Source organism: Moschus berezovskii, chromosome 5 (genome assembly GCF_049115385.1).
Source record: "Moschus berezovskii isolate FMDL1 chromosome 5, NW_MosBer_1.0, whole genome shotgun sequence".
In the NCBI taxonomy this organism is placed as follows: Eukaryota; Metazoa; Chordata; class Mammalia; order Artiodactyla; family Moschidae; genus Moschus; species Moschus berezovskii.
Window position 1 is genome coordinate 93,414,798 of NC_142464.1, and position 144,179 is coordinate 93,558,976.

Here is a 144,179-nt window from a genome sequence, read left to right on the forward strand (position 1 = left end):
AGGTAGCCATTAAAAATGATGAGTATACTAACATGTGGTCATTGAAAAATATATAGTCTTAGATGGAGAAATACATAATTTTAAAAATGCTACTTAGTCAATTTCATTAAATACATGTATGCAAATATACAAAAATAGGAAGATAAAAATAGTTGTAAGTCGATACAATTGTGTGCCCTCATCCTCTCAAAAAGTATTAGTTATAATGTTCCTGTAGGTTTTTCTAAAGTGGAATAAATAAATCATTCATTTCCTGTAATGGAAAAAAAAAGCTTTTATTCTGTAGCCTACTTTTTTTTCCTATGACAATTCTATAAAGTGGCTTTCACTTAATATATTTGTCTTTCCAATGGTTTCCTTTTCACTTTCAGTTTCTATTTATTTCTCCTCTCCACTTTTAAAGTCTTCTTTTCTTCATTGTGGATTTCAACCAAGCATTAACTTCCTAATCCTTTTTCCCTAAGGATTACTACTTACAGGACAAACACTAGAGGATTGCTAAGAATTTCCCAAGCATTCGCTAATCTCCACCTAGATCTAAGCAGGAAGGTATGAGTTTGAAGTTCATAAGAAGGCTCTTGTTTTGAATACAGATGAAGGGTAGCTGAAACCATTAGGAAAGTAATCCTATGTATTTCTGAAATTTGTCCTCCTGAAAATATTTAATAGGGGTATATCTGAACAACTTTTATGGAGAGTACTGATGTTTGGAAGTAGAAAGGGAAGAAAGATCTAACAATGCCCTCCTCATCTCCAAAACTAAATTTTAAGTAAAAGTTGGGACATCGATTCTGACAATGGAACAAAATGTATACAAATAGAACTTCACAGGAAACCTTTAACATCTGGTTAGCATACTCACAATTACATAGCTCTGTGATTTAAGTTAAAGAATCTTAAATGGTTCAGAATGCAGTACTAAGCAGAGTACTTGAAATATACTTTGTTAAATTATGACTTTGGAGTGATTTTGATATTTTCCACTGTCAGTTATAAAGTAGCTTCAACAATATTCCCAGTTGATTGATTATAGAGTTCTCCAACATGTTGTTTGGAACTAAACAACATGTTGTTTAGTTGCTAAGTCATGTCCAACTCTTTTGTGACCCTGTGGACTATAGCTCACCAGGCTTCTCTGTCCATGGGATTTCCCAGGCAAGAATACTGGAGCGGGTTGTCATTTCCTTCTCCAGGGGATATTCCTGACCAAGGGATTAAACCTGTGTCTCCTGCATTAGCAGGCGGATTCTTTACTATTGAGTCACCAGGGAAGCCCAAAATATGCTGTAAATAAAATGAACTGGGACTGTATTCATTCTTAAAGCAATCAAATGAACAACAATTTGATTTGCCTGGTACTTTTCAAGATAATATTACTTATAAGAGCTGTGGAGTTAAAGAGCCTCTTGATAAAGGTGAAAGAGAAGAGTGAAAAAGCTGGCTTAAAACTCAGCATTCAAAATATGAAGATCATGGCATCTGGTCCCATCACTTCATGGCAAACAGTTGGGGAAACAATGGAAACAGTGACAGTCTTGATTTTCTTGGGCTCCAAAATCACTGTGGACGTCGACTCTAGCCATGAAGTTAAAAGACGCTTACTCCTTGGAAGAAAAGCAATGACAAACCTAGACAGTGTATTAAAAAGCAAAGACAATACTTTGCTGACAGAGGACCATATAGTCAAAGCTATGGTTTTTCCAGTAGTCATGCACAGATGTGAGAGCTGGACAATAAAAAAGAGCGAGCCCCAGAGAACTGAGGCCTTCGAACTGTGGTGCTGGAAAAGACTCTTGAGAGTCCCTTGGATAGTAAGAAGATCGAATCAGTCAATCCTAAAGGAAATCAAACCTGAATATTCATAAGAAGGACTGATGCTGAAGCTGAAGCTCCAATCCTTTGGCCACCTGATGGGAAGGGCCCTCTCACTGGAAGAGACCCTGATCTGGGAAAGATTGAGGGCAGGAGGAGAAAGGGATGACAGAGGACAAGATGGTTGAATGGCATCACCGACTTGATGGACATGAATTTGAGCAAACTCCAGGAAATGGTGAAGAACTGGGAAACTCAGCATGTTGCAGTCCATGGGGTCACAAAGTGTTGGACACAACTGAGTGACTGAAAAACCAGTATGAGCTATATTATATATTATTTCTCTTCAAGAAAATGATAACTATAATTTCAACAAACCAATGGTGTTTGTAAAATACATAAAGAAATACTAATGGTAAACATAAATGCTAAGACTGTATAAAAACTTAATGAAATATTAGTGAGTGTGCAGCATCAGCTATGCTGTTACCAATTTATAATAATATACTTGGCACTTTTCAAGCAGTTTGAAACATTCTCTGAATTTGGACTCTCTCATTCAAGAAGAAAACCTCAAAACATTGTGAGGTAGATAGGTTAACGTTCCATTTAAAAAGTTAAGGGCAATTGGGAGCAAAGATATATTTCTCTTAATTTTCTGACATGATTACATTTCTCTCATTTCTTATTAGCCATAGTTAAAACTTTCAGGCAAGAAAAATCCTGAAACATGTAAAAGAATGTTCATTGTAAGCATTCACAAAATCATCTTAATTGAAACTTCTAGTTTGCTGCATTTTAGTGCAGATCTTCTAATGAGGCATTAAAAAGAGCAAAGTTCCAAGCAAACACTTTTTGTTTTAGCAAGATCTGAAATCTTTTCTGCTTCTCATTTTAAAATATGGTATAGATTCTTAATTTACACCACATAAAGGCTTTAAATAGAAAGTTTAGTGTGGAGGGATGAGAAAGAGAAGAGAGATTGCGTAGATTCGTAGGGTAAACTTTCCATTATTCTGGATTATTCTGACCTGCCAATTTAACTAGCTCTACAACTTCACCTACATTAAAATCATCCTTCATTTCCTTAGGTATAGTTGGATATAGTTTTAAGTGGTATTATTTATCTTAACCATAAAGCTGGTTAAATGACATACTTTCCAAACACAATGTGAGTTGAACTTTTTTCCTCGGAGAAACACTGGTCTAGCAATAATCATTTCATTCCAGTGACTTCTGGAACCACAATATCCCTGTCTAGTGAACATTTATAACTCATGACTGAACTAGATGAAAGAGTTCCTGCATTCTCTTCCTCTACTGATTATCATCTACTGTATTTCCTGGGCAAATTCTCTTGGTTTTGAATTCTTGAAAAAGAACTTTCATATAGATAATCTCTTAGGTTCTGTCCAGCTCTAACAGCTATAACTCTAGCATTAATTTCAATAGTTTGTAACAAGTTCATTTTTCACTTCCACGATGACATGAATGAATGCCTTGCACACATCCCATCTTTGTCAAATAAATATATGAGCAAACAATCAAGTTCATTGGATGATTGCTATTAATGCATTTTTGCTCTTAGTGTTATTGAATCATGAAGATTTTCCTGACAGGTGGTTAGACATTGCAAAAATTTTGTTTCAATCTTGTTCTAGCATTAAAAATTAACCCTTTCATCCACATGGCACCCCAAATTCTACCAAGATTCCACAGGAATTATGTGCTTCATCATTTACTGTCAACTGAAATGGCTTTGACCTGTCTTTTTAAAAACAATGAGTCAGTCGAATTGTAGAGTTGTTATTTTTTTTTTCTATGAAAAGATGTGTATGTTATTATAGTATTCACAGCATACAAGACACAGCCCAAGCTTTTTCTTAACCACAAAATATCTGCAAAATTCACAAGGCAATACTATTGATAAATAAAAATAACACTGTAAAAAAATCCACTTCTATATAATTTTAATGCATTTGCAGCATCGTCTGTACTAATATCAGTTTGCAGTAATATACTTTGCATTTTTTGAGCATGCTTTAAACATTCTTTGGTTTTTCAGCTTTATTATTTTACAAAAAAGCTTGACAACAATGCCATGAGCTAGATCACCCAGTGTCCCATATAGTAGATGGAAAACATGAGGAAAAGCTACTGCATGATCCTCATATCACCATATAACAGATCAGAATCAAACTAGTAATAGTATATATAAACCTATTTTTAAAATCTGCTTTTCCATTTCTTAGATTTTTATACTCTATTGCATTTATTTATCTCATATGTGTCAAAATGTCATTGGGCTGAATTAAATTAACTATATTATAAATTAAATAAGTATATGTAGTTTCACAGATATTTATATGCAAAGAGTTGCCACAGTCTTCTGAAATAAAAATATAGGTACACAAAAGCACATATCCATCCAATCTAGACAGATTTGTTTTCTTGTGTCTACCAAAGGCTGTGTTAGGCTTTAATATAAAGAACGTACATCATCAATCAAACACATTTTGAATATGCTAAATATTTTCCAAAAAGCTTTGGCTGTATCTCTACATATAAAAGGAAGCATAAGGATTTAATTTTTTATTCTGCTTTTTCTGTTGATATTTAGTTGCTAGGAGTCATCAGCTCAGAAATTTGGTGATCTCATGTTTTCAAAAAGGAAGTATGTATGAATAACCACTTTGTGTTTATTATATTTTAACATTTATACTAAATGACTAGGAGTTTTATAGTTACATTTATCTTGTTTACATATATATTACATATAACACACATACATGCAAATTTAAAATTTTGGTCATTAAAGAAACTAAGAGGCTAGATTTTTCTTCGATAAATCAGAGCAACAAGTCTAGAATTTGAGATCTCATGTTTGGGACCTGACTGTGAATCCAGCTGCATCTCTGTCGCCACAACCCTGATGACAGATGACCAAGCATCTTATGACTACTTGTGTATAAGAAGACTTGGTTAGACATACATTACTAAAGCATACAAAACTGATTTTGAAAACCTAGTAATTCACCTAATTTTTTACAATGTAATTTAAACTATTCTGAAATCAATTACATGATTTTAAAGAAGCAAGGTACAATTTTTAAAAAGTATATTGTTTTATTGAGTCCAAAGCACATTAATAATAATTCATAGCAGCTAATCCATATACAGGCTTCCCAGGTGGCTCAGTGGTAAAGAACCGACCTGTCAATGCAGGAGATGTGGGTTCGATCCCTGGGTCAGGAAGATCCCCCTGGAATTAGAAACAGCAACCGATTCCAGTATTCTTGCCTGGAAAATTACATGGACAGAGGAGCCTGGTGGGCTTCAGTCCATGGGGTCACAAAGATAGACACAATTGAGCATGCACACACGGCATGACACATAGTCCATATTGAGAGCCTGCTGTGTAAAGACATTGTTCCAAGTAATTTACCTGTATGAATGTATTTAATCCTCATAATGATATGAGGTAGGTACCATTTTTATTCTCACTGTAGAGATGAAAGTGCTAATGCAGAGATGTTAAGGACCCATAGTTTATACATGGCAGAGTCAACATTCAAGCTCAAGCAGTCTGGTTCTAAGCCTGTGCTCTCTCCCACTAGACCTGGGGCTGGTTTAAGCCCCAGGTCATTCACTCATTAAACAAATTAAGTTCATTTACTTTAAAACTCATAAAGACATTCCTTCCCATTATAACAAACTTTTATATAGTGTATAATATATGCCAGACACTGTGCCAACTATTGCACAAATCAGATTTCCTAACCTGACATTCTAGTACACATATGACTTGTCAGAGAACTGAAGACTTATAAAAGCACTGTATATGATATAGGTATATCTAAATGATAACTGGATGTCTCATTCCACCAAAAATCTAAAGAGTGCTTGTTTTGTTAGTAATCATTTGAAACATCTCTAATAGTCTAGGTTCCATTGGTTCTTTTATCATCCTTATACCCATGAAAAAGTGCTCCCAAGAGTTGTCTCCTTTTCAGTGTAGCTTCAAATGATGTGTGAATGGCAAGATGCTGTTAAAGAATAAACCAGAAATGCTTATTAACAATACAACATGCATCTTGAAGCTAGCACTGATGTGTATAACTCAATGTTAACAGCAAGTTCAGATATATTTAAACACCTTTTAAATGGCAATTCTCATGGTTAATGATAGTGCTCTGTATTATTATTTGTAAACCCAGGTTAGAGTTCAAGTTATATTGCAAATCTCACACACTCCATTCAAGCCATTGAAGGTCCAGTAATCAGTCCTAGAATGCTGGAGCCCTGAATCCTCAAGGGTGGTTGCTGTTTGATATTTTGCTAGATGAATCCCAAGTGCTCCAGGTACTATATGAGGTAAGATTTTGAGAGCCCTGACAGCTCTTCATAGACTGTGGAAAATGTTGTTCCCATCTTCAATGGAAGGAAAGTATATATAAATATTCATCTGATTAATAGGATCACAATTTCCCATGTGAGTGAGGAGTTGGTGCTACCTGTCATTTGCTGTATCTTTTTCTCTTAGGGTAGAGAAAGATTTCTGTCCCATGTACACAAAGTCCACCTCATGATATTAGATTGCTCTGCCTCTGAAGGACTTCTTGACATTCAGCAAAAGAACTGATCCAAATCACAAGAATATAAATAATACATAATATGCAGGAGTTTTAGCTCTATGTGCAATGGATAAAATTCAGGGTCCGTTCACACTAGATACCAGTCTTGGAGGCAATCCAGTCTCGATACTGAGACACTCTTGTGTAGACCCCAGGTTTTTTGGGAAGAGCACATGATTGTCCCCAACTTACTATACCAACTAGGTACCAGATTTCATGATTATCATACACCAGAGGTCCACCAGAATCTCCCTAGAGGAAAAAACATTTGAGATTGTTAACTCTAATTTAATTCAGTAGGACAATCACTGTCATCATCTCTCTTCCAGAGGAAAAATGGAAACAGTTACATAGAACATGCAACCAGATTAGAGACAGATTATATGATGGTTCTCTCGACTGAGTTAAAATTTTGTGCTAAATTATTAAGTAAATTATTTTCTAGAAAGACCAATACTAATTTATGGAATGGCTACATTATTTATGCTTCAGCATACATATATTTTTTGCTAGTTTTATTAGACACTTCAAGCATGATTTAGTAAGCATTTAAAATATTTAATATGAGCAGTAAAATATTTAATATGAGGTTGGTATTTGTACATTGAAGGAAATGGCAACCCACTCCAGTATTATTGCCTAGAGAATCCTGTGGATGGTGGAGCCTGGTGGGCTACCGTCCATAGGGTCGCACAGGGTCGGACATGACTGAAGCGATTAGCATGCATGCATGCATTGGAGAAGGAAATGGCAACCCACTCCAGTATTCTTGCCTGGAGAATCCCAGGGACCGAGGAGTCTGGTGGGCTGCTGTCTATGTGGTCGCACAGAGTCGGGCACAACTGAAGCAACTTAGCAGCAGCAGCAGCAGCAATTTTCTGTGATCTCTTCTGAGTATGTTAGCTCTTGACTGTATTTTATGAACCTACTCTGGCTTTCTTTTCTTTCACTTACCTATTTCTACCTTATGTTTGCTTTCTGAATTTTATATAAGCCTTCTTAAATCTCTTTTGGATCAAAGAAGATTATGCAAATAAATAGATGCTAGTTTCGAAAAATTGTGGTCTCAGTAGTTGAACTGCCCAAGTTTCAGGTCCAGTTCTATTAATTACTTGTGTGATCTCAGGTAAGATACACAGGGTAAATTCTCTGTGCCTCTCCCACTTGCTTCATTTTTTTTCCCTTTTATCAACTATTTATCTCGAGTTCCTATGATGTGTCACAGGGCTTCCCTGGTGGCTCAGATGGTAAAGAATCTGCCTGCAATGCAGGAGATCCCTGGATTGTGAGGACTCCTCGGTCAGGAGTATCCCACTCCAGTATTCTTGCCTGGAGAACTCCATGGACAAAGGATCCTAGGGGGCTACAGTCCACGGGGTTGCAAAGAATTGGACACAATTGAGCGACCTAAAACTTCGCTTCGTGTCTCAGGCATTTTGATGGGCACTGAGGATTAACAATGACTAAAAATGAACTGTCCCTATGCTCATAGAGTTTGACACTTAGGATAAGAAAAAATCAATATGAAATAAGTCTACAAAATATGCAAATGACAACTGTTATGAGTGTTATGGAGACATACAATAGGGGGATTTGACTACTCAGGGAGGTTAGGGATATTTCCCTTGATGAAATGTAATCAATCTAATAGCTGAAGGAAGAGGAGTAGATCATGAAAAGCAAGGCATGAATGAAATGTGTTTTAGACAGAAGGAAGCATGACAAATGCTCTGTGGCATGAAGCAGCATGACATATACAAAGCCCTGTAGAAATAGGAGACTGGAGAGAGGAGAGCAAGTCGGCAAGTGGTACATAATGAGGCCACAGCAGTAAGGAGAGACTATTCTATATAAAGTTCTATGGGTCTTTTTAAGAAGTTTTTATCATAAGATAAAAATAAAGGTAAAGCACTGAAGATTTAAGTGTTTTAAGGAGGGGGTTAACATGATCAGATTGCATCCTGTTAGAAACCATCCTGGAATTCATTTGACTAATGCACTACAGGATCATAAGAATGAATACAAAGAGATAAACTAGATAGTTAATGTGTATGGGAGGGGGGTCAAGGGACAGGAAGGGGAGGAGAGGTTGAGAGAGGCTAGAAAGGCAAAAGATACTGGAGAGATTTAAGGAAGTAAAATCCATGGGATTAGGTGGTTATTTGAATACGGGAAAAAGAGAAATTAGAATGGTTTCTAGTCTTTGGCATATCTAACAGAATGAAAGGGAATGCCATTTACAGAAATACAAAACACAGGAAGAAGATTAGTTGGGGAGAAGAATCAGAGCAGAATCGGGTACAACATTTGAATTTGAAGTGCCTTTGAAATATCCAATTGGAGCTGCCAAGTAGGAATAGAAGAGATAAATCTGGAGATCAAAAGAGAGGATGAGGCTAAAAGTAAAATTTTATGTAGCATCTGCAAAAAAGATGATATTTGAAGCTATGAAAGAAAGTTAGATTCTCTGGGGAGAAAGTATTGAGTGAAAAGATAAACAGGAATAAGTTAACATGTAATGGGTGGGATTAAGAGAAGGACACTGAAAAGGATATAGAGAAGGAGCAGACAGAGATGCAAAATGAAAGTTATTACAAGCCAAGAGAAGACAATATTTCAGCAAAGAGGGAGTGGTAAGCACTATTCAGTTCAGTTCAGTCGCTCAGTAGTGTCCTACTCTTTGCGACCCCATGAATCACAGCACACCAGGCCTCCCTGTCCATCACCAACTCCCAGAGTTCACTCAAACTCATGTCCATCGAGTTGGTGATGCCATCCAGCCATCTCATTCTCTGTCGTCCCTGTCTCCTCCCACCCCCAATCCCTCCTAGCATCAGACTCTTTTCCAGTGAGTCAACTCGTCACATGAGGTGGCCAAAGTATTGGAGTTTCAGCTTTAGCATCAGTCCTTCCAATGAACACCCAGGATTGATCTCCTTTAGAATGGACTGCTTGCATCTCCTTGCAGTCCAAGGGACTTAAGAGTCTTCTCCAGCACCACAGTTCAAAAGCATCAATTCTTACTGCTAAGAGGAAAAAAAGTGAAGTGAACTCGCTCAGTCGTGTCCGACTCTTTGCGACCCCATGGACTGTAGCCTACCAGGCTCCTCCGTCTGTGGGATTCTCCAGGTAAGAGTACTGGAGTGGGTTGCCGTTTTCTTCTCCAAGAGGAAAAAAAGACCCCCTCATATTGTTGCTGGTCGTTAGTGATTCATTGAAAACATTAGGAGAGAGATTTTGATGAAGCGATAGTGCAGGAACCATATTGAAACAGTTTGAGGAGTTAGTGAGAGATGAGAAAATTGCGACAATAAACATTTCCTCAAATATTTGAGGGTAAAGAGATAAAATGAGAGGCTAGCTGGAGGCATTATGGGTGAAAAAAGAATTTGCTTTTCTTTTTTTTTCCATGACTTGAGAGATCTGAATAGAGAATTTAGTTACGAGAGAAATGTTGACTGTGGAAGGAGAGAGAATGTAATTGCTAATGTATGCATGCTAAGTCACTTCAGTTGTGTCCAACTGTTTGTGATGCTACGGACTGTAGCCTCCTAGGCTCCTCTGTCCATGGAATTCTCCAGGTAAGAATACTGGACTGGGTTCCCATTTCCTTCTCCAGGGGATCTTCCTCGGGATCGAACCCTCGTCTCTTACGTCTCCTGCATTAGCAGGTGGGTTCTTTACCACTAGTGCCACCTGGGAAGCCCAACTGCTGGTGTAAACTTCCCCAAAAGGTCAACAAGAAGAGGAATCTGAACAGTGGGGAAGGGGCTATCCTTAGCGAAGGAGCAACTTCTCTGTAGTGACCTAAGCTGAAGGTGAATGAAATGGGTCCAGATGAAGGCAGATTTGCAATGTTTGATGCTTGGAAGATAGGGAAATTCCCTACTATGACTTTTAGTTATTTACTTTTTTTGAAAATTAAGAACAGAATCATCAGTTGAGAATAAATGGGCAGGAAAAACTGGAAGTTAAGGAAAGTGGAGAATGGTGGGAGAATTCAGAAAAAGGTAGATGTAGGAAAAAGCAAAAAAATAATAAGGTTGTCAGCTTTGTTATGTGGAACACATACTGGAGCCATGTGTTCTGTTGTATTTTTTTCAGGAGCTTATGACTTCCCAGATGCAGGCAGAGAGAGGGTCTGAATAACTGAGTTCTTCCAGGCTTGGAACTTGTCAGACATAAACACTGGGAAGGAAGAGAGAACATCAAGTGGGCTTGGGGTATAAGCAAAAATGTTTAAAAAATGATCACAGTGAAATCTAAATTGAACAAGTGAAGAGTGGAAGAAAGGAAAGAATTAATGACTGTGAAATAGTGGAGAAGCTGTGCTCTACAAGACTGTGAAATTGAAGATGGGTGATATTCAGTCAACAAATGTTTGTGCCAAGACTGTTTGAGGTATTCATAAAACAGAGGTATATAAAATAGATGCTCTAAAATGAGTGCCTTCATGGAGTTCACTTTCTAGGCTAGTGAGACAGTTAAATAAAATATATTGTGCATTGAATGGTGTAAGAGCTAGAGATGAAAATAAAACAGAGAAGGGACACAAGGAATTTGTGTGTAAGTTGTGTATGTTGGGCAGTGAGGATTGGTAGGTTGGATTATAACAGTGTGACCAAAGAAACAAGTAGTTGAAAATCAGGTAGAAAGGACTGAGGATAGTTATTAAATAGGAAGATTTGGGAATTTAGTGTCATTGGAGATGGAACAGTTTTTGATGACAAGGTTCAAGGTGTGGCCTTAGGAATAGGTGACTGAGGAGGAGTGAAGGTCCCTGGAGGTTGAGATCTAGGAACTAAGGATCCAGCATTTAAATGAGTTGATGACAATATTGAGGAAGTTAGGATGAAGGTGAAATCTATTTTAGGCGTCAATGCCATGAAAGAATGAGTGGAACAAAGTAGACAGATTAGGAGGTAGGGGGATAAAAACAAGATACATGAGAGATGATGATACAGCTGAATAAAGTGCTCTTCAGAGGAGAGGTTTCTCTGTCTTTTGATTACAAATTTGCTTAAGAAAATAACAATAGCGCATAAGAGGTTGTCTGAACCAGAAACTGGAGCAATAGACTAATTTTCTAATTTGTAAATAGTACTACATCATGGTACTACGTCAGTAGTACCATGCAAAGGTGGACACAATAAAAGACAGAAATGGTATGGACCTAACAGAAGCAGAAGATATTAAGAAGAGGTGGCAAGAATACACAGAAGAACTGTACAAAAAAGACCTTCATGACCCAGATAATCACGACGGTGTGATCACTCACCTAGAGTCAGACATCCTGAAATGCAAAGTCAAGTGGGCCTTAGCAAACAGCACTACGAACAAAGCTAATGGAGGTGATGGAATTCCAGTTGAGATATTTCAAATCTTAAAAGATGATGCTGTGAAAGTGCTACACTCAATGTGCCAGCAAATTTGGAAAACTCAGCAGTGGTTACAGAACTAGAAAAGGTCAGTTTTCATTCCAATCTCAAAAAAAGGCAATGCCAAAGAATGTTCAAATTACCACACAATTGCACTCATCTCACATGCTAGTAACATAATGCTCAAAATTCTCCAAGCCAGGCTTCAACAGTATGTGAACTGTGAACTTCCAGATGTTCAAGCTGTTTTTTGAAAAGGCAAAGGAACCAGAGATCAAATTGCCAACATCCGTTGGATCATAGAAAAAGCAAGACAGTTCCAGAAAAACATCTACTTCTGCTTCACTGACTATGCCAAAACCTTTGACTGTGGGGATCACAAGAAATTGTGGAAAATTCTTGAAGAGATGGGAATACCAGACCACTTGATCTGCCTCTTGAGAAACCTGTATGCAGGTCAGGAAGCAACAGTTGGAACTGGATGTGGAACAACAGACTGGTTCCCCAAATAGGGAGAAGAGTATGTCAAGGCTGAATATTGTCACCCTGCTTATTTAACTTCTATGCAGAGTACATCATGAGGAACGCTGGGCTGGAAGAAGCACAAGCTGGAATCAAGATTGCTGGGAGAAATATCAATAACCTCAGATATGCAGATGACACCATCCTTACAGCAGAAAGTGAAGAACAAAAGAGCCTCCTGATGAAAGTGAAAGAGGAGAGTGAAAAAGTTGGCTTAAAGCTCAACATTCAGAAAACTAAGATCATGGTATCTGGTTCCATTTCTTCATGGCAAATAGATGGGGAAACAGTGGAACTATTGACAGACTTTATTTCTGGGGGCTCCAAAATCACTGCAAATGGTGACTGGCCATGAAATTAAAAGACACTTTCTCCTTGGAAGAAAAGTTATGACTAACCTAGACTACACATTAAAAAGCAGAGACATTGCTTTGCCAACAAATCTAGGCAAGGCTATGGTTTTTCCAGTAGTCATGTATGGATGTGAGAGTTGGACTATAAAGAAAGTTGAGCCCTGAAGAATTGATTCTTTTGAACTGTGGTGTTGAAGACTCTTGAGATTCCCTTGGACTGCAAGGAGATCCAACCTGTCCATCCTAAAGGAAATCAGTCCTGAATATTCATTGGAAGGACTGATTGACGCTGAAGCTCCAAAACTTTGGCCACCTGATGCAAAGAACCGACCCATTGGAAAAGAGACACTGGGAAAGATTGAAGGGAGGAGGAGAAGGGGATGAGAAAGGATGAGATGGTTGGATGGCATCACCAACTCAATGGACATGAGTTTGAGCAAGCTCTCGGAGTTGGTGATGGACAGGGAGGCCTGGCGTGCTGCAGTCCACGGGGTTGTAAAGAGTTGGACACGACTGAGTGACTGAACTGAACTATGTCAATCTCATTATATTAAGTGAAATAATGTATAGAAAGTGTTTAGCATTGTTTTTGCATAATAAACACTCAATATAATAATTTTTTATCATTGGTTATTGAGGTAAACTGATTCTTTGATAAAATTCATGTCATTGTTTTCTCTCAGGTAAACATATAGGCCCAGATTAGAAATCATTAATGGAAACTTTCCTTTTAAAGTGTTGACCTTGACTTTGGCCTTACCTTACATGCATCTACTTTTCCTTCCATGAATCCGGCACACAACATTCCTGAAGTTATCATGCCGTCATATACATCCTTTCTGTTACACACCTCAGTGCTTATGGTTTCTACCCTGGCTTGCCGTAGTTTATTTTGTGTTGGTCCTATTACACAAACAAACGAAAAAACAAAAAACATGTTCTTTGAACACAGCTATATCTAAGACTCAGAAGACACATGAACTGTATATTCTTAGGAGTAAAAGCATTAGATTTTTTATTATTAATGATTGCCTAATTGTATTTTCTGTGGCATAAATGTCTACATGTAAGGAAACAATACACATATATGTGGTGGTGGTGGTTTAGTTGCTAAGTCGTGTCAGACTCTTGCATATTTGTGGACCTTCAAAAGATCTTTGAACCCTCAAAACTACATACAGTACTGTGTGTATATGACTTTTTTCCCCATGATTTTCCACATAAGGAAGCTGAGGCTCAGAGAAGTTCATTGGTGTTCCAAAATTTACTCAAGTATAAACCAGGATACAAACTGCAGAGGTTTTTTTGCCCTGCTCTATGCTATACAGTTTTATTTCAGAATGTCTCAAAGCATGAGAAACAAAGCAAATGCTGAAGATATACCAACAATATGACACCAGCAGAGAAGAAGGCCAGTGGTTAGGAGGAAAAAATACTGCACAAGTTAGTCTCAAAACATTCACAAACCTCTTTCATGTTTATGACCATTGTATATCCTCATTAAAATTAGGAAGAATTTAAACCAAAAAAGAAAGCATATGAAGTATATGCTAGCCAGGAGTGTTCCTATATGGCAAATATACAATTTGTAGTAATTTACTTCCCTGTACTCCCATAGCATTTTGTTCCTTCTTAGAGTATCCAGAATAGTCTGTTCATCTTATCCGTGTTATTGAACTCTCCTCTTCCCCATGACTACTCCAAATAATTGTGAACTCCTGAAGGATAGGTGTATGATTTCTTTTACTTTAACACATAGCACCTTGTTCTTCTCAGAGCCATACTTTCCTTCTCCAGGAGATCTTCCTGACCCAGGGATTGAATCCGGGTCTCCTGCACTGCAAGCAGATTCTTTACCATCTGAGCCACCAGGGAAGCCCATACACATTAGAAGCATGAACATTTTAATGAAAAGTCTAAAGAGGTATCTTCTAGATGGAACATCAGATCCCAAGATAAATTTGTACTAAGTAAATTACATTGAACAACTCACCATCATCTACAATGGATCCAAATCCTGTGACAAATACACCTGTTTTAGGTGGCAACTTTATGGATGAATCTGGGAGGCAAACTCTTTGGACTACATTTGAAAACTCAACTCGGGTAGCAAGCTGAGCCAAAGCAATGTCATTTTCATTTGTTTCTTTATGGTAATTTTCATGAATGATAATTTTCCTTAAACTTCGTTGCACTGTGGGTGGTGTTATAGTTATACCAAAAGTAACGATCCATCTATTCGGGTCTTTATTTCTGTGAAAAAATAAAGAATAAGATTAGTGATACTTAACTGTATCTTTAAAAACAATTGAGACAGTATTCTCTCCAACTTGGAATTATGTCCTTGAAAAATTCCCTATAGCGAGAGAATTTGCAATTGATGGCCTTATGTAAAAAGGAGGTTAAAATACTGATGATACAAGTGAGAGTAGGAAAGCTCTTAATATATTCCACAAACTCTAAAATTTAAAAGAATACAAAAGCTAAGTGGAATTCCATGCTGCAGTTGGAATGGGTACTGTACAATTAGTTTCTAAACATTTTAATTTCCTGTTCATTAGAAACTCTTCAAATTTGATTTTTTCTATAATTTCAGTGAAGTGTATAGAAATTAATTTTGATCTATTTTGGACATTATCACCCTAAGAGGCATTTGCTTTTGTGTGAGACGGTCTCTCCATTCTTATTTTTTGATTTAACCAGTTGACTCTTGTTTACTGGGTCTTATCTTCATCTTTGAGACAAAGTGTAATTTGTCTTCTTCACAAACCCTCATGTGTATACAGGATTATTTCTCCACCCAGTGCCCGTACCCTGCCCCAATACTCAAGGGCGAAAAGCAGACTTAACTCATTGTTGTGCTGTTAGAGCTCCCACTACCCTTTCATCTGCCCTGGTCAGTTCCTTTTACTATTTCTGAGGCTCTCCCTTAACACAGATGCTTTTCTCTACCATGAGATTACACTACAAGAAAATTCTGCATCCTTCTATCATCTCTTTAATCCCTGTTCTACCCTAAAGCTGAGTTCCCTCTTTGTCTAATCAGCTCTTTCAAGAATGATTAAAATATATAGAAACTTGAATTCTCTATGTAAAGGAAAATTTGTAAAAGGAAATTACACATAAGAGAATTCAAAAAGGGAATTTCCCTGTTCATGCAGGATTACTGTGTTGGTGAATCATGAAGTTTTAAGTGTAATGAAAAACCTGAAAGATCAGTGGTTTTCAAAGTACTCTGTACTGCCCCAGGGATGAACAGGCAGAGCCTAGGGGCCAAGGAATTGGGGTATGGGGAGGGCTCCTCTCACAGCTGCTCTACTTATTTACACTTTAAAGGAAGGTTTAATTCAAAGCAGAAATCTTAAGGATGAAGCATTCATTTGAAAACTAGAATTCTGGAAGCTACAAAAAACTTATGTTACTTCAGTCCTTAAGGATCTTGTAAACCAACTGAGTAGACAAAACAGAAATACCTATCTCTTCATGCATGAAAAACCAGAAAAGAAGACGAAAGTAACAGGCACAGTTCAGCATGCTTTGCAAATAAGAACACTGAGATTCAGAAATTAAATGACTTGGCCAGGTACGTGATGTATTACTATCAGAGACTGGTTAGTGTCAGAGACAGATGGCCCAGGTCTCATGATATCCTGTCAAGAACTTTTCCCTATATACACTTGTTTCACAAAGATTGGGATCATTTTTCATGGGCATAAAGGTACTAACATTTGTCTTAAATATGATTTTTAAAATATAGTATTTCTGTAGGAAAAAAACATAAAATTTTTAAAAGTATTTAGATAATTGTGATATTGTCTTCAAAGTACCCTTCATAATATTTTTCTTTCACAATAGTACACTTCATTATGCAATTATATAAAATTATATTACATGCAAAATTGATCCCTTCCTCTCCAGGAGCAGTATCATTTCAACCTCTTTATTATTATTGGCATAAAATATGCTATCACATTTCTCATACTAAAAAAATTAATTCTTCCTTAGAATCCACAGCCACCCTGGACTATCAAATTTCTGTTCCCATTCATTTAAAAACTCCTTGAAAGTGGGGTCTAAACTCACTACATCCAATCCTTATCTTTCTTTTCTCTCTGGAATTCATTCTCACCCCTATCACATCATCACAATTTCTTTTATCAAGATCATCAGTTATCTCTGTTTTATCAAACTCAATGGCCAGTCCCTCTATATGTCTGCCCACACAGAAATGGCACTGGACCTGCTAGAACATGTATCTCAGTCTACATAGCTTGTATTCTTCACTAAATAGTTAAAGACTTTACATTCTGAGCTTATTTCTTTTTAATTTATGTAAGCAAATATCAGTTATAAATTTTAAAAATGTATGAAGAATGGGGGACTACATGAGCATGAAGAAAATCAGAAAGCCTTGAAAGTTAGTGAGACTCAAGTTTACCTAAGCATGATGATATTATTGAGGTTGTAAATATGTACATGTGAGTCCCTTTTCTCTTTTTTCATGAGACAGTGACAATCACCTTAAATCCATTAGGTCATTCTCATTACACATCTGCTCCATTAATAAAGGTGTAGGCATCTCAGAAAAATTTGGGTGTTACCCTTAGAAGGATGATCAAGCACCACCTAGACTCACCAAGGATAGTTTCTTCTGAAAGGGTGTGTGAACAGTATTGTTGGCCAGGACTTTATTCAGAACTTTTGTCTTTTGAGGGTTTAAAAGGAAAAACTCTCTGTACCCTGATGTTGAAACCTCAGGGAAAAAAGATAGTTTGTCCCTGATCTTGGGCAATAGCGTGCCTGTGCATGTCTGTGTATGTGAAGTGATAGAGCTGAGTGTTAAGAGTTACAACTGTGAAAGCCCAACAGAGAGCTCTTTTCAGGTTTCACATGACCCATCTTCCATACTGTGAGGGCAGTGATAAAGGTTGGTAGATCTCTCCCGCCATCCACATACCTCTCTAGTCCAGAAAAGCCCACATGAAATGAAGTGAAAGTTGTTAAGTCAGGTCTGACTCTTTGTGACCCCACGGACTATACAGTCCATGGAATTTTCCAGGCCAGAATACTGGAGTGGGTAGCCTTTCCATTCTCCAGGGGATCTTCCCAACTCAGGGATTGAACGCAGGTCTCCTGCATTGCAGGTGGATTCTTTACCAGCCCACATGGTTCTTGGATAATTGGAAGCTGCTGCTGCTATTGCTGCTAAGTCGCTTCAGTGATGTCCGACTCCTTGTGACCCTATAGACAGCAGCCCACCAGGCTCCTCCATCCCTGGGATTCTCCAGGCAAAAATACTGGAGTGCATTGCCATTTCCTTCTCCAGTGCATGCATGCATGCTAAGTCTCCTCAGTCGTGTTCGACTCTGTGCGACCCTATGGACAGCAGGCCACCAGGCTCCTCCATCCACAGGATTCTCCAGGCAAGAATACTGGAGTGGGCTGCCATTTCCTTCTCCAAAATTAGAAGGGAGAGCTTCAAAAATGATACCTTTGTTTTTTATTTCCTATAAGTGGTGGTGGATGTTGATAGTTGGAGAACAGATGAAATAATTTTTAAAAAGTGAAAGTGGCTGATTGTTCCTTAAATTTGCAGAAGAGTTTAAATTTGTACATGTATAATAGTCTTTAAAATAATTTATGATGTAGTAGAAAAAAAATCACATAGTTTCATGATGCCACATACAAGGAAACAGATGATATAAGCCACAAGAATGACTCTTTGGTTTGGTTTGCACCAAACACTACACTACATCCAGAGTGGAGTAGAGGATAATTTGGTGAGACTGGACTCTTTCCAGGCGCTAAATTGATGGTAATTAATATCTGAGTAAGCAAGACTCACAAGCTCTAATAAACTTACCTACGGAAGCAGTGAGCTGCCGTGAGCAGCCACGTGTTACTGATGAGGCTGGCTCCACATTGATGGCCAGCTCCTACGAGCTGGAGGCTGGCCTGCCATGGCCACTCCCCTTCCAGAGCTGCCTCACTTCCTTGGACAATTCTTTCAGTAGACGCAAATGATGGCAATGGCATGTATGAAGGTGTCATCCTTATTCCACAGCCTGTCACAGAAACGAGTGTTACCTGTCTTTCATGAAAACGAGGGGGAAAAAGCACATCCTGATTTGCACTGGGTGCAGATGCTTAGATGGTCCATTGAACCTGTTGCTCTTTAACCCATTTCTAGCACTCAGTCTCTGGGGTTATTCTCTAGGGGTGCTACTATTCCCAGAGAGGTTCAAAAGAAATATTTACCAACATTCCAAGGCATCCAAACCAGAATTAACTTCTGCCTCTATACGGAGCATATACAGATGAATAAATAGATAAGTCACACAGAGTCGGACACGACTGAAGTGACTTAGCAGCAGCAGCAGCAGATAGATAATTTAAGAGCATAAAAATGTGTAGATCCTCTGCTGAGAGTTTTTGATACATGTGTGGCAAAACACTTTTCAAGTGAGAAAACTCAGCCCGGGAAAAAAGAACATAAATTACTGGAGGCAACACAGCTGGCAAGAGACAGAGTTGGATATTGGAAGGATTAGAAGGATCTGTGTCGAAATTCATATTCTTCCTACTGAGAGAGTGCAACACTGAATGTCAGCCATGATTCTGCCTTGACATAAATCTGTACATTGTCTTTGAAAAGCCCTGAATTTTAACCATCTTAAATATTAATGACTATCTTGGTTTTCTAAACTTTAAAAAGACTAGTTTTTTTAACATATTCTGATTCCCTGATAACAAATTCTCAGTTGATTAGACTTCAACCCTAAATAATACCTGAACGTGTATTAGTATACTTTATTAATGTGCCTTTTAATTATTAATGTTTATATTTTTATTATATAAACATTAATAATTAAAAGGCACATTTTTAAAAAAGAAGTTTTATTCAGAAACAGATTAAAAAAATAGTTGCACGAATCACTAGTTCAGGTTCGATGCATATTACAGGATGCTCGGGGCTGGTATGCGGGGATGACCCAGAGGGAGGATAAGGGGAGGAGGGAGGTGGGAGGGGGGTTCGGGAGGGGAACTCATGTACACCCGGGGCGGATTCATGTCAATGTATGGCAAAACCAACCAATATAATATTGTAAAATAATTAGCCTCCAATAAAAAAAAATAGTTGCCTGAAATCATATTTATAAATTTATCATAATTCCCTCAGGGTTAAATAGCTTTAGCTTAAGGTGACTGTATAATTGAACATGTAGAGTTTCTCCATTAATATGGTGCCACATCAGTAAAGTCTAATGCTTCTTCTCCCAATTTCCCCTAAAATTAAATGTGAAGGTAATAATAATAAAAATAATATCTACTAGTTATGATCCAGACCCTGTACACAGTGTTACATACACATGCCCTAATATTAACAATTCTGTTATTATCTCTCTATGTTATTAGATGTTATTATCCTTAGACTGAAGATGAAAAATTTGAGTCTATGGTATTACTCAAAGACAAAAGGAACAAAACCACCAAAAATGAAGGAAAGATAAGAAAAAAATATATACATTTTGGAGGTAATTTTCAGTAACTGCAGTATTCAGTCGGTTGGTTTAAAAAACAACTTCTTGGACTGCCCAACCTGTTTCTTTGAACCAGAACTGTGGAGAACCCCAACAATTCTGACAAATTCACTGATATTGTGATTTTCCACACCAGAAATAAAGCTATAATTCACCAGTCCCTCACCAAACAGAAGCTATAGCTTGAGCCTTCCAGTCATGACCCATCAACTCTTTTCTCTAGGTATGTACTCAGAAGCCACAATGCCTGCACACCATCCTATCTAGGAACACAGGAAAGATGAAAAGTTCTACAAAAATGTGGTTATTTCATTCAATGGTCTGAATGTGTACTCCCCAAATATATAGTTGAAATCCCTAACCCTTAAAGGTGGTGGTATTTGTAGGTACAGCCTTCCAGAGGTGCTTAAGACATAAGAGTGGAGCTCTCATGAATGGGTCAGTACCTTATAAAATAGTCTGCAGAGGAATCCCTAGGCCCTTCCACCACTTGACTGTACAGCAAGAATCTATGAGTACGAAGTGGGCCCTCACCTCACAACAATCTCAGACTTCTAGCCTCCGGAACTATTAGCAATGTATTTCTGCTGCTTATACACTACCCAGTCTATGGTAGGTATTTTTTTTTTATAGCACTGTGATTGGACTTATGAAAAGCAATTTAAACAGAGAAAGACAGAGCACTGGCACCAGTGAATGCTGGAGCTGGTGGTGCCCTAAGGTGGGTTGTAGATGTAGTTTTCATATACTCTATTTTCAAAATCCAAATTTAATCCTGCACCTAACTGTATGGCATGGTTAAGATCCTCTAAATCAGATGATATATAAACTTAGAAGACAGACATATCACTGAAAATTTTCCTCAGAAATTTTTAGAACTTGTGCTTGGTATCAGCAAAGATATTCAAGAAAACATGACCTTAATAAAACAAAGGTAGCCAAACATAAGGGAAAAATATACTCTGATAAGAGTATAGACAACAAAAGATTTGTATGTCAATCAAGAAAATTCAAGAAATCACAGAAATGTCATAACAGATAATAAATCCACATAAAAGAAGAGAAAATGTAACACCAGACAACTGAGGTAAGTGGTTGTCAGGAGTATACATCTGATGAGATCTTTCATAATGCACTGAAACTGAACTGGAACTAGATAATGATTGTCATGGAGTTCAGTAAATAGACATTCAGATAATAAATCATTTGTGTTCCCGAGGAAGAAAAAAAACCCAAAGCAATCAAAACAGAGTCAATCATCAAATTTATAAAGGAAGAATATTTTTCCAGGATGAGAAAAAACAGTGTACAAGTTGAAAATCTCATAGTGTCCCAGACAAGGTTCAGTGTCAAATACACATCAAGATCTCAAAAAAAAAAAAAGTTATAGGATAAATATTTCCTACCTTCTTCCAGGAAACAGATAACCTAAAAGAATAAAAATCACACCAGCCTTAGACTTCTGCTCTATAACAAAACACTAGAAGAAGGTGGAATGATATGTATATAGTTATTTGAGAAAATTTATGATCCAAGAATCCTATAAAATATTAAGATAAAGGCAATGGAAAGAGATTCTGATATATGCAACTTCTCAAAAATACACCATCTATGCAGTTATCTTATTGAAAAACAACTTAAAGATACAGTTTAGCAAGCAAAAGGGTGAATCTAAATCAAGACTCAAGAAAGGGAAATAGTAAAAGTATAACAAGAGATTTGATCCTGAAGCTGAAGTTCCGATACTTTGGCCACCTGACATGAAGAGCTGACTCACTGGAAAAGACCCTGATGCAAACTTGGAAAGATTAAAGGCAAAAGGAGAAGATAGCATCAGAGGATGAGATAGTTAGATAGCATCGCTGACTCAATAGACCCGGATCTGAGCAAAGTCCGGGAGATAGTGAAGGACAAAGAAGCCTAGCATGCTTCTGTCCTTTGGGTCACAAAGAATCAGACATGGTTTAGTGACTGAACAACAATCAAGCGAGAGACTTTAGTGATGGGTAAATGACTGTGACTGTTGGGATAAAATGGAACATATTGTTTTGAAAAAGATTAGTAATAGAGTATGTAAAGTTTGTGCTGGTGCTCAGTCATGTCTGACTCTTTGCAATCTCAAGGACTGTAGCCTGCCAGCTCCTCTATCCATGGGATTATCCAGGCAAGAATACTGGAATGGTTTGCCATTTCCTCCTCAAGGGGATCTTCCTGACCCAGGGATCGAGCCTGCATCTTCTGTATCTCCTGCATTGGCAGGTGGATTCTTAACCTCTGAGTCACCTGGGAAGTCCATGTAAAGATTCAAAGTGAAAGTGAAGTCGCTCAGTTGTGTCCAACTCTTAGCGAGCCCATGGACTGCAGCCCACCAGGCTCTGCAGTCCCTGGGATTCTCCAGGCAAGAACAGTGGAGTGGGTTGCCATTTCCTTCTCCAATGCATGAAAGTGAAAAGTGAAAGTGAAGTCAGTTGTGTCCGACTCTTAGCGACCCCATGGACTGCAGCCTACCAGTCTCCTCCATCCATGGGTTTTTCCAGGCAAGAGTACTGGAGTGGGTTGCCATTGCCTTAGTGATAAGTAAAATGTGAAGTTGGTCTTCCCTGGTAGCACTAGTGGTAAAGAATCCACCTGCCAATGCAGCAGACATAGAGATGTAAGTTTCATCCCTGGGTCAGGAAGCTCTCCTGGGGAAGGACATGGTAACCCACTCCAGGATTCTTGACTGGAGAATCCCATGGACAGAGGAACCTGGCGGGCTATGGGCCACAGGGTCACAAAGAGTTGAACACGACTAATGGAACTTAGCACACGTGCATGCAAGATGTTAGAAATATAGCTACATATGTTATGTATGTAATATCAAGAATACTATGTAATTTTTTACCACCTTCTGTAAGTCAAAATACTAAAAATTGTATTTGGCGTAAATGTATAAATTTAAATGTCTTAAAATGTCAACAATAATAAAACATAACAAAAAGATTAAATAGTTGACAACAGAAAAAATCAGCTTGGTATTACTGTTTTGATCATTTTGAAATACAGATATCAAATAATTATACATTGTATGATCAAAACTAATACAATGTTATATCAATTATAACTCATAAAAGAATGTCATAAATTCTACTTGTAACTTTCTGGGCTTTTATTAATTATCTTTGCTATGAAATAGACAGTTAATCATGGGCTTTGGGACTTACGACTGTTGAGAAGATTCCTCATCTTTTTGTTGTCAATAGCTGGAATAAACAAAACATGAATTAGTTGGTGGAAGTATATGTTCCTATTTTCATGTGATTTTGTTCAAATGGTTACTATAAAATGCTTATTGACCAAATAATCCATATAAGATATTTTTTGTGACCAAGAAATATATAAATAACCCTTTACTCTGATTTGGTTCCAAATGTGTAATTTTACTCTAAAAAGGTAGCATTTTGTTTTCTGATTTTTGCTAAGAAACTAAAAAACAGAAGTTAGGAAATTAGGAAAGAATGATTAGGATAAATGTCCATGATTGATTTCTTTGGGAGCTCCAGTAAAACTAAGGGAAACAACCTCTATTTCCATCACAACTGGTGTTTACTGTAGTAGTTGGACTAGCCTATGTGTGTTAGGCATATGCCTGGAAGCCAGATTGATAGGCATCCCAGATCCCTCACAGACCAATTCCCAGGCCTTTGACTACAAAGGGTGGGAACTGGATCATTGCAGGCTGATGGCTTCTCTCACTAAGGATGGCTCTCACAATGAATATAGTGGAAGTCAGCAGGTACTAGAGGCAAAAAGTTCTCTTGTATACAGCCAGCCCCCATCTTTCCCCCCAATTTATGTCTCCCTTCTGTGACACCTTTTCCCCTTCAAACTTATCTTAGCATTCCTTTATAGTCAGTTTCATTTGATTGGGGTGATTTGGTATTTGTTGTGTTTATTTGTAGAAAGTAGGAAAGTATATCATATTTTCCTCAGTAATACTGACTTTCCCATAAGAGGAATGTGAGCCCCAAATCCTATTAGAATTCTCCTGGACATTTTACTTATCTTTATTTAATGTGAGCTTTGTATGTAGCAGAAGAAAATGTATGTGGTAGAATTTTGGTTATCAAGTATGGTCATAGAATATCATTTAATATTAAAAGAAACTTTATAATAAAAAGTCAGTATACATGACCAGGAAGGCTGAAAAATGATTTTTAAAACTGTAAAAATAAGAAATTCTACAATTTTAATTTATGGTGGATATTTTACTTTAGCTTATATAATCATGTGTTAGGCACAATTATATTACCAGGAACTGAGATTTAGTTTGAGATTGCCACTTACAGAGTGCTGGAAGATGCCATGTTTTCTTTGGAATATAATTGATTTAAAAATAAAGGTGGATACCATATTCTTCATCATTTCTAATTTCTCTATGAAGAAGCTATCACTATCCTGCATGGGGATTTGATCACAATGTATTTAAGGATTTTGCTGATTATCTAACAACAGAGAAGTTAACTTTAGACAATCTGTTTTTTAAATTCATAGTTGTTGGGAGGGGAAAAGATTCAAGATCTAAAGGACAAGCCTTATTTTTTGGTATTAAATCAGAAGCAACCGCACGTGGAAATACTTAATTAGAAACAATGAACAGAGTTGGAATACCTAATGCCTGTGAGACATATGCTAGAGTTCAGGGGGAGGAATAAGAAAATAAAAAGACACAGTCCCTGATCTTGGCACTTATAAGTTTTATTTGAAATACATTATTTTACTTTCTCTAATTTTGTGTTGGTACAGAAAAATAAAAATGTCTCTCACTTTGGATTCCCAGTGTCTGTGAGGCAGTTTTAGTTTTACTTTCATAACCTTTTTGAGCTCCATTTTTTTCTACTTTTGGGGGAAAATGAAATGACAGCTTTCCTGAGTTTGTATTGTAAAGAATCTGTGAGGAGATGACTAAAATTGTTTTAAATTGGAAATAAGCTAGAGAGAATCTCTTTATGGTTCATGTTAATGTTTCTTCCAACAGGCTTCAACCTTCATAAAGATCCTGTTTCTTTGATACTATGGACGCTAACCCCCAGAACTGGCCTCTGGGAGTCACAATACCTGTGCTTTAATACCCCCCAACTCGCCTTCCCCACACCACCCCCCACCCCATGCTTGCAGGTCCCATGTCTGACACCTTCCCTGAGTCTAGCTTCCTTAAAATGGTGCAATTAATGCCTACCCTTTCATGCTTTTGAAAAGATCCAACATGAAAATTCATACACAGGGGTGAATTAAAAACCCATAGTGATGCCCAAGTTAAATATGAAAAAAAATCATAAAACTAGACTTTACCTCATAGCGAATTTTTATTTTAGTTTTAATCCACACTGACATACATTCATCAAGGGTGAATTCTTGAAATGAGAGAATACATTGACCTGAATTCTTATGATAAATAAAAAGAGGATTGTGAAGGGAGGGAACCACAAAGATGGTAAAAGGACTTACATGTGAGTGTAAATGATGGTTTGTGAATAGTCAAAGGCATCGGTTCTCTCTTCAGACTTTGATATAGAATCCTTTCAATTTTTTTCCTGACTTGCTCAGCACTATCAGTAGATGGGAATCGAAACACAAGCACCATAAGAATGTTCATACCATTTTGATCTGGACTAAAGAGGAAAAAGCAGATAGAGGAAATCATAATGAAGTCAGTTCTCTAACCAGGAACTGTTTTTACACATTACAATTCACACTAGATTTAAAGAAACATAGTGAGTGGCATATGTGCTTATCAGATTTTTAAATGATCTCTAGGAATACCAGCTAAGATAAATAGCTGGAAAAAAAAACATTTTTGCCTCTAACTTAGTTCACCATCTAGCTGTGAGATAATTTTAGTTTCATAACCTTTTGAACTTCAAAAAGAGGAGGTTGTAGAAGGAGGAGAGGTTCGTGAAATCATGCTTTACACATGCACTTAAGTGATTTGCTTTTTAAGGGATTCTAAACCAAGTTGTAATGAAGGTCATTATTCCTCAGTAGTGGTGTGGCAAAGACAATGCTTGTGTTCACCAAACCCTTCATATAAGCCTTGCCTTCTAAGCAAGAGCTAAATTTCATTTCCTAGCCTTCCTTGCAGTTTATTGAAACTCTCTAGTGAATCCTGGACAGGGAAATGTGGGAAGAAATGATGTACCCTGCTCCCAGACCTGGCCCTGGAAGACCTCCTGTACAATCCTCCATGCTTTCACTCTTCCCTTATTTGCCAACCAGAGAGTCAGTGGGCAAGTCCATTCTGCAATCCCAATCATTCCTACATCCACTTCTGCCACTTTTGTTTGGACTGTATCATGGAAATTAAATAGATCTTTATTGTGTTAAGCCATTGGTATTTTGGGGCTTAGTAGTCAGCTAATATGAGTTTGAAACATGGATGATTAAAGAAAGCAATTAAAGAAGGAGATTATTTGATAAGTTAAAATATAAAACTTTACAATAATGTGTAGAGGTCTAGAAACCCTCTAGTTACATTTTGAGAAAAAATTTAATTTGAAATATACGAAAAATGAAGGAAGAAAGGAGAGTAGAAAGGGGAAAAGGGATAGAAAAGACATGGGCTCCTGACCATATGTATATTTACCATCAAGAAGTGAAGTAAATAAATATTACAAATATATATGTGTATATACGTGTATATATGTAAATGCATGTTATCACATGTGTATATATCTATATATTAATATATAGATATATATGTTGTTTAGCTACTAAGTTGTATCTGACTCGTTGCAATCCCATGGTCTGTAACCTGCCAGGCTCTTGTGTTCATGGGATTTTCCAGGCAAGAATACTGGAGTAGGTTGCCATTTCCTTCTTCAGGGGATCTTCCCAACTCAGGGATCAAATCTGAGTATCCTGCCTTGCAGGTGGATTCTTTATCACTGCACCACCTCTGAAGTTCATGTGTATAAATATGTGTGTGTGTAAACTGATTGATATCCACAATAAAATTTTTAAAATTTCATCAATTTTTTTCAAAATTAATAGAAAACTAGATATATTATTCCACTAAATGCCAAGCCTATTGGACATTCTATTATAATATATTCAGGATAAATTCCAGTAACTTATTTTAGTCTCTGATAATGCATTTCTTCAATTTATATATGTTGCCTTTTATCCGAACAAACAGTGAAAAGTCATTAGAAATAAAATAATGCAGGAGCATTCGAGGAAAAATCTTATTGAAGAGAAAATCATAGTCTGATTTTTGGGTAGGCTTAAAGTGAGGATAATCAAAAGGGGCTGGCCTTTATGTGCTAAGTCACTTCAGGGGTGTCCAACTCTTTGAGACCCTAGGATTATAGCCCACCAGGCTCCTCTGTCCATGGGATTCACCAGGCAAGAATACCAGAGTGAGTTGCCATTCCCTTCTCCAGTGGATCTGGCCATGCCCTCCAACCCAGGGACCAAAACCATGTCTACTGCATCTCTTTCATTGGCAGGCAGATTCTTTACCACTGCCACCACCTGGGAAGCCCCAAGCCAAGTTTACATACCTTAATTTGATAACATGAGATTTGATAAACCGACCCTCTCCAGAATGTTGAAATATCCTAGACATCTGAATAGAAAAAATTTAAAGTGTTAATCCTAAGAAAGTGTTACTTCTCATCTTATCTAGAGACTTATGGAAAAGTTAAGATTGCCAGTTTATTCCCAGACTTGTGAACTGGCTATGTGCAGTGGTAAGACTTCAACCAAGTTCTAATCCTTGTAAAACTGAACAATCTTATCATAATAGTTTGATTCTGCTCTAAAATGATGTAACAGAGTTATGTGTGTTGTAGAGTTGTTTTGAGGATTAAAACAATGTACACATGTCACACATTGCCTGATATACTAAACACTATTCATAATGTTCATTTTGATTGTCAAATAATTTAAACTATTGGTGCTATTTTTCAAGGCAGCATTCCTTACTTTTAAGAAAACCTACCATATGTTTGCCTCATTCTCCAATATGGCATTTTAGTCTACTATTGATATCAATTTGCTCATTTCTCACATGAATATCCCTTATGAGAGCATTTGACATAATATGTATCAAGATCTGTCATGTGACTCTGATACCCTCACTTGTTAATCATCTCTTTTCTATATTTCATCACACTTCATACTGTCAGCATTTTATTTCTTGGCTTTTCTCGTCTGAACCATTGAAGGATTTCGGATATTCCGTGAAATTATCTCCTAAAGGTACCTGATTCCCAAAATCAGTATTGAGAGAGTATTGAGGCACTGCCTGAAAAGATTTTAAAAAAACACCAGAGTGAAAGTCAAAATTCAGAAATTGCAGGTCCATGTAAGTTTACGTAGGGCTCAGGTCCATGGTAAATCTTGCCCCCTTTGGGAAGAGGGAATATTGGTTCCCTTGCCCACTAGATTTTTCCTTCTCCTTGATTCCTTTAAATTAATAACAGTGCTCAGTAGATTTTACCTCGTTAAATACTGAATTTCCCTCTCTTCCTTCCATCCCACTGCTGTGGTCTAAAATCAGCTCCTTCGAAACTTGTGTTCAGGCTTTTGCAGTGGTCCCCTCACTGGCATCTTCATGTGGTTCAACTCTATCTTTCCTCCCCTACTTGTTACCCAGCATGCCAGCAGCCAGGATGATATCCCTAAAGCACAAGTCTGAGTATATTACACTCCTGCTTGAAACCCGGTGTCTCTTATGAGCTTCACAATCTTAACCCTTCACGGGCCTTGTTGTTGTTGCTGTTTAGTCACTCAATTGTATCAGACTCTTTGAGACTCCTTGGACTGCAGCATGCCAGGCTTCTCTGTTCTTCACTATCTCCCAGAGTTTACTCAGACTCATGTCCATTGAGTCGGTGATACCATCCAACCATCTCATCCTCTGTCGTCCCCATTCACCTTCTGCCTTCTATCTTTCCCAGCATCAGGGTCTTCTCTAATGAGTCAGTTCTTCACATTAGGTGACCAAAGTATTGGAACTTCAGCTTCAGTATCAGTCCTTCCAATGAATATTCAGGGTTAATTTTCTTCAGGATTGACTGGTTTGATCTCCTTGCAGTCCAAGGGACTCTCAAGAGTCTTCTCCAGCACTACAGTTCAAAAGTATCAATTCTTTGGCCTCAGCCATCTTTATGGTCCAACTCTTACGTCTGTATATAACTACTTGAAAAACCATAGCTTTGATTATATGGACTTCTGTGAGCAAAGTGATGTCTCTGCTTTTTAATACAGTGTCTAGGTTTGTTATAGCTTTTCTTCCAAGGAGCAAGCAAATTCTAGTTTTATGGATGCAGTCACCGTCCACAGTGATTTTTGGGGCCCAAGAAAATAAAGACTGTCACTGTTTCTATTTCTTCCCTATCTGATTGCCAGAAAGTTAGGGGACTGCATGCCATGATCTTAATTTCTTGAATGTTGAATTTTAAGCCAGCTTTCTCATTACCCTCTTTTATCCTCATCAAGAAATTCTTTAGTTCTTCTTTGCATTCTGCCATTAGAGTGGTATCATCTGCATATCATGGGCCTTTTTTAATCCTACCCCTATTATCTTATCTATTACCTGTTCTTTCCTAATCTCACTGGCCTGGTTCACACCTTTACAATTTTGCACATTCATTTCCCTCTTCCTTCGGTGTACTTTTTTTTTCCCAAATAACTTTCTTCAATGACAAGTATGGTATTATCCAGGGACAACTAACTTGTCTTTGACTTGCCTTCCTCAAACAAAATTAAATTCTCCTTTTCATGTCAAATAGATGGAGAAACAGTGGAAACAGTGGCAGACTTTATTTTTTTGGGGCTCCCAAATCACTGCAGATGGTGACTGAAGTCATGATATTAAAAGATGATTACTCTTTGGAAGGAAATTTATGACCAACATAGACTGCATATTAAAAAGCAGAGACATTACTTTGCCAACAAAGGTCCGTCTAGTCAAGGCTATGGTTTTTCCCGTGGTCATGTATGGATGTGAGAGTTGGACTGTGAAGAAAGCTGAGCACTGAAGAATTGATGCTTTTGAACTGTGGTGTTGGAGAAGACTCTGGAGAGTCCCTTGGACTGCAAGGAGATCCAACCAGTCCATCCTAAAAGAGATCAGTCCTGGGTGTTCATTGGAAGGACTGATGTTGAAGCTGAAAATCCAATACTTTGGCCACCTGATGCAAAGAGCTGACTCATTTGAAAAGACGCTGATGCTGGGAAAGATTGAGGGCCGGAGGAGAAAGGGATGACAGAGGATGAGATGGTTGGATGGCATCACTGACGGTTGGATGGCATCACTGACTCAATGGGCATGAATTTGGGTAAACTCTGGGAGTTGGTGATGGAGAGGGAGGCCTGGTGTCCTGCAGTCCATGGGGTTGCAAAGAGTTGGACACAACTGAGTGACTGAATTGAACTGAACTGAAGCCACCCCAGCATCTTGCGCATGATTCTATTGTAGCAATTATCACACTGGTTTACAATTGTCTTTCCCACTTTGGACTGTATGTTCAGTGTTTGACACAATGCCTGGTCCACAGTAAACACTCAATGAATGTCTGATGGATTAAATAAATGAATGAATAAATGAGAAAATGAATGAGAGATCAAGAATACCATAAAGGAGAGAAGATAATAACACGGTTGTTTTTATCTGCAAATCATGTTGCCAAGGGTAAGTAGAACTCTATGGGACTCTAAAGCAAGGCAGAAGCCAGGAGACCCCAGTAGTGACCCCAACCCCCTTCATAAGTGGTCATTCCAGGGGTCTGGAACAGTTTTGACTTATGTCACTTATGATTCACTAAGCTTTTCAGAACACATTTCATTTTCATTTCTCAAGGAACAAGGATAAAATGTGAGGTTAAGATCTCTGCATGTGTGCAGGCATGTTCAGTCATGTCTGAATCTTTTGTGACCTTATGGATCATAGCCTATGCTCGTCTGTCCATGGGCTTCCCCAGGCAAGAATACTGGAGTGAGTAGCCATTCCCTTCTTCAGGGGATCTTCCTGACCCAGGGATCAAACCCACATCTCCTGCACCCTGCTTTGGCAGGCAAATTCTTTACCACTGAGTCACCTGGGAAGCCCTTAAGATCTTTAGCACTTTAATATAAATGGCCTCTGAAATTCTGAACTGTGTACATAATGGCACTGTAGGAAAGGATCAGGATTCTGTCATATCAGAGTGTAACAAATTACTAAGACTCTATTTGAACTAAAATGTGATATTAATAAGACCATGGTCCCTTGAGGAGTTGAATTCTATTTAAAAAATGAGTAGATTCTGGTGTAGTACACTATTGGTGTAACCACTAATAATAGCTTACATGTATTCAGTCCATACAACCTGGTAGGCATTGGAGCAACTCCTTAGTCAACTTCATACAGCCTTATGAGGAGAGTATTTTCTTTATTCTTATCGGTCCCGTTTTATAGGTGAAAAAACTGAAGCTCAAGACACTTAATTGTCTGAGGTGGCATTGGAAGTGGTTGTTCTGCCATGTGAACCCAGGATATCTGGCTCAAGATCTTGTATTCTTAAGCATTAAGTTACATTGACAAACCCAAATTACTTATATGCCTGATGACAGATTTCAGGTTGGTGGGAGCAGAGGTTTGGGGGCAGGAAGCCCTTAAAGAAGTCCTCAAAGGATCTTTATTTCCTGAACCTAAACCTAATAAAAGATAATCCCCTAGGAATTTGCTTTTTTTCTGCTTCTAGTTTAACAGGACTAAGGGAACCACTTCTTTTTGGACACCTAATAGTTGTAACCAATTTCTGGAGAAGTTAAATCTATGTTTATATTTATCTACTGGGAGCTCAGTATATATAAGTAAATGTTCTATTTAGTTCAAATTACAAAAAATTAATTGTATCCTTCTTTTTTTTTAATGGTCTAAACCTAAGAAAGGTTTGGCTTGGAAACTAACAGAGATCATTCTGTCATTTTGAGATTGCATCCAAGTACTGCATTTTGGCCTCTTTTGTTGACTATGATGGCTACTCCATTTCTTCTAAGGGATTCTTGCCCACAGTAGTATATATGATGGTCATCTGAGTTAAATTCACCCATTCCAGTGCATTTTAGTTCCCTGATTCCTAAAATGTCAACGTTCACTCTGGCCATTTCCTGTTTGACCACTTCCAATTTGCTTTGGTTCATGGAGCTAACAACATTCCAGGTTCCTATGCAAGATAGCTCTTTATAGCATCAGACCTTGTGTCCATCACCAGTCACATCCACAACTGAATGACCTCTGTTCATTTACAAGGCAAACCATTCAAGAGAGAACACACTGGTCATAGCAAACATTGTCTTCCAATAACACAAGAGAAGACCCTACACATGGACATCACTAGATGGTCAATACTGAAATCAAACTGATTATATTCTTTGCAGTCAAAGATGTAGAAGTTCTATACAGTCAGCAAAAACAAGACCAGGAACTGACCATGGCTCAGATCATTAACTCTTTATTGCCAAATTCAGACTTAAACTGAAGAAAGTAGGGAAAACTGCTAGACCATTCAGGTATGACCTAAATCAAATCCTTTACAATTATACTAATGGAAATGGGAAATAGATTTAAGGGACTAGATCTGATTGACAGAGTACCTGATAAACTATGGACGGAGGTTCATGACATTGTACAGGAGACAGGGATCAAGAACATCCCCAAGAAAAAGAAATGCAAAAAAGCAAAATGGCTCTCTGAGGAGTGCTTACAAAACACTGGGAAAAGAAGAGAAGCAAAAAACAAAGGAGAAAAGGAAAAATATATCCATTTGAATGCAGAGTTCCAAAGAATAGCAAGGAGAGATTAGAAAGCCTTCCTCAGTGATTAGTGCAAAGAAATAGAGGAAAGCAACAGAATGGGAAAGACTAGATATCTCTTCAAGAAAATTAGAGATACCAAGGGAATATTTCATGCAAAGATGGGCACAATAAAGGACAAAAATGGTATGGGTCTAACAGAAGCAGAAGATATTAAGAAGAGGTGGCAAGAATACACAGAAGAACTGTGCAAAAAAGATCTTCATGACCCAGATAATCACGATGGTGTGATCACTCACCTAGAGCCAGACATCCTGGGATGTGAAGTCAAGTGGGCCTTAGGAAACATCACTACGAACGAAGCTAATGGAGGCGATGGAATTCCCGTTGAACTAGTTCAAATCCTAAAAGACGACCCAGTGAAAGTGCTGCACTCAATATGCCAGCAAATTTGGAAAAGTCAGCAGTGGCCACAGGACTGGAAAAGGTCAGTCTTCATTCCAATCCCAAAGAAAGGCAATGCCAAAGAATGTTAACTACCACCACACAATTGCAGTCATCTCACACACTAGGAAAGTAATTCTCAAAATTCTCCATGCCAGGCTTCAACAATATGAGAACCGTGAACTTCCAGATGTTCAAGTTGGTTTTAGAAAAGGCAGAGGCACCAGAGATCAAATTGCCAACATCCGCTGGATCATCAAAAAAGCAAGGGAGTTCCAGAAAAACATCTACTTTTGCTTTATTGACTATACCAAAGCCTTTGACTGTGTAGATTACCACAAACTGTGGAAAATTCTGAAAGAGACAGGAACACCCTACCACCTGACCTGTTTCTTGAGAAATCTGTATGCAGGTCAGGAAGCAACAGTTAGAACTGGACATGGAACAACAGACTGGTTCCAAATAAGAAAGGGAGTATGTCAAGGCTGTATATTGTCACCCTGCTTATATAACTTACATGCAGAGTACATCATGGGAAATGCTGGGCTGGAAGAAGCACAAGCTGGAATCAAGATTGCTGGGAGAAATAACCTCAGATATGCAGATGACACTACCCTTATGGCAGAAAGTGAAGAGGAACTCAAAAGCCTCTGATGAAAGTGAAAGAGGAGAGTGAAAAGGTTGGCTTGAAGCTCAACATTCAGAAAACAAAGATCATGGCATCTGGTCCCATCACTTCATGGGAAATAGATGGAAAAACAGTGGACACAGTGTCAGACTTTATTTTTTTGGGCTCCAAAATCACTGCAGATGCTGATTGCAGGCAGGAAATTAAAAGACGCTTACTCCTTGGAAGGAAAGTTATGACCAACCTTGATAGTATATTAAAAAGCAGAGACATTACTTTGCCAACAAAGGTCCGTCTAGTCAAGGCTATGGTTTTTCCCGTGTTCATGTATGGATGTGAGAGTTGGACTGTGAAGAAAGCTGATCGCCGAAGAATTGATTCTTTTGAACTGTGATGTTGGAGAAGACTCTTGAGAGTCCCTTGTACCGCAAGGAGATCCAACCAGTCCATTCTAAGGGATATCGATCCTGGGTGTTCATTGGAAGGACTGATGCTAAAGCTGAAACTGCAATACTTTGGCCTCCTCATGCGACGAGTTGACTCACTGGAAAAGACTCTGATGCTGGGAATGGTTGGGGGCGGGAAGAGAAGGGGACGACTGAGAATGAGATGGCTGGATGGTATCACTGAATCTGTGGACATGAGTTTGAGTGTACTCTGGGAGTTGGTGATGGTCAGGGAGGCCTGGCATGCTGTGATTCATGGGGTCATGGAGAGTCGGACACGACTGAGCGACTGAACTGAACTGATGGCAGAAAGTGAAGAACAACTAAAAAGCCTCTTGATGAAAGTGAAAGAGGAGAGTGAAAAAGTTGGCTTAGAGCTCAACATTTAGAAAACTAGATCGTGGCATCCAGTCCCATCACTTCATGGCAAATAGATGGGGAAACAGTGGAAACAGTGGCAGACTTCATTTTTCTGCACTCCTAAATCACTGCAGATAGTGACTGCAGCCATGAAATTAAAAGACACTCCTTGGAAGGAAAGTTATGACCAACCTAGACTTCATATTAAAAAACAGAGACATTACTTTGCCAACACAAGTCCATCTAGTCAAGGCTACAGTTTTTCCAGTAATCGTGTTTGGATGTGAGAGTTGGACTATAAAGAAAGCTGAGCACTGAAGAATTGATTCTTTTGATGTGGCATTGGAGAAGACTCTTGAGAGTCCCTTGGACTGCAAGGAGATCCAACCAGTCCATCCTAAAGAGATCAGTTCTGAGTGTTGGAAGGACTGATGTTGAAGCTGAAACGCCAATACTTTAGCCACCTGATGCAAAGAGCTGACTCATTGGAAACAGCCCTGATTCTGGGAAAGATCGAAGGCAGGAGGAGAAGGGTGGGGCAGAGGATGAGATGGTTGGATGGCATCACCGACTCAATGGGCATGAGTTTGGGTAAACTCTGGGAGTTGGTGATGGACAGGGAGGCCTGTCGAGCTGCGGTCCATGGGGTCGCAAAGAGTTGGACACTAACTGAGCGACTGAACTGAACTGAACTGAAACCTAAGAGTAGATTACTAGAGGCTACTCCATTTTAATCAAGATAATCACTAAGCCCATTTGTTGTGGTTCAGTTGCTAAGTCATATCTGACTCTTTGCTACCCCATGGAGTACAGTAGGCCAGGCATCCCTCTCCTTTACTGTCTCCAGAAGATTGCTCAAATTCATGTCCATTGAGTTGATGATGTTATCCAACCATCTCATCCTCTGTTGCCCCCTTCTCCTCCTGCCCTTAATCTGGTAAAATGAAAATAAAACATTTTCCTTAAAATCAGACACAAACTGTAGTCCTTGGTGTATATCCCAGGATCAAAATCAAAATAGCATAATTGAAAGAATATGTGTGACTCTGACTAAAAGTACACCCAGTAACTAAAAGTTACTGTCTTTGGCAAGCTTGAGCTTGTGCCTTCCCTCTGGCTGGGAACTGCATGCAGATTAGGTCCTTACGGAAGATTAGTAGTTACTGGTGAGAAGTAGGAAATCCCTTTCTGGGTCCACCCATGAAAGTAATCAGACAAGTTCTGCAGATACCCTGCTTCTTTCAGGGGAAAAACTACCAGCAGAGGACAAACACACACACACACACATAAAACAACCAAACAAAAAAACACTCCCCTCCCAAACCACACCAGACTGCTTTCCTCTTCAAGGAAGCTTTCTTCTAGCTCAAAGAGGTGTTTACTTCCTCTGAACCCCTAAAACACTGATTGTTTGAGTCATATATTTGACTATTATATTTTGCAATGTGGCAGCTCTAGTATTATCATCTCAATCTTGTAAGCTCTTATATGTCATATCATTTGCTACATAAATTTTCTTTTTCTATTATTGTGCATGTCCAAACTTCCACATATAAACAATATTATACACTCCAAATAAGGAAAGAACTGTACTATGTAAAACTTGGCATTTTTCATTAGCTTGCACAAAGGAGGTACGCAATAACATTTTCATAAATTCATCGATTCTCCAGCTATGGTTAATCAATGGTATGAAGAAAAAAAAAAAGCTGGCTTTTGCAGTGCTTCAAACTCTTTCATTATATCCCATTGTTTCCTTTTTTTCTTATTTATTTGTTCATTCAGAACAATTAGCTAGAGTATCCTATATTTCAGGTACTGTGACAATACTGGATAAAGAGTAGGAACAAAAAGTTGTGGTCCCTTGGCTCATAGAATAGAGAGATAGTCAGTAATAAACAAATAGTTAAATACAAAGACAGGAATTTGCTTGTGGTCCAGAGGTTAGAACTCCACACTCTCAGTGCTGAAGGCCTATGTTCAATCCTCGTCAGAAAATTAAAATGCCACAAGCTGTGGAGTGACCCCCCAAAAAGGTAACTAAAATAGTAAGGTAATACAGGATAATGGCTGAGGGTCTGTAATTACCTCCAGAAAGGTAACATGATACATGAAGGATACATGAAGGATCAGAAGAATCAGAAGTAAGCAACAGAAAGAGTAGGATCAGGGGGTAGTTCCAGATAGAAGGGAAAAAAATGTGTGTAATTTCAAAGAATTGATGCTTTTGAACTGAGGTGTTGGAGAAGACTTTTGAGAGTCCCTTGGACAGCAAGGAGATCCAACCAGTCTATCCTGGAGGAAATTAGTCCTGAATATTCATTGGAAGGACTGATGCTGAAGCTGAAACTCCAATACTTTGGCCACCTGATATGAAGAACTGACTCATTTGAAAAGATCTTGATCCTGGGAATGACTGAAGGCAGGAGGAAAAGGGCTTGACAGAGGATGAGATGGTTGGATGGCATCACTGACTCAATGAACATGAGTTTGAGTAAGCTCTGGGAGTTGGTGATGAACAGGGAAGCCTGGCGTACTGCAGTCCATGGGGTCACAAAGAGTCAGACATTACTGAGGGACTGAATCTCAAAGAAGACCATTATGGTCAGAGAATAGTGAGCAAGGAGGAGAATGCAAAAGTTGGAAGGATAGACAGAACCTCTGGGTTCTCGATGCCAGCAGCTTTCCTCCTCCCAGTGTGACAACAAAAAAATGTCTCCAGGAATTGCAAAATATCTTTAGGGAAACAAAAGTGCCCGTAATTGTAAATCACTGTACCAGATTGTGGATCAAGGCAACTCAACCATAAAGGGAGTCTCTCTGCACTAAAAGCTCCAGGAGAGACTCAGCACTTGGAAATACCACATGTGAAAAAGGAGACAGACTGAAAAGAGGTTATAAAAGCTTGTCACATTTCTATACACTGGTAAAAACCAGTTTTAAAGAATGCACTTTGAAAAGATATCCATTAACAATGACCAAAAGCAAAAATCCAGATATATACATAAAACAACAGCAAAACAATCATCTAGGATTAAATTTAACTAAGATATACCAGACATTTAAGAAAATTATTTTAAAGCTCTATTGAAATACAGCAAATAAGTATAAATAAATGGTGTCAATTATTTCTCTAGATTTCTAGATTTGAAGCACATTAAATCAAAACCCCATTATGAGGGGATGTGAGTGTGTATGTGTGTGCGTGTGTTCACTTGGTATGGGAAATAAAATGGACAAGAAAAACTATAGTATACCTGAAGGAGATGATGATACATCCAGGTATATGGGTTGAAAGTTGGCCCCCTAAAGATACATTTGACTCTGGGAACATATAAATGTGCCCTGACTTGGCAAAGAGTCTTTGCAGATGTAATTAAGGATATCAAGATGAGACCATTGTGTAGACATCATCCAGGAACACTTTGAATCCAATGATAAGTATCCTTATCAGAGTAGAGAAACAAAGAAACCCAGAGAAGGCCAGGAGAAGATGGAGACAGAGATCAAGTTCATGTAGTCACATGACAAGGAATGCCTGAGGCTACCAGAAGTTGGAAGAGGCAAAGAGGAACTCTTCTCTAGAGATTTCCAAGGCTGCTGACATCTTGATTTTAGGGTTTCTGGTCTCCATAACTGTGAGGGAATAAATTTTTATTGTTTCAAGTCACTAGTTTTTTGTAATTTGCTACAGCAGTCTTAGAAAATTAATACAACATGTATCAACACACTGTCAAACTGTAGAGGTTAAAGTATCATGGTACTGACCCAATGAAAAACAAGCTGATGGATGGAACAGATTAGAGATCCCAGCAACATTCCACATCATATATGGAAATTTGAATTGTGGTGGAAATGATATGGCAGATCAACAAGGAAAGGACTGACTATTCAATCAGTGGTGCTAAAACAACTGTTTATTCACATAGGGGGAAAGAACAAAATTAAATCCTAAATCAACCATTACTACCACTGCTATTAGTCATGCAATAGCTGAGACAGGGAAGCAAACTAGATGTTCATTGATGAATAAATGGATAAAGAAGATGTGGCATATACAAGCAATGGCATATTATTCAGACATAAACAAGGATGAAATCTTGCCATTTTTGACAATTTACTGATGGACCTTGAAGGTTTTTTGCTAAATGAAGTAGGTCAGACAGAGAAAGATAAATACCATATGACCTCACTGATATAGAATCTAAACAATCAAGCAAAAAACACAAATTCATATCTAGAGAACAGATTGGTGGTTGCCAGAAGTGAGAGATGAGAGTTAGGCAAAATGGGCTGAGGTGGTCAAAAGGTACAAACTTCCAGTTATAAAATAAATAAGTTCTTTGGGATATAATGTATAACATGGTGACTATATCTACTATTTCACTGTATATTTGAAAGTTGCTAAGAGAGAAAATCTTAAAAGTTCTCATCATAAGAAGAAAAATTATTACTACCTGTGGTGTTGCATGTTAACTACACTTATGGTGGTGGTCCTTCTCAATTTATACAAATATCAACCATTATATTGTATACCTGAAGCTAACATAATGTTATATATCAATTATATTTCAATTAAAAATAAAAAATCTAAATAAAGCCACCTACAATAAAATTTAAAAAGAACTGTGGCAAGAAAACTGTAAAAACACTGTCCTATTTAAATACAAAACCCTATTTAAACAGGCATGAAAAATAAAGCAGTGTTGGATTTCAACATTTAGAATGGAACTACGTATAATCAAGCTATATAAGAATAAATAGCCAAATAAAATGCAAATACTTTCTTATGTTGTTAACAAGAGAAAGGAGAGTACAATTAAGAGTGGGAGTGCTAAAGTCCTCCTCCTTATAAATTACGAGATAGTCTGCTTGACATATGGTAATGTATATGTTTCAATGCTATTCTCTCAAATCATCCCACCCTGTCCTTCTCCCACTGTGTCCAAAAGTCTCTTCTTTATGTCTGTGTCTCCTTTGCTGCCCTGCACGTAGGATCATTGGTACTTTCTGACTTACTTCACTAAGTATAATAGGCTCTAGGTTCATCCACTACATTAGAACTGAGTCAAATGTGTTCCTTTTTATAGCTGAGTAATATTCCATTGTGTATATGTACTACAATTTCCTTATCCATTCATCTGCCAGAGGGCTGGGGTAGGTGGGGAGTTTCTAGGGGGATTCAGGATGGAGAGTCACATGTATGCCAATGGCTGATTCATGTTGACATATGGCAGAAGCCATCACAATATTGCAATGTAATTATCTTCTAATTTAAATAAATAAGGAAATAAAAAGGAGAGATAGTGTCTATCAGTTCAGTTCAGTTCAGTTCAGTTCAGTCACTCAGTCGTGTCCGACTCTTTGCGACCCCATGAATCACAGCACGCCAGGCCTCCCTGTCCATCACCAACTCCCAGAGTTCACTAAAACTCATGTCCATCGAGTCGGTGATGCCATCCAGCCATCTCATTCTCTGTCGTCCCTGTCTCCTCCCACCCCCAATCCCTCCTAGCATCAGACTCTTTTCCAGTGAGTCAACTTGTCGCATGAGGTGGCCAAAAAAACCATACTAATTAAGTCCCCTTTCTGTAGACCCCTTACTTCCTTGTTAGAATAACTCTAATGACCTTAAATTATACTCTAGTCTAACTCTGTGGGTTTTGCTAAAGAAAAGTATAGTCTCCAAAGACATGTTTTTTATTAAACAAAAATAGACTTTTAATTTGAATTTCTGCTATAACAGGCAAGGATTTTGCTTGCCTAATATACTTTTAAAAATTAGAAATGACTTGATAAATGACTAGGTTTTCAAGGAAAACCAAAATAATTGAGGGACATAACTAAATTTGAGATTAATAAGAATCATAGGCACACAGTCTTGTATGTTACCCTTTATGTGTTTCAAAAGCAAAATCACAAAACGATGAGGCAAAGCATCGCAATCCTATATTCTTATGTTGAAAAAAAGCTTAAGGAAAATGAACAAGAAAGAAAATCAGGAGTTTAAAAGTTGATCTGTTTTTAACAGAGAAATTTAAATTTAAACATAAGTTAAACTGAGAATACCTGTTTCAACCAACAATTTCCTCAGATGTTAATTAGTTGCCTACTCTAATCTACATACGTCTAATGGCATATGACATTACTCTAAATATTTTACGTACATTAAGTTATTTAATCCTCACAACTGTATGACCTACTATATTATCCTCATTTTTTGGAAGAAACTGAGCCATGGAGCAATTATGTTCCTATAACAATCACATTCAATGTCAGGCAGAGAAACATTCATAAAGGTTCAAAATTTCTATCGGGCTTACCATTCTCTCAATCTGATGACTCCTTTCTATAAACTGTTTTGAGGTTCTCATTCCATAACATTCTCTATATTTTATATTTGTAGCTTTAAAAGAGGCAAGATAGTAGAATGACTTATCATCTGAAAGGTAAAAACAAAAGATCCATGCTTAGACATGATCAATTGCTTGTCCCCTTCCCCCAGGAAATAGATTTACAATAACACAGCTCATTTCTTCTTAGCACTATACAATTAATCGTAGTTATTTAAAAAATATTGTGTAATTTTTATCATTCAGTCAGTTCAGTCACTCAGTTGTGTCCGACTCTTTGCGACCCCATGAATCGCAGCACGCCAGGCCTCCATGTTCATCACCAATTCCCAGAGTTTACCCAAACTCGTGTCCATTGAGTTGGTGATGCCATCCAGCCATCTCATCCTCTGTCGTCCCCTTCTCCTCTTGCCCCCAATCCCTCCCAGCATCAGGGGCTTTTCAAATGAGTCAACACTTCACATGAGGTAGCCAAAGTATTGGAGTTTCAGCTTCAGCATCAGTCCTTCCAATGAACACCTAGGACTGATTTCCTTTAGGATTGACTGGTTTGATCTCCTTGCAGTCCAAGGGACTCTCAAGAGTCTTCTCCAACACCACAGTTCAAAAGCAATTCTTTGGTGCTCGGCTCTCTTTATGGTCCAACTGTCACATCCATACATGACCACTGGAAAAACCATAGCCTGGACTAGACGGACCTTGGATGGCAAAGTAATGTCTCTGCTTTTTAATATGCTGTCTAGGTTGGTCATAACTTTCCTTCTGAGGAGTAAGCGCCTTTTAATTTCATGGCTACAATCACCATCTGCAGTTATTTTGGAGCCCAGAAAAATAAAGCCTGACACTGTTTCCACTGTTTCCCCATCTATTTGCCATGAAGTGATGGGACCAGATGTCATGATCTTAGTTTTCTGACTGTTGAGCTTTAAGCCAACTTTTTCACTCTCTTTCACTTTCATCAAGAGGCTTTTTAGTTCCTTTTCACTTTCTGCCATAATGGTGGTGTCATCTGCATATCTGAGCCATCCAGCTAAAATAGAGTGTACTTTCAGAACATCCATTTATAGTGTCTATGCATATAAAATTTTTCACACAATTAGATATACAACATACAATGAAACTTCAAACACTGAAAACAATTGCTGACAGTCATATAATAAAAATTATTATTTTTCTTAAAGAATTGTAATATAGGTATATTATAACTAAGCTGCATTATGAAGCTATATCGAGTAGGCGATCACTTTTTTCTACGCTACTGACAAGCTTACTTAGATACAAACCAGTATTTTAAATTTGCATTTTCTTTTTGCCCATGCAGGCATCAATTCTCTGTAATGGACTCTTAACAAACCACTGTAGTTGCCGTTGTCAAGGGCAAAACAGTTGTTATATCTAAAGCCATATTTTTTTGGTCTTTTTCAAAAATCATCTTGATTTCTTAGTAGACTTAATCATATTCCTTGAAAGTTTGTCTTTGACTTTATGAAGCCATCTTCTGATTTTCTCCCTTGCCCTTGGCCTCTCACAAAGTTACTGTGGAGAACCCTCTAGTTCTGTCCTTTGTTGTTGCTGTGTAGTTGCCAAGCAGTGTCCGACTCTTTTGCAACTCAGCAGACTATAGCCCTCCAGGCTCCTCTGTCCATGGGGTTATCCAGGCAAGAATACTGGAGTGGGTTACCATTTCCTTCTTCAAGGGATCTTCCTGACCCAGGGGTTGAACCCATGTCTCCTGCATCGACAGACAGATTCTTTACCACTGAGCCACCAGGGAAGCCCACTTCTATCCTTAACCAGGATCATTCACCTCTTTTTAGATTCAAACCTTGCTTCATATCCTTTGTTTTCTATCTTCTGAACAGCTTACTCGTCCATACATTCACCCAAAGCATGGCTTAATTCTCATTTGCAATATCCCATTTTTCAGTCTTAAGATCTATGAATGCAACTTATTAATATCTTCTGAGTCCCTTTTCCCACCCAGAAGAGTTATATCCTTAATTCAGATCCTCATCAACCACCCAACTAATGTTTATCCAAAACAAAATAACCTTTCTATTAAAAAAGTACTGTGTCTAGAATTACAATCTATTTCACCACCCAGACTTGAAATTTTAAAATAAACTTTGATCTTTCTATTAATCAACAGATTCTAAAATTTTGTCTCCTAAATTTTAAAACTTCATCTTCTTTTCACAAATTCTATTGTCATTAATGCTCTAGTTCATTCCCTCATCATTTATTGTCTGGAAAATATAACAACTTTCTAACTAGTACCTTGCCTCATGTTCTGTTTTCCTCAGTTCTATTCCCCACATAGAAGCAGAAAAATCTTTTTAAATTGCAAATTTGACAATATCATTTCTCCAATTAAAACACCTTCATTTTTCTCCATTGCCAGTTGGGAAGGAGTCACAACACTTTACTATGATCTACAAAGGTTTTCCTTGACCTAGGTCCTCTTACCTCTTGAGCATATTTTTTGCCACATTCCCTTAATAATTTCTGTTGAAACTATAGCAGACTGCTTATATTTGTCTGCATTCACCACACACTTGACTGGTTGGATGTCCTTGCAGTTCAAGGACTTACCTCTGTATTAATTTCCTATTGCTGCTGTGACCAGTGACCACCAATTTAGGTCAAAAGTCTGAAATGAGCTTTACAGGGCTCAAATTAAGACCTGTTTGTATGTCTGCTTGTTTTTCTGGAGGATCTAAGGGGTAAATCTTTTTCCTTGCCCTTTTTGGCTCCTAGAGGGATCCTCGTTCCTTGGCCTGTGGTTATACATCACATTGTTTTCCTCTTCCCTGCTTCTATTGTCACATAGCCTTCTTCCTTCTTTGGCATTTTTGCCTGTCCTTTATAAAGATACTGGGATTACATTTAAGGCCCATCTAGAAAATCCAGAATACCGGCTCTTCAAAATCCTTGAAGAAATCATATCTGGAAAGTCCCTCTTGCCATATGAGGTAACACTCATCAGTTACAAAGGTTAAGACATAGATGTATTGGGGTGTGGGGACATTATTCAGCCTAACACAGCTTTATATTTTTAAAATACCTTTTTCCCATTATTTGTATTATTCCTTTACTTTTTTATTTCTTGAACACATGATATATTGAAGATGAACTGCATTTTCAACACAAAAGATATTAACAAGAAAGACATAGAGGTTAATGTAGTTTATGAGGAGACGGGGACGACAGAGAATGAGATGGCTGGATGGCATCACCGACTCGATGGACATGAGTTTGAGTGAACTCCGGGAGTTGGTGATGGACAGGGAGGCCTGGCGTGCTGTGATTCATGGGGTTGCAAAGAGTCGGACACGACTGAGTGACTGAACTGAACTGAACTGAAGAAATGAATAGGATCAATCCCCCAATAAAGTAGGTAAGCTAGTAAGCAGAGCACATTGGACAATAATTCATCCCTACTTGGGAATTCTTTCAAATATGGTTTTATCATTATGAGTCATACAATTCTGTAAAATTTTTGGCAAAATCTTAGTCATATGTGATTATAAATACACATACTAAAGACAAAGGTAAATGACTTTGGTTGATTGTCATTTGATTTAAGTGTGGTACTGACTATTTTTTCACCTAAAGTAGAATAATTCTGAGTTTTTTCTTCTTCCTTCAGTCATAAAACAATGTCTTTTTCTTTCAAAAATAATGTTTAATCTTTAGCCCTTTAAAGATATTTTTCATGTAATTTTTTCTTATTATTAGTTTTTCTTAGAGCACCACATTAACATATTGATTTTGAAAAATATATATATTAAACTCAACACATTATGTGATTTGTCTTTATTCTAAAGATAATGTTTTCATTCTTTTTTAAAAAATATGCATTTGTTTTTTTTGTCTGTGTAATAATGTAAATATATTGCAAGCATCACTGACTGGAAATATGGACCATAGGACTCAATATTGGGGCAAACTATAATTTAACATCAGTAAAAGATTAATAATTAAAATGCTAATAGCATGCAAATGGAATTTTTTATATGACTGAGAATTTCAAGATATTACGTCATGGAGCACTGAGTCAATAGAAATGTGACCTGTATACTTACCCTCAACAACAAAATGAGTAACAATACCAATGGCAATTCCTATGATCGCTATGATTGCCAATGTGAAAAGAGATAGACTTATAGGGCCCCAGAATTTCTGTCTTCTTTGATATTCAACTTGTGGGTAATCAGCTTGTGAACATTCAAGTGGTCTGTGATAATGGAAAGAAAATTAGTAAGGTAAAACATAAATTGTAGTACATTTCTATTCCAAGTCCACGTGTGGTATAACTCTGTGAAAATAGTTTCTACTGCTAATTCACAATAAGATACTTAGATTTCGATAGGAACACAAGGTTTTGTTTACCCTCCTCCAGCACCTCAATCGCAGTATGTTTTAGTTAAAGCTCTACTGATGTTGACATTGAAGGGAGGGCATCTCCCCTCTACATTTTGTCAAACATATTGGCAAGTTGAAATTTGGGTGGTGAAGTACAAAAGCTCATATAATAAAAAAGTAATTTATAGATAACATTTTAATATTTTAAAAAGAAACTTTTAGAAACAAAATTGTATAATAATCTCACTGGTATCTCTTGATTAAAAATAGGAGGTTTTAATATGTATACTTTTCAATGACTTTAAACTTTTTATTAATTGCTTATTTTAAAAGTAACAACACAATGGAGAAAAGATAGTCTCTTCAATAAGTGGTGCTGGGAAAACTGGACAACCATGTATTAAAGAATGAAATTTGAACACTTCCTAACACCATACACAAAGATAAACTTGAAATGGATTAAAGACCTAAATAGAAGATCAGAAACTATAAAACTCTTAGAGGAAAATATAGGCAGAACACCCTTTGACATAAACCAGGGCAAGATCTTTTGTGACCCATTTCCTAGAGTAATGGAAATAAAAACAAAAATAAACTAACAGGCCAAATTAAACTTAAAACCTTTTGCACAGTAAAGGAAACCATAAATAAGATGAAAATACAGTCCTCAGAATGGGAGAAAATAATTGCAATTGAAGCAATTGACAAAACCTTCAAGTAGTAGATACAACTCAATATCAGAAAAAAAAAAGGCAGCCCAATCAAAAAATGGGAAGGAGACCTAAACAATTTCTCCAAAGAACTCATCCAGATAGCTAATAAACAGATGAAAAGATGCATAACATTACTAATTATTAGAGAATTGCAAATCAAAAGTACAATGAGGTACCACCTCACACTGGTAGGAATGGTCATCATCAAGTATCTACAAACAGTAAATGCTGGAGAGAGTATGGATAAAAGGAAACTCTCTTGCACTGTTGGTGGGAAAATAAATTTATATAGCCACTATTGAGAATAGTATGGAGATCCCTTAAAAGAAAATAAAGAAATAAAACTACCATATGATCCAGCAATCCCACTACTAGGCATATACCCTGAGGAAACCAAAATTTAAAAAGATAGATGTACCCCATTGTTCATTGCAGCACTATTTACAATAGTCAGGACATGGAAGAGGCCCCAGATGTTCATCAACAGATGAACGGATGAGAAATGTGATACATATACACAATGGAATATTAAAAGGAAAGAAATTGAGTCAGTTTTAGTAAGGTGGATGAACCTAGAGCCTGTTATACAGAGTGAAGCAAGTCAGAAAAAGAAAAACAAATGCTGTATATTAATGCACATATATGGAATCTAGAAAAATTATACCGATGAACTTATTTGTAGGGCAGCAACAGAGACACTGACATAAACAAACTTGTGGACACAGTGGGGGAAGGAATGGGTGGGATGAATTGAGAGAGTAGCATTGAAACATATACATTCAGTTCAGTTCAGTTCAATCGCTCAGTCGTGTCCGACTCTCCGCGACCCCATGAATCACAGCACGCCAGGCCTCCCTGTCTATCACCAACTCCCGGAGTACACTCAAACTCATGTCCACAGAGTTGGTGATGCCATCCAGCCATCTCATTCTCCGTCGTCCCCTTCTCCTCCCGCCCCCAATCTTTCCCAGCATCAGAGTCTTTTCCAGTGAGTCAACTCGCCACATGAGGTGGCCAGAGTATTGCAGTTTCAGCTTTAGCATCAGTCCCTCCAATGAACACCCAGGATTGATCTCCTTTAGAACGGACTGGTTGGATCTCCTTGCAGTATAAGGGACTCTCAAGAGTCTTCTCCAACACCACAGTTCAAAAGCATCGATTCTTCGGCGATCAGCCTTCTTCACAGTCCAACTATCACATCCATACATGACCACGGGAAAAACCAATGCCTTGACTAGACGGACCTTGGTTGGCAAAGTAATGTCTCTGCTTTTTAATATACTATCAAGGTTGGTCATAACTTTCCTTCCAAGGAGTAAGCGTCTTTTAATTTCATGGCTGCAATCACCATCTGCAGTGATTTTGGAGCCCAAAAAAACAAAGTCTGACACTGTTTCCACTGTTTTTCCATCTATCTCCCATGAAGTGATAGGACCAGATGCCATGATCTTTGTTTTCTGAATGTTGAGCTTCAAGCCAACCTTTTCACTCTCCTCTTTCACTTTCATCAAGAGGCTTTTGAGTTCCTCTTCACTTTCTGCCATAAGGGTAGTGTCATCTGCATATCTGAGGTTATTGATATTTCTCCCAGCAATCTTGATTCCAGCTTGTGCTTCTTCCAGCCCAGCGTTCCTCATGATGTACTCTGCATATAAGTTAAATAAGCAGGGTGACAATATACAGCCTTGACGTACACCTTTTCCTATTTGGAACCAGTCTGTTGTTCCATGTCCAGTTCTAACTGTTGTTTCCTGACCTGCATACAGGTTTCTCAAGAGGCAGGTCAGGTGGTCTGGGATTCCCATCTCTTTCAGAACGTTCCACAGTTTATTGTGATCGACAGTCAAAGGCTTTGGCACTCACCTGGAGCCAGACATCTTGGAATGTGAAGTCAAGTGAGCCTTAGAGAGCATCACTACGAACAAAGCTAGTGGAGGTGATGGAATTCCAGTGGAGCTATTTCAAGTCTTGAAAGATGATGCTGTGAAAGTGCTGCACTCAATATGCCAGCAGATTTGGAAAACTCAGCAGTGGCCACAGGACTGGAAGAGGTCAGTCTTCATTCCAATCCCAAAGAAAGGCAATGCCAAAGAATGCTCAAACTACCGCACAATTGCACTCATCTCACACGCTAGTAAAGTCATGCTCAAAATTCTCCAAGCCAGTCTTCAGCGGTATGTAAACCGTGAACTCCCAGATGTTCAAGCAGGTTTTAGAAAAGGCAGAGGCACCAGAGATCAAATTGCCAACATCCGCTGGATCATGGAGAAACATATACATTGCCATATGTAAAATAGCCTGTGGGAATTTGCTCTGTGGTTCAGGGAGTTCAATCCCATGCTCTGTGACAACCTAGAGGGATGTGATGGGGTGGGAGGTGGGATGGAGGTTAAAGAGGGGAAGACATATGTATCCCTATGGTTGATTCATGTTGATATATGGTAGAAACCAACAGAACCTTGCAAAGCAATTATCCTCCAATTAAAGTTTTTTTTTTTTAAAGAGTAACAACATTGCTCTTGAAGTCCTGACTACAGTTCTTCCCATTTTTATTAGTGAAACCACAAATTGCAAGTTATGCTTGATAAGATTTCAGTCCCTATGAAAACTTGTCATTTCCATTTTACACTTGTTGTTGCTCAGTTGCTAAGTTATGTCTGACTTTTTGTAACCTCATGGACCACAGCATGCCAGGCCTTGCTTTCCTTCAATATCTCCCAGAGTTTGCTCAAACTCATGACCCTTGAGATGGTGATGCCATCCAACAATCTCATCCTCTGTTGCTCCCTTCTTCTGCCCTCAATCTTTCCCAGCATCTGGGTCTTTTCCAGTGAGTCAGCTCTTTACATCAGGTGGTGAAAGTATTGGAGTTTCAGCTTCAATATCAGTCCTCCAATGAAAATACAGGGTTGATTTTCTTTATTTTTATTATTATTATTTTTTTTACCTTTCTTTTTTGTTTATTAGAGTCAACTTTTTCTTTTTCAATTGAAGTACAATTGATTTTCAATGTTGTGTTAATTTCTGGTGTATAGCACAGTGACTCAGTTACATATATACATACACATATATATATTCTTTTCAGACTCTTTTCCCTTCAGGTTATTACAAAATACTGATTATAGTTCCCTATGCCACACAGTAGGTCCTTGCTGGTTATCTATTTTACATAAAATTGTGTGTTTTTGTAAATCCCAAACTCCTTTTTTTTTTAATTTTTTTATTGGAGGCTAATTATTTTACAATATTATATTGGTTGGTTTTGCCATACATTGACATGAAATTGACAGGTTTGATCTCCTTACTGTCCAAGGAACTCTTATGAGTCTTCAGCACCACAATTCAAAAGCATCAATTCTTTGGCCTTCAGCCTTCTTTACGGTCCACCTCTCACATCTGTACATCACGATTGGAAAAACCATAGCTTTGACTATATGGACTTTTGTCAGCAGAGTGATGTCTCTGCTTTTTAATATACTAAGTTTGTCATAGATTTCCTTCCAAAGAGCAAGTGTCTTTTAATTTTGTGGCTGCTGTCAACCTCTGCAGTTATTTTGGAGCCCAAGAAAATAAAATCTGTCACTGCTTCCATATTTCCCCCTTCTATTTGCTATGAATTGATGGGACCAGATGCCATGATCTTAGTATTTTGAATGTAGAGTTTTAAGTCAGATTTCACTCTCCTCTTTCACCCTCATCAAGAGTCTCTTTAGTTCCTCTTCACTTTCTGCCATTGAAAGTGAAAGTTAAGTCACACAGTTGTGTCCAACTCTTTGAAAACCCATGGACTGTAGCCTATCTGGCTCCTTTTTCCATGGAATTCTCCAGGTAAAACTACTGGAGTGGGTTGCCATTTTCTTCTCTGATTTATGCCCTTCGAGTGGTATCATCTGCAAATGTGAGGTTGTTGATATTTCTCTCAGCATTTTTGATTCTGGGTTTCCCTAATGACACAGTTGGTAAAGAATCTGCCTGCAATGCAGGAGACCCAGATTTGATTCCTGGGTTGGGAATATCCCCTTAAGAAGGAAATGGTAACCTAAACTAATACTCCTGCCTGGAGAATTCCATGGACAGAGGAGACAGACAGGCTATAGTCCATGGGATTGCAAAGAGTCGGACATGACTGTGCAACTAACTTTCATTTTTCCACTTTCAACCTTGATTGCAGCTTGTGATTCATCCAGCCCAACATTTCATATGATGCTTTCTGCATAGATGTTAAATAAGCAGGGTGAAAATATACAGCCTTGACATACTCCATTCTCAATTTTGAACTAGTCAGTTCCATGTCCAGTTTTAATTATTGCTACTTGACCTGCATACAGGTTTCTCAGAAGACAGACAAGGTGGTCTGGTATTCCCATCTCTTTAAGAATTTTCCACAGTTTGTTGTGATTCACACAGTCAAGGGCTTTCCCATAGTCAATGAAGCAGAAGTAGATGTTTTTCTGGAATTCTCTTGCTTTCTCTATGATCCAATGAATGTTGACAATTTCATCTCTGGTTCCTCTGTCTTTTCTAAATCCAGCTTGTACATTTGGAAGTTCTCAGTTGATGTTCTTGACATCTGAAGTGAGCAAACTGTGCGGTAGCTTGAATACTCTTTGGCATTTCCCTTCTTTGGGATTGTAATGAAAACTGACATTTTCCAGTCCTATGGCCACTGCTGTTTTCCAAATTTGCTGACACATTGAGTGCAGCAGTTTAACTGCATCATCTTTTAGGATTTGAAATAGTTCAACTAGAATTCCATCACCTCCACTAGCTTTGTTCATAGTAATGTTTCTTAAGATCCACTTGGCTTCACACTCCAAGATGTCTGACTCTAGGTGAATGACCACACCATCATGGCTATATGAGACATTAAGATCTTTTTTGTATAGTTCTTCTGTGTATTCTTGCCACATCTTCTTAATATCTCCTGCTTCTCTTAGGTCCTTACCATTTCTATCCTTCATCATGCCCATCCTTGCATGAAATGTTCTCTTTTTTATCTCAAATTTTCTTGAATAGATCTCTAGTCTTTCTCATTCTATTTTTTCCATCTAATTCTTTGCATTGTTCACTGAAGAAGGCTTTCTTACCTCTCTTTTCTCTTCTCTCTACTCTACATCCATCCGTTCCATTCCGTTCCGTCGCTTAGTCGTGTCCGACTCTTTGCGGTCCGTCCATGGGATTCTCCAGGCAAGAATACTGGAGTGGGTTACGGTTTCCTTCTCCAGGGGATCTTCCCAACCCAGGGATCGAACCCGGGTGTCCCGCATTGGAGGCAGACGCTTTAACCTCTGAGCCACCAGGGAAGCCTTTTCCTTTCTCCCTTGCCTTTCACTTTTCCTCTTTTCTGAGTATTTGTAAAGCCTTCTCAGAAAATCTCTTTGCCTTCTTACATTTCTTTTTCTTTGAGACAATTTTGGACACCACTTGTACAGTGCTACAAACCTCCACCTATAGTTCTTCAGGCACTCTGTCTACCAGACCTAATCCCTTGAATCTTTTCCTCACCTCCACTGTATAATCATAAGGAATTTGATTTAGGTCATACCTGAAGGGCCTAGTGATTTCCCCTACTTTCTTCATTTTAAGTCTGAATTTTGCAATAAGTTCATGATCTGAGCCACAGTTAGCTCCAGGTCTTGTCTTTTGCTGAGTGTATAGATCTTTGGTTGCAAAGAACATAATCAGTCTGATTTCAGTATTGATCATCTGGAGATGTCCATGTGTAGAGTTGTTCCTTGGGTTGTTGGAAAAGGCTGTTTGCCATGCCCAATGTATTCTCTTGACAAAACTCTGTTAGCTTTTGCCCTATCTCATTTTGTCTCTTACCTATCCCAACTCATGTATTACCCGTCCACCTAAAATACCTTTAAGTAATGTAAATTATCTTTCTCCAACTTGAGAGCTGGTATTTATTTGCTTTATGTTCTGAATCCCCAAGTAGGATTCAATATTTAATATTTTACAAGAGAGATATTTTGGAGCAGTTTTTATGTTTTTAATTTTATCTTACAAATATTTATTTGAACTTAAACCCTTTAAATGAGATGATCTTGAGAACATTCTTGAAATTATTCTAGAGCCCAAGAGGTATAAAGATTTTAAAATATGTATCTAAGATGCTCATATTATAAATGAGGACACAGACATGAAAACAAGTAATCAATAGAAAATATGAACTATGCCAAAAGAAAATTTACTACAAGAAGAGAAAGCAACCTCTTAGAGTGCTGTGTCAGGGAGTTTTATCATGAAAGAAACATGATTAAAACTTTGATAAAAGTTGTCCAGGAATAAAAGAGAATAAAGGAACAGAGGGAAAAAAATAGTATGTGCAAAAAATAAAAACAAAAAACACTAGGGAGGTGAAACAGCATTTTGCAATAATAATTATACTGGGAAAATACATATATAAAATATGAATTTTGCCTTTAAACAATTATTTCTTCCAAAGTATATCCATGATGGCAAGTTTTTCACAGCATTATTGTATGCAAAAGAGGACATGGTAAGGCTGGAGGGTTGGACCAGCTCATGAGGAATCTTATAACCCAAAGTGAAGAGCTTGAAATTCATTCTGTCGAAGGTGAGGTGAGGAACCAAAAAAAGTTTTAGTTAGGCTGAGAATTTAGAATAATCACAGAGGTATGGATGAAATTTACAGCAAGAGTGCAAATGGAAAGACCAGTTTAGATGTCATTTTGAAGGTCCAGGAGAAAGGGTGATGGCTTGTACTAAGGCTGAGGTGGAGAGGTGAAAATGGATTTTGCTCTAGTCCTTGAGCTTTGTTGATTTCTTAGCTGTGAGACTAAGAAAAGATTAATAGCTCCCTTGTTTCCATGATTGTGCCTCCAGGCAAGATGAGGAAAATTAAATGAAGAGAAAGTGTTTCCAATGTAGACATAAATGTTGTTAATAATGAGCAGTGTATGTTCCTCATATTTGGTCTCAAATGAGAAGTATCCATTTTACATCTTCTCTTTGACTCATTTTATTTTAATTTTGTCACTAACACCTGCTTGTATGACCCTAATAAAAGTAACTATTAAAGCTGATCAGTCTTCATTCCAATCCCAAAGAAAGGCAATGCCAAAGAATACTCAAACTACTGCACAATTGTACTCATCTCACACACTAGTAAAGTCATGTTCAAAATTCTCCAACTCAGGCTTCAACAATATGTGAATCATGAACTTCCAGATGTTCAAGCAGGTTTTAGAAAAGGCAGAGGCACCAGAGATCAAATTGCCAACATCTGCTGGATCATGGAGAAAGCAAGAGAGTTCCAGAAAAACATCTATTTCTGCTTCATTGTCTATGCCAAAGCCTTTGACTGTGTGGATCACAATAAACTGTGGAACATTCTGAAAGAGATGGGAATACCAGACCACCTGACCTGCCTTTTGAGAAACCTGTATGCAGGTCAGGAAGCAACAGTTAGAACTGGACATGAAACAACAGACTGGTTCCAATTAGGAAAAGGAGTGCGTCAAGGTTGTATATTGTCACCCTGCTTATTTAACTTATATGCAGAGTACATCATGAGGAACACTGGGCTGGAAGAGTACTGGAGAGGGTTGCCATTTCCTTCTCCAGGAGAGCTGACCGACCCAGGGATCAAACCCGGGTCTCCTGCATTGTAGGCAGACACTTCACCCTCTGAGCCACAGTAATAGATTATTCTAATACTCTGCATCTAATGATAATAATACCTAGCATAATTCTTGACATAAATGTCGCTGCTCTTGGATTAATGAATGAATGATGAATGAAAGAATTGCAGTCTAGGTCCTACATCCAGAAAAATCACTTGCATATAAAAGCTAAACAATTCTAAAATGTGTTATTATCAATACTTACCAAACAGTTATATATCAAACACTGTGTTTTAGGCACTAATCATGATTGAATACACAGTAAGTAAAATGAAAACACATTATCCTTGCTGTCATAGTGTTTGTAGTCTAGAAGAGAGGAACGATAAAACTAGTAAGCATAGAGAACCTTAAAAGTTGGGATAAGAGCTTAGAAGAAGTTGAATAAGGTATCTGTGGTTGAAAATAAGATTTTATAGATTAGGTTGGGAGAGAGGGAGTATTTGAAAAAAGTAATGGAGTCCTCTGTGTGAAAGCTATATAATGCTGGGATGAAGTATGAGGAGAATGTGTAGAATTGTTGCAAGTCTTTCAGGCAGATAGAACGTATGTGAAGAGCTTGCATTAGACAATAATTTGGGTGTTTGGAATTGGTAATTAAAAATATTACGAATAAGAAGTTATAAACCAATAAACATTGCTTGGCTTAAAATATTGTTAATGTTAATAGAAACATTTTGGTTTCTTTAGCATAAGAAATTTCTTCTATATTACTACAGAGATAGCTCCTATTTGTATTTCTCCTTTGTCTAAGCGTATGCTGCTATTTCATTCCTATGACTTACTCACCATCCAAAGAGGTATGTTAAAAAAAAGACAGTCTTACACCTTTCTCTCTAAACAGTCTCACAAATGTTTTGATCAAAACAGCAAAAATAAAACCTATGGCTGCCCCCTCCAAAATGTACCTGTGTAGATTAGAAATTAAGCCTGAGAGTTATATCCATTTTTAGAGACAGATTCTTTAATGATAAGTGCTATAATCATACTTGAATAAGCAGGTGAGAAAATTTGCCCCTTCCCAATCACTACTTGCAATGAGCTCTGTAATTAGTGTATCAAAAATAACTGATAATTGGACATATGACAAATACTTATTGAGAAGCCTACAGCTAGTTCACTCTTGGAATTTTAAGTTTATTTAAGCAATCGAAACAGATGCGTTTCCGGTTTCCTTCACAGAATTTTTCTTAAAATGGAGACTTTTAAGAAAAATTTGATTGGGGTTCTAACTAGTTTAAATAGCACTGTGCAGAAGTAGGCCACTTTCATCATATATTACATGAAATAACATGGATCTTATGCCTTGCAGTTGATCCTCATTGTTTATTTATTTTATGTATAGTGGTTTATATCTTTTAATAATAATATACTCCTAACCTGTCACTCGTTCCTTCTCCCCTTTGGTAGCATAAGTTCTTTTTCTTGTATGTCAAAACAAATAAGCAGATAGGGTTTTTTTATGTTAGCACACAGGGGCAATTTTTGTATGAGTAAGACATATCCCCAGTTTCTCAAGCCTCAATGTGCTATGCTGTGCTCAGTCACTAAGTTGTGTCTGACTCTTTGTGATCCCATTGACTATAGCCTACCAGGCTCCTCTGTCCATGGGATTTTCCAGACAAGAACATTGGAATGAGTTGTCACCTCCTTCTCCAGGGGATCTTCTGGACCCAGGGATCCAACCAACCCACGACTCCTAAATTGGCAGGTGGATTCTTTACCACTGAGCTACTGACTTAGAATAAGTTATTCAAAAGTCAGTGAAATATGGAATTACATTTAAGAGTCACAGTATTTTTGACCAGACTAAAGAGTAATGAGTTACAAATAAGTTATGATAAAGAAGATGTGTAAAATAACCTATTAGTGGATTGTCCAAGTCACAAGAGAACACTCATGATAAGAGAGGCTGCTCCAAGCAAGAGTAAAATATCCTTAACTACCAAACATCACTATCAGATATTCTCTGGGTGACATAATTAAAGAGTCAGATGACAAAGGATTACTTTAAAATTTATATTCAGGATTTATTTTCTGCCTTTTTTTCCTTGATACAACTCCAGTCACTAATATGAGACACTTCATAGCATGTGGTTTGGCACAGTACCATATGCCCCTTTTTAAACTTAATCCCTTAGTGCTTTAGTTTATTCAGTTATAACACTGAAATTTGAGCCAATTCATTATTTGAACGAGCTTCTTACTGAAATATCAGTATTGGCACTACTTTTCCCATTTCTAGACTTCATAATATGGTCGGTGTGTATGTGCTTGTGTGCACAAGTATGTGTTTGATTTTCTAAGGTTATTTCACCAGAGGCATTCATATATTATTGAATAATTGTGTGTTGGTTTAGCATTGATTGACTGCTTCTCAGCTTCTCTGAGCTCATTGTACATATTGCTTTCCAGGGCAATATATATGTGAGACATATATATATATATATATATATATATATATAAAAGACATATTATACCTACATAATATATATATATATATATCACATAAATAATGTTTACTTTTTTATAATGGACATATTTCATATCTATGTACTACAGTACTTTATAGATTCAGATGCAAAGCTTCTTGGAAGCTTTGTAAACTTGGGTATTATCAATATCTACTGTCTCTAAACTCCAATTAGATTAGAAGGTTTAATAGTACTTTTCTCTCCCACAGTCTTGCTTTGAGTATTGCGTTCATGGGAAAGGTCCTAAAACTGTTAATAATAAGAAAATTGGCTTATTCATGTTAAATATGTCAGGTGTTCCCAGGCAGAACTCTGATAGTACTGAACTTGAACATACCCAGAGCCACATGACACATGATCAGGTCAGTAGGGTTGTTACATGCCCTTTCGTTATACTTATTTCAATTCTATTTAAGAAACTTTTATTATGTGTCTAATATATTCCAAACACTGGGTGAGGATACAAAAATATAAAAACAAAACAACAAGGCACAGACTTGGTATTCAAGGGGCTTGTGATCGAGTAGAAAGACATAATAAAATCAACAGAGTGTCATAGGAAAATAATAGATTTACCAAGTATTGTAATAAGGAAACAGAGAATTGACTAATAAAAGTTGCTTGGGAAAAGAATAGAAACAGACACAGGTAAGACTTCTCAGATAATATGACAGTTGGGCCAACCCTTGAGGGATACAGGGAGTTTTCCAGCATGTGATACAGGTTAAACACATCTTTCCTTTTTTACTCCTTGCTTATAAGCAGAACAAATTCTCATTATCATATTCTCATTATTAAAACAGAAATATGACCATAGAATTTATTTGAAAGTCAAAGAAAACTATGTGATTAATAGCATTTTCCACTACCACTGAAAAGAAAAATTGATGAAATTGACAAAAAAGAACAACCCACAGAAGATAGGTGGAAAGAGTTTAAGAAAATCTGAGGAACCATTTTGATAGTTTAATTTATCTCAGCTATGGCAGTGCAGTTCTCTTTGGGAGATTTCTTTCCATGTGAGTACTGTTAATAACACTGGAAAATATGTCAGAAACACTGGCAAATGATGCATAGTTAAAAACAGGAGCTGATTGGATTATTGCATCACTTAAATGATCCAGCTATCTAGGTAGTGATGACACTGGTATTTTCATGACAAGGCAAAATCTGTCTCAAACTTGATAAGAATTCCAAAGACAAAAGTCACAAATCAAAGGGCGATGGAAAGAAATGTCCTTGGTTTTGTCCAAAAGACACATGTCATATTCTGTAAATGCCACGGTAATAAGTGACTGCAGAAGCATAAGGAACTGGTAAAGTGGGGAGAAGCTGGGGGAATTTCAAGAATGAGTTAGTCATCAAAATTAACTTCCCTACCAGCCAGATATGACTGGCTTGGCAGGCAATGGAGGAGGGCAAAGCTGCAGAGTGTGGGCAGAAATTGCACCGCATCATAACCCTTTGCTGCAATGTGTGCTCTGTATATGGGTGAGGGGAGGAGGAGGCAGATGCTAGTCTTATTAAATCCTATTTATATAGTGCAATACAATATAAAAGCATGTGAGATATGTCAGGATATCACAAAAATGTCACATGTTTTACAAAAATTCCTTAAAATAAATGTTTAAGACCTATAAGTTCTAGAGCCAGCCTAAGATCTATTCCCCTTTATACCTGATCTTCAAAATCATGATTGCCATCTTATAAACACCCAGAAGCAACCTCCTCCCATGCTAAAATATCAGCAAGTTCAGTCCTACCTCTGAAAGCGGCTACATAAACAACAATATTTAGTAATTTAATTTAATTGCTTATGCTACAAATATGAGCAACATTTCTATGGTTTCTCTGTGTCCTTCAAAGATATGCCAGAGAATACATAGACTGAGGTGGGAATTCAGTCCTGCTCCTGCCAGGGCTGAAGGTGGGAGCCCAGAGTGCCTTTTCCCTGCCTGAAAATGGGCAGAAATGGGAGGCCAGGCACTGAGCAGTCTGGAGGGGCAGAGATAACTCAGAGACGGTTGTTAGAAGTCTAAGAATGTAACTGCAGGAGCACATCTGTACTTTCAAGCTCTGTGCCAGGAGTCGGAATGGGTTACTACAAAAATTGCCTTAGAATGATCACATTTTTCTCCTCAAGAAGACTTATGGCTACTATGACTATCAAGCACACTGCTAATAAGACACCTTTGATTTTATTCATTAACTCACCACATTTTCATTGAGTATTGACTTATTTCAGACACTATTTTAGATAGTAGGGATATAGTAGGACTGAGGATATCTTCTCTGCCTTCATGTCTCCAGGTAGGAAGGACAGACAGTGAGCAATAAATAAATCTACTCATAAATGGAAAGTGCCAGGTAAGAGGATAGTGAATGAACAGGGATGCAGTGGGATTAAACAGGTTAGCGGCTTGGCAGAAGTGACATCTAAGTGGAGATATGAACAAAGTGCAGGATGGGATCATTCAGATATCAGGGGAGAAAGTATTGCAAGCAAAGGAAATGGTAAGTACAAGTATCGTGAAGTGAGAGAGACTTGGGGTATTTGCAGAAGAGCCACAGTGTCAATAAGCCCACTGGGCAGTGAACCAGAAGCAGGGGGAAAGATGAGGTTGAAGAGGGTCTTAGTGGCAGTTTATAATCTCTCAGGCCATAAGGAACTCTTTATGTTATTCTGAATAAAAAAGAAAGTCATTATAGAATATTGATCAGTGGAATGCCATGATTGTTTCAAAGAATCACTGTGTGAAGAATACACTGATGGGGGCTGGGGGTAATATGAAGGGTAGAAGCAGGGAAACTGGTTAGGGGACGACCGCAGTGATTCACGTGAGAGATGATGGTGGCTTGGACTGAGACATTAGCAGTGAGGAGATCAGAATTTATAATTAGATTCAGAATGTATTTTGAAAGAAGAGCTGACAGACTGCTGATGAACTGGTCATAGAATGTGAAAGAAAGAGGTTAGGAAGATTGCAACACATTTTTGCCTGGGGAACAAAACATTTTGCAGGCCATGAGAACTCTTTCTCAAAGTAATGCTTATTTAGAACTCTGATGTGTAATATCGATTTAAAACAGAGCTGTTTCTGGGGTGCAGAGGGCATACAGAACTCTACCAGTACTCAATTTCCCCACTGAGGCACAGGTGTAGAAATTAATTGCTGACTTTCATGATGACACACAAATTTTTTAATGTAACCCTAAAGGTCCCACATGATGGAGTCCTTGGCAGCCTGATCTGTCACACAGCTCCTTCTCATCTCTAAGTCTCCAGGCTTTACCCGCCATAAACCTAGAGGATACCTTATCACTTTAAAGTGTCCCTCTCTACCATCTGGAGAAGGCACTGGCAAGCCACTCCAGTACTCTTGCCTAGAAAATCCCATGGATGGAGGAGCCTGGTAGGCTGAGTCCATGGGGTCGCTAAGGGTCAGACATGACTGAGCGACTTCACTTTCACTTTTCACTTTCACACATTGGAGAAGGAAATGGCAACCAACTCCAGTGTTCTTGCCTGGAGAATCCCAGGGACGGGGGAGCCTGGTGGGCTTCCGTCTATGGGGTCACACAAAGTCGGACACGACTAAAGTGACTTAGCAGCAGCAGCGGCTCTACCATCTTTCCAATGTATGAAAATCCTGGGAAGGATTTTCCTGTAAGAAAGGAACCAGCAAGGTGAGCAGTAGATATAAATATGGGCCGTGTAATCTCTCCCTGTCCCAGGGTCTCAGAAGAGGAAGGAAAGGCTGGGATCTAGAGAAGTCATCTTTAATAGAGGGACCTGCTTTCTGAGACTGGTTGCAGATACAAATGTATTTTTAAGTCTGGGAGTAGGGATATGAAGACGCCTTTCTTGATTTTCCCCAGGAATCCATATGAAAGCTTGGAATTCATAGCTAAACATAACTTATAATGAATCCCCTTAGTCAATAATGCTACAATGTTCTGTGTTATATCACTACTATACTGTGAATTTGACCAGCGTATTCTTGAAACACTTCCTCCCTAATTTTCTGAGGAAATTTCTTTCACCTTTGAACAAACTGATGGTGATTTTTAGAAATGTATTCCTAAGCTTTATATCCATTACACTGGTTATGTTTCCTTCAGTTCAGTTCAGTCGCTCAGTCGTGACCAACTCTTTGTGACCCCATGAATCACAGCACACCAGGCCTCCCTGTCTGTCACCGACTCCCGGAGTTCACTCAAACTTATGTCCATCGAGTCGGTGATGCCATCCAGCCATCTTATTCTCTGTCGTCCCCTTCTCCTCCTGCTCCCAATCCTTCCCAGCATCAGAGTCTTTTCCAGTGAGTCAACTCTTCGCATGAGGTGGCCAAAGTATTGGAGTTTCAGCTTTAGCATCAGAACTTCCAATTCTTCTGTCACATGTGATTCATTCAATAAGTTCTTATTGAGCACTTACTGTGTGCCTAGCACAGTTACAGACACTGGGGTATTTGCTGATGAATAAATCTAGGTCTTTATTTTGATATAAAATCAGGTGAACTTTTCCAGTTCTTTCTACCAGTGGGCCAAATCTCTTTACTGCTTTGGGAAAACAATAAGAGACATGTTAAGAAAGTATTTCTCATCATCTCTCAGTACCTGAGAAATGTTAATAGGAATTATATAGCAGGTGAATAGAAATGATGAGAATTTTGTAAGTACACTTTTTTCATTCAGTATCTTTTTGTCTTTGTTTTAAAAATCAACCAAGTGATGCTTCTCAAAATTAGAAACAGAGAACCAAGAGTTTACATTTGAATAAAGTCATATATTAATTTGACTCAGTAACACAATGGAAAGGAGGGAGTTGGCTAAGGATCTTTTGAAATATAAAAGACAAGCTATTTTGTGAAGACTCTATGACCATCTTTATTTATATAAAGTGTGACCAATATTTTTCAAACCTTAAGATCACTCTTAGATGACTTTCTCTTTGGGCAATATTATTAAATATTTGGGTATTATTAAATACTTGGGCATATTATTAAAATATTACCAGGAAACCCTGTTTAATTACTTTGAAGTAGGTGAAGTGAATCTATCAGATAACTATTGATATTCACATGAGAATTTAAATATCTGACTATTCTTGGTACTAAAGACATGTAAATATCCAAGCTTAAGGTAAATAAGGTACACTCCTCCATGGGCAGCATAAATATCTATGTGCAAATAAGGTGTTCTCCTGACAGCAGCCCTAAGGGGAATTCTTATTATGTCTTACACATGTCTTAATATATTTGTATTCAACCTGAAGCATAGATACATATTAGATATTCTGTTCAGGCACAGTCCTCTCTGCTTCTTGACAAACAGCATATATTTCTGGGAATGCCCACGGTTAGTAATGCCTCTGTAATGACATGGGTTAACTGAGGTTAACAACCTTCCTTAAAACACACACACACACATATAGAGTGACACATACACGGAGTGACACACACAGGTTAATGGAGAGAAGCAGCAATGGAAAACTAACACAATATACATTTTAAATGCAATTTTGAATGCACAAAGGAAGCTTCGCACCTCAGCAATATCTGCAGACTCAGAGTCTTTTCCCCCAGTGTTTAGCCTTGGATATGACACAATGGAAGTAAATCACTAACAGTGAATTTTTATTACGATCTACTGTATGTTCAGTTAAAAGGCATAAAGTTTGTTTTGAGTTGAGATGCAGTATATTATAGTAACTAAAAGCACCATCAGGAGTCCAGTTGTTTCCTTTAAATCCCCATTTTAATTTGCCTGCAATGCAGGAAACCTGGGTTTGATCCCTGGGTTGGGAAGATCCTCTGGAGAAGGGAAAGGCTAATCACTCCAGCATTCTGGCCTGGAGAATTCCATGGACTGTATAGTCCATGGAGTTACAAAAAGTTGGACACGACTGAGTGACTTTCACTTAATGCCTAACTGTGTGACTTCAGACAGGATGTTTAATCCCTCTGTGCTTCTGTATGTTGTTCGTTTATTTTTAATCAGAAAATGTGTATAATACTGTTTTTTGTTGTTGTTTAGTCACTACTCTTTGTGGCCTCATGGACTGCAGCCTTCCAGGCTCCTCTGTCCATGGGATTTTCCAGGCAAGAATACTGGAGTGGGTTTCCATTTCTTTCTTCAAGGGATCTTCCTGACCTAGGGATTAAACCCAGGTCTCCTACTTTTCAGGTGGATTCTTTATCACTGAGTTACTAAGGAAGTCCTTAATACTATCTACTTCACAAATTTCTTACAAAAATAAAATGAAAGTTTGTATGTAAAGTGCCATAAATGAATGAACATTTTTGCTGTTATTAAAATGCCATGAATTTGCTGAACTTTATGAAAAAAAAAAAATACATTGCTTTCCCAGGCAAAACAATGGTTCAGTTCAGTTCAGTCTCTCAGTCGTGTCCGACTCTTTGTGACCCCATGAATTGCAGCATGCCAGGCCTCCCTGTCCATCACCAACTCCTGAAGTCTACTCAAACTCATGGTAACTGAATCCAAATAACTTTCTTCTTTTTCAATATGCCATTTTATTTTGAGTCTCACTCAAATGGAATATATTTCTGCATTCTTATCTGACTTTCTTGTCTTGAAAAATGGCTCTAGTAGGAGTCCAAAGATGAAAATGAAGAGTAACACCTCTTCAATCATTTGTCAGACATGGTACTGCTGCTGCTGCTGCTGCTAAGTCGCTTCAGTCGTGTCCGACTCTGTACAACCCCATAGACGGCAGCCCATCAGGCTTCCCCGTCCCTGGGATTCTCCAGCCAAGAACGCTGGAGTGGGTTGCCATTTCCTTCTCCAATGCGTGAAAGTGAAAAGTGAAAGTGAAGTCGCTCAGTCGTGTCCGACTCTCAGCGACTGCATGGACTGCAGCCTACCTGGCTCCTCTATCCACAGGATTTCCCAGGCAAGAGTACTGGAGTGGGTTGCCATTTCCTTCTCCACAGACATAGTACTAAGTAACGTCAAAATAATCAAGGCCATCATGAATTTTAATCCCATTTTTATTGCCGTTTTTAGGTGAAGCGCACCAATAATGGGTAGTTTATAAATTCTGTATTGCATTAAGCACGAAGCTGTAATATATTGACCTCAGCACTAAAACCCCAGAATGAGGTTGTTTTCCCTGCCTTTACCTTGTTGGCTTAGTCTATATTTGAAGCTTATATGCCTACTAATACAATTTTCACTCATATCAGTTTAGTATTTCTGAAATTATTCCTTCTCTTGCACTGAATCTCTTAATAAACACATTCCTTTACAAAAATTTTATGACTACTGTTGTGACAATTCATTCTTACCTGTTGTATTAACATACCATGAAATAGATTGCCCAATACCTGCAGATGACAGTAGCAGGTTCTACAACTTATTAATAACTTTATAACTTCTTGATAGATTTCAGTTCTCTGTTAAAAAGCAGGGACAATGGCTCACATTTTCTGTACTATATTAAGAAATAATGGAAATGGAACTCTGAGTACAGTGCCTGACAAATAATAGGCAGCCAATGAAAGGAAAGTGTTATACTTACAGTTCATCAGCTTGAAACTATAATTCGTACAATGGTACTCCCCAAATATCGGCAGAAACATCAACAACCTCACATAAGCAGATATATGAGGCACATATATGCACATATGCTATTTCTCTAATAGCAGAAAGTGAAGAGGAGCTAAAGAGCTTCTTGATGAGGGTGAAAGAGGAGAGCAAAAAAGCTGGCTTAAAACTCAATATTCAAGAAACTAAAATCATGGCATCTGGTCCCATCATTTCATGGCAAATAGAAGGGAAAAAGTGGAAGCAGTGACAGATTTTGTGTTCTTTGGCTCCAAAATCACTGTGGATGGTGACTGCAGCCCTGAAATTAAAAGTCACTCCTTGGAAGAAAAGCTATGACAAACCTAGAAAGAATATTAATAAGAGACAAGGTCTGTATAGTCAAGCTATGGTTTTTCCAGTAATCATATATAGATGTGAAACTTGGACTATAAATAAGGCTGAGTGCTGAAGAAGTGATGTCTTTGAATTGTGGCTGCTGGAGAAGACTCTTGAGAGTCCTTTGGACAGCAAAGAGATCAAACCAGTCAGTCCTAAAGGAAATCAACCCTGAATATTCGTTGGAATGACTGATGCTGAAGCTCCAGTATTTTGGCCACCTGATGCAAAGAGCCAAGTCATTGGAAAAGACCCTGATGCTGGGAAATATTGAGGGAAGGAGAAGGGGGCAATAGAGGATGAGATGGTTAGATAGCATCACTGACTCAATGAACATGAATTTGAGCAAACTTTGGGAGATAGTGAAGGACAGGGAAGCCTAATGGGCTGTAGTCCATGGAGTTGCAAGGAATTGGACATGTCTTAGTGATTGAACAACAACAAATCCAAATGCCACCTTGGGGAAAGCAGATTTGTGTGACTTCCCCTTTGGAACATATCCCCTCTATCGCATTGGTGCTGAGCATTGATACATTTTATCTCAAATTCATCCAACAATTCTGGTATGCAATCATTAGTAGCCTCAGTTAATGATAAATTAACTAAGATTTAGACTAATTTGGGCAAGGTGGGATTGGCAAGAATTGGGACAAGAATTTAAAATCAAGACTATGACTCTAAATCTCAAGGCACTTCTATGTTCTACATATTTTCCTTTGATAAGTAAACCCAAAGATCTGGGCAATTCCTGCCTCACTATGTCCTTACTGAACTATCATAATGGAATTTTAGCCACTCTGTTTTCACTTTTTCTCCCCATCAGTCTATTCAGCACCTTGTGAACAGAGATATTTTGGACATCTCATTTTCTGTGGTGTTTCTTCCGCTTAAATGTCTCTTCAGCTACTTTCTGTTTTCTGAATCAAGCCTAGACATTCACTTATAGCTCTAAACCCATCTTTCCAACCAGTTGGTTGTTATTTTCAGTAAAGTTCCCAGTAGCTTGCCTACTGCATGATCTTTGATCCTCCAGACCTGCTTACACTTGAATGATTCTGTCTAAGCCGTCACCTCCATCTGCATAGATCATTCCCACCTCTACCCCAGACCAAATCCCACCCACCCTTCGAGATCCAACTCAATTATTATGTTTCTGTGAAGGCTTTCTGAATCCCTGGCTAAAAATGATCTTTCTCTTCATAATTACAAACATCTTCGGGGTTAATATTCTTATATGTTGTGTCCTCATACTACTGCATGTATGCTCCCATAGTGCCCTCTATCTTTCCAAATTTAAATTTATAATAAATAATCAAATATTATTTTTACTTAGGTTAATGTCTCCCCCCATCCCCCACTTCTAGGTGGCAAACAGCATAGATAGTACCAGTCTTGCTCATTTCTGTATCTTCTGTGTCTAGCAGATTGTTTGGTATACAGTAGTTGCTCAATAAACCCTTTTGAGTGAGTACATAGATACTACCTTCTACTTCATTTAGTAATCTGTTATACTAATAATCTCTTATATATTCTCCTAGGTTATAATTTCCTAAAGGATGGAATCTGTGACTGTATTCTTTATATCACTCACTGAGTTCACAAATGTGGGTTAAATATATTAATAAATATTTCTGTACAAAACTAGTTCTATAAGAAATAAGATTTAAGAATATTTACATTTCTAATTTTGTGCACTAAATTAAATATTATACAGGTATATTCTTATACTTCAAATAAAAATATCCTAAATGACTGCTTCTAGATAATAAACTGGGGTTTCACTAGTCAATATTTTATCAAATACTATTTGGAACAAACTCACTAGTGCCAGTAAGAATAATATATAATCCCAAGAATTTGACTGTAGTGGAATAAAGGTTTGAAGTTGACTGAAGAAGCATGTTGATTCATATAAAAACCAACTCAATAGAAAGCCTCAGTCAGAGTCTTCTAATCTTGAAAAAGTTTTGCTTTGAATAAACAAATGGTGTGTTTAAGAAGTTTGTTTTCATAAACAGTTAAGAAATAACATTTAGTCCCATATTACCACTAAATTAAATTATAAGCGTGGTAACTATTTTGGTGGCCCAGTTCTACACATAACATATGTGTATCATTATATATTCAAATATTTCATAATTCAAGATGTTTTATCTCCCAGTTATTTTGGTAATATTTTACTCTGAATCATTAAAAAATGTTGCCTGCATCTTTGCATTAGGGCTCTCCTTTTGCTTGAAATACTCCCTCCCCAGATATCTACATGTCTCACTTTATAAAGACACTCTGGTTATCCTAATAACCTGTCTTACACTGATAGCCCAACTCACTCCCTATGCCTTTATTCTTTTTCATTTTTCTTGGTTGAACTTATCATTACCCAAATTATGATATATGTATTTACTTATTTTCTGCCTCAATTAACATATGTTACCTTAATAACAGACACATGATAGATATCAAGTAGCTACTTGATGAGTAAATGAACTTAACATTTAACTCACCAGTCACCTTCAGATCTCATCAGAAGTATTCATAGCTCTTAGTATTTTATAGCATAAACCTCTTTATCAGGTTGAACTCCAACTTTGTGTCAAAAATATACTCAGTTTTTTGTAATCATTTTTCAAATGTTTGTACAGCTAAACAAGAGACACATAGCTGCATAATATAAGCTTCTCAAGGGAAGTTTTTTCTCATACTGATTTTCCACTTTTTTTCCCCCTGTTCAACACAGTAAGTCAGCACCCAAGGGAAATAACTACCCTTTTAAGTTACCCATATATTTTTAACTCTAAAAATTTACTGGAAGTAGTTTGTGAAGTACTCACGTTGCAACCTTTAGTTGGTCCTAGAACAATCTCAAGAGTGATGGTTATGTCACATGAAAAGCTCCTCTTCACAGGGAGACCTTTCCATTCTAGCATTTGTCGTCATTAATTTGCACTTAAATTTTAAAAACCTAGTATAAAAGTCTTCTCAGGTGGCACAGTGATAAAGAATCCATCTGCCAGTACAGCAGATGAAAGAGACACAGGTTCAATCCCTGGGTGGGGAAGATCCCCTGGAGAAGGAAATGGCAATCCACTTCAGTACACTTGCCTGGGAAATTTCATGGCCAGAGGACCCTGGCGGGTTATAGTCTATGGGATTGCAAAGAATCAGACACGACTGAGCAAGAAAATGATGTCGTTTTAGTCTTTTTTAGGAACACTTCCATTTCATTATTAAAAACAGAGTCATAGCAATGTGATTTGACATTTAAAAAAGTCTGTGTACTTGAAATAGTAAATAAAATGCACATGCACTTGAATATTGACCTGAATGCTTCCCCTAAGACTGGGATCATAGCAGGGATCACTCCTATTCATACTGGAGGCCCTAACCAATTCAGGGAACCAAGAAAAAGAAATTTAGAACCTACAGAATGAAAAAGAATAAACTGCCTTTATTAGCATATTATATAGAAAATACCTAAGTATTGATCAGAAAAGGACTAGTATATAAGCTTACGAAGGCTACAGGATAGCAAATTACATATAAACATCGAACAATATTTTCATATATTATCACTGGATGAATGAATATTGAAATTATAACTAAAAAAGCAATCTACATAGCTTAATTTAAAAATACTTCATTGCTAAAAAAGGCCAATCATTATATTAGCCCTCAGTGAGTTGTAACCTTTTATCTGATGGAGGCTCTTGCCTTGATATTGATGCCTTGCTGACAGTAGTGGTTGCTGATGGTTGGGATGGATGTGAACATTTCTTAAAATGACAATGTAATTTGCCACATTAATTGACTCTTACTTTGACAAATGATTTCTCTGTGGCAGGCAGTGTGATTTGACAGCATATATCCATAGGAGAACTTGTTTCAAGATTGGAGTCAGTTCTCTAGAACCCTACCACTACTTTATCAACTAAATTTATGTAATATTCTAAATTCTTGTTATTTCAACAATCTTCATAGCATCTTCACTAGGAGTATATTCCATCTCTAGAAACCAATTTCTTTGCTCATCCATAAGGAGCAACTCCTCATCTGTTTTATCATGAGATTGTAGCAAATTAGTCACATCTTCAGGTTCCACTTCAAATTCTAGTTCTCTTGCTATTTCTGTCATATCTGCAGTTCCTTCCTCCACTGAAGTCCTGAACCCCTCAAAGTTATCCAGGTGGGTTGAAATCTACTTCTTCAGAGCTCCTGTTAATGTTGACAACTTGACATGTTCTTTTGAATCACAAATATTCTTAATGATATCTAGACTGGTGAATCCTTTCCAGAAGGTTTTTAATTTAGTTTGCCTAGATCCATTAGTGGAAACAGACTTTATTTTTTGGGGCTCCAAAATCACTGCAGATGCTGATTGCAGCCATGAAATTAAAAGAGCTTACTCCTTGGAGGGAAAGTTATGACCAACCTAGATAGTATATTGAAAAGCAGAGACATTACTTTGCCAACCAAGGTCCATCTAATCAAGGCTATGGTTTTTCCCGTGGTCATGTATGGATGTGAAAGTTGGACTGTGAAGAAAGCTGAGCGCCAAAGAATTGATGCGTTTGAACTGTGGTGCTGGAGAAGACTCTTGAGAGTCCCTTGGACTGCAAGGAGATCCAACCAGTCCATTCTAAAGGAGATCAATCCTGGGTGTTCATTGGAAGGACTGATGCTAAAGCTGAAACTGCAATACTTTGGCCACCTCATGCGACAAGTTGACTCACTGGAAAAGACTCTGATGCTGGGAGGGATTGGGGGCGGGAGGAGAAGGGGACGACAGAGAATGAGATGGCTGGAAGGCATCACAGACTCGATGGAGGTGAGTTTGAGTGAATTCCGGGAGTTGGTGATAGACAGGGAGGCCTGGTGTGCTGTGATTCATGGGGTCGCAAAGAGTCGGACATGACTGAGTGACTGAACTGAACTGAACTGAACTGAGATCCATTCAGTTCAGTTCAGTTCAGTCACTCAGTCGTGTCCGACTCTCCGCGACCCCATGAATTACAGCACGCCAGGCCTCCCTGTCCATCACCAACTCCCGGGGTACACTCAAACTCATGTCCACAGAGTTGGTGATGCCATCCAGCCATCTCATTCTCCGTCGTCCCCTTCTCCTCCCGCCCCCAACCTTTCCCAGCATCAGAGTCTTTTCCAGTGAGTCAACTCGTCTCATGAGGTGGCCAAAGTATTGCAGTTTCAGCTTGAGATCCATTAGAGGAGTCAATATCTGTGGCAACTATGTATGTATGTGTGCTCAGTCATGTCTGACTCTTTGTAGCCCTAGGGACTGTAGTCCACTGGGCTCCTCTGTCCATGGGATTTCCCAGGCAAGAATACTGGAGTGGGCTACCATTTCATCCTCCAGGAGATCTTCCTGACCCAGGGATTGAATCCACGTCTCTTGTACTTCAGGTTGATTCTTTACTGCCTAGCCACTGGGGAAGCCCATGATAGCTATAGTTTTATAAAATGTATTTCTTAAATAATAAGACTGAAAGTTAAAATTACTCCTTGATCCATGGGTTGAAGAATGACTATGTTAATAAATAATAATAATAATAATGATAGTAAAATAAAATCTGATAATAATAAAAATTTTTATTTATCAGTGCTCTTCAGTGACCAGGTGCCTTGTCCATTAGCAGTAATATTTTGAATGGAATCTTTTTTCTGAACAGTAGATCTCAACAGTGGGCTTAAAATATTCAGTAAACAATATTATAAACAGATGTGCTGTCATCCAGGCTTTGTTGTTCCATTTATAAATTACAGGCAGAGATATATAGCATAATCTTAAGGGTGCCAGGATTTTTTGGAATAATAAATTAGCATTGGCCTTAGTTTAGAGTTAGCAGCTGCATTAGCCCCTAACAAGAGAACCCACCTGTCTTTTGAAACTTTGAAGCCAGGCATTGACTTATCTCTAGCTCTGAAAGCCCTAGATGCCATCTTCTTCCAATATAAGGCTGTTTCATTTACATTGAAAATCTGTTGTTCAGTGTAGCCACCTTCATAATTGTCTTAGCTAGATCTTCAAGATAATTTATTGAACCTTGTATAATGCATCAGCACTTGTTGCCTAACTTCACGTTCTGAAGATGGCTTCTTTCCTTAAACCTTGTGAACCCACCTCTGCTAGCTTCAAACTTTTCTTCTGTAGCTTCTTTACTTCTCTTAGATTTCATAGAATTCGAAAGAGTTAGGACTTTGCCTTTGGCCTAAAGGAATGTTGCAACTGGTTTGATCTTCTATTCAGACACTAAAACTTTCTGCATATGAGCAATAAGGCTGTTTCTTTTCATTCATATATTCACAGGAGTAGCACTTTAAATTTCCTTCAAGATCTTTTCCTTTGCATTCACAGCTTGGCTAACTGATGCAAGAGACCTAGCTTTTGGCCTGTACACAGGCTTTCAACATGCCTTCCTCAGTAAGCTTAATCATTTCTAGCTTTGACTTAAAGCAAGAGATATATGACTGGTCCTTTTACTTGAACACTTTGAGACTATTGTCGGGTTAGAAAGTGGCCTAATTTTAATATTGCTTTATTTTAGGGAATAGGGAGGCCTGAGGAGAGGAAGAGAAAAGGGGAAACAGCCAGTGGATGGAACAATCAGAACACACACATTTATCAATTAAGTTCACTCTCTTACATGGGCACAATTTGTGGTGTCCAAAACGTTTACAATAGTAACATCAGAGATACTGACCACAGACCACCATAGCAAATATAATGATAAAAAAGTTTTAAATATTGTGAAAATTATCATAATGTGAAACAGACACACAAAGTGAGTAAATGCTATTGGAAGAATGGTGTCAGTAGACTTGCTAGATATTAGGTTGCCACAAACCTTCAATTTATTTGAACACAGCATCTGTGAAGTGCAATAAAATTAAGTGAAATGAGGTATGCCTGTATTGCCTCCAATAGCATTAAAGCCAAGGGAATTGTAGATATTATCTTACAATAACTTTTAATGGAATATCATTTGTAAAAATACTGAATCACTATGCTGTACTCCAGAAACTAATACAATATATTTAATCAACTTTACTTCAATAAAAAATAAATAAATTAAAAAAATAGAGCAAGGGATCAGGGAAGATTTCCCTGAGAACATTTGAACTGAAGAAGGAATTCATAGGACCTGGACTCCATCTTAGGCCTGTTCATGCTGATCATGCTTGGCCACCTTTCCAATGGACTCTGAACTCTGTGTTTAGTGCCTATGAAAACGAAAACAGAAGGACAAGACTGCCTCCAGACAGGGGAACCTTGAAGATCATATCTAGGTTACTCATCGCCTAAGAGAAAACATACACTAATCACCGCTTCCTCCAGACAGGCCATAAATTTTTCTGTGTGTATAGGAGAATAACCTCGGGTTTATTGATTATTGGCTAATTGTTTGACTGTTTGAGCACATGAGCACATAGCATGTGAACGAAGGGGTTATTGGGATTGTATTTTCCTTGGTTTATGTAAGTCTCAAGGAATTTGGAGTGGTGGGTTCAGACGCGTACACACGGGATATAAAAGATTTTCACAAATGCTGGTCGGGGTCCTTGGCTAAGAGGAGATTCTGCCTTGGGCCCGCCAGTGAAATAAACTGTATTCCACTATCTGCATTGTCCTACTGAGTGAGTTTGTTTCCCGGAACAGGTGGCTACAACAGAATCAAAACCTAAAGGATTCTCTGATTAGGTGAAGCTTACAAGGAAGAGCTGCACAAGCAGAGGAAGCAGTGTGTGTATGAGTAGGAGCTTGGTTAGTTCATGTTAATGATATGACAAGTGTGTATGAAACATAGTTAGCATGAAAGAAAACAGCCTATAGTTATTGCAAAAAGAAATGCAAAATCATTCCACAAAAAGTTTTGTATACGAGTGTTCAAAATAAGCTTCTTAAATCTGGCCAGTTTTATAGTATATGAAGTTAATGCATGCATGCGTGCGTGCTAGGTCACTTCAGTCATGTTCGACTATTTGCGACTCTATGGACTATAGCCCACCATGCTCCACTGTCTATGGGATTCTCCAGGCAAGAATACTGAAGTGGGTTGTCATTTCCTATTCCACTGAAGTTCATTTAGGAGTAATAATGTATATGTAGATTTATCACATTATGCTGAATATTTTCTAAATGTAATAATTGTGACAATGTTGGAAAAACAGCAATAATAGGAATGCTATATAGATAAAAGGTATACAAATTCTAGAAATGCTTCCTGCGATGATTATATGTCAGCATCCTGGCATATTATTAATATTCTTCTGTCTTTTCCACCAATATTTAAGTGTTCACTGCTTAACTGAACGCTGATTTATTATTCCTTGTGTGATTAAAATTTACTTTTCCAAGACTGTAAAATCCTAAAAGGTGGAGGTTTACTGCTTCTTTTGTATTTCGAAAAGGCCCTTGCTTAGCATTAGTCAGAAACTTATTCAGTTGGAAATTTCAACTATGAATACAAATCACAATGAACCTCAGATTCACAACTTGACAGCATTTCAGGAAGACAAGGAGGGCATAAGTCAACATCTGACACAGAATTAAGATCAATTAATAGCAACCATGAAGGAAACTTATGACCAACCTAGATAGCATATTAAAAAGCAGAGACATTACTTTGCCAACCAAGGTCCGTCTAGTCAAGGCTATGGTTTTTCCCGTGGTCATGTATGGATGTGAGAGTTGGACTGTGAAGAAAGCTGAGCACTGAAGAATTGATGCTTTTGAACTGTGGTGCTGGAGAAGACTCTTCAGAGTCCCTTGTACTGCAAGGAGATCCAACCAGTCCATTCTAAAGGAGATCAGTCCTGGGTGTTCATTGGAAAGACTGATGCTAAAGCTGAAACTCCAATACTTTGGCCACTTCATGCGACGAGTTGACTCACTGGAAAACAGAGTCTGATGCTAGGAGGGATTGGGGGTGGGAGGGGGACGACAGAGAATGAGATGGCTGGATGGCATCACCGACTCAATGGACATGAGTTTGAGTGAACTCCGGGAGTTGGTGATGGACAGGGAGGCCTGGCGTGCTGTGATTCATGGGGTCGCAAAGAATCAGACACGACTGAGCGACTGAACTGAACTGAACTAAATAGCAACCATAGTGTAACTTCCCAGAGTCAAATTAAGAATCCCTTGTCTGAGGGCAGCAAAGAAGATGCAGACATAAACAGACTGGTGGACACAGTGGAGGAAGGAGAGGGTGGAACGATTTGAGAGAGTAGCATTGAAACGTATACATTACTATATGTAAAATAGAGAGCCAGTGAGAATTTGCTGTATGAAGCAAGGAGCTCAAATTCAGGGCTCTGTGACACTGGTGGGGTGGGGTGGGAGGTGGAAGAGAGGTTCAAGAGGGAGGGGACATATGTTTCTTATGGCTGATTCATGCTGATATACAGCAGAAACCAACACAATGTTGTAAAGCAATTATCTTCCAGTTAAAAAAAAAAAAAAGAATCCCTGCTCTGAGGTTCTACTTTGTCCCCTGAAACTATGGACAAATACATCACCTAACAAGGGAAAAACAAGACTTTTTTCCATTAGGTTTTTGAACTTCAGCTTAGGTGACAGGCAAGGCATGTTTTGTCCTCAAAAATGACCCAGGAATTCTCTTTTCAAATAGCGACAAAATAGAAATTAAAAAGAAAAATGCTAAATTACAAGCTGACTGGATCCATACCTCCCATGTTAACTTTTTAAAAAATATTATAAGATAACTCAATAGACTGTCTATAAATTCTTAGGGAAAAAAAAATCAATTCTAGTCCCATTTCTTTGAACTAAAGTAATTTTAACCATTCTTACCCAACACAGCATAAAATGCTTCTTAAGAAATCAAATTCTGTTACTTGAAACTGAATTTGTTAGAACATCTTAGGAGACAAAAGTGGTTCATTGGAAGGACTGATGCTAAAACTGAAACTCCAATACTTTGGCCACCTCATGCGAAGAGCTGACTCACTGGAAAAGACTCTGATGCTGGGAGGGATTAGGGGCTGGAGGAGACGGGGATGACAGAGAATGAGATGGCTGGATGGCATCACCGACTCGATGGACATGAGTTTGAGTGAACTCCGGGAGTTGGTGATGGACAGGGAGGCCTGGTGTGCTGTGATTCATGGGGTGGCAAAGAGTTGGACACGACTGAGCGACTGAACCGAACTGAACTGAATGACTAAAAAAGAATTTGTAAACTGTTAAGAATACACTCTTCTGACAAATGTTTAGAATGTTTATTGATGCTCAATATTTTTGGCATCCATCCTTAAAAAAATCTTCAGAATTTTGTCTCCTAATAAGAAACCAAATAGTTTATATAAAGTGCAATCTTACAATAAATTGAACTTACAATAAATATATACTTTATATACACACTTGTATACATACATATTGTGGGCTTCCCCAAGAGCTCAGCTGGTAAAGAATCCACCTGCAATGCAGGAGACCTTGGTTCAATTCCTGGGTTGGGAAGATCCCCTGGAGAAAGGATAGGCTACCCACCCCAGTATTCTTGGGCTTCCCTTGTGGCATAGCTGGTAAAGAATCTGCTTGCAATGTGGGAGACCTGGGTTGGATCCCTGGGTTGGGAAGATCTCCTGTAGAAGGGAAAGGTTCCCACTCTAGTATTCTGGCCTGGAGAATTCCATGGACTTTAGAATCCATGGTGTTGCAAAGAGTCAGACATGACTGAGTGACTTTCGCTTTCCCATACACACATATTGCCAAAGATAATGTGGTATTGCTATTTTGTCTCTGGTAAAATAAATAATTAAATGCATAAATATGTATTTTAAAAACACAATTGCTTTCAATAAGCAACCAGTTTTCCTTCTTTAGCTTCCTGTTTGGTTGACAGGCATAAAGGTTTGCATTTCAGTGGCATTTTGCAATCCAGTTCAGAAGGAGGAACTATGATTAAGATTTAAATGTCCTAGATAAGATAGATCAGCAATTATTATAATCTGCATATTAAATAAACAAAATTAACATGCTCCAGAATCTTTCTGTCACATTTCTAAAGGGCCAGGTGTGAAAGAGGTAATGAGTATGTTAGAGTGCTGCATATGAAGAAGAAATGTAAGAGTTTCTCATTCTTGGAATTTTCCCCTGAAAAGTTGAGCTGCCATATCATTGACCAATGAACTAAACTATTATGATGGCCAAAAGGTTCATTTGAGTTTTTCCATAAGCTCTTATGGAAAAACTTGAAAAAGCTTTTTGGCCAACCCAATATTATACAGCCCAAATGCTATTTCATTAGATTTATAGTTTTTTAAAAAAGTTATTTTTTATTTTTTGAAGGTCTAAGTATATATTAAGTGATTACTTGATAGCTATTAGCTGTAGTAAAATCATCTAATTCCTAGAAATTTAAAAAGACATACCTGATAGCTATGAAATTACACTGAATAATTAAACTGTATTTCCTGACAAACTGTGTGTATAGCTTAAAAAATGTAACTACTAAATTTTGTCTTTGTAAGAATGAAAGTGTGAAAGTGTTATTTGCTCAGTTGTGTCCTACTCTTTGAGATCCCATGGACTGTAGCCCTCCATGCTTCTCTGTTCATGGAATTCCTCAGGCAAAAATACTGGCGTGGGTAGTCATTCCCTTCTCGAGACTATCTTCCTGACCCAGGGATCCTGCAGTGCAGGCAGATTCTTTACCATCTGAGCCACTATCCATTCTCCCTTTATAAGAATGACTAGGGTTCTATTACTGAATTTCATTTTCTTGGAGATCCTACTTTTATTTCTATAAATTGGTCAACAGAAATTTCCTTCTATATTTGCATGATAATCTATTAATCAATTTATGATAATATTATATTTCCCTATAGATAAAATTCTGAAAAAGAATTATATCTAGAAAAAAGCTTATTTCATGGTTATATGTATAATAAATCATATTGCATTAAATATACTGCAGTATTTGGAATCTAGTTTTTATATAGTTTTCCTGATGAAGTTAAGCATTATAAATGTAGCATTAGCGTTAGCAAATGCAACACAAATCATAGAAAATGCAATTCTAATAGATTTGATTCTAAATAATGTTTATTTCATTTATTTTAATGAATGGAAAACACATAATTAAAGTAGATAATACAATTCCAGGCATTTAGAACAAGTCTTACCACACAGCCTGTTGAATGAAAGGCATCTTATTTAAAATTTATTAAACTACTTTCAGAAAGGCAATCATTAATAGTATCTCTTATCCTTATTAGTTTAAAGATATGCACATTAGTGTCCTTGAATATCTGATCCACTTAAAAAAATTGGGAGGAATTAGAAAGATTTTTTAATTTGAAGAAATGTAGATTGATGCTTAAATATGAACTCTGGCTTTCAGATATCAGCAATAGTATCTAGTTCAGCTTATTTGAGTTGGTTAATACGGCACGTATAGAGCAACAATTAGCTTTACTGTAGTCTTTGATAATAAACTGCAACTTTGCTTCAATCATGTACATGTCCAACCAGTGGAGGTTTCTGAGATAATCAACACAAATAGATCCCAATAATATAAATAAGGTATATATAACACTATCAAAAAATCTATTCAAAAACTATAAATTTGTAAATGAATAAATTCTTGGCTAATAAGCCATATCTTCCACATTGTTACAGATCATTTATAAGTAATATTTAAGCAACCAACAATGTATTAATTTCCGAAATTTACAAACAGCTCATGAGGCTTAATATTATCAAAAAATAAAAAAAAATTGGGCAGAAGACTTGAAGAGAAATTTCTCCAAAGAAGATATATAGGTGGCCAAGATGCACATAAAAAGAGGCTCAACACCACTAATTATTAGAGAAATGCAAATCAAAGCTACAATGAGATATCACCTCACATTGGTCAGAATGACCTTCATCAAAAAATCTACAAACAATAAGGGCTGGAGAGAGTGTGGAGTAAAGGGAACCTTCCTACACTGTTGGTGGGAATATAAATGGGTATAGCCCCTATGGAAAATAGTATGGAGATTCCTTTAAAAACAAAAAATAGAGCTACTGTATGATCCAGCAATCTCACTTCTGGGCATATATCCAGAGAAAACCTTGATTCAAAAGGATACAGGGACCCCAATGTTCATTACACACTGTTTACAATAGCCAAGACATGGAAGCAACCTAAGTATCCATCAACAGATGAATGGATAATAAAAGATGTGGTACAGATAAACAATGTAATACTTAGCCATTAAAAAGAATGAAGTAATGCCATTTGCAGCAACAAGGATGGGTGGAGATTATCATACTTAGAGAATAGAAGTAAGTCAGACAAAGAAAGAAAAATATCATATGGTATCACTCATAAGTGGAATCTAAGGGGAAAAAAAGGATACAAATGAACTCATTCACAAAATAGAAACTGACTTACAGACTTAGAGAATAAATTTATGGTTACCAAGAGGAAGTGTGGAGGGCAGGGACAGATTGGGAGTTTGAGATTGACATGTACACACTGTCATATTTAAAATAGGTCCAATGAGAACCTACTGTAAAAAGTAAAAATCAAATAAGGGAAAAACTGCAGTCAGGAAGAGGTAGATGGCAGTTGACTAGCTAAATAAATTAAAGCAAGGAGAAATGAGTGGTTTTACCAATTTTAAGGAAATTTTAAATACTACTTAATTCTTGCTGTTCTTATTAGACCAAGGGGTAAAGAACACAGGAACAATCCTAAACAAGGAGTGGTGGTGGTGGTTTAGTTGCTAAGTCATGTCTGACTCTTGCGACTCTACAGACTGTAGCCTGCCAGGCTCCTCTGTTTATGGGATTCTCCAGGCGAGAATACTGGAGTGGTTTGCCATTTCCTTCTCCGGGGGATCTTCCTGACCCAGGAATCAAACATGGGTCTCCTGCATTGCAGGCTGATTTTTTACTGACTGAGCTACGAAGGAAAAAAGCAAGGAGTATTTGCCCCCCAAAAGATGAATCAGGAAAGACAAAGGATCTAAGTTTTTGTTTTCCGCTGAAGAGGACATCTTTCTTGAGTTAACTTTCGTGGAAAGGAGAAAAGATTAAGGCACTTGTTTCAAGCATTTTATCTGATAATAGCCCATGTGTTGATTTACAACACCCCATAAGTTAATATGTTCTTAAAAGTGATATGATATATAAGTAATGAAAACAATGGATTGATCTTTCCTATACCTTAACTGTAACAAAAATGATAGCCTATAGTCCATAGGCTTGCAAAGGGTTGAACACAACTGAAACGGCATAGCATGCACACACACACACCACCTAATGCAAAGCAACTGAAGTTTGAGATCGGAATTAGAGCTATAATCAGAGAGTAGTAATCACCAAGAAGAAAAATGATTGTGCAAGGATGGATAAGAAGAGGAAGGTAGGTAGTAGGGTCATAATGGGGCAGGAAATGCCTCACTGACTTAATAGAGAGGGGAGCTAAGATGATATCATTGACATAGCTTTGAGGTGATGTCTATGCTACTTACTACGTCAAACTCAGTTCTAGACAGGTCTCTACAAGTTATTCAGGTCTATGCATATAACTAAAATCATGATTGATTTCAGCATGTATGTAGATGAGATGAGCAAAAAGTTCTCTCTGGTTTTTCTGGACAATAATATAAAACCCCGAATGAACTTTTTGGCCAACCGAATATGTATGAAAATATCAGTGATTTCAGTATGGAAGTGACATAGGTGACTTTTTTTAGTCTAATTTTTAAAACTTTTATAAAGATGAAAGCATCAATTCTTACTGTGTATAGCTTCACTTATGATTTGACACTGAAATATTGTCCAAAGGCTTTATTCATATTAGGTCTTTCTAGCTTTTCAAGTTTATTTGGCTGATTATGAAAAAGAAGCAGTGCAGAGCATATACAAGAATCTGTCACTAGGTGAGAGAGGGGGAACACAAAACTTGAAGCAGCTATCTGGCACTTGTAAATCAAATGATTATCTAGACTATTTTCCTTTTTGACTTGCAATAGACACACCTTATACTTTGTTTTGCACTGGAATTTATTTTTTCTGTTTTTAGGATTTAATTCTTGCCAATCTGCTCTATTTTATCTCACTAGATTGAGATGTGTGTTCAAGATTTTTTGACATTCTAGTATCTAAGCCTGTATTTTTTAGGTAGTATCAAGGGTTTTTCAAAGGATGCTCTGATAGGTTTTAAAATCATTTAAGTTGCATTGCTCATTCCATATATAATATTCCAGAATAAATAAAACATGGAAGAGACTTGATAAGTTTGAACCATGTGAAATTTCTGGTATTCATACGTTTTTACCCTACACAAAGGTCAATTTCATATGGTTCCCACTTGTAGATCATACTACTGTATATTTTCTATAGTTATATTTTAGAGTAATTCATTTTTATTTTATATAAAAGACTTAAAATAGGGTCTGCTCTCTTCATCCAGTGATAATGTTATATAAACTGTTAATGCCTCAAAGTAGCCTGATTTCAAATTTTGAGCCATAATAAGCAATTAATTATAAAATCTTAAGAACTATGCAAAATAATTTAAAAGGCAAGTCTATACATTTTAAATACTGGCAACTATAAATAGGGAATCAGTTAGGATTCATAGTTTAGTCATATACACTACTAAAAGAAAATATATTGTACAGAATTGAAAAGAACAAATGCAAGCATCCCTGAGTGTCTTTGAATGGGCTTTTGAACATGGATTTTGAGTATTAGGCTTCCTGAAATGCTAAGGTTTCAAGTGCCTCATAATCATTATATGAAACTATATAATGGCTATATGATTCAAGAGTGTGAAAACTTTCTTGTCTCTACATATTCATTATCCTAACACATCCAGCCCCACAGTATTCCAAAGACACAATATCTTTTCAAAGACTATTGCAAATAACTGCTTGAACCAACATAGACTTATTTTCTTGGTCAAAATACTGGTTTCTATGCTGTCTTCCTGCACACATATATGCACAACATATATCATGTGTATACATATAAAATGTACATAGATATGCACAATACAGTATGTATATAGTGTGCTACTACACTACAAGCAAAAATAATAAACATGTGTTGAATTAACAAATAAAGAAAAGTATAAAATCTAGTGTATAAGCATCTGATACTTTCACATCATCCACAATAAATCCTTATCAGTATCACAATTTTACTTGGAATGAATTCTTTCCATTGTTCAGTTCTTCACCTTTTGAATCACTATATCTCAAACTTTCCATAGGTCTTCTTAAACAATTATGTAATGAAAAACAAATTTGAAATTTACATTTATTCCTGATCTGTTGTCTTATTATCTGTTCTTCGGCTTTTGGCATATGTGACCCTAAGTCAACATACAAATCTTGAATACTTACAATGGGCCAAGCAATGTGTTTAGCACTGGAAATACAGACAGCTCTCTGTTTAACTAGAGAGACATAATTGTAAGCAAATAATTAATCATGCAGAGAAGTGCCAATAGAAGCATATACCATCTGTTATGCAAGTTTGAATAGGATGACTAAGCCTCAGGAATAATTAAGATTAAAGATATGAGGGTAGGAAGACTATAGGGTCTCACCTAATGTGAGAAGGAAATTCATTGTAGGCAGAAGAAACAACGTGTTCAAGGATGGTCTCCTTGCTACTCCCTTCATTTAGTTCTACAACTGTACACAAAAGATAAGTAGAACCATGATATTGCTCTGGTAGTCTACCCGAGCATTTCTAAACTGCAAATTTTGTCACTTCTTCCTCTTGTTTAATTTTTCACTCAACTCTCAAAGTTCAAAGATTTAAACTGGGTACAAACGGTCCTTCTTAGCCTTGTTGATCACTTCAGTTTCATTTCATTTCAGTTCACCAACATCTATTGGTGAGCGTATCTCAAGTCTCTTGACTTTTGCAAGGGCTATGTTCTTTCAGCTCAAGAATACCATCTTTCTCTTCCAGCTAATCTCTACCTGCATTTTAAAACTAAATTCAGTCATTATACATTCAGAGAAGTTTTTATGAGATTGAGTAGGCACCTCTAGAGCACTTTGTTTATACTTTCTTTAAACACTGATCAGTTCATACAATCAGCATGTGGATTTTTGACTTGCCTCTTGCTTCCAAGATCACTATTTGCTGATAACTATATCTCTTATATATGCCTCACTGGTAGAGAGCATCAGATATAGGGACTAAGAAAAAGCAATCTATAATATAGAGTAATTTAAGAGGTTCTCTAAGGCCTTAAACAAGATAATGTTCTCCATATTAACTACCACTTAGCACTTTAGAAATCATAGAATTTAAGTATTTAAAAGGACTTTAAGGCTATCTAATGGAATATTTTAAAAAATATTTTTGACCATGACCCACCATAAGAAATGTTCTACATCAGTGTGGTGTACACACATAATCATATATTTAAAACAACAGTTCCACAGCATAATACACTTACTACTTACAGTACAGTAAAACTAAAATATTAATATCAGATATTATTAATACAGCAAAGAAAAAACAAAATGAATAATGTAAAAATACCCAAATTATAATCACTGCAGATGGTGACTGCAGCCATGAAATTAAAAGACGCTTACTCCTTGGAAGGAAAGTTATGACTAACCTAGATAGCATATTAAAAAGCAGAGATAATACTTTGCCAACAAAGATCCATCTAGTCAAGGCTATGGTTTCTCCAGTGGTCATGTATGGATGTGAGAGTTGGACTGTGAAGAAAGCTGATCGCTGAAGAATTGATGTTTTTGAACTGTGGTGTTGGAGAAGACTCTTGAGAGCCCCTTGAACTGCAAGGAGGTCCAACCAGTCCATCCTAAAGATCAGTCCTGGAAGGACTGATGCTAATGCTGAAATTCCAATACTTTGGCCACCTGATGTGAAGAGCTGACTCATTTGAAAAGACCCTGATGCTGGGAGGGATTGGGGGCAGGAGGAGAAGGGGACGACAGAGGATGAGATGGCTGGATGGCATCACTGACTCGATGGACATGAGTTTGGGAGAACTCCAGGAGTTGGTGATGGACAGGGAGGCCTGGTGTGCTGCGATTCATGGGGTCACAAACAGTCAGACATGACTGAGCGACTGAACTGACTGACTGACTGATAACCCAATAAACTAAAAATAGCTTATCCACAAAAAATATGTCAAGTCCACTTAATGCTTACAACACCCCCCAGCTCCCATTTATTTTACTGCAAACTCTCTCTATATTACCAATAAAAGTGAAGTCTTGAGAGGTAAGTGTCTTGTTGAAGACTGGATCTAGAACACATCTAAAGCTCAGGCTAGTATTCTTTCCACTACATCAGTGAGAAAGAACTTCTGCTAAGAAGCCATCACATATCTAACTCATTCACTTTGAGGGACTGGATCCTTTGACCCAGATACCTTTACAAATGAATTAAATGAATCACTGCCTAATCGTCTTATCTTATTTCTATGGCACAATCTGTATTTTTAGACAAAATATCTGTGTTAAAAATAGTACTGATCAGGAATCCAATTAGAAAGATACTTTAAAATCCTCAGAACTATAAGCTGTGAATCAATGCTGATGAAGCTTAAACTCAGAAATTTCATATATCTCTAACAATTCTTTCAGAGTGGAAAAGTAAATAGAGATAATGCCATAAATTGGGAAGAGGAGAACCGGGCTGATAGAGAAATCATACCACAAAATTCTGGGGAAAAAGAAAAGATAATGAGAGTACTTCAAGTCCTTGCTAATTTTTTAAAATTGAGATTGTTGACATACGTTTATATGAAGTTTGTTAAATATAAAAGTAAGTTTTTTTCTAATGCACGTTTTGTCTTCCTCTAACCTTATCTTGGTAAACAAGAAATACTTTTTCTTAAAATTCATTTTAATAAAAAGTACAGATAATACTGCTATACAATGCTACCATGAAAGGGTCTATGGGGGAAGTTTCATGCGTGAAATAGACAGTCTCCTTCAGGATGTGCTATTGTTTGAGAGTAAATTAAGGAGGACAGGAACACTCATTATTTAAGTGTCATAGCCTAAAGGCTTAAAACATTATATTTAATTGAAGACAAAATCAAATGATTGTACAATTACAATGATCAGAAAATCATGATTGTAAGTTTGAAAGAGTCAGTACTGAACATGTGGGAAACTGGTGTCTCTACAGAGACTCACTGGAAAAGATTCTGATGCTGGGAGGGATTAGGGGCAGGAGGAGAAGTGGACGATAGAGAATGAGATGGCTGGATGGCATCACCGACTCGATGGACATGAGTTTGAGTGAACTCCGGGAGTTGGTGATAGACAGGGAGGTCTGGTGTGCTGTGATTCATGGGGTCGCAAAGAGTCGGACACGACTGAGCGACTGAACTGAACAGAGATTAAGAATTTTTGAGAAGCAAGGTTAGACTAAGCAGGTATTTGAACAAAATTACTCATCAAATATCAGTTGTTCATTTCTGAGTCTGTAAAACAATGGCCTGCTGCTGCTGCTGCTAGGTCACTTCAGTTGTGTCCGACTCTGTGCGACCCAACAGACGGCAGCCCACCAGGCTCCCCCATCCCTGGGATTCTCCAGACAAGAACACTGGAGTGGGTAAAACAATAGCCTAAAGTTACCTAAATATAAATACAAATTTATTTACCTTAAATTCATCAATTAATCAATCACTTTGGAGTTCAATTACAACAAATGTCATACAGAGTCTAGATTTTGTTAATGCAATGTCTATGTCTTTAGATAAGAATATTTTAATTCATTTCATTCATATGGTAGAAACAATCTTATTGCTACATACTTTCTATTATTTAGAGAGACTATGCTCTTACTTTTATATTTCAAATTTTCCCAGTATATACTTCAATTAGCAACGTAAGACCAGAATTTATACCAAGCTATTAATCATACTGAAGAAATTAAATGAACTATATTAAATACTTTATTATTTAAAGCATAGATTTTTTTAAATGTTTAGGTATAATATAATTTACTACTGTGGATCATTTCTACTTCTACCATTTAGAAAGGACCATATTGTCTCCTTTTGAGCACAGGGAACTCTCTCTATTCAATGCTCTGTGGTGACCTAAATGGGAAGGAAAGATAGATAAGGAAGGGATAAATGTATACATATAGCTGATTTGTATACAGCAGAAACTAACATAACATCGTAAAGCAGCTATACTCCAATAAAAATGAAAAGAAAATAAAAGAAACTGAAACTTTAACACAAAATACAATAACACACATGAAAAACTCTTATTTTTAAAGCACTTCCCACCAGCCAACATCTGTCCTGACCATCTCAGGAGTAAATCATAAACCTTTGTACCCATTGATAACCCGGACTGAGAAAAGCTGAGTACTTACTGGTACATCATGGAATCAGGGCTGGGACAGCTTCTATTCAGTCACTATCTGATCTTTATCAGCCAGGTCAGGGTTGGGAGGCTGGAAAATAATGAGAGTCATTGACAACAAGAAAGGAAACAAGTCTGACTAGTTCAGTGACTGAGGTCTGCAGCCTGAAAATAGCCTGATAAGAACATGATCAATTTGCACCAGCTGGTTTCACACAGTGAAGTAATTGTCAATACCTTCGTAGAGAAGCCCCATGCAGTAGAGCAGGCACATCAGCTGCTGATGATTCAGAGAGCCACATTTTTCTGGTTGGAGAAGTATGATCAGCACAAGGTGTGGCCTTAATTTGTTTTCAAAAAAATTAACACACAAAACATTGACGGTGCTTCATACTTTTTCATTAAAATCATTATTTCTTCTCCATTTTCATGGAACCATGAAGTGCTGTGACATGGAGAAGACCTGGGTTATGGACGAGGATGCTTGCCTTTGCTATCTATCTTGCTGGGATAGTATCTATCTTGTTGGGATTTATTTTTTTTCATAAATAAATATTAGGACTATAATACCTTTTGATAATACTGTCCATTGTAACTCTAAATATAGCAAATTTATTGGAATAATTTACTAATACCCAAAGGTCAAAAAAAGAAAAAAGAAAATTTTCAAAAACTGAACTATTTTTCTCCTTTCTTATTTAGAATACTTTACTCCATTTTAGTGTGTGTTTCTCAGTATTTAGAGTCACTTTAGATGATTGCATTCATTCACAGAAATTTTAGTCTGACGGCATGAACTTGTTAAGATCAGTGAAGTTGCAGGATGAATATTATAATTTTAAGTGCTGCTTTTAAAGGCTCAGAGCTAGGAGATATTAAAGGAAAATAAACTTTAAACATGCATCTTCATTGTTCATACAGAATACATTATCTAGGAATTCCCTGGTAGTCCTGTGATTAAAACTCAGCGCTTTCTCTGCTGTAGGCCCTGGTTCTTTGCCTTAATTGTAATAAATAAAGATATTGACATATTAGGATCTAATTAATGTATCATATGAAGATTTTTAAATGAATGTTCCTTAGAATTGACAACTCTATCAGTTAATTCCAAAAGTTAGCAGTTAATAGTAACTATAGTAGTAAAATTCACTACATGTGAATTTGACTTCATTGATCTCATCACATGCAACCACATATGGGCAGGCACCATGCTTCTTCTATTGCTGTGCTGCTGATTGATTTATTATCAAAGATAATGAGTGTATGATGCAAAGCCTTAATGGGAAAAAGTTTACAATAAGATGACATGACATCTTACATTCTGATGACAGGACATCACGGGGAAAGTTAAGATACTCCCAAATTGATCATGTTTCATCAGTGTCCAAAATTAAAGAAAGGAACAGAAAAATACACCTTAGAGTAGATTCTATAGGTACATTTCCCTGTAATTTCAGATTTTATGGTAAATTAATTAAATTTATGAACTTATAAGTAGTGTCATCAAAAAGAAATAATTTAACCTCATACTTTCTAGTAGCCTAAGGTTTGAGTGCTGACCTTAAGTCACCTTGCACTCATTAAGGTAATCAGTGTATAACTTTGTCATTGAAAGAACATAAAGGAGGTTTAGTGGAGGATGATGCTTTTGAACTGTGGTGCTGGAGAAGACTCTTGAGAGTCCCTTGTACTGCAAGGAGATCCAACCAGTCCATTCTAAAGGAGATCAATCCTGGGTGTTCATTGGAAGGACCGATGCTAAGGCTGAAGCTGGAATACTTTGGCCACCTCATGCGACAGGTTGACTCACTGGAAAGGACTCTGATGCTGGGAAAGGTTGGGGGCGGGAGGAGAAGGGGACGACAGAGAATGAGATGGCTGGATGGCATCACCGACTCTGTGGACATGAGTTTTCGTGAACTCCGGGAGTTGGTGATGGACAGGGAGGCCTGGCGTGCTGTGATTTATGGGGTTGCGGAGAGTCAGACACGACTGAGCGACTGAACTGAACTGAACTGAACTGAACACCTTGCCTAAAAACCTTTTGGTGGTCATAGTGATGGTTTAGTCCCTAAGTCATGTATGACTCTTTTGCGACCCTATGGACTGTAGCCCACCAGGTTCCTCTGTCCACGGGATTTTGCAGGCAAGAATACTGAAGTGGGTTGCCATTTCCAGTGGATCTTCCCAACCCAGGGATGGAACATGCATCTCCTGACTGCAGGCAGATTCTTTACTGCTGACCCATGAGGGAAGCCCTAGCTCCCTAATTTTCACCTCATCAAGAATTTGTTCATTAAGTTCAAAATCCTCTAAGAATCAAATTTACCCAACATTTCCGCCCATAATATATCACATCATGACTTTGTGATTTCTCTTCTATTTTCACAGCCTGCTTCCCACTGGGGGTGTTCTCCTTATTCTTTCACTTACTTAAGATAACATTTAGTAAAAGCCCAATGCAATTACTGTCTCCTTAATCAAATCTCTAACTGTTTGAGACAGTTTAACATGCAACTTCTGGGCATCCATACTTTGATTCAAACCCTTGTTTTGTGACCTTGGTTAAGTCACTTAATTTCTCTGTGTCTCAATTTCTTCATCATATAAAATAAAAATAACATAAATTTTATATTATTTTATTTTTATTCTAGTATAGTTGTTACCAAATTTATATTAGTTTCAGGTATACAACAGAGTGATTCAATATTTTTATAGGTTATATTCTTTTTAAAGTTATGAAATAATGACTATATTCCCTGTACTATACAGTATCTCTTTGTAGCTTATTTATTTTATACAGAGTAGCTTGTACCTCTCAATCCCCTATCTCTATTTTGTCCCTCCTTTTTTCCCTCACCAATATTTGTTATTTATGTTCTTTTTGATGATAGCCATCGTGACAGGTATGAGATGATAGCTCATTGTGATTTTGATTTACATTTCTCTGGTGACAGTGATGTTGAACGTTTTTTCATGTGCCTGTTGGCCATCCATATGTCTTCTTTGAGAAAAGGTCTATTGAGATCTTCTGCCCATTTTTGAATTGGGTTGTTTGTTTTTTATATGGAGTTTTATGAGCTGTTTATATGTTTTGGATATTAACCTGTGAAGACCAACAACTGGATAGTTTGCTTTTGTGATGTCTTTTAGTGTCTTAGGTAGACCCATAGTAGGTGGCCAATTAACACTTACTGGGTGATTTGTCACATCACTTTCCAAATCACAATTCATTTTTACCTTCTACATTGTTTCTGGGCTTCCCTGGTGGCTCAGTGGTAAACAATCTGCCTGCCAAGTAGGAGAATCAGTACAGGTGGGTTGCAACCCTGAATCGGGAAGATTCCTTGGAGAAGAAAATGGCAACCCACTCCAGTATTCTTGCCTGAGAAATCTCATGGACAAAGGAGCCTGGTGGGCTATAGTCCATGGGGTCACAGAAGAGCCAGACATGGCTGATTGACTAAACAACAACAACATTGCTTCTGGAAAGTTGGGATTTAGGTTTTGCAATGGCTTTTATCTTATTCATAAGTGGCTTTTAATCTTTACTGATAACTTGATAAAAATCTGACTCTGGTATGGAATAACTTGGAAAAATTCTTTGCTTCTATAAAACAGTGGTACACCAAGGTTGGAGTCAGGGCTTGTGGAAGCTGTCTAGTCTGTATATAGAAAATAAAGGGGATGTGTTTCCTGTAAATAATTCTATTAATAAAAGAAAACTGATTAAAGTCAGTGTTGTCATTATGCACCTGAATTTCTAAACATAATTAATAAAATATTCCTCCCTGCTGAGGGTTGAAAACTCCAACTAATGCCCCTAGCCTAACTCATCTTTTACGTCATGTTACAAAGTTATCCTGTGGGATTAAATTTCTCCTGGTCAGTAATGAGTATCCTGATACGTCTTAGTGCAGCCTTCTCACCCATATTTTTACTATGTTTCACAGTAACAATACATTTTATATCACAGCAAAGTTCTCACACAGATACACATATATGTTTCACTAAATGGGCATCTTTACTACTAACAGAGAATGGCACTGATTTTGAAAACTATCTTTTTAATTTGATCCTTAGCCATCCAAATTAGAACTTCCAAGAAAATGTTCTAGAATGAATTAAGTAGTCTCCAGAGGTTCTGTGAACTAGATGTAGCACAAAATTGGAAATAAACTAGACTGCTGATATTTAGGGGTAGAAACAGAATTTAAGAAACTGATTTACTTTCTTTGGCGTCTACACTAGTAGGGTTACACTACAGAAAAAATAGAATATCAAAGCAAGTATCAAAGAAATAAAGAGGCAAAATGGTTGTCCGAGGAGGCCTTACAAATTGCTGAGAAAAGAAGAGAAGCTAAAGGAAAAGAGAAAAGCAGAGATATGCCTATCTGAATGCAGAGTTCCAAAGAATAGCAAGGAGAATTAAGAAAGCCTTCCTCAGTGGTCAGAGCAAAGAAGTAGAGGAAAACAATAGAATGGGAAAGACTAGAGATCTCTTTAAGAAAATTAGAGACATCAAGGGAACATTTCATGAACAGATGGGCACAATAAAGGACAGAAATGGTATGGATCTAACAGAAGCAGAAGATATTAAGAAGAGGTGGCAAGAATACACAGAAGAATTATACAAAAAAGATCTTCATGACCCAGATAAGCATGATGGTGTGATCACTCACCTAGAGCCAGACATCCTGGAATGCAAAGTCAAGTGTGCCTTAGGAAACATCACCAAGAACAAAGCTAGAGGAGGTGATGAAATTCCAATTGAGATATTTCAAATCCTAAAAGATGATACTGTTAAAGTTCTGCCCTTGATACACCAGCAAATTTGGAAAACAGCATTGGCCACAGGACTGGAAAAGGTCAGTTTTCATTCCAATCCAAAATAAAGGCAATGCCAAAGAATGTTCAAACTACTGCACAATTGCACTCATCTCACATTCTAGCAAAGTAATGCTCAAAATGCTCCAAGTGAGCCTTCAACAGTACATGAACCGAGAACTTCCAGATGTTCAAGCTGGATTTGGAAAAGGAAGAGGAACCAGAGATCAAATTGCCAACATCCTTTGGATCATAGAAAAAACAAGAGAACTCCAGAAAAATATCTACTTCTGCTTTATTGACTCTGCCAAAGCCTTTGACTGTGTGAATCACAACAAACGGTGGAAAATTCTTAAAGAGATGGAAATACCAGACCACCTTAACTGCCTGCTGAGAAATCTGCATGCAGGTCAAGAAGCTGCAGTTAGAACTGGACACCGAACAACAAATTGTTCCAAATTGTGAAAAGAGTATGTCAAGGCTGTATATTGTCACCTTGCCTATTTAACTTGTATTCACAGTACATCTTGTAAAGTTCATCTTCAGGCTTGATGAAGCACAAGCTAGAATCAAGGTTGTCAGGAGAAATAAGAATAACCTCAGATATGCAGATGACACCACCCTTATGGCAGAAAGCAAAGAGAAACTAAAGAGCCTCCTGATGAAAGTGAAAGAGGAGAGTGGAAAAAGCTGGCTTAAAACTCAGCTTTCAAAAGACTAAGATCATGGCATCTGGTCCCATCACTTCATGGCAAATAGATGGGGAAACAATGGAAACAGTGACAGATTTTGTTTTCTTGGGCTCCAAAATCACTGCAGATGGTGACTGCAGCCATGAAATTAAAAGACACTTGCTCCTTGGAAGAAAAGCTATCACCAGCCTAGACAGCATATTAAAAAGCAGAGACATTACTTTGCTAACAAAGGTCCATCTAGTCAAAGTTATGGTTTTTCCAGTAGTCATGTATGGATATGAGAGTTGGACTATAAAGAAAGCTGAGTGCCGAAGAATTGATGCTTTTGAACTGTGGTGTTGGAGAAGACTCTTGAGAGTCTCTTGGACTGCAAAGAGATCAAACCAGTCCATCCTAAAGGAGATCAGTCCTGAATATTCATTGGAAGGACTGATGCTAAAGCTGAAACTCCAATACTATGGTCACCTGATGGAAAGAACTGACTCATTGGAAAAGACCCTGGTGCTGGGAAAGATTGAAGGCAGGAGGAGAAGGGGATGAGAGAGGATGAGATGGTTAGACGGCATCACCAACTCAATGGACATGAGTTTGAGCAAGCTCTGGGAGCTGGTGATGGACAGGGAGGTTTGGCGTGCTGCAGTTCATGGGGTTGCAAAGAGTCAGACACGACTGAATGACTGAATTGAACTGAACAGAAATAATAGTATGTCAAAGCTAGTATCCAGGCTGAGGGGTGGTTATCACCCAAAGGCTCCTTGCCCTTCCTCTTTGAAGTCTCAAGTCCTGCCCTGATCTGAGTATCATCTCGCAATTTCTTCCCCAACTTTGAAAAAAAAACAAACATGTGAGCTAGTCACTCAGTTGTGTCAGACTCTGTGTGACCCCATGGACTATAGCCCACCAGGCTCCCCTGTACATGAAATTCTCCAGGCAAGAACACTGGAGTGGATAACCATTCTCTTTTCCAGGTGATCTTTCTGACCTAGGGATCAAACCCTGGTCTCCTGCATTACAGAAGAATTCTTTACCATCTGTGCAACCGCTTAGTCCTCATCTAATAATGTGTTACTTATTCTCATTCAGCTCTGGCCAGTCTCTTATTTCATTCCAAATTTGCATAATACTGAAGTTCATTAACATCCGACTCTTTATAAAACATGTGTTCATTCCTCTGTAATGAGTGTACTCATCTCTTAGTTATCTCTCTATCTCTGCATAATTCAAGTACTTCTTACTGGAGGAATTTCTTTATGCCTGCAATACATGGATGCAGTCATTATGTGATGTTGACTGGTCAGGATGTCCTCATGAAAGCTATAGTTAGATGGCCCATTAACTGCAAGATTAGAAATTTATGCTTAATGATACATCTTAAATATTACAAATTATTCTCCCTTGTCCACTCTCTCATTTAAGATAGAGACTGGTTGTAATCATTATTTTACAATTTTCAGAAGTTCATTAAAAATAGCTAAAATTTGAAAAATACCAATACAGTATACTAACTCATATATATGGAATTTAGAAAGATGGTAACGATAACCCTGTATACGAGACAGCAAAAGAGACACAGGTGTATAAAACAGTCTTTTGGACTCTGTGGGAGAGGGCGAGGGTGGCATGATTTGGGAGAATGGCATTGAAACATGTATATTATCATATGTGAAACAAATCACCAGTCCAGGTTCGACGCACGATACAGGATGCTCAGGGCTGGTTTACGGGGATGACCCAGAGGGAGGATAAGGGGAGGAGGGAGGTGGGAGGGGGGTTCAGGAAGGGGAACTCATGTACACCCAGGGTGAATTCATGTCAATGTATGGCAAAACCAACCAATATAATATTGTAAGATAATTAGCCTCCAATTAAAAACAATAAAAAATAAAAAAATAAAATTTTGTCAAATATATTGATGAAAGTTTAAAAGAGGATGATTTATTCTTAGTTCTATGTAAGAACTAAGCTGTGTTATTTCAAGTGAGAAGATGACCTTAAGTCTATTTCAATAGAGACTGTAGGGATTGATTACATATTAACATGTATACATTTTTTTTTTACAAAGTAGTATTCATATAGGTTATTATTTCCTCTGAGTTGTGATTTTTCTCATTGTTAAAATGAAGGCTATAAATATTAACAGTTTTCTGTATGTTCATGATATAATATGATAAGGCATGTAATTGTAAAAAGACATGTAGCTATTGAAAATTTGTTAGGTAAAAATAATATTTCTACATAAAAAAAGCAAGTTAAGTAAATGAAAAACTATTAAACTAATAAAAAATTTCAAAGTTGCCTGATTCAAGACATGAATATGCCAAACTTAGTAAGTTTACAGGATTAGCCAATTATAAATTATAGTAAAGTCATTTCTTTCAGAGAACAAAAAAATATACAATATAACTAGCAATATCCTTAAGAAATTACAAGACTCATGTAGCGAAAGCTATATACACATTTTAAAAAGAATAAAAAATACTGCAAAGATATGTGCAAAAATATTACAAAAGATACATTTATATAAGGATAAGATGATTTTTATATGTGAAAACTGGAAACATACAATTATTGAATAAATGTAACATTTTAAAACTGTTAATTCATTTTAGGTTTGAGGATGGGAAAGGGGAGCTGTAGAGAAGAGAAAAAATGGGCAGAAAACAATTAAAAGATGACAGAAAATGAGAGAAGGAACACAGAAAATTGATAGAGCCACTATGAAAGACAATATGGAAATTCCTTTAAAAACTAGGAATAAAACCACCATATGACTCAGCAATCCCACTCCTAGGCATATACCCTGAGGAAACCAAAATTGAAAAAGACACATGTATCCCATTGGTCATTGCAACACTATTTGCAATAGCTAGAACATGGAAGCAACCTAGATGTCTATTGATAGATGAATGGATAAAGAAGTTGTGGTCATATACACAATGGAATATTACTTAGCCATAAAAAGGAATGCATTTGAGTCAGTTCTAATGAGGTAGATGAACCTAGAACCTATTATACAGAGTGAAGTGAGTAAGAAAGAGAAAGATAAATATATTCTAATGCATATATACAGAATCTAGAAAAATGGTGCTGAAGAATTTATTTTCAGGGCAGCAATGGAGAAACAGACATAGAGAATAGACTTATGGACATGGGGAGAGGGGAGGAGAGGGTGAGATGTATGGAAAGAGTATCATGGAAACTTACATTACCATATGTAAAATAGATAGCCAACGGATATTTGCTGTATGGCTCAGGAAACTCAAACAGGGGTTCTGTATCAACCTAGAGGGGTAGAATGGAGAGGGAGGAGGTTCAAAAGGGAGGGGATATATGTATACCTAAGGCTGATTCACGTTGAGGTTTGACAGAAAACAACAAAATTCTGTAAAGCAATTATCCTTCAATTAAAAAATAAATAAATAAATATAGGCCTTCCTAGTGGACTGAAGTTGTGGGTGAAAACTTCAAAGAGCACCAATTTAGGTCTATGGAACTGCTGTGTCATTGTAATTGAATATTTTTCACTCAAGATCAAAGATCTCACACATCAGAAGGTGGAGAACCGGAGAAAATAATTAGCAATATAGTTAAAAGAATATTTGACTAGGAAACCAGATTCCAGTTTTAGAATTAGTCACTTACCAACTCTGTGGACATGAGTCTGAGTGAACTCCGGGAGTTGGTGATGGACAGGGAGGCCTGGCGTGCTGTGATTCATGGGGTCGCGGAGAGTCGGACACGACTGAGCGACTGAACTGAACTGAACTGAACCTGTGCTTCCCTGGTGACTCAGATAGTAAAAATCTGCCTGCAGTGAGGGGTACCTGGGTTTGATCCATGGTTTGGGAAGTTCCCCTGGAGGAGGGCATGGCAACCCACTCCAGTATTCTTGCCTGGAGAATCCCATGGACAGAGGAGCCTGGTGGGCTACAGTCTCAGTTCAGTTCAGTTCAGTTCAGTCGCTCAGTCGTGTCCGACTCTTTGCGACCCCATGAATCACAGCATGCCAGGCCTCCCTGTCCATCACCAACTCTCGGAGTTCACTCAAACTCATGTCCATCGAGTCGGTGATTGCCATCCAGCCATCTCATTCTCTGTCGTCCCCGTCTCCTCCCAATCTAGGGGGTCTCAAAAAGTTGGGCACAAATGAGCGACTGAGCACACACACCACCTTGTTTGTTACCCGTCCCTCTCCATGCCTCTCCTTCCATCTCTGCCAAAGGACAGTTTGTACTACATAATCTCTGATGTCTTTTTCTATCCCAGAATAATTATACTTCCATGATTTTAATCATGTAATCTACGACAGACCTAAGATGACTTGTAGTAGGGTCTCACAAAGTTCTGATCATCAAAATATATGTATATATAGAGATCCTCAGTGTGATTATGGCACCCCACTCCAGTACTCTTGCCTGGAAAATCCCATGATGGAGGAGCCTGGTAGGCTGCAGTCCATGAGGTCACTAAGAGTTGGACACGACTGAGCGACTTCACTTTCACTTTTCGCTTTCATGCATTGGAGAAGAAAATGGCAACCCACTCCAGTGTTCTTGCCTGGAGAATCCCAGGGATGGTGGAGCCTGGTGGGCTGCTGTCTATGGGGTCGCACAGAGTCGGACACAACTGAAGTGACTTAGCAGCAGCAGCAGTGTGGTTATGGACATGCTTGTGTTAAATTGATGGGACCAGGAGATAAACATTAAAACAAACAAAAAAATACCACCTGGAACAGTAGTGTTAAACATTGTAAAGCTTCTGATATGTAATCATTAAATGTATAATCACTGTGTTCAATATGTGATGGACTAGGTCACTGAATAAGAAAATAACAGATGACATTTTATGAGATTAAATATTTTTAAAATCTAGCTTCAAGGCTATTAACACCCTATCATAACAAAGTTATATTCTGATTGACTTCTCCCTTGCAAAGAATTAAACGAAAGGTACTTAGATATTTTATTCTCATGAAACCTACGTATCCTTAAAAATTATTGAGAACACTAAACAACTATGGTTTATATAGGCTATCATTATTTACTGTATTAGAATTAAAACAAATAAATTATAAACATTTATTAATTTGAAATTGAAGATAATCAGCCATTTAAAAATAACATCATTATTTTTTAAACTATTTTAAAAATTGTGAATCTCATTTTAAATCTATCTGCTTTTGAACTCATTTCATTGCAATGGGTTGTTTTGATTGAAGTATTTTAGGCAAATTCTGTCTCCACAGAGATGTAGTTGAAAAGAAAGAATATCTTGATAGCCTTTTCAAATTATTATGGATATTCTTTAATTCTACACAAAATCTTGAAAAGCAGTAGTTTCTTAGAGGCTAGTTGTTGCAATATGAAGCCATATCAATGAAACTGTTGTATTTAATTATGCTAAAATCCCTCAATCCATGTCGCTTTTTGAGGGAATCTTTTGATGTGCCTGATTTTGTAAAATATTATGCTTTGGCTATTTATGAAGTATAGGTTTACTTAGTTCACACAGTCATACAGATCTCCCAAATGCTGACATATTTCATTATGTAATATCACCACCAACCTCATTACAAAACTCTCCATTTATAAGGATTAGGTACATTTTATACAATTCTCAGTTTCACTTCAGAGTTTAAATTTTATCACAAACAACACATTACTAGTTATTTTTCCTGAAGTGACTGACTCACTTTATTAGTTTTCAATAAACTGTCTATAAAAGAACTAAGTCTAAATTACCATGGTATTGTCTGTCAGTTGCTCTTTTGAGTAAAAATGGTGCTATGTGATAAACAGCAGCTACTTCAGCTTTTGACTCAAATGTCCAAGAACTTTCCTCAAGACAAACACCATCCTTCAGTATGCAGCAGAGGTGTTTATGCATGTTTTCATTTTGTTACCTAGCATATTAAAGAAAATCTGTACTCAGTGGGCAAGATTTAATAAAATTAATTTTTATTGCTTCATCAAGAGCATTCTTAAATGAAACAATAGCTTTCTTTTTTTTTCAGAGCTCTTAAAAGATTAGCACTGAAGTGCTAACAATTTTAAACATCCTGCTTTGATTTTATCAGTACCAGTGTCAGCACAGAGCAACCACAAATGATAGTTTAGTTTTGATGTCGCCAGCCCATGAAAAAGTCAGGGATATCTGAGAGTTGACGGTACCCACTTTAAGAAACACTGCATTACTTTTCAAACCAAACAAATACCATTTTAAACCTCCCAAAATATCTTTTAATTGACTAAAAATCTACTTCTAAGCAACACATTGAAAATGCCTTATCATTCATTTAAGTTTCAAGTAGAGAAAATAAAATTTGAACAAGGCAGATAGAAAATGTAAACATAGAAGTACATTTAGGAAAGATCATGCCATAGGAAACTATAACATGGTATAAGGGGGAAAATAGATTTTAAAATACGCATTAATCTCATAAATACTGTTTTTCATACCTTGTAATTTATGATCTTGAAGTGGTTCTGACATTAGATTGCATCTTCTCCTTTGCCTGGCAGCTGTTGTAAATGGCCTTAGAATGAAACTCTTGAAACTTTCCTCTGAAATCCAAAATATATGAAAGACAATACCATCTCCTTCTTAACCAGGACTTGGGTCTTTAAACCTGAGTCAGGCATGCACCATGATTTCAAAATGATTCTTGACAATCTGAAGTCAGTCACATGCCATCTTTCTTTAGCCAATCATAGGGTGATGCTAAAAACAACAACAGGTCAATTGAGGCATTTTCTAACACACCTATAATCACCACTATCATTATTCCTGGCTCTCTTCCAGAGAACTCTGAGGACAGCACAGATCCCATCTGGTCCTACAGCTCCCAACATATAGCGAAAAAACATCATGCTTACTCTCTTCTCTACAAGGATGATGCAACTTGCCCAAAGTGTCATAGTAAATTTAGCAGTGAAATTGTTGAAAGAACTTGGGTATAGAATCCTTATTTCAAGAAATATCTTTTTTACTCATATTACTTTATGCTCTTGAAGAAAATGAATGGAAAACATAACCTACAGTAATAATTTTAGAGTATCCTTTGCTAGTACATTAAATTTCTGCTGATGAAACATTGCAGAATGAAACTAATATTTATTCAGTCCCTACTATTGTAAGACACATTTTTAGTCACTAAACAACTGAAGGATTCAGCAGATATTATCATGACATAAATTATTCACAGTACTTTTAGTGTCTGATAAAAACATCTAATTCAAAAGGTTATTGAGTAAACACCCCAAGGAAATAGTTTTGCAGCTACATTTTGGCTTTGAATTATTGCTAATTAACAAAGGAGATATGTTCAAACTACTATATACTACGTTATTAGTGCACCCTTGGCAGTAGATTGTATCTAATACTTGAAAGATGAGTCAACAAAGAGTTATATGAGGGTGGTGATGGAGTCCAACTTTTGCAACTCCATGGACACTAGTCTTCCAGGATCCTCTGTCCATGGGATTTCCCAGGCAAGAATACTGGAGTGGGTTGCCACTTCTTTCTCCAGGGGATCCTCCCAACCCAGGGATCAAACCTGTGTCTCCTACATTACAGGCAGTCTCCTACACTGCAAGTGGATTCTTCATCACAGAGCCAACAGGAAAGCCTAAAAGGACTCCTTAACAAATGCTCATTCTTCAAAATTTTTGCTGAATCCTCTACCTCTTCTCAGCTACTAAATTTTGCAAGTTCTCTGGGCTCAGCCTTCAGATATTTTCTCTACCACACTTGCCTGACTCATCTAATTCCTTTGTTTCAAATGCACTATGTCCAAGAGTCCTAAACTTACATTTCCAGTCGTTATCTCCTCTCTGAACTCCATACTTGCATATCTAAGTCTCCACTCAGCATACTCACTTGTATTTTACATAATCATCTTATGCTTAATATGTACCAAATTTAACAATTAATTCTCCCTAGCCCTATAACTGCTTCTTTCAGCACTTTCAAATCACAACAAACTGCACCATTCTTCATCCAGTTGGTCATGACAAAAACCTTAAAGTCATGCTAGACTCTTCTCCACATCCAATCCATTAGAAAATCCTAGCATCTCTACGTTCAAAATGTATATTCAAATCTGACCACTAGTCAATATCTTCACCGATACCACCATAATCCATGATCTAATGACTAGTCATCTGAATTATTGCATTGCCTCCTAACTGGCATCAGCACCTTACTCAGTCTATTCTGTATACAATGATCAGAATAACATTATTGAAATATCAGTCAACTTATGTTGCTGTCTTGAATAAAACTCTCAAATGCCTGTTTGGCACAATCAGAACAAAATTGAGTCTTATCTTAGCAGGCAAGCTCATGTACAGTCTTGCTCTTCTTGTTCTCCGGCGTTTCCAACATCATCTTCACTCAGTTACAGACATGTTGCCTTTAGTCTTTGTAATTTCTATTCTCTCTCTTTGAAACTCTTGCTGCAAATATGTCCAAGTCTTGCTCTTTCACTTCTTTTACATCTCTGATCTGATGTTACCTTATCAAAGGAACTTCTCTGACCATGTTGTCTAAAATAGTTACCTCATCACTTTCTATCCACAATCTCTGCTTACTTCTTTTTCTTAGCATTTATAGCTTGTTATCTCTACTCACTTTTTGTATACACTATACATATTTATATTATAATCATGTATCTATACATTTTTTTATCAATTAATGAAAATATGGGTTGTCTCTTGAGTAATAGATTAATCAATTATTCATTCATAGGGACTTGTACATAAACACTATTTATAATTAATTTTTGAGTCATTTGCTCTAACTTTGCCTAGTAGCCAACGCTTAAACAATTCTTTGATAATAAAACACTGGAACTTACTGCTGGAACTATATATACTATATAATATTTTGTAAATTAGAAAAACTACACACATATATATATATACATATAACTAAGTGAAAACAAGTAATGACTATTTATTCAGAGCATGCTATATACAGCCAGGGAGTCAGCCACGATCATTTGTGTTTGGCAGAGACTCAAAGGTAGGCACAGTGGGGAAAGCTTTATAGTATTAAGAAAGAAGGTTTCAAATATGCCCTGACTGGGGGCTGCTAGCATAGGAAAACTCTAAGAAGGTTAATTAGAAATGAAGCATTGTATTCTATTGGATAAAGCATGCATATTTAGCTTTCTCTGGTTGGTCCTAAGTTGGAAGTGGGGGAAAATATTAGGAAAGTTATCAGTTATTACCAAATCATTTGCAGCTGATTGCATGTTGTTTGGCCTTCTGGATTGGTTGTTGTAGATAGTGGTTTGGCTTTGTGAGCTGGTTGCCAAAGGCAAATGATAAAGGTTGCATCTTTTTATATGATCTGGACATTTCCTGTTTGTATTTTGAATCTTTAACTAGGTGACTTTTAATAAGCTAAATATAATTTATTATACACTATACAATATTTTATAATAATAATATTTTAACATTATCTCATTTAGTATTTTTTTGTACTCAAAAAGGGAATACCTGGAGGTAACTCCAGGTATTGCTATTGATAAATATCTACAAGTAACAGACTCTCCATCTGAATTCACCCATTCTGCCCTCTTCCCCTTTCTGTTGATCTTGCATCAATTGTTCTTATCTGAGGCTCTTGTTCTTGGGTCCTAACACTGATCTCCACTAATATATCAAAAGATATCACTATAGAAATTAATGGCCTTGCTCTCCTGCAAGCAGTTTTTCTACTTTGTACTGGATTGTTGTTTTTAGCATACAACCATGTTGGATAAACCTACTTTTAAGAAAGAAAGAAAATCCTAGAAACCACCCCCACCGCCCCGCCGATTAAGACACTGCCTCGTTTTTTTTTAATTTGCTTTAGAGAAAAATTTCTATAAAGAATTGTTACTTTCTAGTAAATTAAAAATACCCCAAAAAAGAAACAAAAGTGACCAATAAACATGGGAAAATTTGTAATCTCAGTAGAAATCAGGGAACTCTAGATTTAGAGACATATCATGGGCATCCATTAAATGAGCATTAAAAAATTTCTTTAATATCAGATCTCAGCACAGATATGGAGAGAAAGTCCTCTCAGATGATGCTGGGGGAAGTACAAATTCTTTCCTCAAGTCTTTCTAAATGTTAACATGATGTTTATTTAAATATCTATCAAGCAAGTGCTTCTCCCTTCCTTCCTTACTTCTTTGCTTTCCTCTTTCCTTCCTTGGTTATTTTCTGCATTCTTTCTTTAATAATTCACCCCAAATCAATTAAATGGGTCTGAGGGAGGTAGGTGTCTATGGTGGTGGTGGTTTAGTTGCTAAGTGGTATCAGACTCTTGAGACCCCTTGGACAGTAGCCCACCAGGCTCCTCTATCCATAGGATTTTCCAGGCAAGAATAATGGAGTGGGTAGTCATTCCCTTCTCCAGGGGATCTTCCCAACCCAGGGATCAAACCTGCCTCTCCTGCATTGCAGGCAGTCTTCCATATTGCAGATGGAATACTTTACTGCTGAGTTACCAGGGAAGCCTGTAGGTGTCTATATACGGAGGTTAAAAAAAGCTCAACTGGGATGAGGGCATCCATACAGGGAAGTGCCAGTGGCAGCAGGGTGGCTTAAGTCTGGAGTCATGCAGAGTATGTTCACATAGGAGCTCAGGAGCTGGAAGTAGTAGATAGAAGTAGTAGAATGAGCAGGAGTCAGGTTATTGATTACTCAGTAATAGCTTGACTGACTTTATTTTTCTGGGCTCCAAAATCACTGCAGATGGTGATTGCAGCCATGAAATTAAAAGACACTTACTCCTTGGAAGGAAAGTTATGACCAATCTAGACAGCATTTTGAAAAGCAGAGACATTACTTTGTCAACAAAGGTCCGTCTAGTCAAGGCTATGATTTTTCTAGTGGTCATGTATGGATGTGAGAGTTGGACTATAAAGAAAGCTGAGTGCCAAAGAATTGATGCTTTTGAATTGTGATGTTGAAGACTCTTGAGAGTCCCTTGGACTGCAAGGAGATCCAATCAGTCCATCCTAAAGGAAACCAGTCCCGAATATTCATTGGAAGGAATGATGTTGAAGTTGAAACTCCAATGCTTTGGCCACCTGATGTGAAGAACTGACTCACTGGAAAAGACCCTGATCCTGGGAAAGATTGAGGGCAGGAGAAGGGGACAACAGAGGATGAGATGGTTGGATGGCATCACCAACTCAATGGACGTGGGTTTGGGTGAACTCCGGGAGTTGGTGATGGACAGGGAGGCCTGGCATTCTGCGGTTCATGGGCTTGCAAAGAGTCAGACTGAACTGAACTGAAACAAGTAAATATACCAAGGACAAAAGGAGGAGCTAGGTTTCTCACAGTGTGAGAAATAAGTTATAATATTAAAAGAAAGAAAACGTGAGTGAACCTTGTAAATTTGGATTGAAATTGGAGATATTGTGATGAATTTAGTTTTTCACTACAATGATAAAGAAATATAGATGTAAATATGTATATACATATACATAGGTAGTTACTGATACACTATCTTCTTTAGTTCTGTCCACTAAGAGAGCTTGGTAGAAACAATAACCCAATAGCAATGGTCACATTTAGCATTCAGATCTTAGTTTCTAAATACCATTCGCCACTATGGCAACCAGAGATTTTAGAGAAACAACTGGATCACAAAAAGCACAGGATGAGCTTGGAACATTTTGTCCTGACAGAAATAATGAAAGCACTCAATTATGGGAACTTGTCAAAAAGACACTAAAGCCAGAGTAAAGGGGACCCCACTGTTCAAATCTATGATAATTGTTGCATCCAAATAAATGATATAGTAACAGATTATAATTCATTAAGTAAAATATGAAGCTACAAAGCAAACTGATAAATAACTAAATGTTGAATTCATGTTTCTTTATTAGAAATAGTTTTGACTTACAGTGGGATATCCACAATGAATGCGAAATGAATGATGAAATTATATAAAAATCATCTCTTGGCAATCAAGTTAGTAATGACTGATTCAGGCAGAAAATAATTGGATGAGAAATCCAGTAAGTTAAAGTTGATAAAGAATAGAATATTTGCATAGACTTAGTATATTTCCCACAAATTACCTATGATTTAAAAAAATTATCACAATGAAAAAGCCTTAAAGACACCTTCTTAGTTAAATGATGAAAATTAATGGGACCAGTAATGGGGCAAATCAAAATTGTGGTCCATTTGACAGGGTATAACAAATACACAACAACATCATTTCTGTGACATTTCTGCCAAAGAGGCAAAAATTCACCTGAAAAGAGTCTGTTGAAAAGATACAAACAAAGCTAGAGAAAGTGATAGAATTCCAGCTGAGCTATTTCAAATCCTAAAAGATGATACTGTGCAAGTGCCGCACTCAATATGCCAGCAAATTTGGAAAACCCAGCAGTGGCCACAGGACTGGAAAAGATCAGTTTTCATTCAATCCCAAAGAAAGGCAATGCCAAAGAATTTTCAAACTACTGCACAATTGCACTCATTTCAATGCTAGCAAAGTAATGCTCAAAATGCTCCAAGTGAGGCTTCAACAGTACATGAAGCAAGAACTTCCAGATGTTCAAGGTGGATTTGGAAGAGGAAGAGGAACCAGAAATCAAATTGCCAACATCCTTTGGATCATAGAAAAAGCAAGAGAGTTCCGGAAAAACATCTACTTCTGCTTCACTGACTACACTAAAACCTTTGACTAAGTGGATCACAACTGTGGAAAATTCTTCGAGATGGGAGTACCAGACCACCTGACCTGCTTGCTGAGAGGTGGCTCAGAGGTTAAAGCATCTGCCTGGAATGTGGGAGACCCGGGTTCGATCCCTGGGTCAGGAAGATCCTCTGGAGAAGGAAATGGCAACCCACTCCAGTACTCTTGCTTGGAGAATGTACTCTTGCATGGACTGTAGTCCATGGGGTCGCAAAGAGTCGGACATGACTAAGCGACTTCACTTTCACTTTCGCTTTCAAGAAGCAGCAGTTAGAACGGGACATAGAACAACAAACTGGTTCCAAATTGGGAAAGGAGTACAGCAAGGCTATAGATTGTCACCCTGCTTATTTAACTTGTATGCAGAGTACATCATGCAAAATTCTGGGCTGGATGAAACACAAGCTGGAAGCAAGATTCCTGGGAGAATATGAATAACCTCAGATATGGAGATGACACCACCCTTTTGGCAGAAAGCAAAGAGGAACCAAAGAGCCTCCTGATGATGATGAAAGAGGAGAGTGAAAAAGCTGGCTAAAAACTCAACTTGCAAAAAACTAAGATCATGGCATCTGATCCCATAACTTCATGGCAAATAGATGGGGAAACGATGGAAACAGTGACAGATTTTGTTTTCTTGGGCTTCAAAATCACTGCAGATGGTGACTGCAGTCATGAAATTAAAAGACATTTGTTTCTTGGAAGAAAGCTATGACCAACATAGACAGCAAATTGAAAAGCAGAGACATTACTTTGCTAACAAGGTCCATCTAATCAAAGATATGGTTTTTCCAGTAGTCATGTAGGGATGTGAGAGTTGGACTATAAAGAAAGCTGAGCACTGAAGAATTGATGCTTTTGAACTGTGGTGTTGGAGAAGACTCTTAAGAGTTCCTTGGACTGCAAGGAGATCCAACCAGCCCACCCTAAAGAAGATCAGTCCTGAATATTCATTAGAAGGACTGTTGTTGGAGCTGAAAATCCAATACTTTTGTTACCTGTTTCAAAGAACTGTCTCACTGGGAAAGACCTTGATGCTGGGAATGATTGAAGGTGGGACGAGAAGGGGACAACAGAGAATGAGATGGTTGGATGGCATTACTGACTCAATGGACATGAGTTTGAGTAAACTCCAGGAGTTTGTGACAGACAGGGAGGCCTGGCATGCTGCAGTCCATGGGGTTACAAAGAGTCAGACACAACTGAGCAGCTGAACTGACCTGATGTGTGGATGTGAGAGTTGGAAAGCTGAGTGCCAAAGAATTGATGCTTTTGAACTGTGGTGTTGGAGGAGATTCTTGAGAGTCTGTTGAACTGCAAGGAGATCAAACCAGTCAATCCTAAGGAAATCAGTACTGAATATTCACTGGAAGGACTGATGCTAAAGCTGAAGCTTCAAAACTTTGGCCACCTGATGCAAAGAACTGACTCATTGAAAAAGACCCTGATGCTGGGAAAGATTGAAGGCAAGAGGAGAAGGTGATGACAGAGGATGAAATGATTAGATGGTATCACTGACTCGATGGACATGAGTTTGGGTAAGCTCTGGGAGTTGATGATGGACAAGGAGGCCTGGAATGCTGCAGTTCATGGGGTCACAAAGAAGCAGACACAACTCAGCAACTGAACTGAGCTTATAGTCTTCTAAAATATCAGAATAATGAAAATCAAAGAAAGACTGAAGAACTCTTCTAGACTGAATGGATTTAAACAACAAAATGTAGTGTGTGATTCTGGGTCCCTTGGCTATAATGAATATGGTTGGGATAATTAATGACACTTGAATAGAGTATTTGGATTGGGATGTAGTAGAGGAGATCAATCCTGGATGTTCATTGGAGGGACTGATGCTAAAGCTGAAACTGCAATACTTTGGCCACCTCATGCGACGAGTTGACTCACTGGAAAAGACTCTGATGCTGGGAAAGGTTGGGGGCGGGAGGAGAAGGGGACAACGGAGAATGAGATGGCTGGATGGCATCACCGACTCTGTGGACATGAGTTTGAGTGAACTCCGGGAGTTGGTGATGGACAGGGAGGCCTGGCGTGCTGTGATTCATGGGATCGCGGAGAGTCGGACACGACTGAGCGACTGAATTGAACTGAACTGAACTGAATGTATTTATGTTAGCTTCCTGATTTTGATGATTTTACTAAGTCACTTTGGTCATGTCCAACTCTTTGAGACAGTATAAACCATAGCCTGCCTGGCTCCTCTGTCCATGAGATTCTCCAGGCATGAATACTGGAGTGGGTTACTCCGGTAGGTTACTCCTTTGGGTTACTCCAAAGGATCTTCCCACCCAGGAATTGAACCCATGTCTCCTACGTCTCCTGCATTGGTAAGTGAGTTCTTTACCACTAACGCCACCTGGGACGATTTTACTGTACTGGAACAATGCCCTTGTTTTAGGAATTACACACTGTAGCACCTATGTTGGAGTGATTAGACATGAAGATTGCATGTTACAAATGGCATAGAGAAAATAAATTTCTTGTACTATTTTTGCAACTTTCTCTAATTTTTATTTTTTAAAAATAGAAAAGAAAAAGAAAATCCTAATGAAGATTGCTGCCGCTGCTGCTGCTGCTGCTGCTGCTAAGTCACTTCAGTCGTCACCAACTCTGTGCGACCCCATAGGCGGCAGCCCACCAGGCTCCCCGATCCCTGGGATTCTCCAGGCAAGAACACTGGAGTGGGTTGCCATTTCCCTCTCCAGTGCATGAAAGTGAAGTCATCCCGTTGATTACACCAGAAATAAAACCACAGCCTTCACATTATTTTCTGTAACAAAAAAGAAGGAAAGATAATCTTCTGAAGTTCAGGGAAAGAAATTCACTTGGCTGAATTTGTTAAAATTGTATCTTTTTAAGTTAACTTTGAACAGCAGTCGGTACAATTTTGTGTCTATTAAGTGCAATAAATATTCTTGGATAATTCTGGTTATGCCCATACCAGCAGATAAATATGTATTTCATATTTGAATTATGTAACTATATTAAATTTCTGGAACTTTTACCTGCAAGTTTGAAAACCTTGTTTCATTTTTGCTTACATTCTTAAATCTTGAATTTTCCATATTTTAGTAATTTAGATACTATAGCCTATAAAATAGATTCTAAAATGCTTGATAATTTGTCTAAATCAGATTAATTTTGGCTTTTCTAAATATATAAATATCCTTTTTAAGAAATAGTTTTTTGTAAAAATGGCTGTCTCAAGACTTTTGAGTTTATGAAGAAAACAATTGACAATCAAGTGATATCATTATTATTATTATTTTATATTCATGTAAAATCAAAATAAATTAGAAGTCAGGAATTGGTCAAATGTTTGCTGTTTCCTCTTTATTAATTCATATTTTCAATGCTTGTTTTGTTAGATCTGATCTTTTCTGCTGTTTGGCTAGATTTTCTAGCCACCTGTTTTGTTTTCATTGTTTTTGCTGCCCAAACCCCATCTAGACCCTCAACTGGACTTTTTATTTTTTACCTCCTTGAGTCTAGGCTTCCGTGTTTAAGTGCAATTATTTACCCTTTGACACATCATTGTAGTCACAAGGAATTGCACTCAAGAAATTTACTGAAAATAGAGTGTTCTTGTCTAAAGAGCTTGCTTCTGAAACACTCACGATTTTTTCTTGAATCATAAACTTTCATTTGCTTTTATGTCTTAAAGGCACTAAGGTACATTAGTAGAGTCATAAAATTATAAGTCTACATTCAAAAATTGTACACATAGAATGTCATTAAATAATTATGGTATGAGACAGCTGTCACAATATGAATCTATTTAATTTATACCTTCAGTTCAGTTCAGTTCAGTCGCTCAGTCGTGTCCGACTCTTCGCGACCCCATGAATCACAGCACGCCAGGCCTCCCTGTCCATCACCAACTCCCGGAGTTCACTCAAACTCATATCCATTGAGTCAGTGATGCCATCCAGCCATCTCATTCTCTGTCATCCCCTTCTCCTCCCACCTCCAATCCCTCCTAGCATCAGACTCTTTTCCAGTGAGTCAACTCGTCTCATGAGGTGGCCAAAGTATTGGAGTTTCAGCTTTAGCACCAGTCCTTCCAATGAACACCCAGGATTGATCTCTAGAATGGACTGGTTGGATCTCCTTGCAGTCCAAGGGATTCTCAAGAGTCTTCTCCAGCACCACAATTCAAAAGCATCAATTCTTCGGCGATCAGCTTTCTTCACAGTCCAACTCTCACATCCATACATGACCATGGGAAAAACCATAGCCTTGACTAGATGGATCTTGGCTGGCAAAGTAATGTCTCTGCTTTTTAATATACTATCAAGGTTGGTCATAACTTTCCTTCCAAGGAGCAAGCGTCTTTTAATTTCATGGCTGCAGTCACCATCTGCAGTGATTTTGGAGCCCAAAAAAATAAAATCTGACATTGTCTCCACTGTTTTTCCATCTATTTCCCATGAAGTGATGGGACCAGATGCCATGATCTTCGTTTTCTGAATGTTGAGCTTCAAGCCAACCTTTTCACTCTCCTCTTTCACTTTCATCAAGAGGCTTTTTAGTTCCCAAAGAAAGGCAATGCCAAAGAATGCTCAAACTACTGCACAATTACACTCATCTCACATGCTAGTAAAGTCATGCTCAAAATTCTCCAAGCCAGGCTTCAGCAATATGTGAACCGTGAACTTCCAGATGTTCAAGCAAGTTTTAGAAAAGGCAGAGGAACCAGAGATCAAATAGCCAACATCCGCTGGATCATGGAGAAAGCAAGAGAGTTCCAGAAAAACATCTATTTCTGCTTCATTGACTATGCCAAAGCCTTTGACTGTGTGGATCACAATAAGCTGTGGAACATTCTGAAACAGATGGGAATACCAGACCACCTGACCTGCTTCTTGAGAAACCTGTATGCAGGTCAGGAAGCAACAGTTAGAACTGGTCATGTAACAACAGACTGGTTCCAAATAGGAAAAGGAGTACATCAAGGTTGTATATTGTCACCCTGCTTATTTAACTTCTATGCAGAGTACATCCTGAGGAACGCTGGGCTGGAAGAAGCACCAGCTGGAATCAAGATTGCTGGGAAAAATTTACACCTTAGGCTACAACAAATATCTGTATGAGAAAACAAAATAAGACTGACACTTATAATACCTTTGGGTTGTTGTTTTTTTTTTCCTAATTGTATTGTACGTAACACTGTAAGATTCTTCTTTTGCACTGAAACTATATATGGCCTATAGCCCTTTGGAATGGTTAAAGGACACATCATTGTTTCTCTCATTTTATCATAGACCAATTATATTGAACAAATTAAAATCATGAAAACAGTTAAAATTCACAGATGCAATGGTAGCTTCACTTACATAAAAATATATTAACAGCTTTTAACCTTAAATTTCTGATTAGGAAACTATAACAATAAAGATAAAATCCACTTATTAAGTTTCTATCATGTGTCATGGGCTTTGTTATATCATTTCTAATCTATACAAGAGCACTTTGAGGTGTATTACTATCTTATTAGTAAAAGGTGAAGAAATCAAGGCTCAGAGAGGCTAATAAACTCAAAGCCACACAGATTGTAAGTGGCAGAATCAAGATTTTAACATATAAATGTTTGATTTTTCCATTGTGCTATGGTGGCTATTAATTTGAAGAGACATCTTGATAGATGTTGGTCTCATCTGTACTAAAGTTTTCTACAGGCTCCCTTTCCAAAATTTAAGCAAGGGCTGCGAAGAGGTGGTTTTCAAAAACTGCTAATCTCTCCCACCCCTGACTCTACTTCCACAGATGTAAGGACTGTCAAATCCCAGACAGTAATTAGGGTGACTTACAAGTTCTGTCTGGTGACTTCCTAATGGAAATGGTTGACTCATGCCAGATATTTTCTGAAGGACAGTTCTTGAAAATCCAAAGGACTCTTTTGTCTAAAAAGAGGGAATACCACAGAAAGATGGGATTGAGAAGAAAGTGTAGAAATCCAAATGGCAAAGATCCATTGACCAGTTTAAAAGGAAATACAATCAAGATAAACAGTTCGGAGAGTTGGGGTAAATCACAAATCACAATCTTAATTAACCAACTGGCTGAGCCTTCAGCTAAAGGCTGGAAAAAAAAAAAAAAGATGAAGATGATAAGTGAAGAAGAAAGCAACAAAGGAATAGAGAATTCAGCTCGGAGCTCATTAAGCTCTGAAAGAAAAGTTGGTTTTTTTTTTCGGTCAGTGTAAAACAACTGATACCAGAGCATATATGCCTAAGGACTCTGATTCAACAAAGCATGGGAAAGACCATGACTCACAACACAATGAAAAAACACCTCACAGATACAAGGGGACAAGAAAAACAGGCTCTGTTACTCTGATTCAAACTACTTCCTTACTGTGACATTTTCATGCTGTTTCCTTTACTCCCTTAAAAAAATACTATAGACTACAAGAATGGAGATGGTAGGTCATTATGATGAAAAGAGGAGATGGTGAGGTGGTAGAGAAGGAGGGAAATGTTCCTGAGTGTGTGTTTTTCTGTGTGTTTGTGTGTACGATAGAACAAGAACTCAGGGCTGGAAGAGGAGGAAAAATTATATGTTTGAATCCTGAAGCATTTTGTTGATTTTTGAGAGTAATAAAGAGCTACCAACTCTGATCAAAAGATTTGAAAAAAAATCACTCCATATTTAGATCTGGTTAGAAAAAGGTAGAGGGGAATTAGCATTAATCTATCAATGGGGCCTAAGAAGTTAAGTTGCCAGATAAAATACAGGGTGCCTGATTAAATTTGAAGTTCACATAAACAATAAATAACTTTTAGTGTAAGCATATTTTATGCAATATTTAACATCTTCCCATATTTCACAACTGCACTGCCCAGGTCAAAACCCAGCTGAGCCATTTATTTGCAAGGATAAGCAATATTTGAAAATATATTTATACTAAATATTTTTTGTTTACTGAAATTTAAATTGAACAGAAGGTGACTGATCTGTGAATATACTTCTCTGGGGGTGTATTGTCATGCAATAAGACATTACCATATAGAAAAAGAGTGCTACTGCTTTAACAGAATAAGTCATCAGGAGTTTCTATGATCAACTAGAAGTTTAAGAAGGAGTGAGTTTTTCTATATGACACAACATTATAACTAAGAATTTAACTTTTGGATGAGATATATTTTGGTTTAATCTCTAGTTCTGTAGCTTTCTAGCTATATAAACTTGGGCAGGTGACTTTTCAAACCTTAGTTTTCTAATTTTTTAGTAAAGCTACTAAGAATCCCTATCCTACTAATTGCTTTACGAGAACACAATTTTTATAGTCTTAAAGGATATCTCCCACCAGAAGGGCTCCCACTAGGTCTAATGTTCAATTGAGCCATCTTAGAATTCTTAGTAATTTTATCTGTGAACATATCCATGAGAGAGGCAACACACTGGGTAACAGTGAGCACATATGATTGTAATTATGATCAAACATAGTGCCCACAACTGTAGACTCAAGTCCCAAGGCACGAAGGGCAGTGTAGGTGACAAGAAGTGGGTCATATTGTCTGGAACACATGTGCATACCTGAGCAGGTTGCCAGAATAGGACCTTGGTTCAGACTGGTAGTGGAAATTGTGGCAGCAGAGGTAGCTGTAGCAGTGGCAGTGACCATGGTCCCGAAAAGATCCCCAGATGGACACAGGATGAGACAGATGGTAGAAGACCCTTCTAGCTCATCCTTCTATTCTAGAGCTTTCTCTGCAAAGTCTGCCCAAATATTAGCTCTCTATCCTGAGCTTTGTTAGAAGGAGTGCAAGCATTCAATCGGTAAACTTTCCCAATAAATCATCACAAAATAAGTATACCCCAGCTTCCCAGGTAGCACCAGTGGTAAAGAACATGCCTGCCAATGCAAGAAACATAGGAGATCTGGGTTCAGTTCCTTGGTTAGGAGGATCCCCTGGGGGAGGGCATGGCAACCCTAGCACTCTTGCTTGGAGAACTGCCATGGTCAGAGGAGCCTGGTGGGCTATAGTCCATAGGGTTGCAAAGAGGCAGAAACAACTGAAGTGACTTAGCACACACACAAATGCATACACATGGACTTTGCAATAAAATATAGCAGTGAGTTATATAGGTGTCTTCCCTGGTGGCTCAGAGGGTAAAGCATCTGCCTGCAATGCAGGAGACCTGGGTTTGATACCTGGGTCGGGAAGATACCCTCGAGAAGGAAATGGCAACCCACTCTGGTACTCTTGCCTGGAAAATCCCATGGACAGAGAAGCCTGGTAGGCTACAGTCTATGGGGTTGCAAAGAGTCAGACACGACTGAGTGACTTCACTTTGAGTTATTAGAATTCTTAAAAATGTTTAATATCGCCAGTTTTGAAAACTGCTCCACCATTGCATAACAAATACCTATGGGCTTAGAAATTAAAATTTCATGTAAAGATCATGGCAGTCAATGGAAAAGAAGACTATTTTCAAATGATACTTTGAATGAAGTGATTATTAATGCAAAGGATAATTTAAAAATAAAGTTTTCTTTGTATAGGCACTTTGAATTATGTACAAATTATGATGCCACTTTCAATTTTTTCTATGACCTCTGCAAGTTACAGGAAGTGTCTGATGAAACAATAAAATTCCATTATGTAAATTTGAATTTTAAATTAATTTCAGACTTATTCAGAACTGATTTCTATGAATAGCTAAGAGTTATGTGAGAATCATCAGCTCTAGAAGTACTGAAACATATTTTTAAATAATTTATTAGAAATTTATCCAAATGTCAATTCCTATAGAATACTCTTAAGGAAATTCCCTGGTAGTTCAGTGGTTAGGACTCTGTGCTTCTACTCCTGAGAGGCTGGTTTCAATCCCTGATCAGGAAACTAGGATCCCACAAGCCACATGGTGTGGCCAAAAACAATAAATAAAACAAAATAAAATATTTTTAAGAGGTCCAGTTGCAGTTGCATCAGTGAAAAGAACTTTCCCAAAATTAAAAATTCTCAAAATTTTTAAGACTCAAATGATCCGTGAGGTAATGAATTAGATTTAGAGATATTTAGTTTAAAATAGATACAAATTGTTACACAGGGAAATATTTATAGATATGTACATATACACTGGACATATATATATGTATATACATATGTTTACTGTGTATATGCTATGCTTGTACATATGTAAGTGTAGTCTATAACAAATCTATGAATACATACATATATTAACTGTGTGTGTATACGTATATTTCCCCCCTCTTTCAGCTGAGAGGATTTAGAAGCAAGGAAACCCAGTAGCGACCAACGAATTTAGCTTCCAGATCTTGAGTTCTACTATTATTCTTCAATAAATGACATCAGGACTCTATGAAGAAGTGGCTGATTTTAGGTCTGGGACAGGAAATACATAAGATGAGCCCATAGTACCTTTTACTTCCAGAAAGAAAGTGGTAAAAAACAAACAAAATGACAGTGATAGGTCAACTAGTTGGACACAGGAGGCAAGTAAAAGAGCTCTGAATGTTAACTTTGGACCAATTTGATCAACAAAGTATTTGCTTGTAACTCAAATGCAAAATATATATCCTGGAGTATATATTGATATAAGTAAATGCTTGAAAAAAATAAGTGAGGGAGAAGAGACAAATCTCTTATGCTGAAGAATTCCAAATAATTTATGTAGTTACTACATTCTCAAGGAAGTGCAATATAACTCTCAACTCCTTAAGGATGATCTGCAAATAGTGACTTCCTTCCAGAGAGTACTGTGCAGGAAGGGGAGGAGGAAGAGTAACTTTACAGTGGAGAAACTTTACAGGTAGTGTTTACAGAAACACTACCTCAGTCAGGTGAACAAGGTCAACATCAGCAGTAATAAATCATGTTAATAGAACATAATGATGTAATGACAATGACACTTTACTTCTGTGGTCTTCCTCCCTCAAACCTGTGACCCCAATCTAATCATGAGAAACATGAGAAATACCATGTTTTTATCATATTTCTCATGAGAAAAATTCCCTATATAAGGATAGTCTACAAAAGATCTGACCAGTACTCTTCAAAATTATCAAGGTCATCAAGATAAGTTTGAGAAACTGTCACAGACAAATGATCCTAAGGAGACATAACAACTAAATATTGATATAATATGGTAGCTGGAATGGGATCCAAGAACAGAAAAGGACATTAGGAAAAAAACTGAAGAAATATGAGTAAAGAATGGGTTTTATTTTAATAATAATGTATTAATATTGGTTCATAATAACAAATGTACCATATTAATGTTAGATATTAACAATAAAGAGAACTTTGTGAGGACATATGAACACTGCACTTTTCTGTAAACCTAAAACTGTCTAAAGTTATGTTTATTTTAAATAAACTTTTAGCTAAAATGTTTACATTTCAAAAAAGAAAAAAATGTGGTCTTGCCAAGAGCTATTAATATAAATTTTTAAAATACCAATTGAGAGCAATGTTGATAAAAGTATAAATTTTCATAAGTTAACAAATAAATTTCCATAAAAACCCCAAAGTTTTATGATAAACTAAGATATGATATATAGTGTTGGTATTTATTGTGACAGCAATAATTATATTTTTATAATTTATTAGTTTTTAATGTTACTCATATACCATCAATAAAAAATAAAATCTTTTTAGAGGGAAAAGCTTAAAGGGTCTTAAATTTTCACATTTCACTAGGCCCTACAAATTATATAGCTGATTTACATAATTTACATAATTATCCAGTTGAAATACATAATTTTCTATATCATAGGACTACTAGGAAGTTAAATGAGATTATCTATGTTAAGCACTTAACTACCACCTGCTACATAAGAAGTGCTCGATAAACAGTTAAGTATTGTTATTCAGGAGTTATTGTCAGTGCCCAGATATTAATACACGAGAACAATCATTCTTCAGAGAATGTTCGCAACACCTCAGTTGGATTTTTAACTAATTCAAAGCAAATTCACTTTTAGATTCAACAAATTGGTGTTACTCAGATGGTGAGAGATACTGGTAAATATATTTGCATATAAAATTAAATATTGGAGAAGAAAAAATGTGATGAAAGAAAGTTCAGGATCAGTTTCTGATTTAAACAAGATTTGCTGATTTCCTGTTGTTTTAATGAGCATTTAAATACTTTGCTTTCTTTAATCATCACACTGCTGTGAAGTGTAAGCACAAAGCAGGAAACCAAACTGAGATCTGGGAAGTTGAGTAAGATGCTCAATTCACAATATGAGTAATAGAATTGGGACTGGAATCAGGATTTTCTTATTTCCATGTGGTTTTCTTTCCATTACCTCACAATGCCTCACATTTCCCATGGTGCAGTTACTAATTTCTCCCTTTTTTTTTTTCTTGAGATATAGTTGATTTACAATGTTCTTTAAGTTTCAGGTGTACAACATAGTGATTCACAACTTTTAAAGGTTATGCTCGATTTATAGTCATTATAAAATGTTAACTATATTCCCTGTGCTTTACAATATGTCTTTGTAGTTCATTTATGTTTTACATAGTGATATGTACCTCTCATGTAGAAGGTGATGGCACCCCACTCCAGTACTCTTGCCTGGAAAATCCCATGGGTGGAGGAGCCTGGTAGGCTGCAGTCCATGGGGTCGCTAAGAGGCGACACGACTGAGCAACTTCACTTTCACTTTTCACTTTCATGCATTGGAGAAAAAATGGCAACCCACTTCTGTGTTCTTGCCTGGAGAATCCCAGGGACAGAGGAACCTGGTGGGTTGCCATCTATGGGGTCGCACAGAGTCGGACACAACTGAAGCAACTTAGCAGCAGCAGCAGCAGCATGTACCTCTCAAATGCCTATCTTGCCCCTTGCCTCTCCCTTCTCCTCACTGGTAACCACTAGTTTGTTCTCTATATCTGTGACTCTGTTTCTTTCTTGATATATTCCCTAGTTTGTTTTATTTTTTAGGTTTCACATATAAGTGACATACTGTAGTATTTGTATTTCTCTGACTTATTTCATTAAGCATAATACCCTTCAGGTCCATCCAGGTTGTTACAAATGGCAAAATTTCATCCATTTTTATGGCTGAGTAGTATTCCTTTGGTGTGAGTGAGAACACACACACATATATACCACATCTACTTTGTCCATTCAGCTGTTGACAGACACTTAAGCTGCTTCCATATCTTGGCTATCATAAATAACGTTGTTATAAGCACTGAGATGCATATATCCTTCTGAATTAATGTGTTTTTTTTTTTCTGGATGTATACCTAGGAGTAGAGTTGCTGTATCATATGATAGTTCTATTTGTAGCTTTCTGAGGAAGTTCCATACTGTTTACCACGGTAGCTGCATCACTTTGCATTTCCAACAGTGTACAAGGGTTCCCCTTTCTTCACATCCTTACCAACACTATTATTTGTATTCTCTTTTTGATGATAGCTATTCTTACAGGTGTGAGGTGATATCTCATTGTAGGTTTGATTTGCATTTCTCTGTTGATTAGTGATACTAGCATCTTTTCATATGCCTGTTGTCCATCTGTATGTCTTTGGATTACTACTGGCTCTGGTTAACACTTTCTAATTTTAGTGAATGAAAATGGTTGGGTATCTTTAATGGACTTAGTATGAACAGGTAAGAATTAAGAGTGGCTTATTCTCCTACTTCTTTTACAAGCTTAATTTCCATAAATAGTTTTGACTCATAATGTCCATAAATAACTTTTTCCTTATAGTGGCTATAATACTCTGTCATGAATTCACTCCTTTCTACCTCTGTTGGGTTATGACTAGACTCAATTTTTATCCAATGTTTGGTCAGGCAGTCCCATGGAAGTAACTGCTCCCAGCCCCTCATGGGATTCTCCAGCAAGGCTGACATGTTGTCTCATGCTTTACACCTTGTGCTTTCCACCCAGGCCCTTCTTTTACCTATGAGACACACAGGAGGTGCAGTGGCTTGCCCAGCTTGGTCTGTGAGATTGAATATGGACAGGTAGGCAGTATCACTAACTTGCTTCTACTCACTAGCTCCCCTTGTGTGTTGTGGTGGGTGCCATGAATGCCATCACTCCGGTCTTGCTATTTAGATTCCCCATGGCTCCTGGAAGGACCAAGTGGTACAACCTGAAAGTGTGCCACTATTGATTCACTATATGGTGAACATTGTTCAAAGGCAGATAGGAGAAGGTAGATCAACTCTTCTTCCTCTCACTCCCTGGTCAGACTATGCAGCAACACAGTAGCTCATGTAGACTTTCTGAAGACACTGTATTTACTTGATATAAAGTTCTAGCCAGACTGGTAATCTACCTAATTACAATTGCTTTCCATGCCTTCCTGTTCATTGGCACCTTTCCTTTACTGTTTCTTTCCTAGAATTGCATGCCCAAAAGTAAAGGTAAGGGGATTTTTTTGCTTCAGGCTCTGTTTTCAAGGAAATTGAGACAAAGATCATTGGTGATTCTAAGATCCCCTATGATTACATTTTCTGCCTAGAGGTCAAGTCCTATTCACCTAATTAAAAAAAAAATCAGCAATAGCTTTACATTGTACATACAGAATATTTGTGTTCTTGCCTAAAACTAATTGATTGAGAGATAAAAGAGAAATGGAAGAATAGTATCTGTTGGGCTCCAAGTATGTAGAGGAGGCTGTCCTTCTAGGAAAACCATGATAAATTCATAGGTTAACAGATGATTTGGTGGAGGAAAGAGTTATTCATACAACTATTCAAGTCATTAGCACTGTAAAAATTCTTATTCTTGATTTACAAGAGGTAGAGTTTAGGCTTTTTTGGGGATGGGCATATCAGAAATAACTCTGAGGGAGTAATAGGTGAGTATATAGATAAACAGGATATCCCATGTGTAATTGTTTATTTGCTTACTGTTTTGATTTATAGGGCTTCTCCAATGGATCATCAGTTAAGAATTCACCTGCAATGCAGGAGATGCAGGAAATGCAGATTTGATCCTTGTGTTGGGAAAAGCCCCTGGAGAAGGAACTGTCAACCAACTCCAGTATTCTTGCCTGGAGAATCCCATGGACAGGAGTCTGATGGGCTACAGTGCATGAGGTCGCAAAGAGTTGGACATGGCTGAGTGACTGAGTACAGCACAACACATTGTGATTTATACTAATGCATTCTATTCATTCATGGCCAAACAACCAGAGTGAATTTGCTATTGTAATGTGTTTAAATAATAACAACCAGACTGCAGAGAACCACTATTTTCACAGTCCTCTCACAGGAAGACAATGAAGTGAAGACAACAACCCGGTCAAATTCTTGGGAGAGGAAGCTCAATAACTTAAAATAATAGTTACCAACTTTTGCCCTATAATTCAGTTCAGTTCAGTTCAGTCGCTCAGTCATGTCTGACTCTTTGCAACCCCATGAATCACAGCACACCAGGCCTCCCTGTCCATCACCAACTCCCGGAGTTCACTCAAACTCATGTCCACAGAGTCGGTGATGCCATCCAGCCATCTCATTCTCTGTCGTCCCCGTCTCCTCCCACCCCCAATCCCTCCCAGCATCAGAGTCTTTTCCAGTGAGTCAACTTGTCGCATGAAGTGGCCAAAGTATTGGAGTTTCAGCTTTAGCATCAGTCCTTCCAATGAACACCCAGGATTGATCTCCGTTAGAATGGACTGCTTGGATCTCCTTGCAGTACAAGGGGCTCTCAAGAGTCTTCAACACCACAGTTCAAAAGCATCAATTCTTCGGCGATCAGCTTTCTTCACAGTCCAACTCTCACATCCATACATGACCACTGGAATAACCATAGCCTTGACTAGACGGATCTTGGTTGGCAAAGCAATGTCTCTGCTTTTTAATATGCTGTCTAGGTTGGTCATAACTTTCCTTCCAAGGAGTAAGCGTCTTTTAATTTCATGGCTTCAATCAGCATCCACAGGGATTTTGGAGCCCCAAAAAATAAAGTCTGACACTGTTTCCACTGTTTTTCCATCTATTTCCCATGAAGTGATGGGACCAGATGCCATGATCTTCTTTTTCTGAATGTTGAGCTTCAAGCCAACCTTTTCACTCTCCTCTTTCACTTTCATCAAGAGGCTTTTTCATTCCTCTTCACTTTCTGCCATAAGGGTGGTGTCATCTGCATATCTGAGGTGATTGATATTTCTCCCGGCAATCTTGATTCCAGCTTGTGCTTCTTCCAGCCCAGCGTTACTCATGATGTACCCTGCATAAAAGTTAAATAAGCAGGGTGACAATATACAACCTTGATGTCCTCCTTTTCCTATTTGGAACCAGCCTGTTGTTCCATTTTCAGTTCTAACTGTTGCTTCCTGACGTCAGAATAAAGGTCAGGGAAACGAATAAACATGCCTCGGTAACAATAATGTGGCATTGATATTAAAAATTCAGATGTCTCCTGACATAATATTATTTACTGAGTACTTTGCATCACACCAAATTTCTTGTTAAATGTTTAGTTCTTCCTTTGATGACTTGCTTGCTTAATGTATAATCACAGATCTTGTTTCTAACATGCCTTTAAGCAATATCATGACGTGATCATTTTCCTGTGGTAACTGGGGTTGCAGGAGTTCAAAGTGTTTTGGGAATGAATGACTAGGCATCCAAGTGACAACATATATTACCTAATTTTAAATAACATGGTAGAGATTTAATCTGTCTGAGTTTAGGGGAAGCTCTGATTAATGTCTTTATCATTTGAGCATTGAAATGAATGGTTATGTCATTTACTTATATCTCAAAAGCAATGTTCTTTCACATGATTAAGCTGCAGCCTTTTACAACAAAGACTCATTTCCCTCTTTTGTGTATCATAATTGGACTAGTTCTACTGTGGCATCTTTTATATTAGTAAGAAATTCTCATTTTATGTAAAGAGGTGATGATGCCTGTAAAGAGGAAGTGAAGAGTCTTCTGCTGCTATTTTAATTTAAATTACTCACTGAGAGGACAAAGATGACAGCCTATAACCTCATCAATTCACTTGCCTTGTAGCATGCATTTGAATCTAGTATTTTACAGACTTGTTCATTTATTCAGCAAACATTTACTGGAGGCCCATCATGTAGAGGCACTATTATAGATGTTGGTGTTTTGGGAGTGAATGCAATAAAATCCTTGCTTCAGAGTAGCTTACAGTCAAAGAGAGGAGACAGGGAGTAAGCAAATAGACACATAATATACTTCCAGATTGGCTTTTGGTGCTAAAGAAACAAACTAAAGCAGAATGAGAGCTAGAGAATGGAGAGGTCCTGGGCACTATTTCATGGTAGAATGAGGAAAAAAATTTTTGAGGATATGAGATTTAAGTTGAGACCTGAAGAATGGCATTCTTTGAGAAATGTTAAAACAGCTTTAATTCAGCAGCTCCTTTAAATAAATTTACATTTTATAAATTTCAATAGCATCTATACATATTTGGAAGTGGGAAGTAATATATATTCACAAGGTATTGTTTGGAGCACTAATAGATTTAGGATTCCTTATGATAACTACACACCCCAGTCCTTCCTTTAGGGTTCCAAAGCTGAGAAGCACTTCTCTAGATTAACACCATATGCCAGGTCCCATCCTTGTACTCCATAATGTGCATTTCTTTTCTAGTGAGCTCAAATGTGCCATCTTCATTATTTTGTTCAAGTTCATTATTCTCCTCACTCAAAATGCCAGCCTTTCCCCACATTTTCTTCCTGTCTAAATCCTCCCTTTCCATCAAGGCCTAAACTACCCTAAAGCTTCTCTAGCAATAGGGCATATCGCTAGAAAAAAAATATGTACTTTTCCTAACTTGGTCCTGTCTCGCTTTGTCCACTAGTATTTCATATATTTAGTTTATACTCTCCAGGTTTGTAGGCAACAAACATATTTTGTATTTCTTGACCAGATTCAATAACTATGTTTATGGTTCTGAACATATGTAAATTCAGAAAATACTTGGCAGTCCACCTGCAGTGGGGCCAGCAGACCCCCTCCTGTGCGCAGGCATGGGGTTGGACCCTACCAGCAGCTGCTCCCTGGCCGGCCAGGCCAACCAGCAAACTGGGCAAGGTCTGGTGCCAGGTAGAAATGGCTGAAGGAATGTTGCACTTTCTACATTATCTTGGGCAGGTGCAACAGAAGAGAGCAAAGCTCCTGTCTCTGGAGATTTGCTGTAATCGTTACCGTCGCTATAGTCACATCTATAAATCCCTCAATGCAGAGGTCTGGAGCGACCTCCTCGAAGGGTGCTGTCCACTGGGCATAAAGCTCACAGGTAAACCCATACTGCTGTGCCCAGACTTCTCCCTCAGGGGCCTCTGGGGTGCCCAGAAATAAGAAATGGAGTTTAGAGGTTATAAAACAGGCAGTTATTATATTAAATGCCATCTTACATCTGAGTTTGCTGCGTATTTATACTTTCTCCTTGGTAGATAATGTGGTTTTTTTAAAAGCAGAATCCATTACTTAATAAATATATTTTTATTTATCCTGAAACTTTATACTGTCCTCTGCAGGAGTAGATTTTAAAAATAGAACTTAGTCTGTGCTTCTTATCAGAACCATTTTTAACCTTCCCTAGATGCGAAGACACCCACATTAAAAGCTGTTTGCCCTCTAAGCTGTTACCAATCTCCATACACTTGATGCTTGGCACAGGTTGATAAGAATATGCACAAATCATCTCAGCTTATGTTCCTTGTATTCTTTATTTATATTCCTGAAATAAGGAATTTTTTCCTTTCTCTATTCTCTTATCTCTACTTTGCCCATACATAAGAAGTGCCAAGTGATAACTATGCAAGTCTGACTTTCATTTAAAATTGTGAAGCATGATGCTAGGATTGCATTGCCCTCTGCTGGGAGAAATGATAGAACATAGGTGTTCTCTCCTGCTTGCAAAAAACAAAAAGCCCAGATTTCAGAGGTAAAAATTAAATATTTAGTATCTTATAAGCAAATATATGTGTCACACACACACACACACACACACATATGGAGAAGGAAATGGCAACCCACTCCAGTACTCTTGCCTGGAAAACCCCACGGGTGGAGGAGCCTGGTAGGCTACAGTCCGTGGGGTCGTGAAGAGTCGGACACGACTGAGCAACTTCACTTTCACATTTCACTTTCCACTTTCATGCATTGGAGAAGGAAATGGCAACCCACTCCAGTGTTCTTGCCTGGAGAATCCCAGGGATGGAGGAGCCTGGTGGGCTGCTGTCTATGGGGTCACACAGTGTCGGACACGACTGATGCGACTTAGTAGCAGCAGCATATATATATACACATCTTATACAGAAAAATAATTCAAAGTAATACATTATTTAAATACAGGCTATTTTGGTAATTTAAAATGTAATTCAGTTTATAGAAATTGGATTAATGCTAAAGCTGAAGCTCCAATACTTTGGCCACCTCATGCGAAGAGTTGACTCACTGGAAAAGACTGATGCTGGGAGGGACTGGGGGGAGGAGAAGGGGATGACAGAGAATGAGATGGCTGGATGGCATCACCAACTCGATGGAGGTGAGTTTGAGTGAACTCCGGGAGTTGATGATGGACAGGGAGGCCTGGCGTGCTGTGATTCCTGGGGTCACAAAGAGTCGGACACAACTGAGCGGCCGAACTGAACTGAAATTTCAGTAACACGTTTGTGGAAAGCAAGAATGTATGTTGTAATAAATATGTATATCATATATAAATATGTCATATTTGAGCTTAAAGAAACATAATTACAACTTTTCAGTTCTTTGTGGCTATGCAGCCATATGATTTTCCAGGACTACTTGATGCAAAATTTTCAGTCTTGTCAAATTTTATATCAAACAACACATCCCAGTTTAAGGTGGGGGAAAGCATGTTCGCCACATTAACGAATGTCACATTTCAATATCAGACTTATTATTTGTAGATAATATATCATTTAGATTGGCATTTTTAAATGAAGCTTAAGATTTTCCTTTGGTTACAAAGTAACCATGCTCATTATGGAAAATATAAATATCACCAGAATTAATTGTTAAAATCATCCTATATTTCCTTTTAGACTTTTTAATGCAAATTTTACACAGTAAAGACAAATGACATAGTAGTTTAGTATAACTTTTTTCCCCCTAAGCATTATTATATACAAAAAAGAAAAAAAAAATTGTTCAGTTGTGTCCAACTCTTAGTGACTCCATGGACTGTAGCCTGACAGGCTCCTCTGTCCATGGAATTCTCCAAGTGAGAATACTGTCATGGGTTGCAATTTCCTCCTCCAGGGGATCTTCCAGATGGAGGGATTGAACCTGGTTCTCCTGCATTGGAGACAGATTCTTTACCATCTGAGTCCCCAGGAAAGCCCCCATTATGATAGGAATTTGTGTAATTCTAGACTTCTCCCTACATAGTAGTGGAATCTGGAGTTGCAAAACACACCTTGGAGGGCACTCAGTGGAGTACGGATTATTACACCAGTGGGTCCAAGGGGAATCAGTTCCCAACAAGGACCCTGATGTTTCTGAAGGGCCTGGTTTTATAACCCCACTATGTGGCTGGTTACATGTTAGCAACCTTTTTGTTGTATATGATTGAGTTTTACAACAAGTAGGTGCTAGGCGAACAAACAATTGAGGTTAAAGGAGGGGAACAACAATGGTTATATATCAAGGGAGGGTGTCTCCATGGTTAATCTAACAGGGCGGCCTGACCTCAACTACAGTCTCTGTTTGCCATCTGTAGGGAGGGAAGTCTCCAGGAGACCCGGTTTTCACTAGCAATGGTTTCCTCACTCTTGGGCAGGGTTCAGGCCCATTTCACATCCTGTCTTTAAGATGGATGACAGGCCTCAAGATGGAGTCTTTCCTGCTTTCCTCACACTGGCCCCAACAGTTTCTCTTTCCCTCTTTTACCCACTTAAAGAAAAAAAGTTAGCTCTCCAATACTAGACTGGGATTTTGCTCTTTACACCATAAAGAATCTCTTGCTTATTATCTGATCTTTCCTCCTTGAGTTCTATTCCTTTTTGGTCTGAAATTGCAGTGTGACTCTTCCTACTAGTCATCGTTCTGGTTGATTAACAGAGCCCTTAACTCTTTACTGTTAGAAATTATCTCTGTGCCAGGGGTCTGTTTTAAAGAACTAGTTTCAGCCAGAGAAATGTAAGGCTCTCCAAATATCCAAGAACCCTGTCACATTTCTCAGCCCCCTTAAAGTTAGAAGGGACCATTTGAGGAGTTACGGCTAATGGTCTAGGAACAATAGTGGATGCATGTTTGATTCTGTTAGTGGAGCTATCAGCAGCTTTCTCCTCCTCTGTCATGGATTGTGGAACCCACATGTCCATGTGACAATGCCACAAGACAAAAGAAGCCTTAATTGCTGCTCCAGCTGCCTTGGAGAGCTGTCCTACTGGCAGTGAGACAGACTAGGACCTGGGACCCTTTGCAGCGGTGCTGCAGTGCTTGCATCTGGACAAGCCTCTCCTTGAGCAACAAAGTACAAAGAAACTATATGGGACTAAAAATAACTGCATGCATATGCAGCTGGGACAAATTCTGGAACAAAGGATCAGTCAGTCAGTCAGTTCAGTCACTCAGTCGGGTGCGACTCTTTGCGACCCCATGAATCACAGCACACCAGGCCTCCCTGTCCATCACCAACTCCCGGAGTTCACTCAAACTCATGTCCATCGAGTCGGTGATGCCATCCAGCCATCTCATCCTCTGTCATCCCCTTCTCCTCCTGCCCCCAAACCCTCCCAGCATCAAGGTCTTTTCCAATGAGTCAACTCTTTGCATGAGGTGGCCAGAGTATTGGCGTTTCAGCTTTAGCATCAGTCCCTCCAATGAACACCCAGGACTGATCTCCTTTAGGACAGACTGGTTGGATCTCCTTGCAGTCCAAGGGACTCTCAAGAGTCTTCTCCAACACCACAGTTCAAAAGCATCAATTCTTCAGTGGTCAGCTTTCTTCACAGTCCAACTCTCACATCCATACACTGGAAAAACCAAAGGATACAAAAAGACAAAAAATATACCAAACAAACCAACAGCCACTTCTAAAGTGCTGTGCTATGCTTAGTTGCATCTGACTCTTTTTTTTTTTGTTATTCTAAAATTTTTATTTAATAAATGGTACGAAGCACAATGCCAAAAACATTAACAGTTAAAATTTCACCAAAAGAAAAAAATACTATAGAATACACAGTTGTAAAAAGCTACATTAAGTTATTTTGCAACTGCCTCAGGCTGCAAAAAGAAAAAAAACCCAATGCCATACCTAAGTTATCCCTCTCTCAAAATAATGCCATTTATGTTATAAACCATGAGCACCCCATCAAAAGATGGGAACTGCTTTTGTTAATTCATATATATATATATATGTATATATATATGACTGTATCACTTTGCTATACACCTGAAACAAACACAACACTGTAAATGAAATATAGTACAATATAAAATAAAAATAAGTAACAGACCTTTGGGGCCTTAGACAGAGTTAGAGTTCCTATCTACGGAGAAGGCAATGGCAAGCCACTCCAGTACTCTTGCCTAGAAAATCCCATGGATGGAGCAGCCTGGTAGGCTGCAGTCCATGGGGTCGCTAAGGGTCGGACACGACTGAGCGACTTCACTTTCACTTTTCACTTTCACACATTGGAGAAGGAAATGGCAACCCACTCCAGTGTTCTTGCTTGGAGAATCCCAGGGACAGGGGAGCCTGGTGGGCTTCCATCTATGGGGTCACACAGAGTCAGACACGACTGAAGTGACTTAGCAGTAGCAGCAGTAGAGTTCCTATCAGAGGGAAAACAGCACCACAGCCGTACTGAATCCTCATGAAGGAGGCACACGAATGACTGGATTACAGGAGTTACAGGAATGAGAGCTGCTCACTTTCCAGAAACTACAGCTCACAGAAAACCAACAAAGGCACGAGATACAGACCATTTACTTATGAATGTGTAAAACTCAAGAAAGTCCACATTATTCCTACAACATGTTGAAAGTGCTTCAGAATTCACACAATACTAATTTTCTTTTGGTTCTGGTTAAATTATATATACCAGTTTATAACAAATGGTAAAATCTGTAACTCTGTTCAAAGTTTTAAAAGATTGCTTAAGAATGGTTTCTTGTATTTCTATGCCCCCTTTATAGTTCTGGTTTCTCATTTCTTAATTAGTAAATTCAGCATGCAGGTTCTATCCCAGGCTAATTTATACACTTTCGGAAGGAACGGCCTCTTGAATCCAGAGTGTTGAGGTGGTGAGCCCCCAACCACATCAGATTCATTTCACATATGATAATATATATGTTTCAATGCCATTCTCCCAAATCATCCCACCCTCGCCCTCTCCCACAGAGTCCAAAAGACTGTTCTATACATCTGTGTCTCTTTTGCTGTCTCGTATACAGGGTTATCATTATCCTCTTGCTATATTCCATATATATGTGTTAGTGTATTGTATTGGTGTTTTTCTTTCTGGCTTACTTCACTCTGTATAATTGGCTCAAATTTCATCCACCTCATTAAAACTGATTCAAACGCATTCTTTTTGATGGCTGAAAAATACTCCACTGTGTATATGTACCAAAGCTTTCTTATCCATTCATCTGCAGATGGACATCTAGGTTGCTTCCATGTCCTGGCTATAATAAACAGTGCTGCAATGAACAATGGAGTACATGTGTCTCTCAATTCTGGTTTCCTCAGTGTGTATGCCCAGCAGTGGGATTGCTGGGTCGTATGGCAGTTCTATTTCCAGTTTTCTAAGGAATCTCCACACTGTTCTCCATAGTGGTTGTACTAGTTTGCATTCCCACCAACAGTGTAAAAGGGTTCCCTTTTCTCCACACCCTCTCCAGCATTTATTGCATGTAGACTTTTGGATAGCAGCCATTCTGACTGGCGTGAAATGGTACCTCATTGTGGTTTTGATTTGCATTTCTCTGATTATGAGGGATGTTGAGCATCTTTTCATGTGTTTGTTAGCCATTTGTATGTCTTCTTTGGAGAAATGTCTGCTTAGTTCCTTGGCCCATGTTTTTATTGGGTTGTTTATTTTTCTGGAATTGAGCTGCAGGATTTGCTTGTATATTTTTGAGATTAATTCTTTGTCAGTTGCTTCATTTGCTATTATTTTCTCCCATTCTGAAGGCTGTCTTTTCACTTTGGTTATAGTTTCCTTTGCTGCGCAGAATCTTTTAATTTTAATTAGGTCCCATTTGTTTCTTTTTGCTTTTATTTCCAATATTCTGGGAGGTGGGTCATGGAGGATCCTGCTGTGTCGGAGAGTGTTTTGCCTATATTCTCCTCTAGTGAGTTTTATAGTTTCTGGTCTTACATTTAGATCTTTAATCCATTTTGAGTTTATTTTTGTGTATGGTGTTAGGGAGTGTTCTAGTTTCATTCTTTTGCAAGTTTTTGTGACCAGTTTTCCCAGCACCGCTTGTTAAAGAGATTGTCTTTTCTCCATTGAATATTCTTGCCTCCCTTGTCAAAGATAAGGTGTCCATAGGTGCATGGATTTATCTCTGGGCTTTCTATTTGTTCCATTGATCTATATTTCTGTCTTTATGCCAGTACCATACTGTCTTGATGACTGTGGCTTTGTAGTAGAACCTGAAGTCCGGCAGGTTGATTCCCCCAGTTACATTCTTCTCTCTCAAATTGCTTTGGCTATTCGAGGTTTTTTGTATTTCCATACAAATTGTGAAATTATTTGTTCTAGCTCTGTGAAAAACACTGTTGGTAGCTTGATAGGGATTGCATTGAACTTATAAATTACTTTGGGTAATATATTCATTTTCACAATATTTATTCTTCCAATCCATGAACATGGTATGTTTCTCCATCTGTTAGTGTCCTCTCTGATTTCTTTCACCAGTGTTTTATAGCTTTATATATATAGGTCTTTTGTTTCTTTAGGTAGATATATTCCTAAGTATTTTATTCTTTTCGTTGCAACGGTGAATGGAATTGTTTCCTTAATTTCTCTTTCTATTTTCTCATTATTAGTGTATAGGAATGCAAGAGATTTCTGTGTGTTGATTTTATATCCTGCAACTTTACTATATTCATTGATTGGCTCTAGTAATTTTCTGGTAGAGTCTTTAGGGTTTTCTGTATAGAGGATCATGTCATCTGCAAACAGTGAGAGTTTTACTTCTTCTTTTCCTATTTGGATTCCTTTTATGTCTTTTTCTGCCCTCATTGCTGTGGCCAAAACTTCCAAAACTATATTGAATAGTAGTGGTGAGAGTGGGCACCCTTGTCTCGTTCCTGACTTTAGGGGAAACGCTTTCAATTTTTCACCATTGAGGAAAATGTTTGCTGTGGGTTTGTCATATATAACTTTTATTATGTTGAGGAATGTTCCTTCTATTCCCACCTTCTGGAGGGTTTTGATCATAAATGGATGTTGAATTTTGTCAAAGGCTTTCTTTACATCTATTGATATAATCATATGGTTTTTATTTTTCAATTTGTTAATGTGGTGTATTACATGTATTACATTTGTTAATGTGGTGTATTGATTGATTTGTGGATATTGAAGAATCCTTGCATCCCTGGGATAAAGCCCACTTGGTCATGACGTATGATCTTTTTAATGTGTTGTTGGATTCTGATGCTAGAATTTTGTTAAGGATTTATGTTCATCACTGATATTGGCCTGAAGTTCTCTTTTTTTGTGGCATCTTTGTCAGGTTTTGGTATTAGGGTGATGGTGGCCTCATAGAATGAGTTAGGAAGTTTACCTTCCTCTGCAATTTTCTGGAGGAGTGTGAGTAAGATAGGTGTTAGCTCGTCTCTAAATTTTTGGTAGAATTCAGCTGTGAAGCCTTCTGGACCTGGGCTTTTGTTTGCTGAAAGATTTCTGATTACAGTTTCAATTTCCGTGCTTGTGATGGGTCTGTTAAGATTTTCTATTTCTTCCTGGTTCAGTTTTGGAAAGTTGTACTTTTCTAAGAATTTGTCCATTTCTTCCAAGTTGCCCATTTTATTGGCATATAATTGCTGATAGTAGTCTCTTATGATCCTTTGTATTTCTGTGTTGTCTGTTGTGATCTCTCCCTTTTCATTTCTAATTTTATTGATTTGGTTTTTCTCCCTTTGTTTCTTGATGAGTCTGGCTAGTGGTTTGTCAATTTTATTTACCCTCTCAAAGAACCAGCTTTTGGCTTTGTTGATTTTTGCTATGGTCTCTTTTATTTCTTTTGTATTTATTTCTACCCTAATTTTTAAGATTTCTTTCCTTCTGCTAACCCTAGGGTTCTTCATTTCTTCCTTTTCTAGTTGCTTTAGGTGTAGAGTTAGGTTATTTAGTTGGCTTTTTTCTTGTTTCTTGAGGTATGCCTGTATTGCTATGAACACTGCTTTTACAGTGTCCCACAGGTTTTGGGTTGTTGTGTTTTCATTTTCATTCATTTCTATGCATGTTTTGTTTTCTTTTTTTATTTCTTCAATGATTTGTTCGTTATTCAACAGTGTGTTCAGCCTCCATATGTTGGAATTTTTAATTGTTTTTCTCCTGTAATTGACATCTAGTCTTACTGCATTGTGGTCAGAAAAGATGCTTGGAATGATTTGATTTTTTTTGAGTTTACCAAGGTTTGATTTATGGCCCAGGATATGATCTATCTTGGAGAAGGTTCCGTGTGCGCTTGAGAAGAAGGTGAAATTCATTGTTTTGGGGTGAAATGTCCTATAAATATCTATTAGGTCTAACTGGTCTATTGTATCATTTAACTTTTGTGTTTCCTCGTTAATTTTCTGTTTAGTTGATCTATCCATAGGTGTGAGTGGGGTATTAAAGTCTCCCACTATTACTGTGTTACTGTTGATTTCCCCTTTCATACTTGTTAGCATTTTTCTTACATATTGTGGTGCTCTGATGGTGGGTGCATATATATTTATAATTGTTATATCTTCTTCTTGGATTGAGCCTTTGATCATTATGTAGTGTCCTTCTTTGTCTCTTATCACAGCCTTTGTCTTAAAGTCTATTTTATCTGATATGAGTATTGCTACTCCTGCTTTCTTTTGGTCTCTATTTGCATGGATTATTTTTTTCCAGCCCTTCACTTTCAGTCTGTATGTGTCCCTCGTTTTGAGGTGGGTCTCTTGTAGACAACATATATGGGGGGTCTTGTTTTTGTATCCATTCAGCCAGTCTTTGTCTTTTGGTTGGGGCGTTCAACCCATTTATATTTAAGGTGATTATTGATAAGTGTGATCTTGTTGACATTTACTTTATTATTTTGGATTCGAGTTGATACACTTATTCTGTGTTTCCTGTCTAGAGACGGTCCTTTAGCATTTGTTGGAGAGCTGGTTTGGTGATGCTGAATTCTCTCAGCTTTTGCCTGTCTGTGAAGCTTTTGATTTCTCCTTCATATTTGAATGAGATCCTTGCTGGGTACAGAAATCTGGGCTGTAGGTTATTTTCTTTCATCACTTTAAGTATGCCCTGCCATTCCCTCCTGGCCTGAAGAGTTTCTATTGAAAGATCAGCTGTTATTCTCATGGGGATCCCCTTGTGTGTTATTTGTTGCTTTTCCCTTGCTGCTTTTAATATTTGTTCTTTGTGTTTGATCTTTGTTAATTTGATTAGTATGCGTCTTGGGTTATTTTGCCTTGGGTTTATCCTGTTTGGGACTCTCTGGGATTCTTGGACTTGGGTGACTATTTCCTCCCCCATTTTAGGGAAATTTTCAACTATTATCTCCTCAAGTATTTTCTCATGGTCTTTCTTCTTGTCTTCCTCTTCTGGGACTCCTATGATTCGGATGTTGGGGCGTTTAACATTGTCCCAGAGGTCTCTGAGATTGTCCTCATTTCTTTTAATTCGTTTTTCTTTTTTCCTCTCTGCTTCATTTATTTCTATCATTCTATCTTCTAACTCACTTATTCTATTTTCTGCCTCCGTTATTCTACGGTTGGTTCCCTCCAGAGTGTTTTTTATCTCATCTATTGCATTATTCATTGTATACTGACTCTTTTTTATTTCTTCTAGATCCTTGTTAAAACTTTCTTGCATCTTCTCAATCCTCATCTCCAGGTTATTTATCTGTAACTCAAATTTGCTTTCAAGATTTTGGATCAATTTCACTATCATTATTTGGAATTCTTTATCAGATATATTCCCTATCTCTTCCTCTTTTGTTTGGGTTGGTGGGCATTTATCCTGTTCCTTTACTTGCTGGTTATTTCTCTGCCTCTTCATCTTGCTTATATTGCTGTTCTTGGGGTGGCCTTTCCATCTTCTGGCAGTTTGTGGAGTTCTCTTTATTGTGGAGTTTCCTCGCTATGGGTGAGGTTGGACGGGTGGCTTGTCAAGGTTCTCTGGTTAGGGAAGCTTGTGTCAGTGTTCTGGTGGTTGGAGCTGGATTTCTTCTCTCTGGAGCGCAATGAAATTACCAGTAATGAGTTATGAGATGTCATTGGGTTTGGAGTGACTTTGGATAACCTGTATATTGAAGCTCAGGGCTATGTTCCTGTGTTGCTGCAGAATTTGCATGGTATGTCTTGCTCTGGAACTTGTTGACCCTTGGGTGGTCCTTGGTTTCAGTGTGGGTATGGAGGCGTTTGATGACTAATGTTCCCTGTAGTCAGGAGTTCTCTGGTGTTCTCACGATTTGAACTTTATTCTCCTGCCTCTGGTTTTCAGTCTTATTCTTGCAGTAGCCTCTAGACTTCTCTATCTGTCACTTCCAAGGTGGTTCCCTCTGTTTTAGCCTCTGTTTGCTGGTCTCTTCAGTGTGTAATTTCCACCCTGACACTAGGGGGTGGTGGTGGAAGCTTTTTAAGGCTTACTTGTTCAGTCCTGTTCTGGAAAGGGAGGAACACTGCAGACAAATATCTCTGGCATCTGTGGGGAGTGCTCGCAGTGTCCTGGCCACACTGGGTTTGCCTCCGCTCACGGTGTGTGTGCTGTCCCAGTCTACAATGCACAGGCTCTAGGTTGCTCTGCCGATAACTGTCTGAGGCCGGTGCTGGGTTGCATGCACATCCCATGTCTAAGCCACTCAGGTTCAGGTACTCAGGTCCTCCACAAAGGCGCAGACTTGGTTGGGCCTGCGTTTTGTGCCTTTCCTCGGACCAAGCAGCTCAAGTGACCAGGTGTTTGGCGAGCACAGTCGTTGTGACTTATCGCCTCCCCGGTCCCTCCCGCCGAGCTTTTTGGGTGTACAACCGGCGCACCCTCTCAGGCGGATGTTAACTGGCCAGAAACCCAAAAAGTCTTGGTTAACAATGAAGCCTGCCTACAGTTTGGTATCCGATGTCTTTCTGGGGCTGCGATTACCCTCTTCCGGCTCTGACTGCCCTCCCCTGCCTGTCTCAGCAGGGAATGGACTGTCCACAGCCGGCTAGCTCTGCTCAGTCCTTTGTTCTGTGAGCGGGGCTGGCGGAGTCTTAGGTTAGGGCTTTTCACTTTTTCGCGGGGTAGCTACCCCACAGTCTGCTCTGCTATCTCCAGTCAGCTCCACCAGACTTCCCTCGCAGCATTCAGGCTTGGTCCTCTCTCTAAGCAGTTCAGCTCGCTCCTCCCTGCCCAGACCCTGCCTGTTAATGGCAGATGTGGGCGTCTGCTCTGCTTCTCCACTGGGAGTTACCGTTGGGCTCGTAAGCTGTGAGTTTCAATTATTTATTTCTTTTTCTCCCGGTTGTGTTGCTCTCTGAGGTTCCAAGGCTCGCCACAGACTCGCCTGTGAGAGTGTTTGCTGGTGTTCGGAAACTTCTCTCTTTTTTATGCCTCCCTTCCCAGGATGGAGCTCCATCCCTACTTCTTTTGTCTCTCTTTTTATCTTTTATATTTTTTCCTACCTCTTTTTGAAGACATGGACTGCTTTTCTGGGTGCCTGATGTCCTCTGCCAGCATTCAGAAGTTGTTTTGTGGACTTTACTCAGTGTTAAAATGTTCTTTTGATGAATTTGTGGGGGAGAAAGTGGTCTCGCCGTCCTATTCCTCCGCCATCTTGTTCCCGCCCTCATGTCTGCCTCATTTGTGACCCCCATGGACTGTAGGCTTTGTGAGATGAAAATATCTCCTGACATATTAACAAACAAGAAATGACTCAACCATCAGCAACTTTGGCCTCCAAATGTGAATGAAGGCTCCCCAAACTGAAATTCACTCCCCACGGTGATGTCTGAGGAGCTGGGGGAATGCAAGAAGCAAGGTGAACAAGGAAGCAGCCCGGCCCAGATAGCTGAGGTGCATTTGAAAGGAATGAATTCAGTGAGCCCAGAGGCTTGCATCTTCCCATACAAAGAAGGTTAAATTTCTTAAATTGATATGTGATCTTTGGTGTTCAGACTGTCTGCTCCCTTTTGTTGCAAGCTTTTATATAGCCTGATATTCCCTCCTGTCTCCTTAGAGCTGTTTTCTCAGAGCTACTGAGATGCTCTCTCCCAGGCTTAGAGTCCTAAATGTTCCCACCAAATGAAATAACTCTACTTTCAGGTTGTGACTGTACTTTTTAGTAGACACCTTTCAGTTCAGTTCAGTTCAGTTCAGTCGCTCAGTCATGTCCGACTCTCTGGGAACCTATTAATCACAGCACGCCAGGCCTACCTGTCCATCACCAACTCACAGAGTTCACTCAAACTCATGTCCACAGAGTCGGTGATGCCATCCAGCCATCTCATTCTCCGTCATCCCCTTCTCCTCCTGCCCCCAACCTTTCCCAGCATCAGAGTCTTTTCCAGTGAGTCAACTCGTCGCATGAGGTGGCCAAAGGATTGCAGTTTCAGCTTTAGCATCAGTCCTTCCAATGAACACCCAGGATTGATCTCCTTTAGAAAGGACTGGTTGGGTCTCCTTGCAGTCCAAGGGACTCTCAAGAGTCTTCTCCAGCACCACAGTTCAAAAGCATCAATTCTTCAGCGATCAGCTTTCTTCACAGTCCAACTCTCACATCCATACGTGACCACGGGAAAAACCATTGCCTTGACTAGACGGACCTTGGTTGGCAAAGTAATGTCTCTGCTTTTTAATATATTATCAAGGTTGGTCATAACTTTCCTTCCAAGGAGTAAGCGTCTTTTAATTTTATGGCTGCAATCAGCATCTGCAGTGATTTTGGAGCCCAAAAAAATAAAGTCTGTCACTGTTTCCACTGTTTTTCCATCTATTTCCCATGAAGTGATGGGACCAGATGCCATGATCTTTGTTTTCTGAATGTTGAGCTTCAAGCCAACCTTTTCACTCTCCTCTTTCACTTTCATCAAGAGGCTTTTTAGTTCCTCTTCACTTTCTGCCATAAGGGTGGTGTCATCTGCATATCTGAGGTTATTGATATTATTCCCAGCAATCTTGATTCCAGCTTGTGCTTCTTCCAGCCCAGCGTTCCTCATGATGTACTCTGCATGTAAGTTAAATAAGCAAGGTGACAATATACTGTCTTGACGTACTCCTTTTCCTATTTGGAACCAGTCTGTTGTTCCATGTCCAGTTCTGACTGTTGCTTCCTGACCTGCATACAGGTTTCTCAAGAGGCAGGTCAGGTGGTCTGGTATTCCCATCTCTTTCAGAATTTTCCACAGTTTATTGTAATCCACACAGTCAAAGGCTTTGGCATAGTCAATGAAGCAGAAATAGATGTTTTTCTGAAACTCCCTTGCTTTCTCCATGATACAGAAAATGTTGGCAATTTGATCTCTGGTGCCTCTGCCTTTTATAAAACCTGCTTGAACATCTGGGAGTTCACGGTTTACATACTGCTGAAGCCTGGCTTGGAGAATTTTGAGCATGACATTGCTAGCGTGTGAGATGAGTGCAATTGTGCGGTAGCTTGAGCATTCTTTGGCATTGCCTTTCTTTGGGATTGGAATGAAGACTGACCTCTTCCAGTCCTGTGGCCACTGCTGAGTTTTCCAAATCTGCTGGCATATTGAGTGTAGCACTTTCACAGTAGTAGATATAATGGTCATCTGAGTTAAATTCACCCATTCCAGTCCATTTTAATTCACTGATTCCTAGAATGTCTATGTTCACTCTTGCCATCTCCTGTTTGACCACTTCCAATTTGCCTTGATTCATGGACCTAACATTCCAGGTTCCTATGCAATATTGCTCTTTACAGCATCGGACCTTGCTTCTATCACTGGTCACATCCACAACTGGGTATTGGTTTTGCTTTTGTTCCATCCCTTCATTCCTTCTAGAGGTATTTCTCCACTGATCTCCAGTAGCATACTGGGCACCTACCGACCGAGGGAATTCCTCATTCAGTATCCTATCATTTTGCCCTTTGATACTGTTCATGGGGTTCTCAAGGCAAGTATACTGAAGTGGTTTGCCATTCCCTTCTCCAGTGGGCCACATTCAGCTGTGATCAGATCGACTAGTTTCCTGTGATTATGATTTTCTGTCCATTTGAAAAGCCTGGAGCAAAAACAGAGTACTGGAAACAGGCTCTGAACTCAACAGGACCAGAGAGATGGGCAGAACACATAAGCCACCTCTCAGGCCTGACCTGCAGGACACACCCCTAATCTCACCTACCCCACACCTACTCCTCACCCCTCCTCAAGGAGCAACTGTTACTTGTTCTCGGTCCCCTCTGCTGCAGCAGGGACCCCAGTAAAGCCTTGCCTGAATCTCTTGTCTGGACTCTAGTTAATGTCTGTTGGTTATAGTCTTTGTGGGAGAAATAAATTTGGATGTGGTAAACTATGAAGATTTAGGTGTGTGTTAGCACAGTATACTCTAGCCTACCCTGACTAATGCATGATGCTATGTTCAGTCACGGTGTTTGACAACGTGTTTTCTCTATTTTGGATGCCATTCCCAAGTACCTCCACCCCTTTACCAGGAAGTCTTTTCCTGGATTCTTCTTGTGCATGTTGTAGGGCTTTATTTCACAGGCACTTCCTCTGAAAAATCTTTGATTGACCTCATCACTCTTTCTGGTTTCTTGCCTCTTCCACATGCTTCTGTCATTTATGAGTATATAGATTCATGATTTTTGGTTATATATAGTTGATAGGATTATTTTGGATATTGGTTATGAACATTGCCCTTGAGAACAAACAGTGGGTTTAAAAGCATGGCCGTTGTTCCTGGACAATCCTTAAGATCCATTCAAGAGGTCTGTGAAATCACACCAATGTGCAAAAGCAGTGGTGGCTAAAACTGCTAGTACCTTAGCAAATCAAGGTTGTGGAATCAAACCATACTAGGAGTCATCATGTACGTGCTCAGGTGCTCAGTCATGTCAGACTCTGCAACCCCTTGGACTTTAAACCACCAGGCTTTCTGTGCATGGAATTTTCCAGGCGAGAATACTGGAGTAGGTTGCCATTTCCTACTCCAGGGGATCTTACTGAGCCAGAGACTGAACCCAAGTCTCTTGTGTCTCCTACATTGGCAGGTGGATTCTTTACCACTGAGCCACCTGGATTGCTAAGATTATTTTGGATATTGGTTATCTAACCTACCCTTGAGAACAATTAGTGGTTTTGAAAGTGTGGCTGTTGACCCCTGAGGATCTCTAAGATCCTTTTGTAAGGTGAGCATGGAGACAAAGAGAGTGAGCCAGGCATTCAGGCAGAGAAAGATTTATTATAGGAAAGGAAGAAAGAAAGACAGTGACTGGCTTTAGAGAGAAACCAGTGCTCTCTTTTTACAGCCAATCCTTCTTATACCCTATTGGTGGGAAATTGTGCTCTGGAGGGAGGGAGCCTCAGTTTATCTTTAGCCAGCAGCTGGGGTCTTATGGTCATGTAGTTGAAGGGGTCTCATGGTCAGGTGGTCACATAGTCTAAAGAAACTGGAACCAGCAGGGAAAAACAGGATATCACCTTAAGGAAGATACAGGATGCCCACCAAGGCAATGTGGCCACTGTGATTTTATCCCTTGTCAGGTCACCACAATGAGCCATATTTTAACTATATGCTATGAGCCTCTTCTTTACAGCATTGGCCTTTATTTCCATCAAGTCACATCCACAACTGGGTGTTGTTTGCTTTAGATCCGTCTCTCTTCATTCTTTCTGGAGTTGTTTCTCCACTGATCTCCAGTAGCATTATGGGGTACCTACTGACCTGGCAAGTTCATCTTTCAGTGTCCTATCTTTTTGCCTTTTCATACTGTTCATGGGGTTCTCAAGGCAAGAATACTGAAGTGGTTTGCCATTCCCTTCCCCAGTGGACCACGTTTTGTCAGAACTCTCCACCGTGACTCATCCATCTTGGGTGGCCCTACTTGGCATGGCTCATAGTTTCACTGAGTTAGACATGGCTGTGGTCCATGTGATCAGATTGGTTAGTTTTCTGTGATTGTGGTTTTCATTCTGTCTGCCCTCTGATGGAGAAGGATAACAGACTTATGGAAGCTTCCTGATGGGAGAGACCGACTGAGGGGGAAACTGGGTCTTATTCTGATGGGCAGGGCTGTGCTTGGTAAATCTTTAATCCAATTTTCTGTTGATGGGTGGGGCTGTATTCCCTCCCTGTTGTTTGACCTGGGGCCAAACTATGGTGGAGGTAATGAAGATAATGTCGACTTCCTTCAAAAGGTCCCATGCACACACTGCTGCACTCAGTGCCCCCAACCCTGCAGCAGACCACCTCTGACCCACGCCTCCACCAGAGACTCCTGGACACTCACAGGCAAGTCTGGGTCAGTCTCTGGTGGGGTCAGTGCTCCTTTCTCCTGGGTCCTGGTGTGCATAAGGTTTTTTTTTGTGCCCTCAAGAGTCCTGTGTAAGTTCTGGTAACTCTATGGTGGGATTAATGGCAACCTCCTCCAAGAGGGCTTATGCCATACCCAGGTCTACTGCACCCAGAGGCTCTGCCCCTGCAGCAGTCCACTGCTGACCCGTCCATCTGCAGGAGACATTCAAACACAGCTCTGGCTCAGTCTCTGTGGGGTCTCTGGATCCTGGTGCGTACAATGTTTGTTTGAGTCCTCCAAGTGTCTCTGGCAGGTATGGGGTTTGATTCTGAATGTGATTTTCCCCTACAAGTACATCATGAGGAACGCTGGTCTGGAAGAAGCACAAGCTGGAATCAAGATTGTCGGGAGAAATATCAATAACCTCAGATATGCAGATGACACTACCCTTATGGCAGAAAGTGAAGAGGAACTCAAAAGCCTCTTGATGAAAGTGAAAGAGGGGAGTGAAAAGGTTGGCTTGAAGCTCAACATTCAGAAAACAAAGATCATGGCATCTGGTCCCATCACTTCATGGGAAATAGATGGAAAAACAGTGGAAACAGTGTCAGACTTTGTTTTTTTGGGCTCCAAAATCACTGCAGATGCTGATTGCAGCCATGAAATTAAAAGACGCTTGCTCCTTGGAAGGAAAGTTATGACCAACCTTGATAGTATATTAAAAAGCAGAGACATTACTTTGCCAACCAAGGTCCGTCTAGTCAAGGCAATGGTTTTTCCCATGGTCATGTATGGATGTGAGAGTTGGACTGTGAAGAAGGCTGACCGCCGAAGAATCGATGCTTTTGAACTGTGGTGTTGGAGAAGACTCTTGAGAGTCCCTTATACTGCAAGGAGATCCAACCAGTCCATTCTAGAGGAGATCAATCCTGGATGTTCATTGGAGGGACTGATGCTAAAGCTGAAACTGCAATCCTTTGGCCACCTCATGCGACGAGTTGACTCACTGGAAAAGACTCTGATGCTGGGAAAGGTTGGGGGCGGGAGGAGAAGGGGACGACGGAGAATGAGATGGCTGGATGGCATCACCGACTCTGTGGACATGAGTTTGAGTGAACTCCGGGAGTTGGTGATGGACAGGGAGGCCTGGCGTGCTGTGATTCATGGGGTCGCGGAGAGTCGGACACGACTGAGCGACTGAACTGAACTGAACTGAACTGAACCATGTTTCTTGGGTTTCTCCTTTGCCCTTGGACATGGTGTATCTTTTTTGGGTCATAGCAAACACCATTTTCCAACAACACAAGAGAAGACTCTACATTTGGACATCACCAGATGGTCAATACTGAAATCAGATTGATTATATTCTTTGCAGACAAATATGGAGAAACTCTACACAGTCAGTAAAAATAAGACCAGGAGCTGACTGTGACTCATATCGTGAACTCCTTATTGCCAAAATCAGACTTAAATGTAAGAAAATAGGGTAAGCACTAGATTACTCAGGTATGACCTAAATCAAATACTTTACAATTATACAGTGGATATGACAAATAGATTCAAGGGTTTAGATCTGGTAGAGTGCCTGAAGAACTATGGCCAGAGGTTAGTGACATTGTACGGGAAACAATAATCAAGACCATCCCCAAGAAAAAAAAAAAAAAGGCAAAAAGGCAAAATGGTTGTCCTAGGAGGCCTTACAAATAGCTGAGAAAAGAAAAGATGCTAAAGGCAAAGGAGAGAAGGAAAGATATATCCATTTGAATGCAGAGTTCCAAAGAATAACAAGGAGAGATAAGAAAGTCTTCCTCAATGATCAGTGCAAAGAAACAGAGGAAAACAATAGAATGGGAAAGACTAGAGATCTCTTCAAGAAAATTAGAGACACCAAGGGAACATTTTATGCAAAGATGGGCACAATAAAGGGCAGAAATGGTATGGACCTAATGAAGAAGATATGAAGAAGAGGTGGCACAAATATACAGAAGAACTATATAAAAAATATTTTCAGGACCCAGATACCCATGAAGGTGTGATCACTCACCTAGAGCCAGACATCCTGAAATGCAAAGTCAAGTGGGCCTTAGGAACTATCACTATGAACAAAACTAGTGGAGGTGATGGAATTCCAGTTGAGCTATTTCAAATGCTAAAAGATGATGCTGTGAAAGTGCTGCTGTTGATATGCCAGCAAATTTGGAAAACACTTTGGCCACCTGATGTGAAGAACTGACTCACTAGAGAAGACCCTGATGCTGGGAAAGACTGAAGGCTGGAGAAGGGGAGTCAGAGGATGAGATGGTTGGATGGCATCACCTACTCGATGCATATGAGTTTAAGTAAGTTCCGGGACTTGGTGATGGACAGGAATACCTGGCATGCTGCAATCCATGGGGTTGGAAAGAATCGAACATTACTGAGCAGCTGAACTGGACTGAACATGAGCCCCTTGTGAACCCTAACACCTTTCAAGAGGTCTGTGAAATCACACCAGTTGTCGAAACCAGTGGTGGCTAAAAAGACTAGTACCTTAGCTAATGGAGGTAGTGGAATCAAACTATACTAGGAATCATCATATCCTCGTATTTTTCAAAGTCACATATTTACAGAGGAAGATATCATTTCATCAGGAATGCCTTGAATGAAACATTAAAAACTACAAATTGTATGAAATCTTGACACTGAGTACCTGTCTTTGTAATATTATGAATGACAAAATGGGAAGTACACATGAACACTTCTTCTGTATGTTGAGTGATTGTACAACTTGCAAGCTGACCTCACCTGTTTTATCATGGAACAACACTTTATTTGAAAAGAGTGACTGAAAACTGTGGCTATTTAGAATCAGTATTTGGTAGACATTATCTTGGAAAATGAAGGAAGTAAATCCATCATAAGGAAAACAACTGAAGATATATTTGAGATTTATTGTGAAAAATTAGAGTTTTGGTAAACGTATATGTGTCCTTGTGAACTTGGGTGTCCTAGGTAGCGCTAGTGGCAAAGAACCTATCTGCCAACACAGCAGACGTAAGAGGTGTAGGTTCAGTCCCTGGGCTGGAAAGATCCCCTGGAGGAGAAAATGGCAACTCACTACAGTATTCCTGCATGGAAAATTCCATGGGCAGAAAAGCCTGGTAGGCTACAGTCCGTGGGATCACGAAGAGTCAGACAAGACTGAAGTTACTTAGCATGCAGGCATGTGAACTTGACAGCCCCCAGATAATGAAAGATTTTTATGATATTAGTTCTGATATTGATGAGTATGATTTTTTTGGTGTTATATAATAGAAGATGTCAGTACTTGAAACATAGGAATAACTCAAAACGACCAATAAATACTGCAACAGAATCACATATGGATAAAACATTCACTAAAAATGCAAGTTCTTACTAATGGATTTTAATATTACAACACAAAAATTTTCTTGAATTCTACATTGGAAGAAACTACACTTGTTAAATAGTATTTTCAAAGGAGACTATCTAGAAATAATATTGCCTTTCTCTTCCCTTTTTCAACTGCATACATGTGTCAATGGCAGATTTTCTTCATATACTTTAACCAAAACAGCAAATTTAATACAAAGCAGAGATAAGAATGCAGCTGTCTTCTATTAAGCTATATATGAAAGGCATTTGCAAAACTATAAAGCAATGCCATTTTTTTCCCCATATTTTTGTCTTAGAATATACCTAGGGATCAAATCTGGGTCTCCTGCATTGCAGGCAGATTCTTTACTGCCTGAGCCACCAGGGAACCCCCTTAGAAAATATAGCTATTTTCAAATAAAAGTTCTGTTATGTTATCATGTAATGAGTTTATTATTATTTTAAGAGGATTAAATATTTTTCTATTTTAACTTTGAATATGATAAATATCAGTAGATATAACCTATATAAGCAAAAGCTCTTTGGGATTCTCAATAATTTTGAAGAATAGAAGTATCCTAAGAGCTCAAAGTTTGAAAACCACTGCTGCAGATAATTTAAGATCAAGGATATGCATCTGGCAAAGCTAGCATAGTAGGCTGACTACAAGAGTGCAGAGAAAGAGATTATAACGAGATAAGAACCCTAAAGCTCACCTCATGCAACTCATTTATAAATTCAGAATAGATGTTGTCTCCAAAGAAATTAGCAAATCTCTCACTATTCCAGGTTCCCAGGTGCAGTAGGGAATTCCTTACAATAGCCTGATGGATCTTCCCTGATAGAATGGACCCTGTGCCAGGTCATTTTGGCCATTGTTCCTATGTTGATATTCACCTGAGAGACAATAGAGAGTAATGGAAGGACCTCTCAACTGTTCATCAATGGTAGAAATGCATATAGATTTTTCAGTTGACAGGAAATACTAAGAAGCTATAAAATGTCAACTAACTATTCAAAGCTGTGAGCTAAACAGGCTAAGCAAGTTCATTTATAACAGATATTACATAGCCTCATGCAATAGCTACTACTTGTATAGGAGACATTGAAAAAGAAAAGCAAAGAGGAAAAAAATGAAAGCCCAACAGAACATGGACAAGAATGGAGGGACTTATCTTCAGTCTTCACAAACCTAGTCTTCAGAGTTTCCAGAGGGGTGAAGATCCCTTCTTTCCCAGAAGAGTGGCCTTTCCTAAGAGAAGCATATGACACAAATTCAAGTTTTTGTTGTTACTTTTTGTTTTTGAAAGGCTCCAACACTCTGAGAAAATGAGTGAACCAAAAAGTCCATGTACTATTGGAAGCAAAGCCTCAAAGGACATCATAAAAAAATGAACTAACAAATCCAGCACACATATTAGCAGATCTGAAGAGGTATGTGGACAGTCTTGTGGCTGAGGATGAATGATTCAAGAAAAAATATGCAGCTTAAAACTGAAAAGACAAGACTCTGAAAAAGGTCCAGTAGAAAAGTAACTTGATCTAGATACTAGTTTTATAGAAAAATCAATTACAGAATCTGTCTCCACCAAGGACAATCTCAAAAGCCTAATGAATAAATATAAAGCCAAGGAGATAAATGGTTAAGATGGCTACAAAAGAACAAATCACCAATAATAATCCAGAAATACTTCACAGTGCTGTAGAAGAAGCTTCTTTCCCAGAATTTAGAAAAAGTGTGTTAGGGCTGTTGATTGGATATCAAGTTTTCAGACTTTGTGGACACTGAGCTCTCTGATGTTTCTTCCGATACAAGCTGAATGAATACCTGGAATAACTCTTTCAAGTCATTATTGTTTTCCTTTATTAATCTCAGATTTTTAAAGTATAAAATTTTTATATGTATACTATATAATATACATTATCATAAATACTCAAAACAACTTGAAACCTCCTTTTTATTGCATTAACTACATGTGTGTTATGCACATTTAACTAATGTATAATGAAGTATTTAAGATAAATATGTTTCTAATCAAAAGCACCTGTGCCAAAGTTTGCAGCGTTCTTAAAATAATGATAATATCAAGGCTATCAGGAAATAATTTTTAAATTATCATTTAATGGATAAAGGAACTGAATTAGTAGTAGTTCTTTTTTTTTAAATTAACAGTTTACATAATTAAGTAGAATATACTCTCAGTTCAGTTCAGTTCAGTCGCTGTCGTGTCCAACTCTTTGAGACCCCATGAATCACAGCACGCCAGGCCTCCCTGTCCATCACCAGCTCAGAGTTCACTCAAACTCATGTCCATCGAGTTGGTGATGCTATCCATCCATCTCATTCTCTGTCGTCCCCGTCTCCTCCCGCCCCCAATCCCTCCCAGCATCAGAGGCTTTTCAAGTGAGTCAACTCATCACATGAGGTAGTTACAGGCACAGGATACGGATCTGTCTCTGGTTGGAAGGTATCTGCCCCTCCAGCCTCTGAACACCCTCAACTTCCTCCTCAGCTCTCAGCCTTAGCTTTTTTAAAAAAAAATTTTAATGGAGTATAGTTGGTTTACAATATTGTGTTGATTTTGATTATTCAGCAAAGTGAATCAACTTCACTCTTTTTTAGATTCTTTTGCCATATTCATTACAGAGTATTGAGTAGAGTTCCCTGTGCTATGCAGTGGGTCCTTATCTATTTCATATGTAGTAGTAGGTATATCGGAGAAGGCAATGGCAAGCCACTCCAGTACTCTTGCCTAGAAAATCCCATGGATGGAGGAGCCTGGTAGGCTGCAGTCCGTGGGGTCGCTAAGGGTCGGACACGACTGAGCGACTGCACTTTCACTTTTCACTTTCCACTTTCACACATTGGAGAAGGAAATGGCAACCCACTCCAGTGTTCTTGCCTGGAGAATCCCAGGGATGGGGGAGCCTGGTGGGCTTCCGTCTATGGGGTCGCACAGAGTCGGACACGACTGAAGTGACTTAGCAGCAGCAGCAGCAGTAGGTGTATGTCAATCCCCATCTCCCAACTTATCCCTCCCCCCTCCTCTTTTTTCTCTGGTAACCATAAACTTATTTTCTACATCTTTGGAGCTGTCTTCTTGGGTATTCCATCACCATTTGGGGTGTGAGGTTGGCTCCTAGCCGCCCATGAACCATGAGCCCCCAGATCAGGTGGACATATTCCTCCCAAACAGAGGCCACCATCAGTGCCTGGTCAACCTGCTCCTGTGGGTCTGGCTCACCTACCTCCTTCTGAGCCTGCATTCCCATTTGACAATGACCCCCAGATGGCTTTTTCTGTGAGTTGATCCAGCAGTGCACAGGCACCCAGCATCTCTTGAAGATGCAAGACTTGCATGGCCATAGACCCCAGGAAATCCTGATGTGTGGGGAGGCAGCTTGCCCACTATACAAACCGCCTTGGCCTGGGAGAGGAGGCATGCCTGGGCTCTGCCTGTCACTTCTGTGGCTTCCTGGAGAGCTACTTCCTAGACTCCAAGCTGAAATTCATTCAGATTGTGTGTGATCACCTGACCAAACTCCACAGTTGTCTGGGGCCTCAATTCTGCTGAGGCTGGGCCAGCATCATCCTCAAGTGTTTCCAGGAGCCTCCAGCCTACAGCGCCCTTTGAGGTTCCCACCCACTGTGTCCCCACCCACCACCTCTCTACCCCTTACTCCCCCACCCACTTGCCCAAGCCTCTCTCTCCAGCCTTGAGGTAGATTTCTTTTCTGTTTTTTATCTTTCATTTTTATTTTTTAAATTAGTAAAATTTGATAACAAATTTACTAGAGACTTGGAAAACACAGAACAAAATTACATATAGTTCCACTATATATTACAATCGTTTAAGTAGATAAATTAAGATTTTTAGCTGGAGTTTCAATATTAAGCTCTCAGAAATTAATAGAATAAACAAGGTAGCTTTTTTTTTTACCACCCTGGAGCCCTCTCCCAAGTTATGAACCAAGTGACAAGAATAGCAGGGAAAAAAGAGAGAGAAATGGTCAACAGTAAAAGACTCTAGAAAACAAACAAAAAAACAAACCAAAAAGGAAGAAAAAGGAAAGAAAAAAAAATTGTCATATCAAACAAAGAGAGTTTGCTTTTAAATTTGTTTTAATTAAAATATACTTTCATGGTTCATAGCTACTCTTTTTATACATGTTACAAATGAAGAATCTCCACAGAAGCCTGTATGAACACAGCA

The 144,179-nt window shown here is 38.3% G+C and overlaps 1 protein-coding gene across 3 annotated transcripts; it reads right to left on the reverse strand.

Annotated features, from left to right (window-relative positions):
• Positions 1-3,772: 3,772 nt before the first annotated feature.
• On the reverse strand, positions 3,773-96,827 carry TMPRSS11F (transmembrane serine protease 11F). Of its 3 annotated transcripts, none has more exons than XM_055435073.2 (12): positions 96,753-96,827; positions 84,783-84,863; positions 45,340-45,491; positions 41,225-41,343; positions 27,782-27,846; positions 25,728-25,891; positions 23,444-23,482; positions 18,563-18,764; positions 14,693-14,952; positions 13,460-13,602; positions 6,639-6,698; positions 3,773-5,074 (listed from the first exon to the last, which is right to left on the reverse strand). In XM_055435073.2, exons 2-12 carry the CDS (start codon positions 84,791-84,793, stop codon positions 4,958-4,960), a joined length of 1,332 nt encoding a protein of 443 aa, XP_055291048.1. In that variant the 5' UTR covers positions 84,794-84,863; positions 96,753-96,827; the 3' UTR covers positions 3,773-4,957. The 3 variants fall into 3 exon arrangements, with proteins under 3 accessions (XP_055291048.1, XP_055291053.1, XP_055291052.1); XM_055435078.2 differs by having other exon boundaries at positions 3,773-5,112; XM_055435077.2 differs by having other exon boundaries at positions 4,972-6,698.
• Between the last annotated feature and the right edge of the window lie 47,352 nt (positions 96,828-144,179).

Bases quoted from the DNA above. Each gene is read 5' to 3' on its own strand.
- TMPRSS11F (XM_055435073.2), bottom strand. The intron at 25,892-27,781 runs GTATGTAAACTT...TTTCCTCTTTAG, and splicing joins TCTCATGTTATCAAATTAAG to TCCAGATCAAAATGGTATGA. The intron at 6,699-13,459 runs GTAAGGCCAAAG...TTTTTCCTCTAG, and splicing joins GAAAAGTAGATGCATGTAAG to GGAGATTCTGGTGGACCTCT.